Raw genomic sequence first — 144179 nt, forward strand, 5'->3', positions numbered from 1 at the left:
GTCCAGTGGTTAAGACTTTGCCTTCCAATGCAGAGGGTGCTAGTTCGATCCCTGGTTGGGGAGCTAAGATCCCATAATGCCTTGCAGCCAAAAAACCAAAACATAAAACAGGAGCAATATTGTAACGAATTCAATGAAGACTTTTTAAAAATGGTCCACATCAAAAATATCTTTTAAAAAAATTGGTGAACTACTGTCCTCAATAAAACTGCGTTTGTCTTCCTAAGGAAAAAAAAGAATGAAAACTGCATGGTGATGACCCGTGCTCTTTTCCTACACTAATCACCAGGATGAAGAGTTCAAGATTGAATGTTTGTCAAATGAATTGTTCGTTAATTTCCGCGGCACAGTCTCTCCTTGGCGTTTTTTCATTCCTAGAGGAATTGGAGATGTGGTTTGTAACTAGGATATTCAAGTGGGAAATGTTCTTTCAGTTCCTAGGCAAGCAACTGGGAACAGTTTGTTATCTTTCATCTGCCTGTACCTTGGAATCCGCTGAGAGAAAATCCTTTTCTATTCTCTAATGAAGAGGACAGACGAGGAGGGTGGGGTCTTTGGGGGAGGCAGCATGTTCAAAAAGCTGGATGAAAATTGAGTATCTGTCTTCAAAAAAAAAGAAAAAGAATCTCTGTGATCAAGGTAGTAGACCTAATGGACCCTTACATTTTCACCCTAGGGACCATGGGCCTCATGGTGATTATTAGTAAACGTGATGCACGCTAAATAAAACTCCACGTGGCACAATGTATTATTGACTGAAAACTGATGGAAGGAAAGTAGAATTTTGAAAACATTTGATTCCTGTTAACTTGACTCAGGTCGGTTGACAGCGGATAGATTATGATCACTGAAGAAATCTTACAAAGGCAGCATCTATAGTCAGCAAATTATGATTTGGACAAGAAAACGTGTCATTTATTTTTAAAAATTGATTTCAAGTAAAACACTTTCAGGAAATTAAAAATAGACACGGGTATGCAGACCGGGTGTCCTGAGGCCTGGAAGCGCCCCGCCCCGCCCCGCCCCGCCCCGCCCCCGCCCCTCCTCGCCCCGCCCCGCCCCTCCTCGCCCCGCCCCGCCCCCCTCCCTCCCGAGGAGAGTGCGCAGGCGTGAGTGGAGGCAGGTGAGAGGGCTGTGCCGCTGCGAAGCTGGGGCTCCTGAAGACCCGCGTCCTGAGGAAAGGGAAGTTGGAGACCGAGTCGGTCCCCACACTGTGACTCTCCCGGCGGCGGAGCCGCGCAGAGACGAGTAAGTGCCGCTCCACCCGCAGCACCTCACCGCGCGCCTCCCGGCCGCCGCCTCCCGCCTGCCCAACAGCCAGGGGCCCGACCCCTCCGGGCCCGACCCCTCCAGCCCCGAGGGGCGCGAGCCTCCCTCGCTCCTCGGCTCCGGGGACGCCGCCACCGGCCGCAGAGTGAGGACGCCGGGCCGGGGCCACGAAGGCGGCCGTTCAGCGGTGGGCGCCTCGGGCGCTTGCAGCCCTCCCTCCTCGGCGCCCCTCGGGCCTCCTCGCGGCGGGGCTGTCCCCACGCGCCCGGCGGGGGGCTGACCTCTGGGTCTGCGGACGCCGGACTCGGCCCCGTCGCCGCGGGGTCGCGGGGCCTGGACGGGGAGGCGCCGCAGAGGAGCCCGAAGACGGGGCCGCGGGGCGGGCGTCTCGGGCACGGTGGGTCCGGAGGGGTGCAGGGACCTCTGCTCTCGGGATGCGCGCGGGTGATGGGCGCGCGCACAGCTCGGGGATCCTGGACCCCCGGCCGCCAGGAGCGGTGTTCATACGGGGGCCTCTGTGCCCTTTCCTGAAGCCCTCAGGAGGGTCAGCTCCAAAAGGCTGAAGGTTCGCTTTCAGCGTTTTCACCCTTGATTAACTGAAATGACTCGTAACTGACTCGCAGAGCGCTCTCTGGAGGGTGTGTGAAATAGTAACATCTAACCAAAGTTTGAAATAAGGAAATTCTGTGCTTTTTATATTTTTGCGTATGGAGGGCTTTTTGAACGGTTTATGTTTTTCTTGTTTGTGTTACTCTTTTCCAGCAACAGGTTGTTGCGAAGCAGCGTTACTCTAAGTTAAATGAGCGTTTAAAATTTCATGTTTGAGTAGTTATCATAGGCGCTCAAATATTTGAAAATTCTCGCTACTATCGGGCTTGGTTGAGTTTTTTTTGTTTTTCTGGGGGTTTTTTGGTAAATTTTGCATGAAGAAAGGAAGACTTCCGAATCAGGGGAAATGTTTATTTCGTGACATTCTGCTGTGCACTATTGCAATTTTGAATGTCTAATCACAGGTAAATCTCAGATTGTCTCCAGCAAGTGTGTATTTTGTTTGAGAATAGTTTGTTGTTTTGTTCTGTGGGTTTTTGTGTGCTATTCTCTAGGTACAAATCTGCCTAGTTAGCAGGCCTCAAATCATCACAGAATGTACTTAAAACTAGTGATTGGTGCAAGAGTATTCCTAGGATAAAGTATAACTTTATATATATAACTTTTATGACGTCCCCGCAGTGTAAACATAGGCCACGTCACCTGAGACTACAGCCTTGGCTCAATTAGTAGAAATTAAAACTTTAAGAGAGGAAGAAAAAAAAAGAAAGGAATGAGGCTTTTTTAAACTCAAGCAGGCACACTGTGAGATCTCCGTTTCTATCTGGATGTATGTATGTCTGTGTGTCCAAGATATGAAATTTTGTCCCTATTTTATTTTTAATGTTTGTTTATTTGACTGCAACGGGTCTTCGTTACGGCTTGCGGGATCTTTTAGTTGAGGCATGTGGGATCTAGTTCCTTGACCAGGGATCGAACCCAGGCCCCCTGCATTGGGAGCACAAGGTCTTAACCACTGGACCACCGGGGAAGTCCCTATTTGTGAGTTAACTTTTATAAATGGTGTTGGTAGAGTCCAGCCTCGTTCTTCTGCACGTTCATATCACATTCTCCCAGCACCTTTTGTGGAAAAGACTGTCTTTTCCCCCTGAATAATCTTGCTGTTCTTGTCAAAAATCATTTGACCATATATGTGAGGGTTTCTTTCTGGGCTCTGAATTCTATTCCATTGAGGTATAATTCTGTTTTTATGCCAGTACCAAACTGTTTTGATTCTTGTAGCTTTGCAGTAAGTTTTGAAATCAGGGAATGTGCATCCTCCCACATTGTTTTTCTTGCTCAGAAGTGTTTGGCTCTTTGGGGGTCTGTTCAGTGTAAAGTGAAGTTTAGGATGGGGCTTTCCATTTAGAATGGAGTTTTGATAGAGATTGCATTGGAATTGTAAATTACAATGGGTACTATTGAGATGTTAGCAGTCATAAGTCTTCCAGTCCCTGAAAATGGGATTTGTGTCATTTAGTCTCTTTCACAAAGTTTGGCAATTTTCCTTGTGTAAGTCTTCACCTCCTTGGTTACGTTAATTACTAAGTCGTTTACTCTTTCTGATGCAATTGTAAATAAAATTGTTTTCTTAGTTTCCTTTTCAGATTGATCATGTTAGTGTATAGAAATAAATGATTTTTAATGTTGACTTTGTATCCTGATACTGTGCTGAATTTATTTATTAGTTTGGACATTAGTTTTGTGACGTCGTTAGGATTTGTATGCATGAGATCATGTCATGTGAGAACAGAGATAATTCTGCTTCCTCCTTTCAAATCACTGGATGTCAGTGATTTATTCATTAACTTATTTATTGATCTATCTTTCTTAACTGCTATGGCTAAAACTATCAGTACTATGTTGCGTAGAAGGGGTAAAACCCAGCATTCTTACATGCTTCCTGATCTCAAAGGGAAAGTTTTCAGTGTTTCACCGTTGAGTGTGATGTTGGCTGTGGTTTTACATACACGGCTTGAATTCTGTCGTGATAATTTTCTTCAAACCTAGTTTGTTGAGTAGTTTTCATCATGCAGAGGTGTTTAATTTTTTCAATTGCTTTTTCTACCTTGAGATGGTCATATTTTTTCCCCTTCATTCCATTACACCAATGCATTTTCCTAGGTTGAAACATTCTTGCATTTCAGGAATAAATCCCACTTGTTCATGGTATAGAATTCTTACTATGTAGATAGATATAAATAATTATTATATAAATAGATATATATGCGTTCCCAACCTCAGCTCAGGCTTCCTGAACCCTGGTAGGGTGGCAGGTGATGGCCAGGACACAACACTGAACCATAGAAGTTTATGCCTCCAGTTAGTCGTGATTATTGCTATTATTAATCCATGAATGTTGTTTCACACAGTCGATGACTGTCTGACTGAGACCTGCTTTCCCCCATCTCCTGCTTCCATGTCTCTCACACTCTGCTCCTTCCTTCTGGGATTCACTCACTTCTTCCTTAAATACATCCTTCCTCACTTTCAGTGAGAGCCTGAGAGAGGCAAACTCTCTTAGTCCTTTTTATCTGAAATTGTTCATATTTTGCTTTTATTCTTGAGTGATAGTTTAGGGAGAAAAATATACAGATGTTTCTGGATGCTTCCCTTGACATGAAGATGTCTTTGCTTTGTGTTCCTCCCTGAATTGTGACTGCTGACTGGGCTGCTGTTTGGTCTCACTGTGGTCTGCCTTCCCTGCTCTGTGATAAAGTCTTCAATTATCTTTAATATTCTACAATCCAATACTGTAGGGTGAGGTTCAAGTTTGTTTTTATTTTTCCTGCTCAGGACTGGAATCTGAAAATCCATGTTTTACAGTAATTCTAAAAGCCTTCAAATCCTGTGTCTTTAACACTCCTCCCATTTCTCATCGTAAAATCCCAGGGAATATTAAACTCTTTCTTTCTACACTTCATCTGTCTCACTGTCTTTGCCCTGTTTTTATTCTCCATTAGTTTATCTCTCTGCAACATTCGGGTTCACTAACTGTCTCTTCAACCCCGGTTAACTTGCTGTCTAATCCACCCAGCAGTGTTCTTATTTCCATGGCAGTGTTTTTTTACTTTTAGAATTTTTTTTTATCTTGTTCTGTTTTTCTAATTTTCCTGGTATTTTTTTTCATGGTGTGTTATTCACTTATGATTCCAATGCAATCTTTTGGGTCTTCAACCAATTTACAGTAATTTCTTTTATAGTTTTATCAAATTACCTATTTCATGAAGGTGTGGGGGTTCTAATCCTCCCAGTCTCTGCTTACTGTTGTTCATGGTGAGATCAGGGTATGTTTTGGTGATAGCGATTCTTTCTGGCTTTGGGGTTTTGACGTATACATGTTCTTTTTCATGTTAAGGACATTTCTAACTATTGCCATTTTTGTTGTGTTATTTTGGTTTTTAATTAGAAAAGGATATTGAATTTTCTTAAGTGCATTTTCAGGCCCTATGGAGGTGAACATATAGAATTCTTCTTAAATATCAATTCTTCCATGTTCCCCCTGACACAAAGACTTCACTTACCACCCTAGTTAAAACAAAACGTCCCCAACTCCCCACCTCCAGCCTCTTCCTCTGTTTACTTATATCCATAGCATTTACAATCAGACACTGGCTGCTTGAATCACAGGCTGTCTTATTCCGTTTGGGATGCTGTAACAAATACCACAGACTGGGTGGCATATAAGCAACAGAAATTTATTAATCAGAGTTTTAGATGCTGAGAAATCCAAGATCAAGGCACCTACAGATTCTGTGTCTGCTGAGGGCCCACTTTCTGGTTCATAGGTAGTCCTTTTTTTGCTGGGTCCTCACATATCAGAAGTGGAAAGGGGACTCTTTCTGGCCTCTTTTACGAGGGCACTCGTCCCATTCACGCGGGTGCTGCCTTCTGACGTCATCACTTCCCACAGGCCCCACCTCCTAACATCATCACCTTTGAGGCTAAGGTTCCAACATATGAATGTGGGGGACATAAATATCCAGTCCACAGCACAGGCCTACAGTTTCCCCGTGTTAGGGTAGTGTCTTTCTGGCTCACCCAGAGCCCAGACAGTAAAGCTTCCTCAGTGAGTAGAATGTTTCTAGTCACCCTTCTGTTAGGGGCACAGTCCACCAGCAGACCTGGCTTTCTGTGTGTGTCCATCTCTGATCCCTGCCTCCTCTCCCACCAAAAGGGAGTGAAACTCAGCCCCTCACCTGGCTCCATGGACCAGTAGCAGGAACTTCACCCTAACAGCTGAAGCATTGGGTCACAAACTTTTACCTGGTTTTCCCTTCTCTCTTCACTCCCAGGGCCTTTCCCTTTCTCTCTTATGAGCTGGGCCAGGCCATCCCATGTGTTTGCTCTACATCTTGCCTGGACCAGGAGCTGCCACATCCCTATCAGTTGCAAGCTACCTTGTTGACAGTGGGAACATGTCTAGGCCTTGAGCAGAAAATAGCCTTTTGTGCGTTTCTTTTGTAATGTAGTTTTAAAAAATGTAATGTAGTTTTTTTCTGTATGTAAAAAATTAATTCCGTTCTCCATTGTTTTCTTTTGAAGTACCGTTTTAAAAATAAAATGTATTTAGGAATTCTGGGAAGTTGGTGTGATCATGGAAGCATAGTTTTTATGTTCCAGAATCTGCATATAAACACAGAGCATAAGACATTAAAACCGAAATCCATGGTCAATATTTACAAGGAGACTAGATGACAAGGTATCCCCCTGTTACTGCAAAATACAACTGGGTGGACAACAGCCGTTATACCTGCTCAACATCACCCTAAGTGTGGGGAAAGCAGAAGGAAGCAACCATGTAACTGGACACATGTGGGCCCTGCGCATGCTCAGTACAGAGGCAGAGCAAGCCTGCGCGCACCCCTTCCCAGGAGAGCCCCATGCATGCGCGGTGCAGGGACCAAAGGAGGAACCACAGCAGAGCTTTGAGCTTGTGCTACGCAAGAGCCTGGCCAGGAGCTGCAGCTGAGACTGGGAGAAACTTGGTTTACTCCACCAGTTAGTGAGGCAGAGGTCTAAGGTAAGGCATGAGTGTCTTTGAATTCTCACACTGAGCCGCCAGGGCTCCTTTGGGACTGGATTATGCATGCACAGCAACTGTTGGGAGCGCTATCAAAGTAAGTAGGATGGGAACAGTAAAGACAAAGGACAGAGAAGCTCCAACTCCGTGCTTGGACTAGGGTGAGGTGAGAAAGGCACTGGCCTCGGGCACAAAATTTCAGGGGCACCAACAACTCAGTAATCAAGATAAATGAGGCTTTAATGCAATAATTATTCAAAAACTAAATTCAGTGTCAAAAAGTCCTTGATGAACAAAATACCAAACTTTGAAATAAAGAAAGAATCATTAAAAGTCCCATATTGAATCATATTGGAGCTGGAGGCAAAAAGAAAAGTGAGTAGTACTGACCCTCTCTTCATTACAGTGTTTCAGGAGAGTGTTCCAGGAGCCCTCCTTGAGGAATCTACTGAAGAACCAGCTTCAGAAACCACAATAACTAAAGAGACATTGCAATAAGGATTAGTGTGAGCAGTAAATATATAGTTACCTCTAGAATTAAGATTAAATGCGGGTTAAAAAGAAGTTATACTATGTAATTGATACAGATTTGGGCCCTTGGACGCTTTACTCACAGAAATTGATGAGGCTGGAGGAGGAATTCAGGCAAGCCTTTATTGGGACTAGTGCTGCAGCACAAGGGAGCGAAAACAAGTAACAGGTGCCCTTGTTCACTCTTCTAGAGGGGCAGGCTACTTCCTTAAATGGAGTGAGGGTGGGGCCAGGACTGGTGGGTCGGACTGAGGTGTGGCTTAGGTGGCCTGCCCACCCCCTTGGTGGTGCTGTGTGCAGGGATCATGTGCAGTACCCTGCTTTTGCTCCTGGCACCTCAGAAGCAGCAGTTGGTTTGTGGCCCTTAGTATCTTACTGTTCCTAATTGCCCCCAACTGGCATGCATGCAGCTATTTTTAGTCCCTTATAGTTATATACTATTCAGTTGCTGGAGGAGACGTTTGCCCAGGTACAAGTACACGTGTACAGGTAGAGGATCCCAGGTCCCAGACTATCTCAATGGCTTTATGTTCTGAGAATGTAGATACGGTACAAAGAAAAAATGGGGACGGGAAGGAGAGAATTTCATGCAAAAAAAGTTTTATCTGTTTTCAGAAGTCACAACTAGTTCTGATATTGTATTGTTCCTAGGATATCATAGTTTTTTTTTTTTTGAGGTATAGTTGACATATAACATTATGTTAGTTTCAGCTGTACAACGTAAGGATTCATTATTTGTATATATTGTGAAATAATCACCATGTTAGGTCTAGTTGAGATCTGTCAAGATACATAGGTACAAAAACTTTTTTCTTTTATGAGAATTTTTAAGGTTTGCTTTCTTAGCAGTTTTCACATATGCAATATAATATTATTAACTATGGTCACCATGCTGTTTCTTACATCTCCGTGACTTATTTATGTTATATTATAGCTGGAAGTTAGTACCTTTTCACCTTCACCCATTTCACCCCACCCACCTCTTGTCTCTGCAACACCAATCTGTTCTCTGTTCCTAAGATTTTTGTTTTAAAGATGCCACATATAAATGAGATCATGCAGTATTTCTTTTTGTCTGTGTTATTTCACTTAGGATAGTGCCCTCAAGATTCTTCCATGTTGTCACATGGCAAGATTTCATTCTTTTATTTGGCTGAATAATATTCCATTGTATATCTGTACAACAATTTCTTTATCCATTCATCCATCATGGGACACGTGTTGTTTCATATCTTGCCTATTGTAAATAATGCTGCAGTGAGCATGGGGATGCATATATCTTTTCAAATTACTGTTTTCCTTGTTTCAGAAGAGGGATTGCTGGGGTCGAATGGTAGTTCCACTTTTAGTTTTTTGAGGAAACTCCATACTTTTTTCCACAGTGACTGCACCAGTTTACATTCCCAACAACAGTGCAGAAGGGTTGCCTTGTCTCAAAATCCTCTCCAGCACCTGTAATTTCTTGTCTTTTTTGATAATAGTCATTCTAATAGGTGTAAGGTGACATTTCATTGTGGTTTTGATGAGCATTTCCCAGATAATTAGTGATGCTCAGCATTTTTCATACCTATTGGCCACCTATATTATCTTTTTTGGAAAAATGTTTATTCAGTTCTTCAGACCATTTTTTAAATCAGAGTGCTTGTTTGTTTGCTGTTGAGTGGTATGAGTTCTTTATATATTTTGGATATTAACCACTTATCAGATTCATGAATTGCATATATTTTCTCCCAGTTGGGATAGGCCTTTTCATTTTGTTGATGGTTTTCTTTGTCATGCAGAAGCTTTTTAGTTTGATGTAGTCCTCCTTGTTTATTTTTGCTTTTGTTTCCTTTGCTTTTGGAGTCAGATCCAAAAAAATCACCACCAAGACTGAGTTCAAGGAGCTTACTGCCTATTTTTTTCTGGGAGCTTTGTGGTTTCAGATCTTACATTAAAGGCTTTCATTCATTCTGAGTTAATTTTTGTGTATGTATCAAGATAGTGGTCCAGTTTCATTCCATTACATGTAGCTATCCAGTTTTCCCATCACCATTTACTGAAGAGGTGGTCCTTTCCCCATTGTATATTTTTAGTCATTTGTCATAAACTAGCTTAACATATATGCATGGGTTGATTTCTGTGTTCTCTATTTTGTTCCACTCATCTGTGTGTGTCTGTTTTTATGCCAATACCATACAGTTTTGATAACTATAGCTTTGTAATATAGTTTGAAATTAGGGAGTGTGATGCCCCCAACTTTGTTTTTCTTTCTCAAGATTTCTTTGGCTATTGGGTGAGTTTTATGGTTCCATATAAATTTTAGGATTTTTTTGTTCTATTTCTGTGAAAAATGCCATTGGAATTTTGATAAGGATTGCATTAAATCTGTAGATTGCTTTGAGTAGCATGGACATTTAACAATATTGATTCTCCAATCCATGATGATGGAATATCTTGCCGTTTAGTTCTGCCTTTTTCAAATTCTTTCATTAATGTCTTATATGGTATTATGGATATTGTTAATCTGAACTTGTGTGTGCATCATTTGAGGTGAAACAAATGACTAATTGGATATTCTAATTCAATTATTTCCCACGTCCTTGAGAACGAAATTTTCCAGCGTGGAAGAAAGGAGATACAGATGTCACAGAAGAGGTTAAGTAAAACCTTACAGTTCTCAGTTTGAATTGGCTGTATCTGCATAAACTACGAGAATATTTTTTCGTATATGTAATTACGTGTCTAGGGCTTTATCCATTTCTTCTAGGTTATCCAACACATTGGCATATAATTGTTCATAGTAGTCTCTTACAATTCTCTGTATTTCTGTAATGTCAGTTATTTCATTTTTGATTTCATTTATGAGTCCTCTCTTTTTCTTAGTGAGTCTGGCTAAAGGTTTGTCAATTTTGTTTATGTTTTCAAAAAAACTTAGATTTTTGAGATCTAAGATTTATTTTCTGCTATTGTTTTTTGTGGTCTCTCATTTGTTTCAGCTCTGACTTTTGTTATTTCTTTCCTTCTCCTAACTTTGGGCTTAGTTTCTTCCTCTTTTTCTAGCTCCTTGAGATGTAAAGTTAGGTGGTTTGCTTGAACTCTTTCTATATTCTTAATATATGCATTTATTGCTGTAAAATTCCCTCTCAGAACTGGTTTTGAAGCATCCCAGAGGTTTTGGTTTGTTGTGTTTCCATTTCATTTGTTTCAATATATTTTTTGCTTTCCCTTTGCTTTTTTTAATCCATTGGTTGTTCAGAGTGTGCTGTTTATTTCAATTTATTTTTAGATTATGCAGCTTTCTTCTTGTTGATTCCTAGCTTCATACCATTGTGGTAAAAAAAATACTTGATACAATTTCATTATTCTTAAATGTGTTAAGACTTATGTGGCCTTTCATATGATCTCTTCTGGAGAAAATCTGTGTGCGCTTGAGAAGAATATGTATTCTGCTGCTGTTGAATGGAATGTTCTATAAATATCTGTTAAGTCCATTTGGTCTAATGTATGGTTCAAGTCCAACTTTTCTTTATTTGTCTAGATGATCTAGCCTTGTTGAAAACAGGGTATTTAAGTCCCCTACTATTACTGCATTGTTATGTATTTCTTCCTTCAGATCTGTTAGTATTTGCTTAATATATTTAGATGTTCTGATGTTGGGTGCATATATATTTGCAATTGTATCTTCTTGGTGAATTGACCCCTTTATCATTATGTAATTACCTTCTTTGTCTTGTTACCATTTTTGGCTTGTATAGCTATCCCTGCTTTCTTTTGGTGTCACCCTGCACTGAATTTATCTTTCCATTCCTTCACTTTGAGACCATATGTCCTTAAAGCTGATGTGAGTCTTTTGTAGGCTGCATATAATTAGGTCTTGTTTTTCTTATCAGTCCAGCTACTCTGCCTTTTGATTGGTGAAATCAATTCATCTACATTTAGAGCTATTATTGGTATGTAAGGAATTACTGAAATCATCTTATTAATTGCTTTCTGCTTGTTTTGTATGTCCACATAGTCTTTTCCCCTCTTCTTGCCTACCTTTGTAAATTTGTGATTTTCTGTGGTGGAATCCTCTGTTTCCCATTTCTTCTTTTCTTTTGTGAATTTATTCTAGGTTTTTACATTATGGTTAACATGAGGCTCACATGAAATATCTCATAGATAATAAAGTCCATTTATAGCTGATAGTAACTTAACTTTGCCTACAAAAGCTTCACACTTTTACTCCCCCTTTTATATTTTTGATATCACTTTTTACCTCTTTATATTATATATATTCATTAGCACATAATAGCTATAATTATTTTTAATACTTCTTTCTTTTAAGCTTTATACTTTAGGTAAGTGGTTAACACACCATTCTTTTATAGAATTAGAGTTTTCTAAGTCTAATTGTATATTTATTTTCACCAATGTGTGTATACTTTACATTTTCATGTTTCTGGTTAGTGTCTTTTCATTTCACCTTGAAGAACTTCTTTCAGCAATTCTTCTAGGCATGTCTAGTGGTGATGAAACCCCTCAGCTTTTGTTTGTCTGGGAAAGTATTTCTCCTTCATATGTGAAGGATAACTTTGCTGGTTAGAAATCTTGGCTGGAGTATTTTTTCTTTCAATCCTGTGAATACAACTTTCCATTCTCTCCTGGTCTATAGAATTTCTACTGAGAAATTTGCTGGTAGCCTAATAGGGGTTCCTGGATAGGTTTGAATCTTTTTTTTCCCTCTGGCTGCTATTTGCATTCTCTCTTTATCTTTGAATTTGACAGTTTCATTATAATGTGTCTTGGAGAAGGTCTTTCTGAATTGAGAGAATAGTGTGAACTATTAGCTCATGATCTTGTATGTCCATATCTCTCCCCAGGTTTGGGAAGTTCTCAGCTATTATTTCTTTAAACTTTCGTTCCCCTTTTCCCTCTCTTTTCCTTCTGGAACCCAAGTTATTCCAATACTTGTACATTTGTAGAGTACCATCAATAATGTAGGCTTACTTCATTTTTTTTTCTTTTTTCTCTCCTGATTGGGTTATTTCAAAGTTCGTATTCTGAAGCTCACTTAGACTATCTTACATTTGGTCTGCTCTGATGTAGATACTCTCTACTGCATTTTCATTTTATTCATTAACTTCTTCAGCTCCAGAATTTCTGTTTTGTTTTCTTAAAGATTTCTGTCTCTGTGGTAAATATTTCATTTGGTTATGGTTTTTTTTCTGATACCATTGGATTGGCTTTCTGAGTTTTCTTGTAGCTTTTTGAGTTTACTCAAAACAGCTCTTTTGAGTTCTTTGTCAGCTCAATCACAGAATTCTTTGCTTTTGAGCCTGGTGTTTGGAGAATTATTGCTATCTTTGGGTGATGACATGTTTCCTTGATTTTTCATGTTCCTTGTAGTTTTGCATTGCTGCTTTCACATTTGACGTAGCAGACACCTTCTAAATTCTTTACTGTTTGCCTTCAGGTGAATTATACTGTACATCTGTGCTCAGTTTTTTTTTAATATATCAGGGATTTTTTCCCCTGCCTTCATATGGTTACATCTTCTCCACTCTTCTTACCCTCTTGTGGAAGGATTCTTAAGTTTTTATGTCTCTTCTGAATTTTACCAGTCACCAAGCTGGCTACCACAAACCTCTTTTTTCTAGAAGATGGCACTATACGTCAAGTTTGTGGTTTTTTCCTTGCTCAAAGATCCTGGTCTTGGGACTTCCCTGGTGGCGCAGTGGTTAAGAATCCGCTTGCCAGTGCAGGGGACATGCATTCGATCTGGGAAGATCCCACATGCCACAGAGCAGCTAAGCCTGTGTGCCACAACTGCTGAGCCTGCACTCTAGAGCCTGTGAGCCACAACTACTGAGCCCGCATGCTGCAATTACTGAAGCCCATGTGCCTAGAGCCCGTGCTTCAGAACAAGAGAAGCCACCGCAATGAGAAGCCCACGCACCGCAACAAAGAGTAGCCCCTGCTCTCCACAACTAGAGAAAGCCCACGCAGAGCAATGAAGACCCAACTCAGCCAAAAAATTAAAAAAAAAAAAAAAAAAGATCCTGGTCTGTTTTCCTGATAGCACTCTGTTTACTGGACTTACCTTTGCCATTGTTCTTGGGAGCACGCACAAGGAGCTCGCTGCAGAGTGGTGGGAAGTGTGTTTTAGCACTTGGGGCATTGGTGGTGCCTGTGGACCCAGTGGGGAGATCCTCACTGAGGTACACCCACAAGCTCATGGGTGAACTTCCTGCTGAAATCTTTTTTTTTTTTTTTTGCGGTACGTGGGCTTCTCACTGTTGTGGCCTCTCCCGTTGCGGAGCACAGGCTCCAGACGCGCAGGCTCAGCTGCCATGGCTCACGGGCCCAGCCACTCTGAGACATGTGGGATCTTCCCGGACCAGGGCACAAGCCCGTGTCCCCTGCATTGGCAGCGGACTCTGAACCGCTGCGCCACCAGGGAAGCCCCTGCTGAAATCTTGAGCACAGTCACAGGTACCACATCCATTAATGCCCTTTGATATTCTTATTTGGCTCTTTCCTGATACAATCCCTTCCCCCAGTCATGGAGTTCCTATTAGGATTTTATTTGAGATTGCTATGAATTTGTACATCAGCATGGAGAGAACTGATATTTTTATAACATTGAGACTTCCTATCTAGGAATTTGTTATATCCCTCATTATATTTTATAGTTTTTGTAAAGATTTTCATATTTTTCATGCTATTATTAGGTATACCTTTAAAATAATTTAATTTTCTGAAATTTTTTATATTGAACTAGTATCGAATTTCTAAAACTCTTATTTTGGATACTTTTCTTTGAATTTTCTGTGTATATGATTGTTTTACTATATTACTCTAAGAACCTTAGAAAAATGCTGAATAAGGTTGGAGATAGCAGGCATCCTTATTTTTGTCCTACTTTTAAGTTGAACACTGTCCATATTAACTATAATATTTGTTGTAGGTATTTGTAAAAATACTTTTTTAAAAAGGCAAACATATAGGCATGAAGAATACATAGTGGTTGCCAGAAGTTAAGAGTGCTGAGAGGTTTTTATTTCAAAAGGGTATGAAGCAGTTTGGGGGGCAATAATGAAACAGTTCTGTATTTTGACTGAAGTGGTGGTTACACAGATCTATGCATGTGTCAGAACTCATAAAACTGTACCAAATAAAATCAACTTCTGTGTATATATATAAATTTTAAATTAAAAAAAGTTAAATCTCAGTAAGTGATATCTTACATGTTTTACATAAACATTTACATTTCTTTCAATTCTCATAATCAACTTCTCCAAACACGTATTATTCATTTGGATTTTCTTTTTTTATTATATTGCTGCTTAGTTCTGTAGCCCATTTTAAGTTTTTTCTTTCTATTGATTTAAAGATCTTATTAAGTAATACATCTTTTCTTTTATATAGTAAAAATATAATTTCCTGGTTTCTTTGCTTTTAATATCTTTTAAAAACTAGAACTGAGTTGTTCGCTATTTTTTATAATAAAATGTATCACATTAAATTTATGGGTTTCTTTGTGTCACAACTTCTCATCTCAATTTATTTTCTTTTACTAACTTAGTGGTTTACTTTAAACATTTCAAACCTTGAATCCATGTGAACTGTATCACATGTGATCTGTGGATATAAACTTTATTCCCAATTGTTAGGAATGACTTGATGTTTGGAATATTTCATTCTTTCCCTCATTGTTTTGAAATGCTACGTTTATTATACTACATTTTAAAAACATTCTTAATCATGGACGTTGTATTATCATGAAGCAGATGCCAAACTATTTTAATAACAGCAATTATTATACGTATTGATATTTCTTAGGCAGCTTTCTCCTTTTTGAAATGCTTTCTGGCTGTTAATTTAGGTTTATTTTTATTCCAGATGAAGTTGAGAATGCTTTTGTAAAGTACACAATACTTCAAAAAGTCACGGAGAAAAAAGTACATGCAAAAATTTGTTGAGATTCTTAATGGAATTTTGTCCAAAATTTTTGAATCTTTCTATGAAAGGGTATATCTCCCTTTATTCAAGTAATTTTAATGTCACAAATGAAAGAATGTTTATATAAATGTTTTCTTTTGGATTGTGTCTTATTTATCTACAGTTTTCATTTATTGCTTTCATGATTTTAATGAACTGGCTTTCTTGTCCGCCCTTCCTCCGCTTTTTAGTTCCTGAACAAATCGCTGATGATGGCGCATAGTATTCTTTTATTAATGGGGTCTATTTCCCAGTATTAAAAAAAAGTGAAATTGACATACAGGTTCCCTTTCCTTGACAGCTCTGTGTGTAAATTTGCATTCTGGCTGCACAGAGAACTCAGCTGTAATCCGTAACTTTGGGGGGAGTCCCTGACCAGCTTAAAGTTTAGGGAACTTAAAACTCCAAACTTCCCACTGCTAGGTAAGGCTGCACTCTCAGCCAATCCCGAACCGCCAGTCGCGGAGGCTCAAGGGAAACAGACTTCTGACGTTTGGCGCAGACAGTCTGGCCCTGCGTGCGGGCCATCTGCGCATGCCTAGAGCCACCTTTGTGCACTTCCGCCTCTGTGCACTGCAGCCTTTACTTCTGTTTTCCTCAGGCCTTGCGTGGGAAGCGCGGTTCCCGGGCTGGCGGGTCTGTGCGCTCTTCTAGGGCCAGTGCTACACGACGAGGGAGAGGCGGGTGAGCCCGGGAGGGTTGGGTGAGGAGCCCTCGGTTTGGAGGGCGGGAGGGAGAAGGTCGGTGCCCGGTGGTGGGAAGGAGCTCCGCGGACCCCCGGGACGGCGGGAAGCTGGCGTCTCAGTCAGGAAAAGAAGCCGAAGCCCCTGCTTGACTAGCCCCAGCACTGAGCTGGCGCGGCTGTCTGAGAGGCCCCCTTTTTGAGGGCGCAGGAGGAGGGCTTAGTACGCATGCGTGACGGGTGCAGCGAGCCTCTCGGGGTAGGTGGGCGGTGCTGCGGGGAGAGCGCGCGAGGCTGAGTAATACAATAGTTAGCTTTGTACACATACCCATGCCTATGTTTCTCCATTTATGCTTTTTGGATTCCGAACTGCTCTTCAGTCATGTCCATCACTTCATCTTGATATACGTTGTCTCTCTGTTCTGCCTGCCCTAGCATTCAGGAAGGATCAAGAATTATCCAGTTTTTGTATCATGTGATAGAATTTCTGTCTTTTTGTTTCTGAAGATTAGTGCCTTGTTCAGATCAGTTAGTGGCAAAGACTAAAAGATCCGACTCCTAAGCCAGTACTGTTTACTTTTCCATATAACTAAAAGCAAGTTTTTTATGAAAGATCCTTTTGAGAAACAGCAACAAAGATAAATTAAAACACGGGTCTTAAAGCACTGCTTTTTATAGCTTTCTGTGGAGTCAGTAACCAAAGGTTTAGTAATATTAATGGGGAAATTGATAAACAGCTTAGTTTTGAGTTTTATTATTTTTCTTTAGTCTTGAGTGTTTTTTTTTTAACAGCAGCTTTGGTGAAGAGTTAATGTTCCTTCATAATGTGTTTTTTAATTCGTCTTGACCAGTTTTATCATTTAAACTTTTTTTGTGAACACCAGGGGAGATTTAAACTGTTAAAATATCCTTAGGAGGTAAATACCTAACTCTGAACAATTTTATACCCAAGAGCTACCTGATTATATTAGAGTTTAGGTAGGTGGTCTTCTACCATCTGTCTCCCTGACTCTTCTGAAGGTCAAAGGGACATTGAGGTTTTTCCTTATCTAGTGGTGTGTTTAGCTTTATAGGGAAGGAGAATTCAGGAGCTGCCACACAGGCCAGATCTTTCATGACCCCAGTCCTCCTCTTCTAACCCAGCGTATCTTGAGAGTTGTCTACATTTTCCCAAGAACAGCAGAAAATGAATAAATCCCAGGTAAGTTTGTTCATTCATTCCTTTATTTAACAAAGGATTTTATGAGATTTGTAAGAGTCCATATGTTCAGATGGGAAATTAGTTATAGATAAAAATCAAACTTAATAGAAAATATAAAGTTCACAGATCTATAGCAGGACCAAATTGGCTTACAGATATATACTAATCGTTATATAATGTATAGTTTCTAAGTTGACCTGCAGATACATTTCTGATGACCATGGCAGAAAGGGAGACACTGTATCTTGGATACAGTTTCCTATCAAGACATAAAGACATATCTTCTTACTGGAAGATATTCTTCTTGGTGTTAACGTAGGGACACATAGTGAGTAACCTTCCAGAGACTCACATAGTAAGTAACCTTCCCTGAAATGAGTGCCTCAAACCATTCCTTACTGGGAGTAAAAGGGTCCAAGAGAGGGTTCAAATAATCAATTTTATGATAGTCTTATTAATTTTGGTATACAGCTTGGTGTGTTTAGATTAATAAATGGCCTGCACGCCTATTACAAAATTACTTTATCTTAGCCCAGCTGTGTGTACAAGTCCTGCAGCAGATGGTTCAAAGTTAAATTCTCTGATAAATGTTTCTGAGCCTCTCAGTCAAATTTCATCCCATAGCATTCTGTCTTGGTTCTTCTCCACTTCAGAATCTGTTCAGGTCACCAGTGACTTAATTGTAGTTGCCTTCCTTGAACAACTGCTACATTACCCTACTGACTACCCTCTTCTGGAAAGTCTCCTTTGTCCACTTCTGATACCACTCTTCTGATGGCTTTTTCCTGGAGTCTTCCTCATTATGCCCCATAGTTCAGTTCCGAGTCTAGTTCCAAGTTCTACTAGTCTTCTTATTTTACCCCTGTATGTACATTGAAAAAATATATAGTTAGCTGAACAATACTGTATATTGTTTTGGGTGCTTTTACAAAATATGTAAATTATTTTAACATATGTATGATACGCATTTTTCTCCCAATTCACTAATAATTTGAGATCTATCCGTATGTAGTTTATTTTATTCCTTTTAAAGTTATATTTTCCCATTCTAGGTATTTTATTGGTAGACATTTAGATAATTTCCATTTTTCAGTAATATAAACAGTGTTGCTATGAATATCCGTGTCACTCTCTCTGCACAAATACAAGTGTATCTCTAGACTCTAGAGCAGTGCTTCTCAAAGTGAGGTTCTTTGGCTAGAAGCAGCAGCAGCACCCGGAAACTTGTTTGAAATGCAGATTCTCATGCCCTATCTCAAACATACTGGAAAAGAAATTCAGGGGTGAGGCTCAGCAGTCTGTTTTAACAAGGTGTTCATGTGATGCTGATACCTGCTGAGTTTAAGAATCACTGCTCTAGTGTTCTATGATTAATATTTTTGAGTTATAGGATATGAGGATTTCTAATTTTTCTATGTACCTTGTTATTCATTAGCAGACTACTTTTCTTCCCTCCTCACCAGGTATAAAAGTTATTTCCTCAGTAATGGGTGAAAAACTTCACTTTAATTTTGTGACTGATTACTGAGGTTGTGCAGTTTTCGTAAATTTATGGCTTTTCAGGTTGTTTTCTTCCACTGAGTTTTGTAAGCATTCTGTATGTATTCTAAATGTAATCTTTTGTTGTAATTGTTACTAATTATCTTTTCTTAGTATGTTTTTTGTCTTTTAATTTAATGGTATATTTTCTGTAACTTTTATATTATGATACAATCCTCCTGTGCTTTCTATTTATTTTTGGCTGCATTGGGTCTTTGCTGCAACACGCGGTCTTTCTCTAGTTGCAGGAAGCGGGGGCTACTCTTTGTTGAGGTGCACAGGCTTCTCTCAGTGGTGGCTTCTCTTGTTGCAGAGCAGGGGTTCTAGGCACACGGACTTCAGTAGTTGTGGCACGCAGGCTCAGTAGTTGTGGCTCGTGGGCTCTAGAGTTCAGGCTCTGTAGTTGTGGCTCACGGGCTTAGCTGCTCCGCGGCGTGTGAGATCTTCCAGGATCAGGGCTTGAACCTGTGTCCCCTGCATTGGCAGGCAGACTCTTTTTTTTAATTAATTAATTAATTAGTTAATTATTGCCTGCATTGGGTCTTCGTTGCTGCACGAGGGTTTTCTCTAGTTGCGGTGAGCGGGGGCTACTCTTCGTTGTGGTGTGCAGGCTTCTCATTGTGGTGGCTTCTCCTGTGGAGCACGGGCTCTGGTTCACATGTTTCAGTAGCTGTGGCACATGGACTCAGTAGTTGTGGCTTGCAGGCTCTAGAGCACAGCCTCAGTAGTTGTAGCACACGGGCTTAGTTGCTCAGTGGCATGTGGGATCTTCCTGGACCAGGACTCAAACCCATGTCCCCTGCTTTGGCAGGGGGATTCTTTTTTTTTTTTTATGGTACGCGGGCCTCTCACTGTTGTGGCTTCTCCCGTTGCAGAGCACAGGCTCCGGACGCGCAGGCTCAGTGTCCATGGCTCACGGGCCTAGCCACTCCGCGGCATGTGGGGTCTTCCCAGACCGGGGCACGAACCCGCGTCCCCTGCATCGGCAGGCGGACTCTCAACCACTGCGCCACCAGGGAAGCCCTGGCAGGGGGATTCTTAAGCCCTTTGCCACCAGGGAAGTCCCTGCTTTCTATTTTTCATTCTGTTTTCCTTAGCCCAAGGGCCTAATGAAATTTTTCTTTATTTTGTCTAAAAATACCAAGCATGATTTTTGTCTAAAAATACCAACTATGTTTTTTAAAAAAAATTTTTTTAAAAAAAATAGTATCTTAATCCATCTGGAGTTTTAAAAATATATATGTGTGTATATTTGTGTGTGTGTATGTATGTATGTATATATATATGTAATGTGATTAAAGGACCTAATTTTATTTTGTCTGTCTGTGAAGAATAAGCACAATAAAAGGATAACACTTCCTGACCAAGCACCAACAAAACAGATTTGAGTGGGAGTGCCTGCCATATTTCTTCATTACGCATGCTGCTGTCTTGGACTGGGTAGATTTTGTCATATTCACAAAGTATTCACTGAGTCTTATTAAGAATGAGAGTTTAATTTCTCCAAATGCTTTCTTAACATTTTATGGGGGATATTTCCACATCTCGTAATAACTAATCTTTGTGTTTTGAAACAAGGCCCACTAGGTCATAAAGCATTATTCTTTTAATGATCTGCATAATTCTCTTCATCAGTATTTTTTCCATAAACTTGTCTATAGTATTATTATTATTTTTGTGTGTGTGTGTGTGTGGTACGCGGGCTTCTTACTGTTGTGGCCTCTCCCGTTGCGGAGCACAGGCTCCGGATGCGCAGGCTCAGCGACCATGGCTCACGGGCCCAGCTGCTCCACAGCATGTGGGATCTTCCCGGACCAGGGTACGAACCCGTGTCCCCTGCATCGGCAGGCAGACTCTCAACCACTGCGCCACCAGGGAAGCCCTGTATTATTATTTTTAAAATGTTTAATCTGTTGCTTTTTATTTCTAACAGTTTTTCATTTGTGACTTTTATTACAGATATGTATTTATTAGTCTTTCAAGGAACCAGCTTTTGGCTTCATTGATCTATAATTTTCATTAGCTTCTACTTTTACCTTTATTCCTTGCTTCAGCTGTCTTGGTTATAGGCTATTTTTTCCAACTTTTTGTTGAAGATGAGTTTATTTTAAAGCTTTTAAATGTATGCATTTAAAGATGTAATTACCCTCTGTGTACCATTTTAACTACAAAATCCAGGTGTCAATATGTAGTGCTTTTTTTTTTTTAATGCAGGCTTCAGTTTCTATTTTCATGCCTTCTTTGATCAATAAATTAAAGTGTATCTTAGTTTTTAATAAATCTTATTTGTATATGTATAGCAGGTTTATAGAAAAGTAACAGATCTTAACTATATCTTAACTATAGAACTCAATGAATTATTACAAATCCATTTCCCATGTACTGTACTTTTCAAGGGACTGTACTGTAAGATTAAAAATGTTTTCTTTATTTTTTGTGTTTGTTTTTTATGTATTATTTGTGTGAAAAGTATTATAAACCTATTACAGTACAGTACTATATAGCCGATTGTGTTAGTTGGGTACCTAGGCTATCTTTGTTGGACTTAGAAACAAATTGGACTTACGAACGTGCTCTCAGAACAGAACTCGTTCATATGTAGGGGACTTAGTGTATTTCTCTTCTTGGAGAATCATCTTTGCTCATTTAATTCTTTTGGCCCTCAGTGTTACCTTATCTCATATAAATATAGCCAAACCTACTTTTATTTTACTTATATTTTCTGCAGCATGTTTGATTTTTTGCCCGTCATTTTATTTGCAAATTTTCATGTTCTTTTCTTACAAATAACCTGTGGCAGGTTTTGTTTTTCAAGTCAGGTATGTCTGTCATCGATAAGAAATTTAGCACATTCATATGCCATCTTATAGCTTAGTTGCTGTCTTTGCTATTTAGGTTAATACATAACCTAAATATATACATAATACATAACCTAAATATAAAGAACAAAAAAAATAACCTAAATATAAAGAACAAAAAAAATTTTTTTATGTTCTTTATATTATATTTTTTGTCATACTTTCTGGTTCTTTATGCACTGCTAGTCACATTTATTTTCTTTTTTTCTAATTTGGTAGATTGCTGCTTTTTGGTTCTGATTACCAACACATTAGTAATTGTTGTAATTGAATCTGTATTTCTTTATTAACATATGTATGTTAAATAGTACTTTCTCGTCAAGATCTTTTGATTGTCCATTGCTTGTCTTTCATCCAAGCTAGAGAAGAACTTCAGAAAAATTTTGTATTTCCACATCACTCCTAAAAAAGTGCCTTGGTTTTGTTTTGATATTTCATACTTTTTTGTTTCAGGCTATTCGTTTCGTGAACAGTATATCAGTTTTATTTCAGAGACTTTCAGTCAAACGGATGTTATAAATTCCAAAAAATATCTGTATTTTTTTTCCTCAGTTCATTGAAGTAAAGTGTACATAACTTAAGTGTCAAACTTAAGTATCCCATGAGATTCCCTGGTGCTCCAAGTTCCTCATTATTCTGACTTCTGTTATTGTTGATTACTTTTGCTTCTATGTCTGGTTTTCACTCGATACAGTTTCTGTGAGATTCATTTCTTTTGCTAAGTATATCTATTTCTTTTTATTGCTGTATAGTATTCCACTATATGACTCTGCTACCGTTTATTTCTCCATTGTATTGGTGGGCATTTGGGCTCTCTCTAGGTTTTGGCTATTAAAAACAAAACTTCTGTGAACATTTTCTACAGGCCTTTGGTTAAGAAAAACACACATGTTGGGTGTATAACTAGGGGAGGAATTACTATATATAGCTTGATAAGAAATTCCCAAATGTTTTTCCAACGTGTATATGTTTACTTATACTCCCACTAGCAAGGTATGAAGGTTTCAGTTGCTTCATGTTCTTGCCAATATCTCCATTTGGTGTTTTCTGACGTTTTCGTTTTAGACATCTAAGTGTGTATAGTGGTATGTCATTGTGGTTATCATGTGAGAGTAAGATAGGGTGTAGGCAGTAGATAGGGGCATGAGGGAACTTCTGGATTTAAGGTAAAGTTTTGTTTCTTGACCTGGATTCTGGTTAAGTGGGTGTGTTCACTGTGAAAATTCATTGAGCCATTTGTACACTTAAGTACACTTGTGCATTGTTTTTGTATATATATTGTACTTCAATAAAACTTACAAAAATCACAAAGAGGTGACAATGACAAATTAAGTTATCTAAAGAAGTCTGAAGAATAACATTAAGCTAAAACCAGGAGTCAGAATAAGTTTACTTGTTTTATACATGGGGATTAGGTCAACAAATATAATTGTATCAACAAATATAATTATACCAATAAATATAATTATATCAAGAAATGTAATTGTACATATTTCAAGTGTACAATGTGATGATATGATACGCATATATATTGTGGGATGATAACCAGGATCAAGATAATTGACACATCCATCACCTCACATAGTTAACTCTTTTTTTTGACAGTGAGAATGCTTGAGATATACTCTCAGAAAATTTCAAGTATACAATACTGTATAATTATAGTCACTGTACTGTACATTAGATCCTCTGAAGTTATAATAACTGAAATTTTATACCTTTTGACTTACATCATTCCATTTCCCCATTCCCCCAGCCCTTAGCAACCCCCGGCAACCCCCATTTCATTCTCTTTCTATGAAATTGGCTTTTATTGTTGTTTTTGTTGTTATTTTTAGATTCCACATATAAGTGCTACCAGTAGTATTTTTCTTTCATTGTCTGACTTATTTCACATAGCATAAGTCCAGCCACATTGTTTCCAGTGGCAGAATTTCCATCTTTTTGTCGCTGAATAGTATTCCATTGTATATATCCATTACATTTTCATTATTCATTCATATGTTGATGGACCACTTAGGCTGTTTCCATGTTTTGGCTATTGTAAATAATGCTGCAGTGGACATGAGGGTGCAGATATCTCTTTGGGATAGTGATTTTGTTTCTTTTGGTTTTATACCCAGAAGTGGAATTGCTGGATCATATAGTAGTTCTATTTTAAATTTTTTGAGGAGCCACTATAGTGTCCTCCATAGTGGCTGCATCAGTTTACATTCCTACCAGTCCTACCAGCAGTGCACAAGGCTTCCCTTTTCTCTACATCCTTGCCAGCATTTGTTATTTCTTGTCTTTCTGATAATAGCCATTTTAAGGTGTGAGGTGATATCTCCTTGTGATTTTGTTTGCATTTGATGATTAGTGATGTTGAACACCTGTTCATATACATGTTAGCCATTCATATGTCTTTGGAAAAATGCTTATTGAGGTCCTTTAACCATTTTTCAATTAAATTATTTGCTTTTTTGCTTTTGAGTTGTATGAGTTCTTTATAGATTTTGGATATTAACCCATTATCAGAAAAATGTTTTAGTATTTTCTCCCTTTCTGTAGGTTGCCTTTTCAGTTTCTTGATTGCTTCCTTTGCTGTGCAGAGGCTCTTACGTTTGATGTAGTTCTACTAGTTTATTTTAGCTTTTGCTGCCTGTGCTTTTGGTGTCTTATCCAAGAATCATTGCCAAGAACCATGTCAAGGAGCTTCTTCCCTATGTTTTCTTCAGGGGTTTTAATGTATCAGGTCTTATGTATAAGTCTTTGATCTATTTCAAGTTAATTGTTGTGAGTGGTATAAGATCAGGGTCCAGTTTTATTCTTTTGCATGTGGATATCTATTTTCCCCAACACCAGTTACTGCAGAGACTGTCCTTTTCCCATTGTGTATTATTGGCACCCTGTCAAAAATCAGTTGACTACGTAAGTGTGGGTTTATGTCTGGGCTCTTTGTTCCACTTGATCACAACTATTTTTATCACAGATAAGTCTCTCTTTCCCTGAAATTAATATTCACTTAATGTAACTTAATTGGTTCTTTATTCATTCTTCCAGAAACCATTTATGAATATTTATTATGTGTCCTAATGTGTGCCAGAAGCTGAGGATTCTAAGAATGAAATATATATTTATAACTCCTTATAAGGAGAAACTCTTAGAATTATGTAGGGCATTAAAACAAACACATAATTTTTGTATCGTTACAAGTCCTACAATAGAGATGTAAACAAAATCCTGTTTTGTTTTCCTTAGGATTTTTTTCTGGTCAAAAAAAAAAGAAAAAGTGGGACTTTCAAGCTTAAGGTAACTGTTTTTTACATTGAGTGATTTAACCTATTTTCATTTATTGTTGTTTGGCTTTAGTCCTTCCATCCCACGGTATATTTATTTGTACTTTTTCTTGTTGGTTGTTCATTACATGTTTTATTCTGTTTTATTTTTTCAACACTGAGCTTACGATGCAATATTCTGTTTTAACGTAAGATACCTAAATTTTATCATCTTTCTCCACCTTACGTCTTCATAAACTTATGTTACTTTACTTCTCATTCAGTGTACTCTCCCTCTTCAGATATTTAAGGAATCTCAGTCTTGGTACTCATGATATGTATCTGCATCAACAGATAAAAAGATTTTATTTACATGTTCTTTATTAGCAGCATAAGAAAATGTCACAGCTTCATATCTTTCCTTTCAGAAGGTATAAATTATCCTGTTGCAAACTCCTACAGCTGCTGGCTGTCACTTTACTAGCATCTTGTTATTGCTGCTTTTATGAATTCATTCACCATTTCATATATGCCATTTTCCTCCTTGTTTGCATTCTGATTTTTTTGGTTTTGTTTTTTGCTATGTCATGATTCAGTAAAGTGTGTAAGGTGCATTCATCGTAACTGTATAGTGCTTTTTTTTTTTTTTTGCGGTACGCGGGCCTCTCTCTGCTGTGGCCTCTCCCGTTGCAGAGCACAGGCTCCAGACGCGCAGGCTCAGCGGCCATGGCTCACGGGCCCAGCTGCTCCGCGGCATGTGGGATCTTCCCGGACCGGGTCACGAACCCGTGTCCCCTGCATCGGCAGGCGGACTCTCAACCACTGCGCCACCAGGGAAGCCCTGTATACTGCTTTTTAAAAAACAACAACAACAACACATATATGTCCTAGTAACTACCAACTAGGTCAAGATATTTAATATTTCCACCACCCCTTCAGGTTCCTTTCCAATCTTTAACAACTTCCCTTCCCTTATGTGGCACTGTTCTATCATTATTTGTTAATGTTGCCTGTTATTGAAACTTAGATGTATAGAATTAGTGTATACACTTTTATATGAGGCTTTTTTCATTCAATATATGTTAGATTCACCCATGTTGCTGCCTGTACCAGTAGTTTATTCCTTGTATTACTGCATAGTGTTCCACTACATGAAAATACTACAATTTACTTACCCATTTTCCTTTTGAGAGGAATTTTTTCTTTTTATATCTAGTAGCTTTTTAGTTATAAAATTTTGTATTTTTTTAGTTTTTACTCTAGATATTACAGTTTGTGTTTGTGATGTTGTTATATGTAATGAATATTTATTTGGGTGTTCCTCCAGGATTCCTTAACTTAGTTCCTAAAACTCTAATAATATCCCTAAGAGCTGTAAGGGCATCTGTTGTTATAATATGTAGTTTTTGTTTCCAGTTCCTGAAGTAGCTTTAGAGAAATTAAGGTGGAATTGGTGTCTTTTGCTGTTCATAACAAGCTGCTTTCAACCACACCTGAGTTTGTGTTAATGAGGTGACTTTTGGAATGCCTCTAAGAATGAGGTACGGGTACCAGGAACACTGACCATGTGATTAGAGGGTTGGAACTCTCTGAGGAGGGGTGAGGGGCTGGAGGCTGAATTAGTTGCTAATGACCTGTGCTTTAATCAATCATGACTATATAATGAAACCTCCATAAAAATCCTTGAATTTATGGGATTCAGAGAGCTTTCCAGGTTGTTGAACATGTGGAGGTACTGGGAGGGTGGCAAGCTCTGAGAGGGCATGGAAGTTCTGTATCCTTTTACCCATTCTTGCTTTGTGTACCTCTTCCTTCTGGGTGTTCCTGAGTTGTATCCTTTTATAATAAACCATTAATCTAGTAAGTAAATCATTTTTCTGTGTTCTGTGAGCCACTCTGTCAAATTATTGAACCAAAAGAGGAAGGTGTGGGAACCTTAATTTATATCCATTTGTGAGATGTACACGTGACAATCTGCATTTTCAATTCGTGTCTGAAGTGGGAGTGGTGTTGTGGGACTGAGCCTGGGATCTGACGCTATAGTGTCAGAGTTGAGTTAATTCCTTGGAGTGGGAAAAACTCCCACAAATTTGGTGACCTGAGTAAAACAGAGGAATTGAGCTTTTCCTCTACAGTTTTCTTATTTTTGCCTACTGTAATAGTGCTTTTACCACTCGACAGACAATACAAGAATCTTAAAACAGTTTAAGTATCCTTTTACTAGTGTTTTGCTGTATTTTACTTTTGTGTTTGTCACAGATTCCAGAAGACATTACTTGTTGCTTTAAAGTCCATTTTGTTTTATTTATTACTTCCCGAAGCTTTGTGCTTCCATCAGGTATCATTTTCCATAACTGTAGTATTTCTTGTCTGTGTGTACTATTGATAACTTTTTCAACCCTTATATGGAAAATATATTCATTTTAGAAGAATATTTTTGCTGGATTTGGAATTTTCTAGTGGCATTTTTCCTAGCTGCTTAAAATGACATTCCATTTTTGTTTTCTTATTTGCAAATGGCCTATTCAAATTTTTACCCAGTGTCTTCTCATTTTCATAGTTTCTGTTGAAGGGTTTGCTGTCAGTTTAGTTACCAAGATGACTTGCCTTTTTTTCCCCTCGTTAATTTATAAAGTGTCTTTCTTTATTGGGGATAGAACTTCTTTGTCAGGTATATGTATTCCAAATGCCTTCTCCCACTCTGTTGAATTTTTATTCTCTTTCTGTCTTTTGATAAGGGTAGGTTCTTAATATTATAGTATTATTATATAATTTGTGTCCCGTTTAAGAAATCTTGGCCTATCCTGAGGTCATGAAGGTATTTCTTATGGCATTTTCCAAAATTTTTATTGTTTTACTTTTCAAGTTTAGGTCTATATACCGTCTAAAATACATTTCTCTTTACACTTAAGGTAGCAATAAATGTTCATTATATCAGTAATTAAACTAGCATCACTTATTGAAATGATTGTCCTTCTGTTACCCTTGTCATAAATCAAGTGACATATATGTGTGGGTCTGTTTTTGGCCTCTTCTTCCATTCTGTTGATATGAAAATTCTTATGCTGGTATCACACTGTTTTAATTATGGTATATTGATAATTATACATGATAAATGATACTTTCTGGCTTAATTTTTTTTCAATATTGTTTTGTCGATTTTCACATATTTCACAATTAGCTTGTCTGAGATTTTGTTTGAAATTGCTATGAATTTGTACATCAGCATGGAAAGAATTGATATTTTTTAAAATATAATATCTTATAATATTGAGCCTGCCTATCCACGAATTTGTTACATTCCTCCATTTTTTTGGGTCTTCTTATTTTCCTTCATTTTATTTTTTGTAAAGATTTTCGTATTTTTCTTGCTATCGTGAGTTGTACCTTTAAAAAATTTAATTTTCTGAAATTTGCTATACTGAACTTGTATCTAATTTCTAAAACTTTTATTTTGGATACTTTTTTTTGGATTTTCTGTGTACTTGATTGTTATTACTCAAAGAACTTCAGAAAAATGTTGAATAAAATTGGAGATAGTAGGTGTCTTTATCTTGCTCCTGATTTTAAGTGGGACACTTTCCATATTTTACCATTAAGTGTGATACTTGCTGGAGGTATTTGTAAAAATCCTTTATCACATTGAGAAAATTCCTTTCTATTTCTAGTTTGCCAAGAGGTTTGTTTTTTTTTTTTAATCCTGCTTTTCTGTATTTACTGAGTTGGTCATATCATCATTTCTTAGGTTTAAAAACTATTCTTTCTTGTAATTCTACCTTTTAGAAAATTCCATTGTAGCCTTCATAACCTGTTCTTTTTCTGTAAGCTAGTTAAAAAGTGATTTTCCCTCAGCTTCCAGTCTTTTTTATTTTCAATCTTAATTTTCTGAGAGCCTTCTGATTCATTCTTGATGACTTCAGACACTACTAAACTATTAATGTCTACCAAGTCCTTATTTTCATTCTACATCTCCAGTATTATGGTTCAAATTTATTATAGTTAAGAAATATCTTGCTAAAGTACAGTGCCCAATCTATTTTCTTCTAATGTTGCTGGCTTGCTTTGTGACTCTAGTATCTGTACAGCTGTTCATGCACATACCCTGAGAAAACATTTCCTTTTCTGTCTGTGAATTGCTGATCACATTCTGTTGCTGTCTATCTCCTTTTTTTATTTTTTATTTTTTGCGGTACGCGGGCCTCTCACTGTTGTGGCCTCTCCCATTGCGGAGCACAGGTTCCAGATGCGCAGGCTCAGCAGCCATGGCTCACGAGCCTAGCCGCCTGTGGCATGTGGGATCTTCCCGGATCGGGGCACGAACCCATGTCCCCTGCATCGGCAGGCGGACTCTCAACCACTATGCCACCAGGGAAGCCCTCTATCTCCTTTTATCAGTGCTCTACTTGCATCCCAGTTTCTACTTTAGTAGTTTACGTAAATGGTGTTGTTTTGTCCTTTAGCTTTCCCTTCCCATTTTTAAAAAAGAGAATTGGTTCTGATATAAAAACCTGGTCACATACTTTCAGTATATCCTTGAATCTCTTCTTTGGCTCCTCTTTCTCTGCAGCAGTGATCCCTCAAGTAGAGGCATGAATTCTGGATGATATCAAAAACAATACAATTGAATATTTTCTTTTATATGTTCTACAGACATTTCAAGTTCAGTAGGTCCAAAATCTTTCCTGTCTCATTTTCTACACATCCTAATTATTGTCTCTGAATTGAAGGATTGGAACCTAGAATATGTATTGTAGTGAAATAAAATATTAGACTTTTTTTACATTTTAAGTCTAAGAATAGAACTAAAGTTCATAATAAATTTATTGTTAGTTTATTTCTATAATTTATAAATATAAACTTCTATAGTGTTCAAAAATATTCTTTAACATGGAAAGTTATCACATACTTTGGAGACTATTGGTCTGAAGTTACTCTGTAATCTGTTCCTTGAATACATCCATGGCCCTTTTTCTTATCTCAACTCCTCCTCTGCTGTTTGCCTTTTTTGCTCATTTCCTGAAGATGTTAGAGGGCCACTGCCTTTGCCTGTGCCCTGGCCTTGTGTTCATGAAGAACACAGTGTTACTCTTTATCCAACAGCTGTTCTTCCTCAGTGAAGCTCAAAATAGAACTAGTTTTGCTTCTCATTTAATCTATTATATGTGTACTTTAACAATAGTGCTTGTAACATATTACTGCAAGTTTTCTTACCAGATTATATGCTTCTTGAATACAGGATGATTTTTAGTAATCTTAGTATTTCCAAGGACTAGCATAGTACCAGATCCATTGTGCGGGCTTGATAATTAATGCAATGGCAGAATATTTCTACTCTGATTTCTCTTCTTCTCCCAGAGTATAAAGCAAAAGAAACATTCTGCAAACCAATTTGGTAATCTGTAAACAGTAATCATGGTAAGGATTTGTTTCCATACATCTTTTTCCATGTCACCTTAATTCTGAACATTTCAGATTGAACAGAAATTCCAGGGATCGGTATCATTTACGGATGTGACTGTGGGCTTCACCCAAGAGGAGTGGCAGCACCTGGACCCAACTCAGAGGTCCCTTTACAGAGATGTGATGCTGGAGAACTACAGTAACCTTGTCTCAGTGGGTAAGATCTGTTCATTATGTAATTCTAAATGGCATTGAAAATTTTTCTTTTAAACCCTAATTCTCAATTAGGGTTAGATTAAATTATTAGATCCTCATGGTGGGATTAATGCACTTACAAAAACAGGAGGAGAAAAGGGATCTTTCTGCGTTCTCTACCATGTGAGGACACAGCAAAAAGATAGCTATCTGCAAACCAGGAAGAGAGGCCTCACCAGATTCTGACCATGCTGGCACCTTGATCTCAGATTTCTCAGCCTCCAGGCTGTGAGAAATCAATTTCTGTTGTTTAAGTCTCCTGGTCTGTGGTATTCTGTTATAACAGCCCGAACTGACTAAGGCATCAAGTAATAATAAATGCATGAGAATCTTAAATCAGACCCTCATCCTGGCCACAAATTTATAATGAAAAAAAATGCCTTTAATTAAGAAACATATGGACATTCTGTAGAGTTTAATGATATTTAAGATTGGAAGTCAGGAGTTAATGTTTATTGGTCACTTTTGGGCACCAGGAAGACATTTGTATTTACTTCTCCAAGGAAATGTTCAGTGGCACTTTCATTGACCAGCTCTAGAAGCTTCCTCCTCTTTCAGAGTCCCTGAAGTCTAGGCCACCCGGTCCAAGTCCTAAATTATTTCATTTTGACAGGGTATTGTGTTACCAAACCAGAGGTGATCTTCAGGCTGGAGCAAGGAGAGGAGCCATGGATACTGGAGGAAGAATTCCCAAGACAGAGCTTCCCAGGTGAGTTAATGTGTACTGAACAAATGAACATCAGGAAATTTATTAGTCCAGAGGTTGACAACTTTAAAATATTTTTTGAAGAATATCACATTAGAGAGTCTAATCCTTATAAGTGACTTAAAATACTGGTATTTTGAAGGCTTCCCTGGTGGCGCAGTGGTTGAGAGTCCACCTGCCGATGCAGGGGACATGGGTTCGTGCCCTGGTCCAGGAAGATCCCACATGCCGCGGAGCGGCTGGGCCCGTGAGCCATGGCCACTGAGCCTGCGCATCCGGAGCCTGTGCTCCGCAACGGGAGAGGCCACAACAATGAGAGGCCCGCATACCGCAAAAAAAAAAAAAACAAAACAAACAAACAAAAATACTGATATTTTGAATCACACCTCCAGATACCACTGTTACAAAAAATGTTCTCCTTTTGATTCACTTTTTGAATAGTCATCATTCTTAAATTTGTCAGTAGTCGAGTTTTTGCCCATCTCATCTTTACTCGTTTTTCTTGGTTACTCTATGATTCTCAAAGCAATTTCAGTTGCCTGCCTTACTACCTCCATTGCTCTGCATTCCTGTTGTTATTGGCCATTTTTTGACTTAAATAATTTTTGAGTACCTGCTATACTGTAAGAGCTGAGTGTAGTGTGAAAAAAATAATGTCTTAATGAGTTTATAGAAGTAGTGTTGTTAATGGCCACAGGTATGTGAAAAGGTGCTCAACATCACTAATCATTAGGGAAATGCACATCAAAACCACAATGAGATATCACATCACACCAGTTAGAATGGTTAGCATCAAGAAAACAAGAGTTAAGATGTGTTGGCAAGGCTGTGGAGAAAAGCGAACCCTTGTACGCCATTGGTTAAGATGTAAATTGGTTCAGCCAGTTTGGAAAACAGTATGCAGGTTCTGCAAAAAATTAGAAATAGAACTAGAATATGACCCAATATTTATACTTCTGGGTTGTATACCCCCGCAAAATGAAAACAGGATATTGAAGAGATATATGGATTCTGATGTTTATTGCAGCATTATTCACAGTAGCCAGGGTATGGAAACAATCTTAGTGCCCATCAACAGATGAATGGATAAAAAAGATGTGATGTGTACAATATGTATACACAGTGGAATATTATCTAGCCACAAGAAAAGGAGGTCATCCTGCCATTTGCAATACGGATGGGCTTTGAACACATTATGCTAAGTGAGATAAGTCAGATAGAGAAAGACAGGTTACTATATGATATCACTTATATGTGGAGTCTGAAAAAGCCAAACTCTTAAAAACAAGAGCATGACATGGTGGTTACCAGAGGATGAAAGATGAGGAAATAGGACATGCTATTTAAGGGTACCAACTTGTAATCAGTAAATAAGCCTTAGAGAGCTAATGAACAGTATAGTGAATAGAGGCAACAGTATGGTATTATAATCATCAAATTTGCTAAGAGACTAGAACTTAAAGAGACTAGAACTTAATTCTTCTGCTAAAAAGAAATGATAATTATGTAACATGATAGTTGTGCTAATTATTGCTACAGTGGCAGTCACAGTATAGCTTATAAATTTGTCAAGGTAACATGTTGTACACCTTAAATTTATAAATTTATATGTCAAATATATTTTAATTTTTAAAAAAGTAGTGTTTTGATTTACATTTCCCTGATGATTAATGATGTAGAGCACCTTTTCATGTACTCCATGGCCATCTGCATGTCTTCTTTGGAAAAATGTCTATTCATATCCTCTGCTCATTTTTAAATCAGATTTTTTTTTTGCTATTGAATTGTATGAGTTCTCTATGTATTTTAGATATTAACCCTTTTATCAGATACATAGTTGTAAATATTTTCTCCTATCAGTAGGTTGCTTTTTTCATTTTGTTGGTTTCCTTTTATGTGCTAAAGCTTTGAAGTTTGATGTAGTCCCACGTGTTCATTGTGCTTTTGTTGACTTTGCTTTTGGTTTCAAATCCAGAAAAAAAAAAATCATTGCCAAGACCACTATCAAGGAGCTTATTACTGCCTATATTTTCTTCTAGGAGTTTTATGGTTTCAGGTTTTATGTTCCCATTTTTAATTCATTTTGAGTTAGTTTTGCATGTGGCTATACAGTTTTCCCAACACCATTTATGGAAGAGACTGTCCTCTCCATGTTGTATATTCTTGGATCCTTTGTCTTAAATTAATTGCTTTTGTATGCATGGGTTTATTTGGGGGCTCTCCGTTCTGTTCCATTGATCTATGTGTCTGTTTTTATGCCAGTACCATGCTGTTTGATTATTATAGCTTTGTAGTATAGATTGAAATCAGGAAGTGTGATACTTCCAGCTTTCTTCTTTGTTCTCAAGATTGCTTTGGCTATTAGGAGTCTTTTGTGGGTCCATATAAATTTTAGGATTGTTTGTTCTACTTCTTTGAAAAATGCTGTTGAAATTTTGATAGGGATTGCTTTGAATCTGTAGATTGCATTGGGTCATATGAACATATTAATAATATAATTCTCTCAGTCCATGAGCATGGAATAACTTTCCATTTGTGTCTTTTTCAGTTTCTTTTATCAGTGTCTTATAGTTTTCAATATGCAGGTCTTTTATCTACTTGGTTAAATTTATTTTTAGGTATTTCATTCTCTGATGCAGTTTTAAATGGTATTGTTTTCTTACTTTCTCTTTCTGATAGTTTGTATTAATCTATAGAAACAACAGATTTTTGTATGTTAATTTTGTATTCTCCAACTTTACTGAATTCATTTATTAGTTCTAAAAGTTTTTTGATGGAGTCTTTGGTGTTTTCTATGTGTAATACCATGTTATCTGTAAATAATGACAGTTTACTTTTTCCTGTCTGATTTCGATGGCTTTTTAAAAAATTAATTAATTTATTTGGTTGTACCAGGTCTTAGTTGCGGCAGGCAGGCTCCTTAGTTGCAGCTTGCCAGCTCCTTAGTTGCGGCACGTGGGCTCTGTAGTTGTGACATGCAAACTCTTAGTTGTGGCTTGCATGTGAGATGTAGTTCCCTGACCAGGGACTGAACCCAGGCCGCCTGCCTTGGGAGCGTGGAGTCTTATCTTCTCTGGTGGGGAAGTCCCTGGATGGCTTTTATTATATTTTCTTGCCTACGTCCTCTGACTAGGACTTCCAATACCATGTTGAATAGAAGTGTCAAGAATGGGCATCCTTGTCTTGTTCCTGATCTTACAGAAAAATCTTTCCGCTTTTTACCATTGAGTATGATTTTAGCAATGGTCCTGTCATACATGGCCTGTATTATGTTGAGGTACGTTTCCTCACTACCCACTTTGTTGAGAGTTTTGATCACGAATGAGTGTTGAATTTTGTCAGATGCTTTTTTTTTTTTTCTGTTTATTGAGATGATCATTGATCTTTATCCTTTCCTAATATGATGTATATCACATTAATTTCCAGATGTTGACTCATCCTTTCATTCCTGGAATAAATTCCACTTCATCGTGGTGTATGCTGCCTTTAGTGGGTTGTTGAATTTGATTTGCTAATATTTTGTTGAGGATTTTTGTGTCTGTCTTCATCAGGGATATTAGCTTGTAATTTTCTTTTCTCTCAGTGTCTTTGTCAAGTTTTAGTAACAGGGTCATGCTGGCCTTCTAAAATGAATTTGGAAGTGTCCCTCCCTATTAATTTTTTGGAAGAGTTTGAGAAAGATTGGTAATAATTCTTTAAGTGTTTGTTAGAATACACCAGTGAAGCTGTCTGGTCCTAGGCTTTTGTTTGCTGGGAGTTTTTTTGATTATTGATTCAAACTTCTTACTAGTAATTGGCCTGTTAAGATTTTTAATTTCTCCTTGATTCAGTGTTGGTAGGTTGTATATTTCTAGGAATTTATTCCTTCTAGTTGTGAAATTTATTGTGATATAGTTTTTTATAGTAGTCTCTTACCCTTTGTATTTCTGAGGTGTCACTTGTAACATCTTCTTTTTTGTTTTTGGTATTATTTATTTGAGTATTCTTTTTCTCACCGTGAGACTGTCTAAAGGTTTCTCAATTTTGTTTATCTTTTCAAAGAACCAACTCTTAGTTTCATTGATCTTTTCTACTGTAGTTTTAGTCCCTATTTCATTTTTATCTGCTTTAGTCTTTGTTATTTCCTCTTCTACTAATTTGGGCTTCATTTCTCCCTCTTTTTCTAGTTCTTTGAGTTGTAAAGTTAGGTTGTTTATTTGAAAGTTTTCTTATTTCTTGATGTAAGCATTGTCATTATGAATTTCCTGCTTAAAACTGCTTTCACTTCATCCTGTGAGTTTTGGTCTGTTGTGTTTACATTTTCATTTGTCTCAAGATAGTTTTTTTTCTCCTTTGAATTCTTCTTTGACTCATTGGTGTTCACTAGTATTTTGTTTAGTCTCCAAATATATGTGAACTTTCCAGTTTTCTTCTTGTAATTGGTTTTTTTTCATATCATTGTGGTTGGAAAAGATGCTTGATATGATTTCAGTCTTCTTGAATTTCTTAAGACATATTTTGTGGGCTAACACATGATCTATCCTGGAGAATGTTCCTTGTACATTTGAGAAGAATGTGTATTCTGTTGCTTTTCGGTGGAATGTTTTGTGTATATCTGTTAATCTGGTCTGATATGTTGATTAAGTCCAGTGTTTCCATATGGATTTTCTGTCTGGATTATCCATTGACAAAAGTGGGATATTATCGCTACTATTATTGTATTGCCATCAGTTTCTCTTTGACCAGCCCTTGCTTGTCTCCTTAGTCCCACATACTACAAGTCCCTTCATTCGGGTTTCCCAGTAGTCTGAGCTCTATCAGAACTGTGACATCATCTCAGTATTTTCCCACTCACAGTGGAACTTTTTCTTGCTGGCAGTAATTTTTATTTGTGGTTAATCACCTCTAAGTTTTCTGTCTCTTGTTTTACATGTGTTTACCACAGTCTCTAGCTGACTCTTTTCATAGATATGGGCTCTATCTCAGTTTCTTCTGTATCTGAATATTTATTTCCTTACTTAGTGGTGATATGAAGTTAGTAGTATTCTATATCTCCTAGTTGTGCCAAAGTCATGGATTGTTGTTGGTAATTTTATTTGTTCTCCTTATATTGATATTTTTAGTTTTTTGGAGGATTCATGGAGAGATTCAAATTTAAAGAGTTTCTGTTATTCCTCAGATGTTGCAAACCAAATATATGTGTTCTAATAACAGTTTCCTCTCCCTTTTTCCACTATACTGGCCTTTTTCTTTCTTGCATTTGTATTTTCACCTGAAACCCTAGAAATAGAAAAAATACATACTTGCAGTTATTTTTATCCCTGGAGAATAGACAAGAAAGCAAAGTCAGCTACAAATAATGTAGGGCATTTGTATATAGTATATAGGTCTGGTTACATAAGAAATGTGTTAATGTTCATGTGATGAGATTAATTTTTCTTGTTTCTAGAAGTCTGGAAGACTGATCACATGAAAGAAAAGAGCCAAGAAAACCAGCCTAAACATGTGTGGGAAGTTGTATTCATCAATAACGAAATGCTGACTAAAGAACAAGGTAATGTAATAGGAAAACCACTTAACTTGGACACAGATTCTTTTCCTTCCAGAAAAATACTCTGTGGGTGTGACTCATGTGGAATGAACTTCAACTATGTTTCAGAATTCGTTATCAATAAGAAAAACTATTTAGGAAAAAAGACTGATGAATTTAATGCCTGTGGAAAATTGCTACTCAATATTAAACATGAGAAAACTCACACTAGAGAAAAAAGTGAATTTTTTAAAAATGGGAAAACGGTCAGTGATAATGAGGATCCTGTTCAGCTTGAGAAGATTCAAACTTTAGAGCAAAATTTTGAATATAGCATATATCGAGAAACCTTCCTTGAAAAGGCAGTATTGTATACACACAAAAGAGAGATCACTGAAGGGAATGACTGTGAATATGATGAATATGGGAGAAGGTTCTGTGATAACTCATCCTTCTTGTTCCATCAGATAACTCCCCCAAAGGAAAATCACTGTGAACTCAGTAATTGTGGGAAATCCTTATGTGTGAAGTCCACCCTTTTGAAACATCATGGGGCACATTTGAAATACTATGAATGTGATGAAAGTGGGAATAATTTCAGGAGGAAGTTGTACCTCTCACAGCTTCAGAAAACTCATACAGGAGAGAAACACTTTGAATGTAATGAATGTGGGAAAGCTTTTTGGGAGAAGTCACACCTCACTCGACATCAGAGGATACACACGGGAGAGAAACGCTTTCAATGTAATGAATGTGGAAAAACTTTCTGGGAGAAGTCAAACCTCACTAAACATCAGAGATCACACACAGGGGAGAAACCCTATGAATGCAGTGAATGTGGGAAAGCCTTCAGCCACAAGTCAGCCCTCACCTTACACCAGAGAACACATACGGGGGAAAAACCCTATCAGTGTAATGCATGTGGGAAAACTTTTTACCAGAAGTCAGACCTCACTAAACATCAGAGAACACACACAGGACTGAAACCCTATGAATGTTATGAATGTGGGAAATCCTTCTGTATGAATTCACACCTTACAGTACATCAGAGAACTCATACAGGTGAGAAACCCTTTGAGTGTCCTGAGTGTGGGAAATCTTTCTGTCAGAAGTCACATCTTACACAACATCAGAGAACACACTTAGGAGATAAACCCTATGAATGCAGTGCATGTGGGAAAACTTTCTACCACAAGTCAGTACTCACCAGGCATCAGATAATTCATACAGGGTTGAAACCTTACGAATGTTACGAATGTGGGAAAACCTTCTGCTTGAAGTCTGACCTTACGGTACATCAGAGAACTCACACAGGGGAGAAACCCTTTGCATGCCCTGAATGTGGGAAATTTTTCAGCCATAAGTCAACTCTCTCTCAACACTATAGAACCCATACAGGGGAGAAACCCTATGAATGTCATGAATGTGGAAAAATCTTCTATAATAAATCATACCTAACTAAACATAACAGAACACATACAGGGGAGAAACCCTATGAGTGCGGTGAATGTGGGAAAACCTTCTGCCAGAAATCACAGCTCACTCAGCACCAGAGAATTCACGTAGGGGAGAAACCCTATGAATGTAGTGAATGTGGAAAGGCTTTCTGCCATAAGTCAGCTCTAATTGTACATCAGAGAACGCATACAGAAGAAAAACCCTATAAATGTAATGAATGTGGAAAATCTTTTTGTGTGAAATCAGGACTGACTTTGCATCAGAGAAAACACACAGGGGAAAAGCCTTATGAATGTAATGAATGTGGGAAATCCTTCAGTCACAAATCATCCCTCACGGTGCATAACAGGGCTCACACAGGGGAGAAATCTTGTCAATGTAATGAATGTGGGAAAGTTTTTTACCGTAAATCGGACCTTGCTAAACATCAGAGATCACACACAGGGGAGAAGCCCTATGAATGTAACACATGTGGGAAAACGTTCTCTCAGAAGTCAAACCTCATTGTACATCAGAGAACACACACAGGAGAAAAATCTTATGATTGAAGCGAATATTAGAAATGTTGAGCGTTTCAGACAATTCACACCATGGAGAAAGCTCTGTTGACATCCTGAATGTTCCGTAACCTTCATCCACAAACCAGCCTTATTTTACTCTAAAGTAATGACATGGGACATATCTCTAGACTGCAACAAGTATAGGACAGTCTTGTTAAGAGGTAACATTCCATTGAACGTCACATAACTAATACTGGCATAAAACCTCACAGATATTTTGATTTTGTAAAAATTGTAGCAAAAATACAAACTAGGTTATGTCGTAATTTATGTTGGGGAGAAGTCTGTCCATTTGAGACATATGGCTTGAAGATTTTCTTTAGAGGTAATCAGACATTAGAAGTTAGAAGTTGTGTTTTGGTTTTGATGTCATAGTTATTTTTAGGAAACAAATTGTAATTTATAGATGTATATTGTGCAATGTAAAGCTTTAAAAACTAATAAAAAAAATAGTAAAATAGACTCACAAGAAGTTGCAGTAATAGTACATAAAATTCTCATGTGCCCTTTACGAAGCTTCCTCTAATAGTAATGTTACATAACCATAGCAAGTACAAGGAATTGATGGTACTCTACTACTCAGTCAGATACAGACCTTATTCATATTTCACCAGGTAGTCTGTGTGTTTATGTGTGTATTTCTATGAAATTTTATGGTTTATATATTTGAGTTAACCTTCACAGTTTGCAGAATCAAAAAGGAATCTGGAATCTGTATTACAATAAGATTATAAAGGAATCAGGATTTCACAATAAGAAGTTTCCTTGTATTAATAATCACAGCCTTTCTGCCACCCTGATTTTGGCAACCATTTGAATATGAAGCTTTTTAAAAGCAGAGATAAATTGACTAATTAGGGCAACAGCACTAAACACCTGTGAAGTATCCCTTAAGTTCACAGGGCTTAGGTATGTATGTTATATAAACTATATGTTTCCTACACAGAACTTAATGAAATTGTGAATAGAAAATAGATACTCCTAGTTTAGCAGTTGTTAACAACATTAGGCACATCTCCCATGTGTGTAGGGCCTGGAGCAACAGTTCAATAAAAGGAAGCCCACAAAGCTAATGTCTAACATTTTAAAACTTATATATCAAAATAACAGAATGTTCAATAAAATGTATTCTATGCATGGGGATATCTAGGCCCTACTCCCATTGCCCCTTTTCTCTTTTCACCCATGGTTCATCGCAAACCATGATGTGCCTTGAGTATACATATGTAAATACTCTAGCCTTCAGCCTAAATTTATCCAAACCCTGTGTAAGCAACTGCTTTCCAAGACAGGGTCCAGGAAAGAAGCCTCAGACTAGATGACACTCAGGGCTGTAAATTAGACTGTAAATTCCAGGGTCTGATGTACCCAGAGATCTGGGCCCTTAATGACTGTTGATTCTGTGAGAAGGAGGATTGAGCCTGGAGCAGGGCCAGAGTAGAACTAGAGTGGTGCTTTTATTGACAGGGCAAAGGTGATATACTAAATTACATGATCAGATTATGTAAATAATTAGGTTAAGCTAATAATCTAAGATTACATAACCAAATGATCTTAGATTGCACACAGAGTCTAAGCTTCCATTTTAGGAAACTAGACAAAGAAGAGCAAATTAAGTCCAAGGAATAAAAAACAAAAGAATAATGAGAATTAGGGCAGATATCAGAGTAATTGAAAACAGGAAACCAATAGAGAAAATCAGTAAAACCAAAAGCTGGTTCTTGGAGAAGGTCAATAAAATTGATAAATCTCTAGCCAGTTTAACTAAGAAAAACAGAAGACACAAGTTGCTAATACCAGGAATGAAAGAGAGCCATAACTACTGATCCCATGAGCATGAAAAGGATTATAAAGAAATGTTATGGACAACTCTGAGCCCACAGATTTGATAACCTAGATGAAATGGGCCAATTCCTTGAAAGACACAATCTGCCAAAACTACAGAAGGATAAATTGGAATAGGCATATATCTATTCAAGAAATTGAATCAGTTGTTAATCTTCCAAATCAGAAAGTATTAGGCCTAGATGTTTTCACTGGTGAATTCTACCAAATTAAGGAAGAGATGGTGTCAGTTCTCTACAATATCTAACAGAATGTGAAAGCAGAGAGAATACTTCTTACTCATTGTATGAGGCCAGCATTACTCTAATTATAAAACCAGGCAAAGATGTAACAAGAAAGGAAAACTACAGACCAATATCTCATGAACATAGGTATAGAAGTTTTCAACAAAATATCTGCAAATTGAATCCAACAATGTGTAAAGAGAACTACATGCCGTGATCAAGTGGGATTCATCCAGGTGTGCAAGACTGGTTCAACATTTAATAATCAATTAATGTAACCCATCATGTCAACAGGCTAAAGAAAAAATATTATATGATCATATCAATAGGTGCAGAAAAACATTTCAGAAAATCCTAACACCCATTCGTGATAAATAAGAAACTCTCAGTAAGCTAGGAATACTAACTTACTATAAATAAATACTAAGGAATTTCCTTAACTTGGTAATAAACATCTATAAAAATCCTACAGCTAGCATCATACTTAATGGTGAGAAACTAGTTACTTTCCCAGTAAGATAAGGAACAATGCAAGGAGGTGCCCTCTCACTACACCTTTCCAGCATCCTTCAGGAAGTCCTAGCTAATGCAGTAAGACTAAAAGGTACAGATTTGGAAGGAAGAAATAAAACTATCTACGTTCACAGATAACATGATTGTTTATGTAGAAAATTCCAGAGAAACAACAACAACAAAACCTCCTGACACTAGTAAGCAATTACAGCAAGGTTACAGGATATAATGCTCAAGCAGGTGATAAAAAGAAATGAGTTATCAAGTAACAGACACACAGAAGAACCTTAGATGCGTATTGCTAAATGAAAGAAGTCAATCTGAAAAGGCTTTATACTGTATGATTCCAACTGTAATGCATTCTCATAAAGGCAAAACTGTGGAGAGAGCAAGAAGATCACGGGTCCGGGGTGAAGGTGGGAGGGATGAATACGTGGATTACAGAGAATTTTTAGGATGGTGAAACTATCTTGTAGGATACTGTAATGGTGGATACATGTCATTGATTTGTCAAAACCTACAAAATGTAAAACACAAAGGGTCAATCCTAATGTAAACTATGGATTTCAGTTGTAAAACTATATCAGTATTGGCTCATCAGTTGTAAAAATGTACCACACTAATGCAAGATATTAATAATACGGAACACTGTGGAGGGAGGTGGAGGTGAAGGGGTATATAGGAATTCTGTGCCTTCTCATTTTTTCTGTAACCCTAAAACTACTCGAAAAAATGCAGTGTATTAAATAAATAAACAACCCTGCCTCATATAACAGAATAGATTAATCTGTGAGAATGCTTTCTTACATATTTACAAAATTGAAAACTCACATCACTCAGTACCAATTTTCCCATGTGGGGTTGGGCTGGGGAGGGGAATGCATTCTCAGAAATCATATATTGACAACCACTGAAGCATATCTTCAATTACAGCTTTCTGCTTTTCTAAGACTTATTACCTTTTTTTGGAATTATTTTAAATTCCTTACCTCTCATTATAACATCTTGTTTCTGTACTAAAGTTTTTGCTTGTCAGTCATATGTTTTTGCACTGCAGCTATAATCACCACTAATGAATATTTGGGTTGTTTTTATAGTCTTCGTAATACTTTATTTATTTTAATATTTATTTAATTATTTATTTGGCTGTGCTGGTTCTTGGTTGCAGCCTGCGGGATCTTTGTTGCAGCATGCGGGATCTAGTTTCCTGACCAGGGGTCAAACTCGGACCCCCTGCATTGGGAGTGCGGGGTTTTAACCACTGGACCACCAGGGAAGTCCCCAAAATACTTTAAATTATAGCAACTTAAGGCCCAGTGTAATAGAGTCTCTTAACACCTAAAACTAAAAGGTCCTCTAATGTCCTAACTGCACATTTCCCTCCCCATTCTACTCCCACAGATAAGGTCCTGTAATCAAACAATCCTCCTGTTTTACCAAGGCAACCAGGTGTACCTGTGGTTCTTGCTTTTCCCTGAGTAGCAAGTTTCACTTCCCTACCAGCCCCCAAGATTATTCAGAAAAGCCAGTCCCATCCTCTCACAGGAACCAGGGGTCGCTGCACCCTCTTGATAGTACAGAGCCATTTCCCACAACCCCTAGTTGTTCCCTCTGTTCCCAAGTGCACTACCTGTGTGACCTTGGATGGCATGTGGTGCCCTCTTGCCTGGCCTGTGAATATGCATAACTAGTAAACTTATGTAGATCTCACCTGTCCAGTGTGAGATGTCATGTGTTCAGCTATTCCATTACCCCAGGGCAGGAATCCCGCCACCAACAGAGTGACTAGAAGGCAGTTAATACAGTTGGCATCATGAGCAGGATTATCCATCCAAGACAGGTCACCTAGTCAGTGTTAGCTCATTGCTCTTGGCTAACTGGTTCTGTGATGTGGCAGAGGCTACTTGGGATAGAACCACCAATCGCTGGTAGGCTTGCACTTTGGCCTGCTCTGCTCTGTGTTCTCTTTTTGGAGTGTCGCTCTCCCTTCCCACTCTGAGAGGCTATTGTCGCTAAGAGAGAATTATTAATTGGCTATGCCCCTGTGTGGCTTGCCATTGGGTTCAGTCTGTTTGGCAGGTGGTCTCTAAGCTACCTATGAGGCCGGCTGCTGGACTTTGATACTCTCCCTTGTAACCACCCAGAAGGTCCATGCCATGGGTGATTGGATAGAGACAAAAACTGAAAGCCAAGACTTTACATGGCTAGAAATCCAAAATAACCGAGGAAATCTGCACAGAGAAAACAGAGAGAAAGAAACCTGCGTGGCAGAAAAAAAGACCACAGCCATGGCAGACAGAGGATGTTCAATCAATCAACCTCTGGGTTATGGGCCCAGCATGCTTTTGCTGCACCACCTGCTACCTATTTCTGTGTTGTAAAAAGAAAAAAAATTCTGTGCTCATAGTTAGAGGGGAAAACTCCCATCCTGTGGCACAGCAAAGAGGTTAATTCAAATGCAACTTAAGCCTGGGATCCTTAAGCCATATGCAGAAACCATTGCCATGGAGCAGGCCCCTAACCCTGATGATCCTGATAGGATGCTCTCTGGAGACAGAAATTTGTAAGTTTGATTAGAGTAAAAAGAACCCCTCCTCCTCAGAAGTATATCCAGTAACCACAAAAAGAAAAGAAATGGAAAGAAAAAATGAAGGGAGGGAGGCAGACTTAGACACAGGGAGAGGAAACAACAAAATAACTGATACAAAGGTCCACAGTCTTTTGTTTTTGTTTTTTTTTTTAATTGAGGTATAGTTGCTGTACAATATTATGTAAGTTAGGTCCACAGTTTGACCCAATTGGAAATCCAGAATTTACTAATATAATTTATACAACAAAAGATAAAAGGGTGCTGATTGGCTTTTATACCTTCCAAATTAACTTTAGTGTTAACTCTAGTATCTGCTGAAATGTACCATTGGCAAACTTTCATGGCCTTAATACAGGGTTCAAGGAGTTATTGAACATAAAATAGTGCTATAGACTCAATTGTGTATTGCTCCAAAATTCGTAATGTTGAAATCTAATCGCCAGTGTGATGGTATTTGGAGGTTGGGCTTTTGAGGGTGATTGGGTTGTGAGGACAGAGCCCTCATGAATGGGGTTAGTGCCCTTACAATAGGAACTCCAGAGAATTCCCTTGCTGTTTCTGTCATATGAGGACTTAGGAAAAGACAGCCATCTGTGAACCAGGAAGTGGGTCCTCACCAGACATCTGGCACATTGATCTTGGACTTCTCAGCCTCTAGAACTGTAAGAAATAAATTTTTGTTGTTTATAAGGCACCCAGTCCATTGTATTTTATTATAGCAGCCCAAACAGACTGAGTCATTGAGAAGAAATAGACAGTATTTCTGTTGGCTAAGGTGAAACATCCTAAGATTCATGGTATCCATTGATTTAATTTTAACAAAATCCCATAGAAGGCATGGATGCTCTGATCCAGTGAATAATAAAATTATATTTTTGGCACTTACAAATTGACAAAATGGGACCCCGTGTACCGTATACCCCAACTGAAACCATTATAAAGACCTATCTAGAGAAGTGGTTATTACCTCTGCTTCTCTGTTTAATGGTCCAGTTTAGCTTATTCTTAGTCTGGAAATAATGATGGTGCTTCACAAGGGATTATCACAACCTTAATGCTATGGCCCATCTGTTAAGGACCCAGTACCCAATTTATTAAAATTATTGCTTCCATCCAAATAGCAAGTAGTAAATATTTTCTTATTCCAGGTTTGGCTAATATATTCTGTTCAGTGCTCTTTTCAACAGCCTCTCAGCCACAGTTTGCCTTCACCTCTGAAGGGACATCAGACACCTTTACCAGGCTACCCGTGGGATACCTCAGCAACTCTGCCATTGCACAGTCTTCGTGGGCAATACCTTAACTGCATCCAGTTTTCTCCAGGAGCACAGGTATGACATTACATTGATGACATCCTCCTCTGAGGAAATTCGTTTCACAAATCCACTTGGGACATATAAATACCCACAAAAGAACTCACAAAAAGAGGCATAAGTTATTTCACCACACATAACACAAAGATCTACCCCCTCAGTTAAGTTCCTGAAAATTATTTGTAAACCAAGGGCCGCTCCATCCCTGACACCGTCAAGAAACAGCTATTGACTGTTTTTTTTGTTTTTTTTTTCATTGTGTGTTCTTAACACACACAGTGTTAATACAGATATGTCCTTTAGTCCTTTTTGGGTTCTGTAGGCAACATATTTCCCCACTTAAATTTTTTTTTTAATCTCACTGATGCTGTTACTTTCAAATTGGCCCAACTTGTATAGGGCCTCCTCCAAAAGCAGGCTCAAGAACCAGTCCAAATTGAAATCAGCAGGTGCTCCCATTCATGCCCTCAGAGACTCTTTCACTGTGGGGGCTTTAGCAGCCTCCTGGAAGCCAAACCAAGGCTGCAAGGAATACCGTGCTGGTGGATGAGGCATTCTGTAACTCTCTTGATGTTGGTTTTGACAGATGCATTGCAGGCAGGGAAGGCAAATCCATGTACTCCAAATCTTTTGATGGTAGGTACAAAATACTATCTGTTTTGTGATGGGAATGATCTAATGCAGTCACCCTGATAACAAGTAGCTAAACTGATCCATCCACGGAATGGTACCAAGTTGGTTGGTAATTGGTGGTCTCTACTGCTGGCAGATTAGGCACTTAACAGGGACTTGAGCCAGATCGGCCTTGACGAGAGTAAGTCCGTTTTGCTGAGCCCATGCATAATCTCTTTCACTCCTGCTGTGGCCACTTCATTCATGAGCCCACTGGGCAATGCCAGAAGAGGCTGGGAAAAGGGCCTGACTGACAGAAGGAGATGGGCATCCATAGAATGTGTCCTTAATTATTCAGTCCTCCAGTGAGGTTACTCTTTGGTGAGCATTCACATGGTACACAAATACCTTCACTCTGCCCATTTGGAACGGTCTGGGCATGCACCTCTTCCCGAGAACTTTTCAGAGATTTCCCAGGGCTCCCCTTCTTAGTCCTCGGCCATTTAGCTAAGCCATTAGCCACTGTACATAAATACGTGTAGACCCATAACTTTGGCCATCTCTGCTTCCAGGTAAAATAAACCAGGTGCACTGCTCAAATTTCTTCCCCTTTGGATGATTTCCTTTTACCACTGACTTTCAGGGCCATCTCAGAGTGGGGCTGCATACTGTGCAGAATCATCTAACCCAAGCCTGAGGTTTTTTCTTTCTCAGTCATCTGGTCATAGGGAACTCCTCATGAGGCCATAGCTGTGGATTTGGGGGTGGGGGGCATGGGGTTAACAGATATACCGAAAGCATTTGTAGGCATTGAGGATCTCGGCTCCATTGAACTCTGTTCTTATTTTCCTGTCCCAGTTTTCAGGATTCTGTTCCCTACCAGTCAGTGCCCTAACTTGTAATGAGGCTGTGTAAGGTTGGAAATTCAGTTTACATAGTAATTAAGCTACCCAACAGATTTGTCACTGGGTTTCCTTTCATAAATCTCAGCCCTGCAGCTTTAGGGGATGAGGTGCTTTCAAGATTATCATTGAAGCTTTAAGGTCCCTGTGTGGATCTTGAGCTGGGAATTTAAATCCCCGAGCTTCTCATCTTCTTTCCCCAAAGTTCTCCAGCACATTTAGAAGTAACAACCAGTTCCATTATACTCCTTGTGTTCACTAAAATATCTAGGGGAGAAAATACTTGATTTCCCAGAGCCTTGCTTTCTATAGGCACTTGATTACAGATATCTAAAGGTAATAATTTGTGTATCTGTATTGCCACTGCATGTCATGGACTATCAGTGACCCTTTATAACCGAAACAGGATCTTTAATAGCTTTAAATCTGACTCTAGTCAGATAACAGCATCTAATTAAGAAAAACCAGACCCAGTTCAGAAAAGCCAGACCTAATTTGGTACAAATTTATGATTCAGGAAGGATTTAATTAGAGACATAGAACCATAAGAAGAGTGTGTATGTCTAAAGGGATTTATTACAGGGCTTTGGCTTTCTACAGCTGTGGGAACTGGTTAAGCAGTCTCTATAAGGTTGTTGTCTTCATGTCTGATGAAGGCGCTTGAAGTCCACAAGGCAGACAATAAGGAAAGGAAGGTGGATGTAATGTGGAAGAGAGCAAAAACAAACGAGAACTCACAACCATGAGTGGCGCCGACGAGGATGGGTTAAAACTGGAGTCAGTTCTCATTGCCTCTGACCTTGATGGTGTGGTGTCCTACAGAAGCTTGGCCCCTTAGTCACTGAGGTGGTGTGTGCATCAGAGGAGCTGAAGGATCCATGTGGAACACAGTCCTAGAGGTGTCTCATGCCAAAGAGGTGGTCAGTAGATCAGCAATAGCACGTGTGAGATACAAAATGGCTGTTACATCACTTATGCCCTCCAAGTCTTGCACAAGAATCTCTTTTATGGTCCACCCCATGGGAAACATATAGGAAAAGGAATTTTGGGAAATGTAATTCAGTCTCGCCTAGGTAACACATTACAGAGCAACCACATTGGCCTATGAAGGAACTGTGAAATCAGTTCAATGAATCAGAGCTAACATTTTTAAAGAAATAAAACATAATATCAGAATTCATTACAGATATAGGTAAATACTGTTTTATGAAAAATATTTAAGGTCAGTTATATGTTATCCTGGACTGAAGTGGTTTTCCCCCAGATCCATCCTAATGTGACTGTTTTGGAGGTAGAGCCCTTAAAGAGAGAAAGTTAAATGAGGTCATAAGGGTGGGGCCTTAATCCAACGTGACTGGAGTCCTTATAAAAAGAGGAGGAGACCCAAGGATGATCATTGCACAAAGAAAAGGCCATGCAAGGAGACAGCAAGAAGGCAGCCATTTGCAAGCCAAGGAGAATACAAATCTACCAACACCTTGACCTTGGACTTCCAGCTTCCAAAACTGAGCCAAATAAATTTCAGTTAAGTCACCTAGTCTGTGGTGATATTTTGTTATGGCAGCTGAATGTTTGTGTCCCACCACCCCAATTCATATGTTGAAATTTAATCTCCAGTGTGATGGCATTAGAAGGTGGGTCAGTTGGGAAGTGATTATGTCTGGAGAGTGGAGCCCTCATGAATGGGAACCCCAGCCTTTCCACCATGTGAGGACACAGTGAGAAATTGCTGTCTGTTAACCAGGAAGACAGTTCTCACCAGAATGCAACCATACTTGTGCATTAATCTTGGACTTCCCAGCCTCCAGAACTGTGCAAAATAAATTTCTGTTGTTTATAAGCTATCCAGTCTGTGGTGTTTTGTTATAGCAGCCTGAATGACTAAGGCAGCAGCCTTAGCAGACTAGTACATGTGTGTACTAAAGATTGAATCAGTCTTCTGGCAGCTTTTTTTTAAAAAACTAAGACAATCTTTCTAGAGCAGTTTCAGGTTCATAGCAAAATTAAGGGGAAGGTACAGAGAGTTCCCATTTCCCACACACGCACAGCCTCCTGTGTTACCAACATCCCGCACCAGAGTGGTGTGTATGTTATAATTGATGAGCCTACATTGACACATTGTAAAAGTCCATCATTTACATTGCAGTTCACTCTTGGTATTGTACATCCTATGGTCTGGACAAATGTATTGATGACATTTATCCATCATTATGGTATACTGAGTATTTTCACTGCCCTAGAATTCCTCTGCACGCTGCCTTTTCGTCCTTCCATCTCCACCCCAACTCCTGATTTTTTTATTGTCTCCATAGTTCTTTGTTTTCTGTAAACTCTTTATCCCACTTTAATACTTTAGTTTTTTGCCAAGGTATCATTTAGTATACAAAATATTTTATTTAGTCTCTATTATTTTATAGTCCCTCACTAGAATATAAACTCCATCAGAACTGGGAGTTTTATCTATTTTACGCACTACTATGAATCCAGTGCCTAAAACTGGCACATTGTTAATAGTCAATGAGTGAGGGGCTTCCCTGGTGGTCCAGTGGTAAAGAATCTGCCTTCCAGTGCAGGGGACACGGGTTCAATGCCTGGTCGGGGAACTGAGATCCCACATGCTGTGGGGCAACTAAACCTGCGTGCCGCAACTACTGAGCTCGCACGCCTCAACTAGAGAGGGCTGCGTGCCACAAACAGCAGAGCCGACGCGCTCTGGAACTCACGCACCACAACTACAGAGCCCATGCACCCTGGAGCCTGCTTGCCACAACTAGAGAAAACCTGCGCGTCGGAACGAAGAGCCCACACGCTGAAACCTAAGATCCTGCGTGCCTCAACCAAGATCCCACGTGCCACAACTAAGGCCGTACGCAGCCAAAAATCTTTTAAAAAAATGTTGAATGAATGTTTGTATTGGATCATGAATTTAAATGTATTTCTTACTGTAAATTGAGGTTGAAGATATTTGCAAACTTTGGCAATGTCTTACAGAAGTAAAAGTAGTCTTATCATACAATTCAGCCATTGCTCTCCTGGGTAATTACTCAACTTATTTGAAAATTTAGATTCACACAGAAGCCTGCATATGAATATTTATAGCAGGTTTATTTCCAAAATTGGTAGTAACCACGATATGCTTCAGTAGGTGAATGGTTAAGCAAACTGTGGTACATCTATACAATGGAATATTATTCATTGATAAGAAGCGCGGTGTTAAGTCACTAAAAATCATGGAGGAATCTTAAATGCATATTGCTTAGTGAAAGAAGTCAGTCTGAAAGGGCTGTACAATGTATGATTCATATTATATGACCTTGGAAGAGGCAAAACTATAGAGATAGTAACAAGATAAGTATTTGCAAGACCTTTAGGGGGACGTTGGGAGGGTTAAATAGATGAAGCACAGAATATTTTTTCCTGATTGGTGAAGCTGTTTATTATTCTGTGTGATACCATAATGATAGATACATGACATTATGCATTTGTCCAAACCCACAGATGTTTACAGCACAAATAGGGAGCCTTAATGTAGGCAAATTTAAAAATCATTGAGGCGTTCAAGGAATACCAGGAAGTATTGCAGACTATGACGAGAATCTATGTAACAACTTCCCTGAAGGAGGTGGGCAGAAAAGGTGCTAACTAACTTTGGAAATGAGACTGTTAGCCTCAAGACAAAAGAAACTGCACATAAGCACTCTAGGTGATAAACTTGTTTTCCATGGGGTACAGGTTAGCAATTCTGATTTATACTGGAATGGAACAGTTAAGTAAGTGGATGGCAGATGAGGGAGCCAGGTTTATCACTATTGCATTGGAAGGTTACATATCAGTGAGAAGAGGAGGCTAGAATGATCCACGTGGTACTCTGGATTACAGTTGGAAACATCAGTATGAACTCATGTTTAATTTAATATAGATATATATGGTTATATATGAGAATTATATAAATAGGCTTATGTACTCGTTAGTATACACAAAATATTCCCTTGCTCTGTCATCTGAGAGACTATAAAAACACCAAAACCCTAATAGCAGTATGTACATGCAGTGCCCAGATCTTGGTTCCTAAAACCATATTCCCATAAAAGGAACCAGGGCTTCTTGGAGAAGTTGCTGATAGTAGGACTTGGGCAGGAAATAAATAGAAGAAGCCTGGAGCATCTTATAGTACCAGAATGTAAGGAAGTGCTCAAACAAAAAAATACCACCTTGATGAGGATATGTCAGAGGACCACAGGAGCCAATCATACTGATACAAATTATTAAATAAATGGGGGAGAACAGAGCTCCTATGTAAAATTCCAAATAATTCATGTAGATTGCCACCAAGGAGGAAGAGCATAACTCCCCATTCCTGTGGCTGTGCATGGTTACTGCTAAAGTGTACTGTATGGAAAGAAAGACATAAAAATATAACAACCATGGAGAAACTGGACAAACAAGTGATCAAGGTCAGTATCAGCAGTGGTAGGTCATGTTGATGGTGTGTACCTCTGGTCTGATGTGATGGAAGTGGCATTTTATGTGCTTTTCCTCCCCAAATCCCACAACCACAGTTTAATCTTAAGAAAAATTTCAAATTTCAGCCAAGAGGCATACTGAAAAGTACCTGACCAGTCCATCTCAAAACTGTGAAGTTCATACAAAACAAGGAAAGTCTGAGAAACTGTCATAGCCAAGAAATGCTTAAGTTGATATGACAACCAAATGTAATGTGATATTCTGGTTGGGTCCTGGAACAGAAGACGACATTAGATGAAAACCAAGGAAATCTGAGTAAAGTGTGGATGTTAGTTAATAGTAATTGATCAATATTGGTTCATTAATTGTAACAAATGTGCCATACTGATATAAACTGTTAATCATATTGGGAGCTAGATAGTGTGGGTTTATATGAGAACTCGCTGTACTGTCTTTTCTATAAATTAAAATTATTCTAACAAAGTCTATATATAAAAATGTAATGATAGAATTAGGACATCATTATTTTGCCTCGTCCAGTGAATTAATGGCATCATCAGTTGTTACAAAGAGAGACTACTAGTTAATTATATGCCTCATGGTAAAAGAACACACACTGCATATGGTCTTGCTAAAGTGATCACCCTCAGCATGATTAGGCCTGTCAATCCAGCAGCCAGTTTGAATGGAGTACAGAGGACAAAGGAACACTGACTGCACCATGAATGTGTAAGGAGCAAAATCTGGACTGCACCATGTCAGATGCCCCAGGTTTTTCAAAGCCAAATTGAAAAGAACAGAAAGATATAGAAGAAAATCTGTAGAAAAAATTGAAAGCCATAATCAGTTCTTATTTTTTTGCTTTTTTAAATGGGAAAGACTAAACTATAATTCTAGAGATGCACACTTAGAGATAACACATGCTGTAAAGAAACGAAGAAAGAATGACTCTAAAATTCAAGATGGTATTACTATGGGGAGAGGTAAATTGGGCAAGGGAAAGATTTTTAGGGTGGCTGGTAAAGTTCTATTTCTTGACCTAGTGGTAATTACTAGGATGTTTGCCTAATAACATTTATTTATGCTGTATATTTGTATGGTTTTCTATATATGTGTTTTATTTAGTAAAATAAAGTTTTGTTTTTTTGCGGTACGTGGGCCTCACTGTTGTGGCCTCTCCCGTTGCGGAGCACAGGTTCCGGACGCGCAGGCCCAGCGGCCGTGGCTCACGGGCCCAGCCGCTCCGCGGCATGTGGGATCTTCCCAGACCGGGGCACGAACCCGTGTGCCCTGCATCGGCAGGCGGACTCTCAACCACTGCGCCACCAGGGAAGCCCTAAAAAAAGATTTTTAAAAATTGAATATACGGGATGAATTGGAGTTCAGGTGAGGAAGGGAAACCAGGAAGGAGTCTTTTATAGTAGTTTAGATGAGAAGTGATGAATGCCTAGTATGAGGAAATGGTGGTGTGGAAGGGCTCTAAATAAGAGAGAAAGGCAAGAGGCAATGAGTAAGATTGAGTAGACATTTGGGTGTTTGGTGTGGGATAGAGACAGATCAGGGAGTAGGTATCTTATATTGAGAAGACTTGAACTTTTATTCTTTTGAAAAGAGCAGGATGTAATAATAGTTTCCACGTGGAACCAAAGGGCAGAGAGTAGGTGCTGAGCTTTGTTTTATTCATCTTCCTTCCACACTTTCTTCTTATCAGTCTGATGCTTGAGAGCAAAAAAAGTTTTTTCATTTTCTTCAATTCTGCTTCCCTCTATTAACTGCAGCCCTTCAGTGTAACTTCACCGTCTCTGCTATCTATAGAACAGAAGCTGAGGAGTCTGAGGTATCTTCATTCCAAGTGGATTTTACAAGATCACGTATATGGAATTACATGAGTGCATGCACATTTATTTAATGGTTTCTTGGCTGTTACTGTTACTTTCAAATAAAGCGACCCTAACTGATATTGACATGTAATTTAATGATAGAGGTATAATTGCCTATAAACGTAGAAGAAAATTAAATGACCCCATCCTCTTTTAAAATAGGCATAATTAAATTAAATATGCATAAACTCCAGAGAGATTGATTGGTTTTAAGGAATTGGCTCACAAGAAGTGAGCTTACCAAAGGCTCCAAACAGCATCCCTATCTGCCACTAACACTTCAAGCATGTATAGAAGGGATATCTTGACATGCTCTACACCACTGAACCCCTAGAAGTTTCACTAAGGTAAAATTCCCCTGAATTTTTTCAGATTTATTTTTCACCTTTTGACATGCAAATATATTTCTGCTCTCTTTCTCTTGTCCTTCTGGGACTTCCATAATGTATTGCATATATTGGTTTTCATCTATGGATTGTTGTTAAATTGGTGTTTCTAGGGAGAGAGAGGGCTGGAATCTTATTTTTGCCATCTTGACGATTTTCCATTTATTTAGATCTTTAAAAATCTTTCAGTGAACTTTTCATCAGGCAAGCCTTGTACAGGTCTTTCAGTTTTCTTTGTAGAAATGTTACACTCCTTTTGTTAAATTCACTCCTAAGAATTGTTTTCTTTTGATGCTATTGCAAATGAGTTTGTTTTCTTAATTTTGTTTTTGGATTGCTCATTGCTAGTGTATACAAGATCAATTGATATATATATATTGATCTTGTGTCCTGTAACTTTGCTGAACTCATTTATTCTAATATTTTTCAGTGGGTTTCTAAGCATTTTCTATATACAAGGTCATGCCATCTGCATATAGCAATAGCATTTTACCTCTTTATTTCCCATCTGTATGCCTTTTGTTACATCTTCTTTCCTAATTGCCGTAAGACCTTCAGTACAATATTAACTAGAAGTGGTGAGAGTGGTGTAAGGGCAAATAGAAATGAAAAATAAGAGGATTATTATTCTCTGTTAAAAATAATGGAAGAGACATCCCCCCTTCTTTTTTGTAGAGCATTTTCTTTTGTAAACTTGTAAAGTTTTTATCCCTTTGAGATGAATATGAAGCTTTTAAAAAGCCTCTTGGCAGTTTTGCACCCCTACAGATTAATCCTCCTCTCAATCCTCCTCTTTCTCAAGGAACCTCAGAGCCATCTCTTTGAAATACTTCCAGGGAGATAGCACTCCTTTTTCCCAGTTTCTGGGGGAGGGTGGGAGCCTAACTTCAATGGGTTCCTTCCTCCAAGTTGCAAAACTGCCTCCAGTCATAAAGATATGAGAAGCTTGTTTTTCCTTTTATAAAGACAACAGATGGTCATCCCAATTACCAGACGAATTTTGGGTGAACTATGTGCAATAAATGGTACTGTCAAGTCCTCTTACTTAAGGACTAGTTATTGTTTATCTTGAGAACATGTAATGAGTTGTACCTGCTTGGCTTTATAAACGGGTGAGATTTCTCTCTGTCTTTGCAGTCTCTTAGCAGATTGCCTGTAATGCATGTCACATTCTGGTTTTATGCTTATTCAATGATAAAATTCTTTGTCTTCTACCTTTGTAAGTAGGTTTTCTGTGTTGGGAGAAATTTTTATTTTTAATTATATTTCTCCAACAATTTTGGTAATAAGAATGGGATGAGTCTGGTAGTTCCTGATTTGAGCCAAATCAACTGAAAGTCTGTGGCCTCACAATAGTCAGTAAAAGACCCTAAGTTATTTTAGCTCTATGCTTTTTTGGAATACTGGCTAAACAAACATCCCTGTTCAAATTCAAGATTTTACTATTGAATGAACATGGGTAGTAATGGGCTCTAAACTCTCATCAAGATCACCGTATGGTTGGAAAATACGGGAAGCCAGGAATGTTGCCTGCAGGTCTCTTTTTTTAAAGCAGTTAATATCTGTCTGTCACATCGGAATGGGCGTACACGTTGAGACTCCAATCCTGCAGTGGGCAGAGGACAATTTTTTTGATTTGCAGAAGTTCTTAGAAGGACTTTATTCCAGTAAGTGAGTTGCTGATATTTATGGGATGAATATCATTCTAACTATCCTAAGAGGAGTTAAAAATTATTTGGATAGCCAGAAGGAAATATCGAAAAAACAGAAGAGAAAAATGTGAGAATTAAATACATTTTCTCTTTCACAGAACCCTACTCCTCCTCACTCTGCTTGTCCCTCCTCCTACTTTCCCTGAATGTCTTTACCCCTCCGTGCCTGAAACTGACTCAGGGGAAGAGTGAGGTGATGATCTTTCAGATGGGTGGTTCCCTTCAGGGTTTTTTTTTTTTTTTTTTTTGCAGTACGCGGGCCTCCCACTGCTGTGGCCTCTCCTGTTGCGGAGCACAGGCTCCGGACACGCAGGCTCAGCGGCCATGGCTTACGGGCCCAGCTGCTCCGCGGCATGTGGGATCTTCCCAGACCGAACCCGCGTCCCCTGCATCGGCAGGTGGACTCTCAACCACTGCGCCACGAGGGAAGCCCAGGGCACAACTTCTTTAGCTGGTAATAAATTACCTGCTCGGTTTGAGCACACAGAGTTATGTACTTTGTGGCCTAGACTGGGTCCATTTCATGTCTTAGACCAGATGACCCCTTAAGTAGTCCCTTATCCACACATAGCTAGGAAGGCACATATGATAAAGGGAGAATCATGGAAAGATTAAGAGCTTGGATAAAAGAGTCTGCATAGTAAGGCAACATATGGAGAGTAGCTGTACTAGTTACTTGGAAAAAGGCAAACATGGTGTTCAACTAATTAATGTAAACACAGGAAGGGAAACCAACGTGCCCACATGATTCATATTTTTCTTTTCTCAACATGAAGGAAACCAGCCCATCCTATTTGGATCACCAGCACAGCTGATGCCATTGAGAAGCCAGCCAGGACTCCTAGGTAATTCAAGTGCCTTTCTCACTAGCTGATGTTACTCATTTAAACGCTTCTTTTCCCAATGCCCCAGAAGACATACACCTCAGTGTGTTTTCAATTTACAGCCCACACATGGGAATGTATACTGATTTATTGCATAGAATTCAGCCACCAGCAGCTGCGTGGAATCCTGTAATTAGCAGATTTTGCTCCTTTGATAGAGCAGTCACGTTAGGGTCTGGAAGATCACTACATAAAGGTGGCCAGGGGAAGCTGACTCTTTGCCACGCCACCCCTCGTAACTGTGGAGTAACTAAGGAAGTTACGAACTCTTTGAGAAGGGTTGCTAACAGCTGTACTCGAAGCCTTTCCACTGAAGTTGAGCTGGGAGATATTGCAACAGTGTACCCAGAAGACATGTGAGTCCCCCACTGATTTCCGTCAGTGGTTTGTTGAGGCTTTCTCAAAATTCCCTGATGTGAACCTGGGGTCAGGTCAAAATATGCTCTGGTTTTAGCAACCTTTCTTTTGACTCTCTAGCCAACTGTCCAAATCCAAATTAAGGAAAAGTGGGAGGATGGCAAGGACAGACTGTTAGTCATATCTGAGCAGCAGCTACTCACTTTGGGGATAATCTAGAGAAAGTGAAAAAAAGAAAGGCCTCTGTGTTGGCTGCTCAGTTAGAACTCCTTGCTAAAGGGAATGCTCCCTACTCCAGTCAGCCTGTGACAGGATCAGCGAGAGGGGACTGTAGAGAGAGACTCCGGAGGAGGCAGGGACAAGAGAATCAGCACGACCTAGAACAAAACCTTCAGCCAGGAAATACTTGGCAAATGGCTCAAAATTGGCAGATTGTGAGAATCTCAGAGGTGGGAGCTGGTGAACCACATGTGTCAGTAACTTTCCCTCAGGCTAATCTCTGCCTGCTCTAATAAAGCCTGGTGCTACTTATTCTGCAATTTCCTCAGAAATTTCTCATTTTCCATCTGGCGGCAGATCGATACAGAGGGTTGGTATTTTGCATCAGTCTCCTACTTGTTCCTTTTCCTCCACAATTCCCATGCAGATAGGTCCTCTAACTCGGGAGTGCATGTTCTTACTTTCTCCTGATCCTTCTATAAACCTATTGGGGAGAGACCTGTTGTGCAACTAAAAGGCTATCATATTCTGTACTCTGGATGGAGTAGCTGTGGAGCTCCTTGGGGAAAAGACACCTGATTTGGTCATGATGTGGCCTTTGAAAGAAAAGGGGTATGGCAGGGAGTGGCAGTTTCACACCATGCTGGGCAAGCACACCAAGTGAAACAAATAAGTGCATCATGCTGGGCCTAGGAAATGATTTTTCTTTCCTTCTACCTATGTGGAGAGGGTTTCTGAATTGGAAGATTTTGTCTTTAACATCTTTGTCTTGTTGCTGATCTTAGGAGGAAAGCGTTCAGTCTTCCATCATCAAATATGACGTTAACTGTGGGCTTTTCAAAAATGGCCTTTATTAGGTTGAGGCAATTCCATTCTATTCCTAGTTTGTTCTGTCTTGTATCATGAAAGCGTGCTGGATTTTGTTGAATGCTTTCCTGCATCTATTGAGATAATCATATATTATTAAATGAGATAACAATATGAGTTTTTTCTGTTAGTATGGTGTATTAATGTAATAGTCATTTTTGATATTCTATAATTGATGGTTTAGCATCTTGAAATCATGGGCCAAGTTAATGGCTAAAGATGTTGGCATACATACCATCCCTGTGTTTCCACAGGTGCATAAAAACCCCACCATCTGTGTTTTGCTTCCTGCCCAATAGGGCACTTCCCCACCTAACATAGTATAGTTAGGTTACTATCGTTTATCACCACCACTGTAGTAAGAAAGGCTTTCGTTCATGATTTCTCTTCATGTCTTCTGTCTCTTGACTGGTGTTTCCCCATGTGGCCCTGCATGGTGTGGTGTCTCCCATCCTCTTGAACATTGTAAGTAATGAAGTCTTCTTTCAAAGACAATTGTCTCCATGTCTATCATTTTATCATGCCTGATTAAAACAAATCCCAGGTACGTCTTAAAACAATTGGTGCAGTGAGCCGGGTGGTTCAGTGACGGATGAGGATAACATGTCTGCAGCCGGCTTTTGGCTTACTACCTGGATCCAGCTGACAGCACGTAACGCTTGGGAAGGCTCTGCCGGCTGTTGGCATACTTGCTTTAGCAGCCACCGCGCAGTGTTGTGTCTGTTGGGTTCTTCTGGTTATCCAGTCCAATTGCGTCAGAGCTCAGAAAGCTGAGCCCACCCTGAGCTTAGGGTGCTGTAGTCTGAGCAAAAAGGTCCCCACTTGGTCCGTATGTGTTGTGATGCACCTAGTCTGGATGCGGTCTCCAGGGCTGCTTAGGGTAATTGGCTATCGTACTGAGCAAAGGTTCCCTAAAGGGATGGGAACAGTTACCCTCCCACCCTCACCTGGCGAGCTTGATCTGTAGGTAGGGGCTGCTCCAACATTCTCTCTTATTTTCCTTGTATGCAAAAGACATACTAGCCTGTCTCATTAGGTAGCAGGATGCTACCTGGTTAGTCATCCTTAAATTGGAAGGACCTAGTGACGATCAGCTTGAGGGCACCCACCCTACAGAGACCATGGCTCCCCACAAATGTTATGTTATTGCAAAATCCTCTGCTGTTCTCCACCGTGCTGTTGTCACAGTTTGATCCCAGACCCAGTGATATAAGATAGGAGGGCCCATCCCTGGAGACCAATGGCCCAGTGTTTAATGAAAAAGGGGAAAGGAATATCTGTTTCGAACTCCCCCTGCAAACTAAGGATGTGGTCCAATTAATAAAAAATTATAAAATAATCAATTATATCTCCTAAGTGCTGCTGATTATCAGTACACAAAAGGTCTTATACTCTTACCAAAAAATTTTAAAGCTAAGGCTGATGCCACTCTTGAAAATTCACAACACTTTCAATGGTTCAACCTGTTTGTGGTTATTTGTGAGTTCAGACGTGTGAATGACAGACACATTAATGTGTCATAGGATTATCAAGTTCAGTCATTTCAATTTTTGCAGTGGTTGCTATTATCTGTTTTTATTTGTGTACATTTGAATCCTAAAACACAAAAATGCAAGTTTAAACTTTATGATGAATTTTCTGAAAAGTGGAAATTAATTAAGCAAGGAAAAATTCCCTTTGAAGATTTTTTTACAGTATGTAAAAATGGTAGTGGTAATTCCCTGGTGGTCCAGTGGTTAGGACTCCATGCTTTCACTGTCAAGGGTATGGGTTCAGTCCCTGGTTGGGGAACTAAGATCCCACAAGCTGTGTAGTGTGGCCACAAGGCAAAAAAAAAATGTAGTGAGTCAGATATAAACCGGCATATACTAACAGCTAAGCATAAGAGATGTATAATTTCTTCAGCTAGTACTATAGAAAGAAATAAAATAAATTTTTTGATTAATAGGAATTCAGATTGAGATATAGTAATTGCAGCGGAAGCTGTAAATACCCTCCACGCCATACATCATCACCAGTCTTTCAGCTCAAATGACTGCATGTACTGCTGCCAGAGTATTTTCTAATTCCAGAGTTGCAATCAAAATTTCAAGTGCCAAGGCTTCCCTGGTGACACAGTGGTTAAGAATCCGCCTGCCAATTCAGGGGACACGGGTTCGAGCCCTGGTCGGGGAAGATCCTACATGGTGCAGAGCAACTAAGCCCGTGTGCCACAACTACTGAGCCTGTGCTCCAGAGCCCGTGCTCCACAAGAGAAGCCAATGCAATGAGAAGCCAGCGCACTGCAACGAAGAGCAGCCCCCGCTCACCGCAACTAGAGAAAGCCCACGCACAGCAACAAAAGCCCACTGCAACGAGAAAGCCCACGCACAGCAACGAAGACCCAACGTAGACAAAAGTTCAAAACCTTTAAAAAGGGTCTTCCTTGGTGGAGCAGTGGTCGAGAGTCCGCCTGCCGATGCAGGGGACACGGGTTCGTGCCCTGGTCCGGGAGGATCCCACATGCCGCGGAGCGGCTGGGCCCGTGAGCCATGGCCGCTGAGCCTGCGCATCTGGAGCCTGTGCTCCGCAACGGGAGAGGCCACAACAGTGAGAGGCCCGCGTACCAAAAAAAAAACCTTAAAAAAAAAATTGCAAGTGCCAGGATAAAGTCCACTGCAACAACAACAAAAATAGCTTCAGTTATGATTACAGATTATCAATGCTCTAAATCCCTCATCTTTTTTCTTTTTAGCATCATTGCTGTGGATGCAAGCAATTACAATGCAGAAAATACATATTTTCCCCTTGCTTCTACATTGCTTTTGGTTGAGGTAATAAAAATACAAATTTTGGTGGATGTTTGCATAAAGGTGCAGGCATGTTTATTCCAAGGTTAAACAAAACATGAATGATTCTGTGGAAGATGATGACTGTGCTGCCCATATTCTGCACAATGCTTGCTGTTCAAATAGCTTCTGATGTTCTTTCTATTGATGTTGAAGTAATTGTCATGAAGTTGTTCTCTTACTTCAGCACTTATACTATTTGAATTGAGTGATTAAAGGATTTTTGTGATTTTTTAAATTGGCATTCAGTATTTTTCATTTCTCTTGCATTCAGAAACTCATTGACTCTCTTTAACAAACACAGCTGTAAGAGTTCTCAGTTTATTTAAAGCACTGAAATAATATTTTAATTCTCAAGGCTCCCAGTTCTTGTTTAACCTTTTAAATATTCCATTGAATGAAGCTAATTTGCTTATTTCTTGTACATAGATTTCAATATCTTTTTAGCAATAGGATTATGGAAATTGAAAGAAGAGCAAAAAGTGTTAGTGAAATATTCCACTGTTTAATGAAACTTAGTGAAATCTTCATGTCAGACTGTTCTTAAAAGGGAAAACATTACTTATGGAATAATAGGAATAGGAAAATAAATTTTGACTTGTGGATAATCATTATTGTACTTGCCATGACTGTATTTTGAAATGAGTTTCATCTCTTGAAGAATTTGATTCTTTTACATGGATGTTACTAACTGCTCTTATAGCATGAGGACAAGTGGAATTGTCATGTGTAGTGTTAAAAAGGAAAGGAAAAAAATTGACAAAAAGTTTTCTTTTATCAGTGGACAGACAGCATGTTAAAAACTTGTTAATCAAGAGATCCATCATAATCCTGAAGAATGGAAAAGGCAAGTTCTGCCATGAATAATGGTATTGTTTCAACAAATCAAATCTGAAGAGCAATTCCTAGAGTTGTTAACTTTATGCCATTATATCTGCTCAGAACGCTAAAGTTGAATGTCTTTTCTCATTAATGAATGTCCAGTGGACAAAGAACGAAGTAAGAGAGGTGTGACTACTGTAGAAGATATGTTATAATGAAAATGGAGCAATGTAACAGTCTCTGGAAGAAATTCTATAACTCAATTCTGCAAGGAACTGTTAAGGAGAGCCAATATATCAGGAAAATAATTAATGAAAGATATGTAATTTAGATACTTAAAATTTATTTCAGATGAACAACGAATAAAAGTATGTCTCATGGCTTGTATTTGCTAAATCTGGCAATTTTACCCAATGTGCCCAAAGTCACCGACCCTTTTTTTTTTAATTGAAGGAAGTATACTTGATTTAGTGTTGTATTAGTTTCAGGTGCACAGCAAAGTGATTCAGTCATATATGTGTGTGTATATATATATATAGAACTTCAGTTTTATATAATCTATATACATACACATAAAAATACTTTCAGATTCTTTTCCATTATAGGTTACTACAAGAAACTGAATATTATTCCCCTATGCTATACAGTAGGTCCTTGTTTATTTTACATATAGTAATCCCAAACTCCTAACTTATCGCTCCCCCCTTCCCCTTTAGTAACCATAAGTTTATTTCCATCGCAGAGACTTTTCTAATTGAAGTGGCTCTAAGGCTTTCAGGAAATGTACCGTGCACAGCTTTCTGGCACAGGACGGGGCTGTCACTATGGGCCTTCTGCGCATGTGCACTGCCTCCCCCTCCCCCCTCCCCCCTCCCCCCGGATGCTGGGCGTGTTCCCGTTCCGCGGCCGCTGTCTCGCGAGGAGATGGTTGCGGAGCCTCCGGCGGCTGCGAGGCCGGCAGCTGGCGAGCAGGACGCTGCTGGGGAGCACCGGGGGAAGATGAAGCTCCAGGATAGAGGCGGGTGAAAGAGGAAACGGCTTTGTGTCCAGATTCGGTGTCAATCTGGCCCCGTTTTTATGCACCTGTTGAGAACCTGCACGTCCCAGCGCTTAATTTTCTCATCTCCAAGGTGCCCTGTCGTTTGAGGCCTCGGTAAGACCGCGCGGAAACTGGCCCTTGGCTGTCAGTAGATGCGCACTTTTCTTCTCAGCGGAGACCCTTGTTCTTTTCCACTCAGGATCTCGCTGAATCCTCCCAACCACCTGTGGTCAGCGTCGCGTCCCCTTTCTAACAGTGAGGCTCCAAGACGGGATAGGAATTCAAAGTGGCGAAGGGAGCAGGGGAAGGAGCAAGGATAGATCCCATGCCTCGTTCTCTGCCCAGCATGAAATCTGAGCATGAGTCGGTCGCAGCAGTAAGCAGCTTGAGTACCCTAACCCCTCAAGGAAATAGTTTTGAAGTGAATGCAGCATTGGTTTGGGGGGATTTCTTCTTGTTTCTCAAGAACCTGTGAACATAAGTGGAGGCGTCCAGGCCCCTCTGACCCCCTCCAGCTTTGCCTGTGCCCTCAGTAGCACCAGTTTGCTTTTACAGGAGGTCCTGCTTAAGGTCCAGGAGCTTTCGATCTTGGATGAATATTCTAACTGGCTTAGGTTTTACTTTTCTTGCAACAAAGCGGCTTTTGTGAGGTAGGAAGGGGGATTCCCGGGAGCGGGAATTGTCCCGGTAGGACAATCAGTGCGCCTGAGACCTCAGGAGAGATCCAGAGCCCAGGTGCAAAGACGCTTGTTGCTCAGCTGGAAGCAATTTGGGTCCTCCTGCCGGAACCAGTCATATGCAGACTGTCACAGACTGGGTGATGGTGGAAACCTTGGGCCAACTTTCCAGAGAGATGTAAGCTGTGGTTGGGATAGGAGGACAAGACAAAAGGAACAGAAGATACTGCTTCTTGGGGAGTTGTGAAGGCATCGTGTGGCGGGAAGAGCTGACCAGCCACAGGGGAGGGAATTACCGTCTTCCTTCACTCTTTACTCCACTCTTTCTGAGCTCTGAGTTGTTCCCACACTCGGCACAACTAGAGATATACTGATGCCCCCTGTATCCCGATCTTACAGAATCAGAGATGGTACTGCAAGACAGGTCGTTAAGACTTGGACTTAAGACAGGTCTATTTCTGCTTTACTTAAAAGATGGAGTTGGATTGGGGTGGGCAAGAAGTGGGTCAAAAATGTTAAGTGGTTACAATTCTACGTTTTGTTATGGCAGAATCAAGAGGAGACATGGAGTCTCTTGATGGTCTAGGCAGGTCTTTTCTGCATTAACAACAGATAAGTCAAAACCAGTTTGGTTTGGTTTGGTTTTTTTTAATTAAAAAATACTTTTGAGACCTGAAACCAATTTAAGAGTAAACCGTTTTTTTTCCTTCCAAAAAAGACCAGCCCTTTTTTACTTCCAAAAATACCCCATCCTTTTTTTCAGAACCTTGTTGAGATTCTCTGGTTTGTAATGAACATTACAAATTTTTGTGCTGAATATTTTTGCTCAGCATCAGTTTTAATGAAAGCATTGTGTTCTATTCCTTGGCTTTTCCTAATTGGCTTAATTAGTTAAATGTGTTGTTTATATTTTTTCTGTGTTAGAGCATACATTGTTAACAAATCAGCAGAAACCAAATGTTTTTACATTTGAAAACGAACTTGTCCAAATATTACATAATCATCCCAGAGTCATGCATGGACACCCGAGTGCTTCCCTCCCTCACTGTTATCCTTTCTGCTGCTTCTCAAAGTGTCTCCCATTCCGAGGTGTTTCGCTAGCTGCTATGTGGAGCTTTCTAGGCAGGTGATGTCACTCATGAGCTTTCCTTCTTTTTCAGGTGTAGCCCCTCAGTTCTCTACATTCTTCCAGGAGCAGCAGAAAATGATCACATCCCAGGTGAGTCGTTTAATTTATGCACAGTTTTGCTTAACACTGATTGAGGTTTATAAAATATCTATGCATTCATATGAAATAGTAGAAATAGATATGTTAACATCAGGAAAAATATAGAACAGAAGTCAGCAAATTGCAGTCCATGGGCCAAATGTAGCATGCTGCCTGTGTTTTTATGGCCCACAAACTAAGAATTTTTAGATGATTGAGAAATCAAGAGTAGTAGTCTGTGATGTGAAAACTGTATGAAATTCAAATCTCAGTGTCTGTGAAGTTTTATTGGAACACAGCCATGCTCATTCATTTATGGCCGTGGCTGCCGTCAAATTACAAGGGCAGAGTTGAGTGGTTGTGACAGAGACTGTGTGGCTCACAGGCCTAAAATGTTTACTATGTGGACATTTACTGAAAAGGTTTGCTGACTTCTGATTTAGAACAGCAGATCAACAGTAGGACAAAGGTGCCATGTAGGTAAATGCAGATCCTGTGATCTTACTGAGTTGTGAAACTGGGCCATAAAAATGTTTTTTGATAGACTTCATTAGGTGACATTGTGAACCTTTTTTTCTTAATTTTTGGCTGCGTTGGGTCATCGTTGCTGCACGCTGGCTTTTTCTAGTTGCAGCAAGTGGGGGCTACTCTTCGTTGCAGCACGCAGGCTCAGTAGTTGTGGCACACGGGCTTAGTTGCTCCGCAGCATGTGGAATCTTCCCGGACCAGGGCTCGAACCCGTGTCCCCTGCATTGGCAGGCAGATTCTTAACCACTACGCCACAGGGATGTCCAGTGACATTGTGAACCTTCTAGTGACAGTCTTGCAGTTGCATAAAGAAGTGGTAGGAATAAAGTGAATGATTTTGGTCTAATCCAGGGGAAAAGTTGAGATGTTGAAAGAAAATATGTGATAAATAATTCAAATGAATTAGAGCAGCATTAGGACTCATGATTGTTCAAAGAAGGGACAAGTCTGGGTAGACCAGGGTGACCTAGGTTGGTTAATAGGATGAAGCAGGCTATGTGACAATACTGAGGACTGGGCAGAATATAAATCTTTGTAGAATATGGCAAGGGATTCCCCTATTTTAATTGTGGCAAGATACATATAACATGAAATTCACATTTCAACCATTTAAAAGTGTAGAAATTAGTGGCATTTTGTACATTCATGATGTTATGCAACCGTAAACACCACCTACTTCCAGAATATTTTCATCACACCAAAAGGAAAACCCTTACCCTTAATAAGCAGTACTATATAGCTTAATAAACAGTTACTCCCCATTCCCCTCAGCCCCTAGCAACTGCTAATCTGTTTTCTGTTTATGGATTTGCCTTTTCCGGATAGCTCATATAAATGGAATCATGAAGCCTTTTGTGGGTGGCTTCTTTCACTGATCATGTTTTCAAGACCCATCCATGTTGTAGCTTGTATTACTACTTCATCCCTTTTATGACTGATTAATATTCCATTGTATGTATATACTACCTTTTGTTTATCCATCATTTGATGGGCATTTGGGGGTGACTCCATGTTTGGTTATTGGGAGTAGTGCTGCTGTGAGCATTCATGTACAAGTTTTTGTCTGAAGACCTATTTTCAGTTCTTTCCTGGGAGTGAAATTGATGGATCATGTGATAATTCTGTGTTTAACTTATTTTGAAACTGCTAAACTGTGTTCTGCAGCAAGTCTCTTGCAAGGCCTTATGAATTTTATGTTAGCTTTCCTATTTCCACACAAAAAGGCTGTTGAGATTTTATAATTTTTTAAACTAATTAATTGTTTTATTTTTTTGGCTGAGTTGGGTCTGTGTTGCTGCACGTGGGCTTTCTCTAGTTGCGGCAAGTGGGGGCTTCTCTTTGTTGCAGAGCACGGGCTCTAGGCGCGTGGGCTTCAGTAGTTGTGGTGCACGGGCTCAGTAGTTGTGGTGCACGAGCTAAGTTGCTCCGCAGCATGTGGGATCTTCCCAAACCAGGGCTCAAACCCGTGTCCCCTGAATTGACAGGCAGGTCCCTAACCACTGCACCACAAGGGAGGTCCAAGACGAGATTTTGATAAGGATTGCATTGAATCTGTAGACCACTTTGGGGAATCTTGCCACTTTAAGAATATTGAGTATTAGAATCCATGAACATGAGATGTTTTTCCATTAATTTAGGTTTTTAATTACTTTCAGCAATGTTTTGTACTTTTCAGAGTATACAACTTACATATACTTGCTTAAATTTATTCTTAAGTATTTTGTTCTATTTTTTAAATTTTTAAATTATTTTTAACATCTTTATTTGAGTACAGTTGCTTTACAATGGTGTGTTAGTTTCTGCTTTATAACAAAGTGAATCAGTTATACATATATATATGTTCCCATATCTCTTCCCTCTTGGTCTCCCTCCCTCCCACCCTCCCTATCCCAACCCTCTAGGTGGTCACAAACCACCTAGCTGATCTCCCTGTGCTACGTGGCTGCTTCCCACTAGCTATCTATTTTATGTTTGGTAGTGTATATATATCCATGCCACTCTCTCACTTTGTCCCAGCTTACCCTTCCCCCTCCCCATATCCTCAAGTCCATTCTCTAGTATGTCTCTGTCTTTATTCGCGTCTTGCCCCTAGGATCTTCATGACCATTTTTTTCCTTAGATTCCATATATGTGTGTTAGCATACGGTATTTGTCTTTCTCTTTCTGACTTACTTCACTCTGTATGACAGAGTCTAGGTCCATCCACCTCACTACAAATAACTCAATTTCATTTCTTTTTATGGCAGAGTAATATTCCATTGTATATATGTGCCACATCTTCTTTATCCATTCATCTGTCCATGGACACTTAGGTTGCTTCCATGTCCTGGATATAGTAAATAGAGCTGCAATGAACATTGTGGTACATGACTCTTTTTGAATTTTGGTTTCCTCAGGGTATATGCCCAGTAGTGGGATTGCTGGGTCATATGGTAGTTCTATTTTTAGTTTTTTAAGCAACCTCCATACTGTTCTCCACAGTGGCTGTATCAATTTACATTCCCACCAACAGTGCAAGAGGGTTCCCTTTTCTCCACACCCTCTCCAGCATTTATTGTTTGAAGATTTTTTGATGATGGCCATTCTGACTGGTGTGAGATGATATCTCATTGTAGTTTTGATTTGCATTTCTCTAATGATTAATGATGTTGAGCATTCTTTCATGTGTTTGTTGGCAATCTGTATATCTTCTTTGGAGAAATGTCTATTTAGGTCTTTGCCCATTTTTGGATTGGGTTGTTTGTTTTTTTGATATTGAAATGCATGAGCTGCTTGTAAATTTTGGAGATTAATCCTTTGTCAGTTGCTTCATTTGCAAATATTTCCTCCCATTCTGAGGGTTGTCTTTTGGTCTTCTTTATGGTTTCTTTTGCTTTGCAAAAGCTTTTAAGTTTCATTAGGTCCCATTTGTTTACTTTTGTTTTTATTTCCATTTCTCTAGGAGGTGGGTCAAAAAAGGTGTTGCTGTGATTTATGTCATAGAGTGTTCTGCCTATGTTTTCCTCTAAGAGTTTGATAGTTTCTGGCCTTACATTTAGGTCTTTAATCCATTTTGAGTTTATTTTTGTGTATGGTGTTAGGGAGTGTTCTAATTTCATACTCTTACATGTACCTGTCCAGTTTTCCTTGCACCACTTATTGAAGAGGCTGTCTTTTCTCCACTGTATATTCTTGCCTCCTTTGTCAAAGATAAGATGACCATATGTGCGTGGGTTTATCTCTGGGCTTTCTGTCCTGTTCCATTGATCTATATTTCTGTTTTTGTGGCAGTACCATACTGTCTTGATGACTGTAGCTTTGTAGTATAGTCTGAAGTCCGGGAGCCTGATTCCTCCAGCTCCATTTTTCTTTCTCAAGATTGCTTTGGCTATTCGGGGTCTTTTGTGTTTCCATACAAATTGTGAAATTTTTTGTTCTAGTTCTGTGAAAAATGCCAGTGGTAGTTTGATAGGGATTGCATTGAATCTGTATATTGCTTTGGGTAGTAGAGTCATTTTCACAATGTTGATTCTTCCAATCCAAGAACATGGTATACCTCTCCATCTATTTGTATCGGCTTCAATTTCTTTCATCATTGTCTTTTAATTTTCTGCATACAGGTCTTTTGTCTCTTTTGGTAGGTTTATTCCTAGATATTTTATTCTTTTTGTGGCAGTGGTAAGTGGGAGTGTTTTCTTAATTTCACTTTCAGATTTTTCACCATTAGTGTATAGGAATGCTAGAGACTTCTGTGCATTAATTTTGTATCCTGCTACTTTACCACATTCATTGATTAGCTCTAGTAGTTTTCTGGTAGCATCTTTAGGATTCTCTATGTATAGTATCATATCATCTGCAGACAGTGACAGCTTTACTTCTTTTCCAATTTGTATTCCTTTTATTTCTTTTTCTTCTAAGCTTTTCTTTTTCTGGCTAAGCTTCCAAAACTATATTGAACAATAGTGGTGAGAATGGTCTGCCTTGTCTTGTTCCTGATCTTAGTGGAAATGGTTTCAGGTTTTTTTTCACCATTAAGGATGATGTTGGCTGTGGGTTTGTCATATATGGCCTTTATAATGTTGAGGGAAGTTCCCTCTATGTCTACTTTCTGGAGGGTTTTTATAATAAATGGGTGTTGAATTTTGTTGAAAGCTTTCTCTGTATCTATTGAGATGATCATATGGTTTTTCTCCTTCAGTTTGTTAACATGGTGTATCACATTGATTGATGTGCATATATTGAAGAATCCTTGCATTCCTGGGATAGACCCCACTTGATCATGGTGTATGATCCTTTTAATATGCTGTTGGATTCTGTTTGCTAGTATGTTGTTGAGGATTTTTGCCTCTGTGTTCATCACTGATATTGGCCTGTAGTTTTCTTTCTTTGTGACATCTTTGGTTTTGTTATCAGGGTGATGGTGCCCTTGTAGAATGAGTTTGGGAGTGATCCTCCCTCTGCTATATTTTGGAAGAGTTTGAGAAGGATAGGTGTGAGCTCTTCTCTATTTGTTTGATAAAATTCGTCTGTGAAGGCATCTGGTCCTGGGCTTTTGTTTGTTGGAAGATTTTTAATCACAGTTTCAATTGCAGTGCTTGTAATTGTTCATCTTTTCTATTTCTTCCTGGTTAAGTCTCAGAAGGTTGTGCATTTCTAAGAATTTGTCCATCTCTTCCAGGTTGTCCATTTTATTGGCATAGCTTTGCTTGTAGTACTGTCTCATGATTCTTTGTATTTCTGTGGTGTCAGTTGTAACTTCTTTTTCATTTCTAATTCTATTGATTTGAGTCTTCTTCCTTTTTTTCTTGATGCGTGTGGCTAATGGTTTATCAATTGTGTTTATCTTCTCAAAAACCAGCTTTTAGTTCTATTGATCTTTGCTATTGTTTCCTTCATTTCTTTTTCATTTATTTCTGATCTGATCTTTATGATTTCTTTCCTTCTGCTAACTTCCGGGGTTTTTTGTTCTTCTTTCTCTAATGCTTTAGGTGTAAGGTTAGTTTGTTTATTTGACATGTTTCTTGTTTCTTAAGGTAGGATTGTATTGCTATAAACTTCCCTCTTAGAACTGCTTTTGCTACATCCCATAGGTTTTGGGTCGTCATGTTTTCATTGTCATTTGTTTCTAGGTATTTTTTGATTTCCTCTTTGATTTCTTTAGTGATCTGTTGGTTATTAAGGTGTGTATTATTTAGCATCCATGTGTTTGTATTTTTTACAGATTTTTTTCCTGTAATTGATAGTTAGTCTCATAGCATTTTGGTCGGAAAAGATACTTGATACAATTTCAAATTTCTTAAATTTACCAAGGCTTGATTTTTGACTCAAGATATGATCTATCCTGGAGAACTTAAGCACTTGAAAAAATGTGTATTCTGTTGTTTTTGGATGGAATGTCCTAAAAATATCAATTAAGTCCATCTTGTTTAATGTATCATTTAAAGCTTGTGTTTCCTTATTTATTTTCATTTTCGATGATCTGTCCATTGGTGAAAATGGGGTGTTAAAGTCCCCTACTATGATTGTGTTACTGTCCATTTCCCCTTTTATGGCTGTTAGTATTTGCCTTATGTATTGAGGTGCTCCTATGTTAAGTGCATAAATATGTACAGTTGTTATATCTTCTTCTTGTAGCAATCCCTTGATCATTATGTAGTGTCCTTCTTTGTCTCTTGTAAAGTCTGTTTTGTCTGATATGAAAATTGCTACTCCAGCTTTCTTTTCATTTCCATTTTCATGGAATATCTTTCCCCATCCCCTCACTTTCAGTCTGTGTATGTCCCTAGGTCTGAAGTGAGTCTCTTGTAGACAGCATATATATGGGTCTTGTTTTTGTGTCCATTCAGCCAGTCTATGTCTTTTGGTTGGAGCATTTAATCCATTTATATTTAAGGTAATTATCAATATGTATGTTCCTATTACCATTTTCTTTTCTTTTCTTTTCTTTTTTGTGGTACACGGGCCTCTCACTTTTGTGGCCTCTCCCGTTGCGGAGTGCAGGCTCAGCGGCTGTGACTCATGGGCCCAGCCACTCCACAGCATGTGGAATCTTCCCGGACTGGGGCACGAACCCATGTCCCCTGCATCAGCAGGTGGACTCTTAACCACTGCGCCACCAGGGAAGCCCTGTTACCATTTTCTTAATTGTTTTGGGTTTGTTATTGTAGGTCTTTTCCTTCTCTTGTGTTTCCTGCCTCGAGAAGTTCCTTTAGCATTTGTTGTAAAGCTGGTTTAGTGGTGCTGAATTGTCTTAGCTTTTGCTCGTCTCTAAAGGTTTTAATTTCTCCATCAAATCTGAATGAGGTCCTTGCTGGGTAGAGTAATCTTGGTTGTAGGTTTTTCTCCTTCATCACTTTAAATATGGCCTGCCACTCCCTTCTGGTTTGCAAAGTTTCTGCTGAAAGATCAGCTGTTAACCTTATGGGGATTCCCTTATGTGTTACTTGTTTTTCCCTTGCTTCTTTTAACATTTTTTCTTTGTATTTAATTTCTGACAGTTTGATTAATATTGTCTTGGCTTGTTTCTCCTTGGATTTATCCTGCATTGGAGTCTATGTGCTTCCTGGAGTTGATTATTTCCTTTCCCATATTAGGGACTTTTTCAACTATAATCTCTTCAAATATTTTCTCAGTCCCTTTCTTTTCCTCTTCTTCTTCTGGGACCCCTTTAATTCAAATGTTGGTGTGTTTAATGTTGTCCCAGAGGTCTCTGAGGCTGTCCTCAATTCTTTTCATTCTCTTTTCTTTATTCTGCTCTGCAGTAGTTATTTCCACTATTGTATCTTCCAGTTCATTTATCCGTTCTTCTGCCTCAGTTATTCTACTATTGATTGCTTCTAGAGAATTTTTAATTTCATTTATTGTGTTGTTCATCAGTGTTTGTTTGCTCTTTAGTTCTTCTAGGTCCTTGTTAAACGTTTCTTGTATTTTCTCAATTCTATTTCTAAGATTTTGGATCATCTTTACTATCATTATTCTGAACTCTTTTTCAGGTAGACTGCCTATTTCCTCTTCATTTGTTAGGTCTGGTGGGGTTTTGCCTTGCTCCTTCATCTGCTGTGTGTTTTTCTGTCTTTTCATTTTGTTTATCTTACTGTGCTTGGGGTCTCCTTTTTGCAGACTGCAGGTTCGTAGTTCCCACTGTTTTTGATGTCTGTCTCCAGTGGCTAAGGTTGGTTCAGTGGGTTGTGTAGGCTTCCTGGTGGAGGGGACTAGTGCTGTGTTCTGGTGGATGAGGCTGGATCTTGTCTTTCTGGTGGCAGGTCCACATCTGGTGCTGTGTTTTGGGTTGTCTGTGGCCTTGTTATGATTTTAGGCAGCCTCTCTGCTAATGGGTGGGGTTGTGTTCCTGTCTTGCTAGTTGTTTGGCATAGGGTGTCCAGCACTGTAGCTTGTTGGTCGTTGAGTGAAGCTGGGTCTTGGCATTGAGATGGAGATCGCTGGGAGATTTTTGCCATTTGATATTACGTGGAGCTGGGAGATCTCTTGTGGACCAGTGTCCTGAAGTTGGCTCTCCCGCCTCAGAGGCACAGCCCTGACACGTGGCTGGAGCACCAAGAGCCTTTCATCCACATGGCCTGGGAAAGCTAAGACAATGCTCTGGCGTATCATGGGCACAGGTGGGTGAGCCCAGCTGGACAGGACCTGTGTTATGACCATACCAGAGCCTGGATGGATCCTCTGACCCCTACATGGCCTCGTGCTGGGATCCAAGAACTCCTGCGGAATGTCCTACCTGTGCTTGGGTCACTGCAGACATGTACTCAAGTCCGGGGTCTGTCCTGCAAGGTGACTTGCTAGTGTTGCAGGGTCTTCTGCAGAGGCAGGGGTGGCTGTGGCTCACTGTGAGGACAAGGATACTGGCAGCAGAAGTTCTGGGAAGTACTCCTTGGCGTGAGCCCTTCCAGAGTCTGCCATTGGCCCCACCAAAGAGCCGTGTAGGCTTGTATTTTGTTCTTTTAGATGCTATTGCATATAGAATTGTTTTCTTAGTTTCTTTTTTGATTGCTTACTGATAGTGTGTTGAAATACTACTGATTTTCAAGTGTTAATCTTATATCCTGCTTGGCTGAATTTGTTCTAGTTCTAATAGTTGCTTTGTAGATTCTTTAGGATTTTCTATATTTGCTATCATGTCATCTGCAAATAGAGATAGTTTTACCCCTTCCTTTCCAGTTTGAATATCTTTTATTGATATTTATTTATTTTTTTGCCTAATAGCCCTGGCTAGAATTTCCAGTACAAAGTTGAATATAAGTTACCAAAGCAGGCATCCTTGTTTGTTTTTTTACCATCTTAATGTTCTTAAGTGTACAGTTCAGTAGTGTTAAGTTTATTCACACTGTTATATAACCAACCTTGAAAACATTTTCATCTTGCAAAACTGAAACTCTATGTTCATTAAACAAAAACTTCCCATTCCCCTCTGCCCCCTAGCCAGTGGCATCCTCCATTCTACTTTCTGTTTCTATGAGTTTGACTACTCTTGACACTTCATATAAGTGAAATCATACAGGACTTGTCTTTTTGTGACTGGCTTATTTTACTTAGCGTAATGTCATCACGGTTCATCCATGTTGTAGTATGTGTCAGAATTTCCTTTTTAAACGTTGAATAATAGTCCATGTGTGTATATATCACATTTTTGTTTATTCATTCATCTGTTGATGGACATTTGGTTTGCTTCTGCCTTTTGGCTGTTGTGCATAATGCTTCTACGAACATGGGTGTACAGGTACCTCTTTGAGACTCTGCTTTTAGTTCTTTTGGATATATACCAAGAAATGGTATTGCTGGATCACATGGTAATTAAATTTTATTTTTTGAAGAACCACCATACTGTTCTTCACAGCAGCTGCACCATTTTATATTCCACAAACAGTGCACAAGGGTTCCAATTTCTACATATCTTCACGAACACTTGTTATTTTTTTTTAGATTCTACGTATAAGTGATATCATATGATATTTGTCTTTCTGTGTCTGACTTACTTCACTCAGTATGATAATTTCCAGGTCCATCCATGTTGCTGCTAATGGCGTTATTTCATTCTTTCTAATGACTGAGTAATATTCCACTATAGGTATGTACCACATTTTGTTTATCCATTCCTCTGTCAATGGACATTTACATTGCTTCCATGTCTTGGCTATTGTAAGCAGCACTTCAGTGAACACTGGGGTGCATAGATCCTTTCAAACCATGGTTTTCACTGGATATATGCCCAGGAGTGGGATTGCTGGATCATGTGGTAGCTCTGTTTTTAGTTTTTTAAGGAACCTCTATACTGTTCTCCATAGTGGCTGTATCAGTTTACATTCCCACCAACAGTGTAGGAGGGTTCCGTTTTCTCCACACCCTCTCCAGCATTTTTTGTTTGTAGACTTTTTGATGATGGCCATACTGTCTGGTGTGAGGTGTTATCTCAGTGTAGTTTGATTTGAATTTCTCTAATAATTAGTGATGTTGAGCAGCTTTTCATGTGCCTCTTGTCCATATGTCTGTCTTTGGAGAAATGTCTATTTAGATCTTGCACCTGCTTTTTGATTGGGTTGTTTTCTTGATATTGAGCTGCATGAGCTGTTTGTAAATTTTGGAAATTAATCCGTTGTTTGTTGCATCATTTGCAAATACTTTCTCTCATTCTGTGGGTTGTCTTTTCGTTTTGTTTGTGGTTTCCTTTGTGCAAAAGCTTTTGAGTTTAAATAGCTCCCATTTGTTTAGTTTTGTTTTTATTTCCATTACTTTAGGAGACAGATCGAAAAAGATATTGCTGTGATTTATGTCAGAGTGTTCTGTATTTTCCTCTAACAGTTTTTTGGTATCCAGTCTTAGATTTAGGTCTTTAATCCATTTTGAGTTTATTTTTGTGTATGGTGTAAGAAAATGTTCTAGTTTTATTGTTTTACATGTAGCTGTCCAGTTTTCCCAGCACCTCTTATTGACTAGACAGTCTCTTTTCCATTGTATATTCTTGCCTCCTTTGTTTTACATTAATTGACCATAGATGTATGGGTTTATTTCTGGGCTTTCTATCCTGTTCCATTGATCTATATTTATCTTTTTTGTGCCAGTACAGTGCTGTTTTGATGACTGTAGCTTTGTAGTATAGTCTGAAGTCAGGGAGCCTGATTCCTCCAGCTCCGTTTTTCTTTCTCAGGATTGCTTTGGCTATTCGGGTTCTTTTGTGTTTCCATACAAATTTTAAGACTTTTTGTTCTAGTTCTGTGAAAAATGCCATTGGTAATTTGATAGGGATTGCATTGACTCTGTAGATTGCCTTGGGTGATTATTGTCATTTTTACACTATTGATTCTTCCAATACAAGAACATGGTATAACCTTCCATCTGTTTGTATCATCTTCAGTTTCTTTCATCAGTATCTTATAGTTTTCAGAGTACAGTCTTTTGCCTCCTTAGGTAGGTTTATTCCTAGGTATTTTATTCTTCCTGAGGTGATGGTAAATGGGATCGTTTTTAAATTTCTCATTCTGATCTCTCATTGTTAGTGTATAGAAATGCAACAGATTTCTGTTTATTAGTTTTGTATCCTGCAACTTTGCCAAATTCGTTGATGAGCTCTGGTAGTTTTCTGGTAGCATCTGTTAGGATTTTCTATGTATAATATCATATTATCTGCAAACAGTGACAGTTTTACTTCTTCTTTTCTAATTTAGATTCCTTTTATTTCTTTTTCTTCTCTGATTGCAATGGCTAGAACTTCCAAAACTATGTTGAATAAAAGTTGCAAGAGGGACATCCTTGTCTTGTTCCTGATCTTAGAGGAAATGCTTTCAGATTTTCATTGTTGAGTATGATGTTAGCTGTAGGTTTGTCATATATGGCCTTTATTATGCTGAGGTATGTTCTCTCTATATTTATTTTCTGAGGAGTTTTATTGTAAATGGATATTGAATTTTGTCTAAAGCTTTTTCTGCATCTATTGAGATAATCATATGGATTTATTCTTTAAGTTATTAATGTGGTCTATCACATTGATTTGCAGATATTGAAAAATCCTTGCATCCCTGAGATAAATTCTACTTGATTATGGTGTGTGATCCTTTTAATATATTGTTGAATTCGGTTTGCCAATATTTTATCGAGGATTTTTGCATCAATGTTCATCAGTGATATTATCCTGTAATTTCTTTTTTGTGGTGTCTTTGATTTCGGTATCAGGGTAATGCCGGCCTTGTAGAATGAGTTTGGAAGCATTCCTTCCTCTGCAATTTTTGGGAACAGGTTGAGAAGGACAGGTGTTAACTCTTTTCTAAATGTTTGGTAAAATTCACCTGTGAAGCCATCTGGTCCTGAACTGTTGTTTGTTGGGAGGTTTGTTTGTTTGTTTTGCTTCATTTTTAGTTGCAGATTCAATTCAGTTGCTGGTAAGTGGTCTGTTCATACTTTCTATTTCATTCTGGTTCAGTCTTGGGAGATTTTCATTTATTGTAATTTGTCTATTTCTTTCAGGTTGTTCATTTTATTAGCATATACTTGTTCATAGTAGTCTCTTATGATGCTTTGTATTTCTGTGGTGTCGGTTGTAACTTGTCCTTTTTCATTTGTGATATTGATTTGGGCCCTTTCTTTTTTCCTTGATGAGTCTGGCTAAAAGTTTATCAATTTTGTTTATCTTTTTGAAGAACCAGCTCTGAGTTTCATTGAACTTTTTTATTCTCTATTTCATTTTTTATTGCTCTGATTTTTATGATTTCATTCCTTCTACCTATGGGTTTTGTTCTTTTTCTAGTTCTTTTAGGTGTAAGCTTAGGGTTTTCATTTTTTCTTGTTTCCTGAGGTAAGCTTGCATCACTATAAACTTCCTTTTTAGAACTGCTTTTTCTACATCCTATATATTTTGGATCATTGTGTTTTAGTTTTCATTTGTCTACAGGTATTTTTAAATTTCCCTTTGATTTCTTCAGTGATCCATTGGTTGTTTAGTACCATATTGTCTAGCCTCCACATGTTTGTGTTTTTTGCAGTGTTTTCTTGTAGTTGATTTCTAATTTCATGGCGTTGTGGTCAGAAAAGATGCGTGATATGATTTCAGTTTTCTTAAATTTACTGAGGCTTATTTTTTTTTTTTTTGGTGTCCTAGCATGTGATCTATCCTGGAGAATGTTCCATGTGCACTTGAAACGAATGTGTATTCTGCTGCTTTTGGATGGAATGCTATATAAATATCAATTAAGTCCATTTGGTCTAATGTGTCATTTAAGGCCAGTGTTTCCTTGCTAATTTTCTGTCTGTATGGACTGTCCATTGATTCAAGTGAGGTGTTAAAGTCCCCCACTATTATTGTTACTGTCGATTTCCCCCTTTATATTTAATATGTTTTATGTATTTAGGTGCTCCTGTATTGGGTACATATATGTTAACGAGTGTCATATTCTCTTTTTGTATTGATCCCTCGTTATGTAACCTTCTTTGTCTTTTGTTAAAGACTTTGTTCTAAAATGTATTTTGTGTGATAAGGGTATTGTTACCTCTGCTTTCTTGTTGTTTCTTTGCATGAAATATGTTTTTCCATCCCCTCACTTTCAGTCTGTATGTGGCTTTAGCTCTGAAGTAAGTCTCTTCTAAGCAGCATATAGATTGGTCTTGTTTTTTAATCAGTCAGCCACACCATGTATTTTGATTGCAGCATTTAGTCCATTGATGTTTCAAGTAATTATTGATAGGTACATACTTATTGCCATTTTATTACTTGCTTTATTCTCATTACTAATGCTTCACAGTCTTTAGTAAATTGCTTATTTCTATTTCAGTAGTTGCTTTTTCAGGGATTTTCTCTTGCTCTTCAATTGAGACAAATTCTTCCTGTCTTCTCATTTTGCTTAACTTACTGTGTCTCTATGAAATAGGTGAAGCAGTTATCTACTGCAATCCTGAAGAGGTGACCTTATGTGGGAGCATTCCCATACTGTCTGCGTGTGCCCAGTGGCTTTGGTGGTATAGCTGGATTTGACTTGAACACGTCATGTCTTTTCTCAGGTTGTGCTGGCAATGATCACATTGATAGTAGGTGTTGCTGGAGATGTAGGGACTAGGGCTGGATACAGGTTTGAGCTCAGGCTTCCCCTCTGCTCAGTGGCTGTCTCTGCCCTGTTGGGGTTGGGGGTGGGTTCTGTGTTGCTGGTCTACAAGCCCTGAGGGCTGGGTCCAAGCTGGCTCCATTCTCTTTAAGTATGTGCTCTCCCATTCCCAGCACTGGCACCCTTACTTCAGAGGGAAGCAGCTCTGGAGCAAGGTAGGGTACTTGGCTTGAGCCCCACGTGCAGACCATGGCAGTCCTGCCAGGGGAGAGATCTGGACTGCTGATGCACTGCCTGTGTGAGTGCCAGCAATGTCTGCCCCCCCCCTTTCTCCAACGCTGCTTTGGGTCTGAGCCTCCTTTTTCCCTCACAGCTGGGCTCTTCCCTTGCCCTCTGCTTCCCTTGACCTGGTGTGGAGTTGTGCTGTAGAACAAGTAGGGCCCGTGTGGGCTCTCAGTGTGGGTCTGGGCATGGGCTGTGGTGTTCTTACTGCAGATGGAGATCACGGCTGCTTCTGATGTGCTGTGTAAGCACCAGTAATGGCTGTCCCTTCTCTGTTCAGATGCCATATTGGGTTTGAGCCACCTCTGTTACACACATCTGGGACCTCACCCAGTGAGGAGGTGCACTGTGAAGCAAGTGGTGCTTGAGCGTTTGCTGGGCTCAGGCTTGGGTGCCTGCTGGGTCAGTCACAGGAAATTGGTCAGCCATGAATGCAGTTTTCAATCTGCCTTGCTTCAGGAGCAAGCAAGCATGTGCATGCTCCTCACTGGCAAAGTCCAGGTTTCCCATAGCCTTCCTATTACTCTTACTGGCACTCCAACCAGCCGAGGGGCTCATCTTTCCTATGTTGGGTCCCTGAATATGTTGCTCGACCACTCACTCCCCAGAGAGGATTTCCATCTGTCTAATCTCCCTTTTCTTCCATGTCTTCTCTCAGGGGCACAGGTTCCAGCCTGATCACTTCTCTTAACTTCCTACCTGATTCTGTATGGATCTTTCTTACAACCTTGGTTGTATAGGATTCTTTCTGCCAGTCTCCAGTTAGTTTTAAGTGAGAATTGTTCCACATCTAGGTGTATGTTTGATGTGTTTGTGGGGAGAGGTGAGTTCCACATCATACTGTGCTATGTTGATCTCCTTCCTCTGTCAAGTGAGTAGTTTGCCCACTAAGTTAAATCTGGTCTCACTTATTTACAAAGACCTATAATATAGATGTACTTGGAGACATTCTCAAAGTAACTAGGAGATTTGGGTATAATATTAGGGTTTTACAAAGTTACAAAGCAAAGAATAATAAAAACAAATCACCAAGAAGTAGTTATTGAATCCAGAGAATCCTCAAGGGCTCAGGATAAGATGGATCATTTTTCATATGAAAGTTAGAATTATTTTTCATCCTTAAATTCTCCAGTTTTCTCATAAATATCTTGTACTCATATTTAAAGTATAAGAAATCAATGAACCTTTCAACTGATTTTATCACAACTTTATTCATCACAAAAATAAATCTCTTTTAATTAATGTTTATTTAACTCAGGTATTCATTCAGCAACTACTTATGAGAATCTACTAAGTATCCTTTGCTCTGTACTGTAGGTTCTAACAAAAATGAAATATTGGCCCCTGCAAAAGAGCTGCTCTCAGTGGGGCACAAGTGGGAGATGGGCGCACTGATAGAATACTTGAAAAGCCTTGTAACTCAGGTGCACACAAAATTCTGCTTCATATTCTTTTTTAAGAAATTGCAGCTGTTTTATTGATCACCTTATCACACTACCCTGTAGTAAAAAATATGAATAAGTTGATGTTTAAGTGTTGTTTGAAAAAGTTTCCTGTCATGATAAAACTCTCAGTCTTATTATTTCAATTAATCAAAGTGAATATATTTCAAATATTTAGGAATAAGTATTAAATACAAAAGTAAAATTTTACTGGAAAAGCATCTTACAGAGATGGAGTTGGATAGATTTTTTTACGAACTAGTTTATCATTGGATGAGAATTACTAAAATGAGAAATAGTCGGCATTAATTCTATTGCAAGTTCAATTCCATGGATGTAAGCATTGAGAAAATTTGCGTAAATAAGTAGATATGAATGAATGGAGTTTTATTATAGTAATGCCTCTAAATTTTTTGAATCCTTACAAATCATATGCCACTAAAGATCTAACAAAGAAAAATATACTTTTAATGATCTATCAGCTGGTAACTCTGATTAGGTTCTCTCTCAACTGAAAGCAAGCATAGTCATCCCTTGGTATTTACAGGGTATTGGTTCCAGGATCCCCTCCGAGGATATCAAAATTGACTGATGGCCTAAGTCCCTTAGTTGGCCCTCTGTATCTGCGGGTTCAGCATCCTTACATATGGAGGGTGACTGTAACTGAAAACCACTTGACTTGTAAAATGATAAGTTCTCACTCACCAGTCAGTTGTTCCTTTCTTTGATGTGCTTGAGGGTTTTGCATCATGGGGGTATTTCACCTTAGTAAGGTTTTCCATATTCTTTATGAGTATGTTTTTTGGTAAAGAACATGTATCCTGACATTTTAATTCTAATATGAAGTACTCTGCCCTTTATATTGAGAATGTAACCTGTTTTCATTTTGTTATGGTTACTTATTTGAATTTATAGTAGCTTGACTTCAATAACCTGCAAAAAACTGCTCCTTTATATCTCTGTCCCCACCCCTTTCAGTTGTTGATGTCACAAAATTACATCTTTCTTTCTTTCAGTATAATTGCTTTACAATGGTGTGTTAGTTTCTGCTTTATAACAAAGTGAATCAGCTATAGATATACATATATCCCTATATCTCTTCCCTCCTGCGTCTCCCTCCCTCCCACCACAAAATTACATCTTTCTATAATGTGTGCTCCAAAACAAAAACGAATAATTCTTTTAAATGTCTTAGTCTCCAAATTATGTAGGAAAAATAAGATTTGGAATTACAAACCAAAGTTACATTAATATTTTCATTCTAAATTTTAAAAAATGTATAACTCTCTTAAATCACATAAAAAAGATCAACTACAGTTAAAAATGATTGCTATAGTAATACTAGTTCTATAATTGCCTATGTATTTGCCTTTATTGGATCTTTATTTGTACAGCTTCAAGTTACTGTCTAGTGTCTTTTCATTTTACCTTGCAGGACTCCCTTGAGCATTTCTTGCAGGGCACATCTAGTGGTCATGAACTCGCTCAACTTTTGTTTATCTGGAAATATCTTGGTTTCTTCCTGACTTTTTGAAGGACAGTTTTGCTGGATATAGTATTCTTAGTTGACAGATGTTTTCATTTAGCCCTTGAATATACAGACGTGCTGTCTTCTGACCGCCAAAGTTTCTGATGAGAAGTCTGAAGGTAATCTTAACTGAGGATCTGTTGTATGTGATGAGTCTCTTCTCGCTGCTTTCAAGATTCACTCTGTCTTTTGAAAGTATGATTATAAAGCGTCTTGATATGGGCCTCTGATTTCATTTTACTTGGAGTTTGTTGAGCTTCTTGGATGTTTATATTCATGTATCTCATTAAATTTGGGAACTTTTCATTCAAATATTAGTCAAATATTTTTTGTATATTTCTGTGAATTTCTTCAAAGATTCTCTGTGCCCCTTTCTCTTTCCTTCTTCTGAGACTCCCATGATGTGTATTTTGCTCCAGCTGATGGTGTTTCACAGGTCCTATTGCTCTGTTCACTTTTCTTCAATCTTTGTTCTTTCTGTTCATCAGCATTGATAATTTCCATTGTCCTATCTTCAAGTTCACTGATTCTTTTTCCTACCATCTCAAATCTGCCTTTGAACATCTGTATGAATTTTTCATCTGTTATTGTACTTTTCAGCTGCATAACTTCTTTCTGGTTTCCTTTTAGGTTTTCTGTATCACTGACATTTCCATTTTTCTCACACATCATGTTCTTGACTTTGTCCACATCTTCTTCAAGTTCTTTGAGCATTGGTAAGATAGTGGTTTTAAAGTCTTTGTCTGATATATCTTCCATTAAGTCTTTTGCAGGGACAGATTCTGTTGATTTATATTTTTCTTTTTCATGGACCATACTTTCCTGCTTTTTTGTATACTTTACTCTGTGTGTGTGTGTATATAAATATGGAATTTCTGTCTCATATGGCAATTTTATGTTTAACTTTTTGAGGAACAGCCAAACTGTTTTCCACAGTATCTTGAACCATTTTTCATTTCCACCAGAAATGTATGATGGTTCCAGATTCTCTAATTCTGGCCAAAATGTGTTTTCTGCTTTTTGATTATAGTCATCCTAGTGTGGATAAAGTGGTACCTCATTGTGGTTTTGATTTGCATTTCCTAAATGACTAATGATGTTGAGCATTTTTTCATGATTTAGACATTAAAAAAAATCTTCAGAGAAATATCCATTTAAGTCCTTTAAATATATTGTATTTGGGCTGTTTTTCCTTTTCGTTGAGTTGTAAGAGTTCTATGTATATTCTGGATAATCAGGTATTAGATACATGATTTGAAAATATTTTCATCCATTCTGGATATTGTCTTTTTTTTTTCTTGATAAGATACTTTCATTTTAATTTTGATGAAGTCCAATTTATCTGTTTTTACTTTTATTGTTTATGCGTTACTGTCATATCTCAAAATACATTACCAAATTTTATATTTCATTCTAAGAGTTTTATGGTTTTACCTCTTATATTTAGATCCATGTTGATTTAATTTTTGAATATGGTGTTGACATAGTTATCTAACATCATTCTTTCCTTGAGATATACTGTTGACCCAGGTCCAGACTATTCTTTCCCCATTTAATGGTCTTGGCCCACTTGTTGAAATTCAGTGGTCCAGAGGTATGTGTTTATTTCTGGATTCTCTATACTGTTCTGGTGGTCTTTGTGTTTGTTTTTTAATATTATTTATTTGGTTGCACGGGGTCTTAGTTGCAGCAGGCGGGCTCCTTAGTTGTGACTTGTAGGCTCCTTAGTTGTGGCTCCAGGGCTCATTAGTTGTGGCATGCGAACTCTTAGTTGCGGCATGCATGTGGGATCTACTTCCCTGACCAGGGATCAAACCTGGGCCCCCTGCATTGGGATCATGGAGTCTTATCCATTGTGCCACGAGGGAAGTCCCTGGTCTTCATGTTTATACTTACACCAGTACCTATAGCTTTGTACTAAGTTTTGAAATCAGGAAAGTGTGACTCTTCCCAATTTGTTCTTTTTGTTTGTTTAAGATTGTTTGTGCTATTTAGGACTGCTTGCAATTCCATAATTTTTAGTATCAGATTTTCCATTTGTGCAGAAAAGGCTGTTGGAATTTTAATAGAGATTGCATTGAATCTTCAGATCACTCTTGGTAGTACTGCTTTTTTTTAAATATTTGTTTATTTGGGTGGATCTTTAGTTGCAGCATGCACGTGGGATCTAGTTCCCTGACCAAGGATCAAACCTGGCCTCCCGGCATTGGGAGTGCAGAGACTTAGCCACTGGACTGCCAGGGAAGTCCCAGTACTGCCATTTTAACAATACAAAGTCTTCCAATCTATGGGCATGGAATATCCTTCCATTTATTTAGGTCTTCTTCAAGTTCTTTTCACAGTTTTTTTTTGTAGTTTTGCATATCCCTGGTTAAATTTATTACTAGGTATTTTACACTACTGGATAATATTGTAAATAGAATTTTATTTTAATTTACTTTTTGGGTTGTTCATTGCTGGCATAGAAAAAAAACCCTGATTGTTGTGTGTTGATTTTGCACTGTTATATAAATAAGTTCTTTTTTACCTTTTTAAAAAAATAGATTCCACATATGAGTGACATCATATGATATTTGTCTTTATCTGTCTTACTTTGCATAGTAAGTATAGTACAAATGGCATTATTTCATTCTTTTTTATGGTTGAGTAATACTGCATTGTATATATGTAGCACATCTTATTTATCAATTCCTCTGTCAGTAGACATTTAGGTTGCTCCCATGTCTTGGCTATTGTAAACAGTGCTGCAATGAACAAGGCATGCACGTATCTATTCGGATTATGGTCTTCTCTAGGTATATGCCCAGGAGTGGGATTGCTGGATCATATGGTAGTTCTATTTTTAGTTTTTTAAGGAACCTCCAATCTCTTCTCCATAGTGGTTGTATCAATTTACATTCCCACCAATAGTATAGATGGGTTTCCTTTTCTCCACACCCTCTCCAGCATTTATTGTTTTTTACACTTTTTGGTGATAGCCATTCTGACTGGTGTGAGGTGATACCTCATTGTAGTTCTCATTTGCAATTCTCTGATAATTAGTGATGTTGAGCATCTTTTCTTATGCATTTTGGCAATCTTTATTTCTTCTTTGGAGAAATGTCTATTTAGATCTTCTGCCCCCCCCCTTTTTTTTTTACATTCATACAGCTGCATGAGCTGTTTGATTTTTTTGGAGATTAATCGCTTGTTGGTCACATCGTTTGCAAATATTTTCTCCCATTCTTTGGGTTGTTTTTTCATTTTGTTGATGGTTTCTTTTCCGGGCAGAAGCTTTTAAGTTTCATTAGGTCCCATTTGTTTATTTTTGTTTTTATTTCCGTTATTCTAGGAGATGGATCAAACAAGATATTGCTGCGACTTATGTCAAGGAGTGTTCTTCCTATGTTTTCCTCTAAGAGTTTTACAGTTTCTGGTCTTACATTTAGGTCTTTCATCCATTTTGAGTTTATTTTTGTGTGTGGTGTTAAAGAATGTTCTAATTTCATTCTTTTGCATGTAGCTGTCCAGTTTTCCCAGCACACCATTTTTTTGAAGAGACTGTCTTTTCTCCATTGTATAGCTCTTGCTCCTTTGTCGTACATTAATTTTTTTGTGTCACTTAGATATGATTTACAATTTCACTACCAAAGGTCCTTTTCAGAAGACGGCTTTTCAATGAATCTTATTTAACACAAAGTGTAGAAATTTGTTAGTTTACTAACTCTACTTTTGTCATACATTGGCAATCTCTTCACTATCTAGAGACTAGATGTTATAAAACTGGGACCCATTTGTCCAGTATATACATAATATATAAAGTTAAATGAAATGCATATAACATATAGAGCAATGGGTAAGTTGAAATGTTCTAGGACACACTGGCAAAACATCTTTTGCCATCTTCCCTCTCACCTCCCTGGACCCAATGAACAAGCAGAGAGTACACTGTTCAGAGGGGAGGTTTAACAATTCCATTTCTGAAGACAGTATTTCCCATCAGTTTTTAAAAGATATTTACAAGAAGCATTATTCTACTGCTTCTACTTTTAAATACATAAAGTACTTCTAAATATCTAGAAAGACTAGATATTTCAAATAAGAACTCACTTGTGCACTATGTACATAGCACTGTTAAATAAAATTGCACACGTGTAACAATGGCTATAATCTGAGGTATCTTCTAAATATGACCATTTTGGCCTGAACTATTCCCTCCCTCACTTCCTTCTCTCCACCACCAATCCAGTGGACAAGTACAGGCATGTGTAATCTTAGAGGTGGTTGAGCAAATTCATATCCAAAAGTCATTTACACCAGATAAGCTTCCCTATGAATTTCAACACAAATTGTACAAAATGTGCTAATTGTACTACTTTGTCATACACTAGCAACCCCTTTAACATCTAGAGACTACATGTTGCAAAATTAGGACTCATTTGTCCATTATATACACTATATACACAGCAAAACAAAATACACATAACATACAAAAAATGGTTTTGTCTGAAAATGTCCAGGTACAAACACACTAGCATATTACCTTTTGCAATTCTTTCCCTCCCATCTCCTCCAAACCACTGAACAAGTTAGACAGTAGTATACTGCTCACAGAGGTGATTTAACATTTAACATTCCCCAAGATAGTACTTCCTATGAATTTTAGCAAAAATATATTTACAGAGAGATATTTTACTACCTCTACATTTACCATACGTTGGGCACTTCTAAACATATAGCTGGACTAGATGTTTCAAATAAGGACTTAATTTGTCCACTATATACAGAGCAGTCTTGAATAAACTACACACATGTGACAGTTATAATCTGAAAGCGTCTTTAACATATGTGCATTCTAGCCTAAGACCAACCCCCTTCCCTTCTCTCCCATCTCCACCAACCCAGAGAGCTATACTGCCCAAGTTTTGAGATGACAGTCTTTCCCAGAAATTTTAACACAAAATGTACTATTTACTAACTCTATTTTTGTCATATTCTGGCAACCTTTATAACATCTAGAAAGACTAGATGTTGTAAATTAGGACTCATTTGTCCATCATATACACTTCATACACAGCAAAGTGAAACAAAATGCATGAACATAAAAAAGACAGTAGTTAATCTTGCCTCACTATAAATACACTGGCACAGAGGTCTTTGCACTTCTTTCTCCTCCACCCGACCTTGAACCAGAGCACAAACGCAATGCATACTGTTCAAAGAGGTGGTTTGGCCAAGCTTGCCCCCCCTCCAAATAAAGAACAATATTTCATATGAATTTTAACAAAAAGATATTTACAAAATGTCTTATTACCTCTACTTTTAATATATATCAGGCACTTCAGAACATCTAGAATGATTAGATATTTCAAAAAAGTACTTATTGTCAACTGTATATACAGTAGTGAGGAATAAAATACACACAAAAAAAATGGTTATAGTATGGAAATGTCTTATAAGTATGACCATTCTGGCACAGAACTTTCTTTTCTTCCTCCTCAAGGTTTTCCATTCCATGTCCTTTAACCCACTGAACAAATGTGGACCTCTGTGGCTCCTTTCTATTGTTTTCTTCATCTCTATTTCATTTATTTCTGCTCTGATCTTTATGATTTCTTTCCTTATACTAACCTTGGGTTTTGTTTGTTCTTTCTCTAGTTGCTTTAGGTGTAAGGTTAGGTTGTTTGAGATTTTTCTTGTTTCCTGAGGTAGTATTGTATTGCTATAAACTTCCCTCCTAGAACTGCTTTTGCTCAGTCCCAAAGGTTTTGAGTCATCATGTTTTTGTTGTCATTTGTCTCTAGGTATTCTTTGAATTCCTCTTCACTTTCTCCAGTGACCCACTGGTTGTTTAGTAACATATTGTTTAGCCTCCAAGTGTTAGTGTTTTCTACAGTTTTTTGCCTGTAAGTGATTTCTAATCTCATAGCGTTTTGGTCAGAAAAGATGCTTGCTCTGATTTGTTTTCTTAAATTTAATGAGGCTTGATTTGTGGCCCCAGAAGTGATGTATCCTGGAGAATGTTTCTTGTACACTTGAGAAGAAAGTGTATTCTGCTGCACTGCGAGGGAATGTTCTCTAAATATCATTTAAGTCCATCTCGTCTAATATGTCATTTAAGGCTGTGTTTCCATATTGATTTTCTGTCTGGATAATCTGTCCATTGATGACAGTGGGGTATTAAAGTCCCCCACTATTATTGTGTTACTGTCAATTTCTTTTTTTATGGCTGTTAGCATTCGCCTTATATATTGAGGTGCTCCTTTGTTGGGTGCATATATATTTGCTATTGTTATATCTTCTTCTTGGATTGATCCCTGTATCATTATATAGTGTCCTTCTTTTTCTCTTGTAACAGTCTTTATTTTAAATGTTTTATTTTGTTTGTTTTTGTGGTACGCATGCCTTTCACCGTTATGGCCTCTCCCGTTGCAGAGCACAGGCTCTGGACGCGCAGGCTCTGGACGCGTGGGCTCAGCAGCCATGGCTCAAAGGCCCAGCTGCTCTGCGGCATGTGGGATCTTCCTGGACCAGGGCACAAACCTGTGTCCCCTGCATCGGCAGGTGGACTCTCAACCACTGCGCCACCAGGGAAGCCCCAGTCTTTATTTTAAAGTCTATTTTGTCTGATATGCTTATTGCTACTCCAACTTTCCTGTGATTTACATTTGCATGGGATATTTTTTTTGCATCCCCTCACTTTCAGTTTGTATGTGTCCCTAAATCTGAAGCGGGTCTCTTGTAGACAGCATATATACGGGTCTTGTTTTTGCATCCATTCAGCCAGTATCTATCTTTTGGTTGGAGCGTTTAATCCATTGGCATTTAAGGTAGTTATTGATTTGTTTGTTCCTATAGCCATTTTCTGAATATTTTTGGATTTGTTTTTGTAGGTCTTTTTTCTTCTCTTTCTGTTTTGTTCTCTTGAGGTTTGATGACTATCTTTATTGTTATGTTTGGGTTGCTTTTTCTTTTTGTGTATGTATCTATTGTAGTTTTTTGGTTTGAAGTTCCCATGTGGTTTTGATATAGTAGTCTATATAAGTTTGTTTCAAGTTGCTGGTCTCTGAATTTCAAATGCAATCCCCTTTTCCTGCATTTGTACTCTCCTCTTCTAATGGCTGCTGGTTTTGATATCATATTTGTGTGTGGATGATTTTCTACTTTTACTGTATCCTTCCCTTTACTGGTGAGGTTTCCCATTTGTGATTTTCTTATTTCTAGTTGTGGCCTCTTTTTTTTTTTCCTTCCCCTGCCTAGAGAAGTTCCTTTAGCATTTGTTGTAAAACTGGTTTGGTGATGCTAAACTCTTGTAGCTTTTGCTTGTCTGTAAAGCTTTTGATTTCTCCATCAAGTCTGAATGAGAGCCTTGGTGGGTCAAGTATTCTTGGCTTTAGGTTTCTCTTTTTCATCACTTCAAATATATTGTGTCACTCCCTTCTGGCCTGCAGAGTTTCTGCTAAGAAATCAGCTGATAACCTTGTGGGGATGCCCTTTTATGTTATTTGATGCTTTTCCCTTTTTGCTTTTAAGGTTTTTTTCTTTGTATTTAATTTTTGTTAGTTTGATTAATATGTGTCTCAGCATGTTCCTCCTTGTGTTTATCCCAGATGGGACTCTGCACTTCCTGGACTTGGGTGACTGTTTCCTTTCCCATGTTAGGGAAGTTTTCAGCTGTTATCTCTTCAAATATTTTCTCGGCCATTTCTCTTCCTATTCTTCTTCTGGGACCCCATAATGCAATTGTTGGTGCATTTAATATTGCCCCAGAGGTCTCTGAGACTGTCCTCATTTCTTTTCATTCTTTTTTGCTTTATTCTGCTCTGTGGAAGTGATTTCCACCACTCTGTTTTCCAGCTCTGTTATTCATTCTTCCACCTCAGTTATTCTGCTATTGATTCGTTTTAGTATAGTTTTCATTTCAGTTATTGTGTTGTTCATCTCTATTTGTTTGTTCTTTAAGTATTCTAGTTCTTTGTTAAACATTTCTTGTATCTTCTCAGTCTGTGCCTCCATTCTTTTTCCGAGATTTTGGATCATCTTTACTATCATTACTCTACATTCTTTTTCAGGTAGATTGTCTATCTCCTTTTCATTTAGTTCTTCTTTGGGTTTTTAGGTTGTTCCTTTGTCTGCAATATATTTCTCTGTCCTCTCATTTTGTCTAAATTTCTGTGCTTGTGGTCTCCTTTCTGTAGGCTTCAGGATAGTCGTTCCTCTCGCTTCTGGTGTCTGACCCCTCGTGGGTGAGGTTCGTCCAGGGGCTTGTGCAGGCTTCCTCATTGGAGGGACTGGTGCCTGCTGCCTGGAGGGTGGAGCTGGGTCTGGTTCTTCTGGTGGGCAGGGCCGTGTCAAAGTGTTGGTTTTGAGATGGTTGTGAGCTCAGTACCACTTTAGACAGCCTGTCTACTGATGGGTAGAGCTGTGCTCCTGTCTTGCTGGTTGTTTGACCTGAGGCTTTCTAGCACTGGAGCCTTCAGGCTGTTGGGTGGGGTCGGGTCTTGGTGCTGAAATGGGGACCTCCAGGAGTGCTCATGCTGATCACTATTCCCTGGGGCCTCCACTGCCAGTGTCCTTGCCCCCACAGTGAGCTACAGTCGATCCCCACCTCCCCAGGAGACCCTCCAAGACCCCTAGATAAGTCTGCCAGGTTCCTTTGGAGGTACTGCTTTGTGCTGTGTCCCAGTGCACATGAGGCCTAGTGTGCACGGCCTCCAAGAGTGGAGTCTGTTTCCCCCAGCCCTGTGGAGCTCCTGCACTCAAGCCCTGCTGGCCTGCAAGGCTAAATGCTCTAGGGGTTTTTCCTCCCAGTGTCAAACCCTCAGACTGTCTTGGAGGACTATTTTTTTTAATTTAATTTTATGTATTTATTTTTGGCTGCACTGGGTCTTCATTGCTGCACATGGGCTTCCTCTAGTTGTGGCGAGTGGGGGCTACTCTCCATTGCAATGTGTGGGCTTCTCATTGCAGTGGCTTTTCTTGTTGCAGAGCATGGGCTCTAGGCACGTGGGCTTCAGTAGTTGTTGCACACAGGCTCAATAGTTGTGGCTCACAGGCTCTAGAGCGCAGGCTCAGTAGTTGTGGCACACAGGCTTAGTTGCTCCGCAGCATGTGGGATCTACCTGGACCAGGGCTCAAACCCGTGTCCCCTGCATTGGCAGGTGGTTTCTTAACCACTATGCCACCAGGGAAGCCCTGCAGGGCTATTTTTATGTGGGAAAGTCCGTGTAGCCTGCATGGGTTTAACATTTTTTGGTCCAAGGGCTGTTTTCAGTATGGGTGTCTGCCATCTTTTTCTTCAGCTTATGCTTATCACTGTGGTAAGAGGTGTGACTGATGTTTTAGTGACCAGATCCTGCACTGGGTATTGAGCAGGGCCTCCTCTTTGCTCTGTGGTTGTCACTGCCCTGTCGGGGGTGGGGTCTGCTCCCTAGTTGTTGTTGAAGAGGCCCCCAGTCTCTTTTTTTTTTTTGCGGTATGCGGGCCTCTCACTGTTGTGGCCTCTCCCGCTGCGGAGCACAGGCTCCAGACGCGCAGGCTCAGCGGCCATGGCTCACGGGCCCAGCCGCTCCGTGGCATGTGGGATCTTCCCGGACTAGGGCACAAACCCATGTCCCCTGCACCGGCAGGCGGACTCTCAACCACTGCGCCACCAGGGAAGCCCCCCAGTCTGTTTCTTAGCTGTGTTTCTGATCTGTGGTGCAAGGTAGGCTGTATTGGAGCACTCCCACTGGGAGAGAAGCCACTGAGTACACCTCCTCTGCACGTGTTTACTTCTGAGTGTGCTCTGCTGCATCACCTTTCACCCGTTGTCCAAGCTCACAAACTCCAATCTCGTTGGCACTGCTTTCAGCCCCACCTTAACCGTGGGTACGCCAGCAATTGGCCCTCGTTTCTCTCAGGCATTGTTTTCACCAGGCCACCAGCATAGATCCACTGAGGTCAGTTCCCAGGACTGCAGTAATCATGCATCTGGAACCACTGTGGGCACTGTGGAGGCAATGCATACTCTGGCCTGGCCAATCTCCCACGTGTACTTGCTCAAAAAGTCCACAGCTGCTAAAGCTAGACCCATCTCAGCTGCAGGAACACTTGTTGTCCCTTCAGATGTTCCTGAGGTGCTGAGTTTATAAAGCCAGTTGTGGGGGTGTAATTCTGTGGTTCACACAGTGGGAGGAGAGATTTCAGCTCTCCTTTCTTGGTTGCATGGGTCCTGGGGCTCTGCTGTGGCTTCAGCCTCACCTCTGCACATGGGCTACCCACAGGCATCTGCTCCTGGGGCTGCCCTGGAGCACATGAAGCCCTCCCAGGTGGGAGGGGGCTGAGGCAGCAACCAGGGGTGCATGAGCCTGCCCAGGCAGGAGGGGCTGGAGGTGGCCACTGACTGTGCCATGTGTGCCCGCCCAGGCGAGCGGGGCTGGAGGCAGCCACCAGGGGCACATAAGCCCGCTCTGGCAGGAGCCCCTCCTAGTGGCATCCCCTGGGCTTTTCCCCTGAGCATTCCCAGTTATGGAGCTCCTCACTCCCACCCCTTCACGTTGTCTCCTTGCAGCCAATAGCAGTCCTCTTTTCAGATCTGTTCTCCAAGCACCCTGTTCCAGCCCCCAGCCCCCGTTGTACTGGTGGATGCACCTCAGCCTGGGGTGCACAGGGCTGTGGCGTGGACCACCTTTATAGGTCTCACTCTGTCCGGCCTGCCACAGACAGATTGCTGCTCTCTCCTCCAAGCCCCTGAAGCTCCCCTTTTGTCCCAACTGATCTCGCCACTGGTGAGGGGGCTCTCGGATGTGGCAACCTCTCCTCTCCTTTAGCTCCACAACAGAGGTGCAGTCCATCCTGTTTCTGGGCTTTTTTTTTTTTCCTTTGGTCCTATGTGGTTACATGGGGTTCTTTCTTGTCCTTTTAGGTGTCTGAGGACCTCTGCTAGTGTTCAGCAGGTGCTCTGTGAGAACTGTTCCATTGGCAGATGTGGTCTTGATGCGTTTTGAGGGGGAGGCAAACTCCATGTCCTCCTCCTCCATCATCTTGACTCCTACCATATTTAATACAGTTGACTTAAAGCCTTTGTTTAGGAAGTTCAATGTCTGGTCTTCTCAGGGACATTTCTGTCAATTTATATTTTTCCTTTGATTGGGCCATACTTTTTTGTTTCTTTGTTTTTTTGCTTCTTTGTGTGCTTTGTGATTTTGTTGTTGAAACTGGACATTTGTGTATCATAATGTTGTAATTTTAGAAATTACTTTCTTGCTCTTCTCCAAATTTTGGTGTTCTTGATTGTTGAAGACTACAGTTATCCAAATGACTTTTCCAAACTGCTTTTGTTTGTTTGCAAAGTCTGTATTTCTTATCTGTGGTCACTGAATTCTCTATTCCTTTAGCTTGTGTTCAGTTAGTGTTTTGAACATCCATCATCTCGTATAGGTACAACTCTAAAGAACTAGAAAAAAAAATTTTTTTCCTTGTGATGAGAATGCTTAGGATTTAGTACTCTTAACTTTCATTTATAACATACAGCAGTGTTATCTTTATCATGTTGTACATTACATCCCTAGCACTTACCTTATAACTGAAAGTTTGTATGTTTTGTCTACCTTCATCTAATTCCCCTTCCCCCTCCTCCCCACGTCTAGTAGCCACAAATCTGATCTCTTTTTCTCTGAGTTGGTCTGTTTGCTTTTGAAGTATAATTGACTTACAGCACTATTTTAGTTCCTTGTATACAACATAGTGATTCTACATTTCTATAAGTTTCAAAATGATCACCAGTAATATGTCATTTGTTACTATATGAAGATATTATATAATTATATTCTCCACACTCTACATTTTATACCTGTGACTCTTTTATTTTGTTAAGTGGAAGTTTGCACCTCTTAGTCTCCCTCACCTATTTCTCCCCTTCCCCTACCAACCTGCCCTCTGGCAACCACCTATTTGTTCTCTTTATCTATGACTCTGTTTCTGTTTGGTTACATTTGTTCATTTGTTTTGTTTCTTGGATTCCAGATATAAGTGAAATCATGCAGTATTTGTCTTTCTCTGTCTGACTTATTTCACTTAGCAGAGTACCCTGTAGGTACACCCATGTTGTCACAAATGGCAAGACTTCATTCTTTTTATGGCTGAGTAATATTCCATTGTGTACATGTGTGTTTGTGTGTATGTATACACACACATACATACCACATTTTCATTATACATTCATCTGTTGATGAACACTTAAGTAGCTTCCACATCTTGCCTGTTGTAAATGATGCTGCAGTGAACATGTGGGGGGGGTGAGCGAATATCTTTTCAAATTAGCACTTTTATTTTCTTCAGATAAACAGCCAGTAATAGCCAGAAATGGAGTTGCTGGGTTGTATGGTAGCTCTGTTTTTAGTTTTTTGAGGACTCTCCATTACTGTTTTCTATAGTGGCTTTACCAGTTTACATTCCCACCAACAGCGTGTAAGGGTTCCCTTTTCTTCATATCCTCACCAACACTTGTTATTTTTCTTTTCGGTAATGGCCATTCTGACAGATGTGAGGTGATATCTCATTGTGGTTTTGATTTGCATTACCGTGATGATCAGTGATGTTGAGCATCTTTTTATGTGTCTATTGGCCATCTGTATATCTTCTTTAGATAAATGTCTGTTCAGTTCCTTGCCTGGGTTTAATTGGATTGTTTTTCTGATGTCAAATTGTATGAGTTCTTTGTATATTTTGGATGTTAACCCCTTGTTGGAGATAACCATTTGCAAATGTCTTCTCCCATTCATTAGGCGGCCTTTTCATTTTGTTGATAGTTTCCTTCATTGTACAAAGCTTTTTAGTCTGGCGTAGTCCCACTGGGTAGTTTTTGCTTTTGTTTCCCTTGCCTGAGCAGAATATCCAAACCATTGCTAAGATTGATGTCAGAGAGCCTATTTATTTTTGAATTTTATTTATTTTTTTATACAGCAGGTTCTTAATAGTTATCCATTTTATACATATTAATGTATACATGTCAATCCCAATCTCCCAATTAATCACACCACCACCACCCCCTGCCACTTTCCCCCCTTGGTGTCCACACATTTGTTCAGAGAGCCTATTTTTTGTTTGTTTGTTTTTGCCACACAGCACAGCTTACAGGATGTTAGTTCCCTGACCAGGGATTGAACTCATGCCCCCTGCAATGGAAATGCAGAGTCCTAACCACTGTACTGCCAGGGAAATACCCTGTGTAGGTTTTCTTTTTTTTTTTTAATTAATTTTCTTTATTTATTTTTGGCTGATTGGGTCTTCATTGCTGCGTGCGGACTTTCTCTAGTTGCGTTGAGCAGGGGCTACTCTTTGTTGCGGTGTGCGGGCTTCTTGTTGTGGTGGCTTCTATTGTTGTGGAGCATGGGCTCTAGGTGCACAGGCTTTAGTAGTTGTGGCTCGCAGGCTGTAGAGCACAGTCTCAGTAGTTGTGGCACACGGGCCTAGTTGCTCCAAGGCATGTGGGATCTTCCCGGACCAGGGCTTGAACCAGCAAGTCCCCCCTGCATATGTTTTCTTATAGAAGTTTTATGGTTTCAGGTCTTACATTTAAGTTTTTAATTCATTTTATTTTTTATGGTGTGAGAAAGTAGTCCACTTTTCCCAGCAAGAAGCTGTCTTTTCCCCATTGTATATTCTCACCTCCTTTGTGGTAGATCGTCTCATACACTTTAAATTGTCTCTAGATTACTTATAATACCTAATACAATGTAAATGCCATGTAAATAGTTGTAAATACAATGTTAATTCTATATAAATAACTGCTGTTATGTGGCAAATTCAATTTTGCTTTTTGGAACTTTCTGGAGTTTTTCTTCCCCAAAATATTTTAATTCTGTGGTTGGTTGAATCTGTGGATGTGGAACCTGTGCATATGGAGGGCCAACTGTATATAGATATGTTTTCAAAAAAAAAGTGTCCTGACTTTATAGAATGGCTGCACTTCAGCTTTGGTTTTCATTAACTGCTGGATCTCCACAGAGTGGAGGTCCACCAAGGTGCCCTAGGAGTCAGTTACTTTGTCAGTGAGTTACTTTACCAGTCATTCATCTTAGCACCTATGCTGACCCCTGGCCCTGGTTGGAGGGCTTAGAGATTGGTAGTCTCTGGCTGTGGCTGGAAGCCGCTGCTTCTGCCCACTTCTGTGCTTGTATAAATTGTAGGTACCATGCTTCTAGTTTCTTTTGTCTGATACAATCCACTTATATCATCCAGAAGTTGCACAAAATTGTCTTTCTGGTGTATTCTGTTATTGGCACATTTGTTTGTTTTACTTTTGTTTTATTGTTTCTTCCACTTATATTGTTGGAGGCATCAGAGATAGATGTGTGTTTTAAGTCCACCATCTTTAATTGGAAGTGTCAGTTATTTGTGAAACTGTGTTATTATTTCCCACTATTCTCTTGTCATCTGGTTCTGTTCTTACATTTCAGAAAATTTCTTCTCAGCCTTCAAAGCCTATTTTTCTTTTTTCTGCCAGCCTCTCAAATATTGGTGATCCCTTAAATTCTGTGCTGGTATTTTTTCTTTCCTCAATTTGTCTCCTCTGTGACCATCTGATTCACTCTGGTGACTCCAGTGACAGAGTTGCAATTTTCACCCAAATCCTTATTTTCATACTACACTTCTAAATTCCAGATTCAGCTATCCAAACTTCCAGTTGATATTTCTACTTCCATGTTCTGAAGATATCTGGCATACTGTATGTCTAGCATCTGTTTCATTGTCACTGTGCATCTACCCTGCTCTTCCTCCTGTTTCCCCAGACTTGACAAGAGGTTTCCAGAACCTCCAAGGCAGATCATGCAGATCCTCTGGGAGTAACTCTTCCTCTCTCCCTTTGCTCAGCAAGTTCCCTGTTTAGCATCTCTGCTAATAATATAGGCGACTCCCCTCTTAATAGAGGCAATCCAGCACAGATATTTACAGCGTTGGGATTACAGCATGTGAATTGGCTAGTGGGCAGGTACCTTTCCAGGACATGCACAGGACTCAGATGTTGTTACAGAAAGGTCCTCCTTAGAGCCCACTGGATATCAGTATTTTCCCTCAATCAGAATCCAGAATGAAAAGTTCCCGATCAGGTGTAGACTCTGGGATTGGAGAAAGTGTACACGTCTCCAGTGGAACTCGCACAGTAAATAGTGACAGATTGCAAACACTGCCCTCAAAAACATTCTCTCCTGTCTTCCTTAGCTTGGTACAGCTCTGTCTGCAACAAGACCCTGAGAAAAGGCCATCAGCAAGCAGTGTATTATCCCACGTTTTCTTCATACAGCCTTATTTTGAGTTTCTTTAGCAGATGAAGGAAGAAAGCCAGAGTTTAGCATGTACACTGTTGCCTCCTGCTTGTCACAGGCCATCCACAGCACCACCTCCAGCCTCACCTTGGACTGAGCTGGAATGGGATTTTCCTGATGACAAAGATTCAAACTGGGAATTCTAGGGCTGCCAAATCCTTTCATGTCCTATATACTTGACACTTCCTCCCTGCTGCTTTTTCTTCTGTATTGCTAGGTACAAATACTAGAATTATACTTGAAAATACAGCTGGGTGCACTCCAGAATCTATCATTTAGGACCACTCTGTTCAAAGGAGCATGAGTTCATAGCCCCTTTGGTTAGCTCAGAGTGCTATATTATAACTCCAGGGAAACTTTAGAATTATTAATCTAACTACATTTAGTGTCATCTGTTCTCCAAATTTTTTTCCCAAGCTGTGACTAGCTCTTCTTTTTGATCTCTCAATATAATTTTTGAGCCAGTTAAATTTTTCAGCATTTTGTTGCCCTCAGGAGAATGAAGCCTCAGAGGACATTGCTTCCAAGTACATTTTTTACTTCCAGATTCTCTAGCCTTTTTAATCAGCTGTGTTAAATCAACAGGCTAGTTTATCCTGGCATCAAACCCATTTTTGATAGAAGGGGAAATGTTTATACTTTCCCATTTTCTTCTGTTAATACTTATGGTAATATCAAACTGAGCCTCACACATTAAATGATTCACTTGAAAAAAAAAAACAACAAACCAACTTTGGGATCATTGCTTCCTCGGCAACAATTAGTTTATATAACTAGGACGGAAGTGTGTATTTCCATTTCACTATTGGCTTCATGCTGTTCACAGCAATGACCTAGGGTGAGTGGAGATGGGGGAAGAGAGAGAGACTGTGCCCTAAGGGAGTGTGCAAGATAATTCTGCATACATCATATACTGTCAGTCCTTTAGGGCATGGGAAGAAAATATTAGCTTATTTATATTTTTATCTGAAAAGAACAGAATTAAGCTCTCCTCATATGTGAATTGACAGTATTTAATTTATAGATAAATATAAATAAAACTGGTGGTTCCTCAAGAATTTTATGGATTAGATGAGTGATGAAATATTTGGAGATCACCAACAGAATTTAAGCCAAATATATTCCCTAGTTTCCTCCCCTGAACCTTTTGCCCCTGCCTCTGCAGCCTCTATCTCATCACAGGTTCAGACCTGCTCTCCTGTCCTGTTGTACAGTCCATTGACTTGCCACATGTTTTTTCAGGTCTTCTTAACATTTCTTGCAGTTTTGCCACATATTTGCAAAGAAACTACTATTTATATTTAAGCACTGAAAGTTTTATCTGCTCAGTGAAATCCAGGGTGCTGATACTCTCACATGAACTTGCACAGAACCCCTTTATGACCTGTCTGCATTGTACATATTTGTGATATGGGTCCTTTAAGTCCTATGATAGGTATATCTTTATATCTTTCCTTATGAGAATAAGCTCTTTGAGGCCAGGAAGAGTATATTTTTCAACTTGGAATTCTCAAAAACTAGGACACTTTTAGGCACATAAAGGCATGCAGATATTTTTCCATTAAGTAATAAATTAATCCACCAATGGTATTTCTACTATGGTTTCTTGTTTAATCACAAAGTGTAACACAAAACAAGCTATATAGTAGAGGTCCTTTGTAACATGTTCTGGTCAATTTTCACCAGGAAAAATGGTAAGAATTAGTCTTTAAAATTCTTTTTCCACATCACCTGACTCTGACCACTGCAGATTGAGCAGAAGTGTGTTTTTCTAGGGATCACTGTCATTCAGGGATGTGACTGTGGGCTTCACCCAGGAGGAGTGGCAGCACCTGGACCCTGCTCAGAGGATGCTGTACAGGGATGTGATGCTGGAGAACTACAGCCACCTCATCTCAGTAGGTAGGTAGCGCTTATTTCCCATGTAGACCCCCAGTATACATGTCCTTTCTTATTTACAGAAACCTGTGGAATTTTTGTAGTATATAATAATATTTAGGTTTGGGATTTACAGGCCAAGGACAATTTATCCCTTTTGGGTACCAGAAAGAATGTGTTGTCCTCTGCCCCATAACAGGATGAGATGAGCTTTTCTTTTATTGTATACTCTTTGAGAACAGTGTATCAAAGACCCTGACATTCATCCAATTTGTCTCATGTCATATAATTCTCATTCACAGGGTTTTGCATCCCTAAACCGGAAGTGATCCTCAAGTTGGAGCAAGGAGAGGAGCCATGGATATTGGAGGAAGAGTCCCCAAGCCAGAGTGTCCCAGGTGAGTCCGGGAGTATGAGCCAGTTTAGGAGGAAACCAGATCACAAAGGGGTAGTTCAGAGATTAAGGCCATTGAAATGGTCTTCAGGAATCATGTTTTAGTGGCTCTGGACCTTTGGAAGTAGCATGTTAACATGACTCAAATATCCAGTGTCATTGAATCGTGCAGTGTCTCCCCAGTGTCACTCTTATACACAAATGGTATCCTTTTTTTTTTTTTTACAGATGTTTAAGTGTTCAAGTAAATAAAGTTTTGTATATGCATACACCCATATAGCCATTGTCAAGGTGAACATATGGAACATTTTTTTAGCACCCCAGAAGGCTCCCTGGTGTCCTCCTCCCAGTAAATAACATCTCCCCCTTCTATTATCATAGATCAAGTTTGCCTGTTTTTCACTTCAGATAACTGTAGTCATACAGTAGGTACTATGTATATATGTGCACTATGTATATACATACACACAATATGTAAATGTGTATATATACTGTGTGTGTGTGTGTGTGTGTGTGTGTGTGTGTGTGTGTGTGTGTGTGTGTGTGGTGTCTGCCGCCTTTGGATCAGTACTATGTCTGTGAGATATATATGTCATGTACATTAGTAGTTTGTTTATTGCTTTATATTGCTGTGCAGTGTTCCATTGTGACTATCCCAGAATTTATCTGTCCATTCTATTATTGAAATATAATTGGGGTACATATTTGAAACATACTTGTTTTAAAATACATTTATTTTGAATTTGGGGGTTTTTGAAAAATGGTGTTACATTTTTTAATTGAAGTATAGTTGATTTACAATATTACATTAGTTTCAGGTATACAACAATGATTCAGTATTTTTGCAGATTATACTCCATTATAAGTTATTACAAGATAATGGCTATAATTCCCTGTGCTGTACAATATATCCTTGTTGCATATCTATTTTATACATAGTAGTTTGTATCTGTTAAACCAAACACCTAATTTGTCCCTCCACCTTCAGTCTCCCCTTCAGTAACCATGTTTTTTTTCTGTATCTGTGAGTCTGTTTCTGTTTTGCATATACATACATTTGCATTATCTTTTTAGATTCTATATGTAATTGATATCATACAGTATTTGTCTTTTTCTGGCTTATTTCACTAAGCATGATATCCTCTAGGTCCATCCACATTCCTGCAAATGACAGAATTTATTTTTTTTTATGACTGAGTACTCTTCTGCTGTGTGTGTGTATATATATGTGTGTGTGTGTATATAATTTTCTTTATCCAGTTGTCTGTCAATGGGCACCTATGTTGCTTCCGTGTCTTGGCTATTGTAAATGCTGCTGTGAACATTGGGGTGCATGTATCCTTTAAAATTAGTGTTTTCGTTTTCTCCAGATATATACCCAGGAGCATTATCTGCAAATAGTGACAGTTATACCTCTTCCCTTCCAATTTGGATACCTTTTATTTTTTCTTTGTGTCTGTGATTGCTGTGGATAGGACTTCTGATACCGTGTTTAAATAGAAGTGGCGATGGTCTGCATCTTTGTCTTGTTCCTGGAAATAACAGGAAGGCTTTCAGCTTTTCACCGTTGAGTGTGATGTTGGCTATGGGTTTGTCATAAATGGCCTTTATTATGTTGAGATATGCTCCCTCTATACCCACTGTGATGCGAGTTTTTATCGTGAATGAATGTTGAGTTTGGTCAAATGCTTTTTCTGTGTCTAGAAAAAGCATTTTTTCTTTCATTAATGTGGTGTATCACATTGATTTGTGGATATTGATCCATCCTTGCATCCCTTGAATAAATCTACCCACTTGATCATGGCATATGATCCTTTTTATATAATGTTGAATTTGGTTTGCTAATGTTTTATTGAGGATTTCTGTATCTATTTTCCTCAGAGATATTGGTCTGTACTTGTGTCTGGTTTTGGTATCAGGGTAATTGTCACCTTGTAGACTGAATTTGGGAGTGTTCCATTCTCTTCAGTTTTTTCAAATAGTTTGAGAAGGGTAGGTATTAGTAGTTTGTTATGTGTTTGGTAGAATTCCCCTGTGAGCCACCCAGTCCTGGACCTTTGTTTGCTGGGAGTTTTATTAGAAAAACAAACTATTGTGGGTTTTTGATTTGTAGTTACCATGTGGTTCATATATGTTGACCTAGAACTGTATTTATTTTAAACTTATAGTCATTTAAATTCAGGCACATTCTAGAAGATCTACATTCCCCCACGTTTTGGTTTTTAACATATTTTACATCTTCATGTCTATCTCTTAACTGTTTATTGTAGTTACAGTTTATTTTACAAATGTTGTCTTTTAACTTTCACAGTAGCTTATTTTAGTGGTTGATCTACAGCCTTTACTACATTTTTGCCTTTTCTGGTGGGATTTTCTCCATCCTATAGTTTCTTATTTCTTGTTGTACCTTCCTCCCACCTTTTTTCACTTAAGGAAGATCCTTTAACACTTCTTATAAGGTCAGTTTAGTATTGATGACTGTTATAGTTTTTGCTTGTCTGAGAAGTTCTTTATCTCTTCAATTCTGAATGATAATCTTGCTGGGTGGAGTATCCTATGTTGGAAGGTTTTCCCTTTTAACACTTTAAATATCTCATGCCACTCCCTTCTGGCCTGAAAAATTTCTGCAGACACATCAGCTGATACCCTTATTGGGGTTTCTTATACGTGACTCTTTCTTGCTGCCTTTAGAATTCTCTTTATCTTTAATGTTTGCCATTTTAATTATGATATGTCTTGGTGTAAGTCTCTGGGTTTTTCTTGTTTGGGACCCTCTGTGCTTCCTGGACCTGAATATCTATTCTTTAGGTTCAGGGTTTTGAGCCATAATTTCATCAAATATGTTTTCTACCTGTTTTTTATTTCTTCTCCTTCTGGTACCCCTATAATGAGAGCATTAGTATGCTTGATGTTGTCCCAGTGGTCCTTTATAAACTATCCTTCTTTTTTTAAGTTTTTCGTTTTGCTAATCTGATTAGATTTCCATTATTTTATCTTCCAGATCACTTCTGCATCCTTCTATATCACCTATTCTGCTGTTAATTCCATCTAGTGTATTTTTCATTTCACTAATTGTGTTTTTCACCTCCAAGTGTTTTTTTTCTGTTTTCTAGTTCCTTGTTAAAATTCTTACTGTGTTCATATATTCTTTTCACTAGTTCAGTTATCATGCTTATTACTAATGCTTTACAATCTTTAGTAAATTATATCTGTTTCATTAGTTGATTTTGTTAGGGTTTTCTTCTTGTTCTTTTGTTTGAAACAAATTCCTTTGTCTTCTCATTTTTCTTAACTTTCTCTGTCTTTGTGAAATTAGGGGAAACAGTTACCTATCCTGGTCTTGGATTGGTGTCCTTGGGTGGGTCCCTATATGGTCTATGTGTGCCCAGTGGATTTGGTGGGAGTATCTCCCCCCAGGGTATTCTGGCACCTACACCTTGCTGAGGGCTAGGGCTGGAGGTGGAGGGGCTAGAAGCCAGGTGTCAGCCAGGGCTCCTCCTATGCTCAGTGGTCGACACTGCCTACCAGGGCCAGGGCCGGTGTCAGGTCTTAAGTTAGTGGAGCAGAAGCCTGGAGGGTTGGGTCAGAGCTGGTTCCATTCCCCAGAAGGCAGCAGTGGTTGGAGCAAGAGGGACTGGCGTGTGTGCCCAGTGCGAGCCAGAACACTGACTTGTCCTGGCACAAAAGTCAGTGTTCTAGAACACTCCTGATCTGCTGCCCCTCCCTGCACTGGTAGTGGCCCCCCCTCATACCATTCAGACGTAGTGTCAGGTCCAACCTAGCTCCGTGCCCCAAACTGCGTAGGCTCCTCAGTAGCAACAGCCTTTGCCCTAGTGGGGAGCTGCACTGTGGAGCAAGAAGGGCTGGAGCGGGTGCTTTGTGTGGGCTGGGGCACGTGCTGGGTCAGTTGCAGGAACCAGCCCAAATTCTGCAGTCTCAGTCTGCTTCCTCTGCCTGTCCCCTGAGCAAGCAAGTGTGTGCACTTCAAGAGCGGAGTCCAAGTTTCTCACACCTCCCCACACCGCAGGTCCCACTGGTCTTCATACCAGCCAAGAGGACTTATCTTCCTGGTGTCGGACCCCAGGGCTAGGCTGCCCAATAAGGGGTTGGAACTGCTTCCCCGCCCCACCCCGGGAGGATCTTTGACCCTCCTCTTCTGTGTCCCCTCCTAGGGGCACAGGTCCTGAACTGATTGTTTCTCTTCCCTTCCTTCCCAAATCTATGAATCTTTTTTATAGCCTTAGTTGTGTAAGAGTCTTTCTGCCAGTCTCCAGATTGTTTTCAGTGAGACCTGCTGCAAACTAGATGGTTCCTGGGGGAAGGTGAGCTAAGTGTCCTCTACCGCTGCCATCTTGATTTCCTCTTCTGTAAGTATTCTTGTGTATGTCTTTTGGAGGACCTAAACTCTTATTTTTGTTAGATGTAGAGCCAGAAATATACTTAGTTTTAGTAATATTTAAACTGTTTTCCACCAGCTATGTAAGAGTTCCAGTTACAGTACATCCTTCTGAGAACTTGATAGTCTAATTAATTTTATCCATTCTAGTCATTGTGGTGTGTTACTAAGTTTTAATTTCCATTTCTCTGATGACTAATGATGTTGAGCATCTTTTCATATGTTTGTTGCTTATTTGGATATCTCCTTTAGTGAAGTGATTATTCAGATCATTTATTTTTTTTATATTACTAGGTTGTTGGTCTCTTACTGATTTAGAAATGTTTAACAATATATTCTGGGTATGAATCTTTTGTCAAATTTCATGTATTGAAAAGTAGCTTCTCAGTTACATCATCACTTTCCTAATGATATCTTCTGATAAACAGAAGCTTATTAAAAATACTGTCCTTCCTTCCACTGAATTGTGGTGGGTTTTTTTTTTTTTTTTTTGCAATTCACCTTTTATTTCCTTTTTTTTTACGACTATGTAACTAGAACCCAAGTTTGTGCATGAAGAGATAACCATGACAGACAGGACCCTTAGAGAATGAAGCGAGTTCACTCAGACATCCAGCGTTAACACACTGTGTTCCCCAATGTTGGAGGTTTGCTGTAGAGCTGGGCAGTTTTAAACAGTTGACGTTTCTATGTTTGGGCAGCCTAAGAGTGCTTGTATGATAATCATATAAGATGGTGAGGTGGGCATGGGCCCCAATTACTTATTACCTCTTTTCACATGGTGGAGCTAAGTGAAACTGTTAAAAAAATGTTTCTCCAGCTTTTAAAAATACAAAGAATGATTTCCAGAATTCCCCAGGAAGTAAGAACTGTTCCTTTTGAGCTGAAGAACGTGTTGCATTTTCTACTTCACTGCAGGGATACTTCGTACTCTAAAATACCATCATCTTTTCATCCACATACAAATTGTGGAACAGAGGGGATCTGGGGCCAGGCACGGAGTATGAAGAGGAATAATTTCACATCAGGTGGGCTGGAAGCCAATAGCTGAGGTTTTTTTAATTTTTTATTGGAGTATAGTTGATTAACAATGTTGTGTTAGTTTCAGGTATACAGCAAAGTGAATCAGTTTTAAATATACATATGTATCCATTCTTTTTCGGATTCTTTTCCCATATAGCTTATTACAGAATATTGAGTAGAGTTCCTTGTGCTGTAAGGTAGGTCCTTATTATCTACATAGTAGTGTGTACATGTCAATCCCAATCTCCTAATTTATCACTTGCCCCCATATTTCCCCTTTGGTAACCATAGGTTTGATGTCGAGATCTGTGAAACTCTTTCTGTTCTGCAAATAAGTTCATCCATTTCATGGTAAAATTAGATTCCACATGTAAGTGATATCATACGATATTTGTCTTTCTCCTTCTGACTTACTTGGCTTAGTATATGATAACCTCTAGGTCCATCCATGTTGCTGCAAATGGCATTATTTCATTCCTTTTTATGGCTAATATTCCATGGTATATATATGTACCACATCTTCTTTATCCATTCCTCTGTTGATGGATGTTTATGTTGCTTCCATCTGTTGGGTATTGTAAATAGTACTGCTATGAACATGGCCAGGGCAGGGTGTGTGTGTGTGTATCTTTTTGAAGTATGGTTTTCTCTAAGTATATGCCCAGTAGTGGGACTGCTGGGTTGTAGGGTAGTTCTATTTGTAGTTTTTTAAGGAACCTCCATACTGTTCTCCATAGTGGCTGTATCAATTTACATTTTCACCAACAGTGCAAGAGGGTTCCCTTTTCTCCACACACTCTCCAGCATTTATTGTTTCTAGATTTTTTTGATGATTGATAGCCACTCTGACCAGTGTGAGGTGATACCTCATTGTGGTTTTTGATTTGCATTTCTCTAATGGTTAGTGATGTTAAGCATCCTTTCATGTGTTTGTTGGCAATCTGTATATCTTCTTTGGAGAGATGTCTATTTAGGTCTTCTGCCCATTTTTTGGATTGGGTTGTTTGTTTTTTTTTGATATTGAGCTGCATGAGCTGCTTGTAAATTTTGGAGATTAATCCTTTGTCAGTTGCTTCGTTTGCAAATACTTTCTCCCATTCTGAGGGTTGTCTTTTGGTCTTGTTTACAGGTTTCCTTTGCTGTGCAAAAGCTTTTAAGTTTCATTAGGTCCTGTTTATTTATTATTTTCATTACTCTAGGAGATGTATCAAAAAAGATCTTGCTGTGATTTATGTCAGAGCATGTTCTGCCTATGTTTTCCTCTAAGAGTTTTATAGCATCCGGCCTTACATGTGAATTGCAGTTTTATCTTTGTCATCTATCAGGTGATCATATATGTATGTTTCTGGGCTTTCTTTACTGTTCCATTGACTGATTTATCCATCTTTATGACAATACCACACTGTCTTTTATTATAAGTCTTGACATCTGGCAGAGTTAACCTTCTAGGTTTGCTGTTTTCTTCAAGATTCTTGGGTATTCTACAGCATGAATGTTGCCAAGAACATCTTTAGTCTACAGAATGTATTAAAATGATATCTATGTTTTTAGACATTCTGGACAATTCTATACTGTTATAGGTCTTTTGTATTTTCATTAACAAGGTGATTCTAAAATTTAATTTCCACAAATACAGACACACCTGTTAGGATGTTATTTGGGATTGCATCACTCATTTGGGGGAGAACTGACATCTTGACCATGGTATACCTCTACTTAGGTCTTTAAATTCTCAGCTGAGCAGTTTTGCTGATTTTTCTTTAAATATATTCCTAAATATTTTATATTTTTGTCTTTATACTAGCATTAAACAATTATAGAAAAAACAGTATATAGAAAAACTTTATGTTTGCACATTTACCTTGTATCCTGCAACCTTGCTGATGAATTCACTTTTTCTGGTAGTTGTTTTGTGAATACACTCTTTTTTGCCTTTTGTACTGGCATTCCTAGCCAGTAGAGTGTCGTACAGAAGTTCTGACCTCAGGGAGATACTGTTCAGTATGTTACCATTAATTTTGATGTTAAGGATTTCTGTAAATTCCCTTTATCATTTTAAGGAAGTTCTCTTCTATTCCTCGAGTTTTTAAAAAAAAACATGAATTCAGTTTTGTCAAATGCTATCTCTGTATGAGATAAATCATATGGCTTCTCCTACTTACTCTGTTAGTACTGGTGAGTAGTCTTGATTAAACCAATTTCATATTTCTGAAATACATCCTCCTTGATCAGAATGTATTCAGTAGCTATCCTTTGCTGTAATCTTTCCAGGTTTGGGGTTGAAGACTGTCCTATTTTCGTAAGATGAGTTGAGCATTGTTTCATGATGATTTTTCAAGATTGTGTTATTTATTTGCAAATTCAAAAAGCCATTTCAGTCTGAAGTTATTTTTATGGAGATTTAAAATTTCAGAGTTAAATTTTTTACCTTGATTAATATCATAAATACAATACATGTAGTTTCTGGAACAGAACACATGGTGAAATATTATTTACTTAAAACCAAATAACAACTGTGTAGTTCCAATGTACCTTAATATCTTACTCTTGGTGCAGTGAGACAGAAGCTAGGTGTCCTACACATACACACAAAGTTGGTATTGCAGGTGAAGAACACTGATAAAATGAATCTGGGCTTGCTCCTGTAGAAGGGAGAGGTAGCTGTCCCACTCTTTTAAAAGGAGAAAGAAAAACCTTTGCTCCCTTGGGGAGGATCCTGAATTCTTTCTTTAACCTTTTGGTATATAAATTTCTTCAGGGGAAAAAAAAGACCACTGTCTCCAGCTTCACACCTAGGATGTCATCAGGGCTCCCAGGTTTCAGCACCTGCACTGAAATGTAAATCTCTCTAGAGTTCTACCCTTAATAATTACTCTCCCAATCTCATTCTTTGACCTTAGGTTCCAAGTTTCATTAACATTTGCTCACAAAGGCCTAACTGTGTAGAAAAGTAACATTATTTTCCAGAGTCCCACAGTGCTACTCATTTTACTTCTCCATAGGTGACTTCTGGCCGGTTTTTCTACCTGTGTGCTATTCCTCATTTTGTTTTAGCCTTTTAACAATGAAGGTCTGTGGTAGAAAGCTGGATAGTTTCCTCTTCAAATTCTTCTCTTAGCCTTTTGCCTGGCCCAGCTGTACCCAGGTGCAGCAGGGTATACTAATATTTTGCCTACACTTTGCCTTGGTCTGCAAGGAAGAAGTCTGTGGCACATTTTGCCATCCATACAACTCTGGCCAGTCAGTTGAAGCTGATTTAAATGCCTTCCAGGCTGAGGCGAGATCATGTATCATTTCAGCTAAATTTAGGAAAAAATTCCACACCTCTTTCTAGTGGAATAACAGCACTATAGGTAAAACTCCTCACAGACTGAGAGTCTGAGGTCTCTTTCTTACACTACCAGGTGTTTGCACAAATACTTGAACATTTCTGATAACTATCCCTATGTGCAAATCACACACATATTCTGATGTAGTAGCCACAAAATAACACAAAGCTGTTTTTTAAAAATTACCCTTGTGAATGATGTCAGCATCATGGCAGTTTGAGATATTCATTTTGTCACTCCCCTTCAACCATCTGTAACTCAAGAAATCCTCTGCCCAACACACCAGGACACCAAAGAAAGAGTTCCATACATCATTACATCTACAGGTGGGTGGATAAACACAGAGGAGACAGAACCAGGGGAACAGCAAGGAGTAGATGACAGTAGATGAAAATGAGCAATTTATAGGGGATTAACAGCTGGGCTTACCCAAAGAAAAATATAGTCATTCTAGATTTGTAAAATGATGGCTAAAAAATATGTTTGTCTCAGTGATACTTTAAAAAAATATATTGTCGGGCTTCCCTGGTGGCACAGTGGTTGAGAGTCCACCTGCCGATGCAGGGGACATGGGTTCATGCCCTGATCCGGGAAGATCCTGCATGCCGCAGAGCGGCTGGGCCCATGAGCCATGGCCACAACAGTGAGAGGCCTGCGAAACAAAAAAAAAAAAAAAAATATATATATATATATATATATAGTCAGTTCTCAAGGGCTTAATTTCCCAAGTATACAAACAGCTCATACAACTCAACAACAACAAGAAAATGGGCAGAAGACCTAAATAGACGTTGCTCCAAAGAACACAAAGATGATGATAGTCAATAGGCACATGAAAAGATGCTCAACATCACTAATTATTAGAGAAACGCAAATCAAAACTACAATGAGGTACCACCTCACACTGGTCAGAGTGGCCATCATTAAAATGTCTACAAATAACATGCTGTAGAGGGTGTGGAGAAAACGGAACCCTCCTACACTGTTGGTGGGAATGTAAATTGATACAGCCACTATGGAGAACTCTATGGAGGTGGAGGTTCCTCAAAAAACTAAAAATAGAATTGACATATGATCCCACAATCCCACTCCTAGGCATATATCCAGACAAAACTCTAAGATACATGCACCCCAATGTTCATAGCAGCACTACTTACAATAGCCAAGACATGGAAGCAACCTAAATGTCCACTGACCAAGGAATGGATAAAGAAGATGTGGTACATATATACAATGGAATCTTACTCAGCTATAAAAAAAAGAATGAAATAATACCATTTGCAACAACATGGATGGACCTAGAGATTATCATACTAAGTGAAATAATTCAGAAGGAGAAAGACATATACCACATCACTTATATGCGGAATATAAAATATGACACAAACGAACTTACATATGAAACAGAAATAGACTCACGGATATAGAGTACAGACTGGTGGTTGCCAAGGGGGAGGGATGGAGTGGGTGTTTGGGATTAGCAGATGTAAACTAGGATATATAAGAGTGGATAAACAACAAGGTCCTCCTGTACAGCACAGGGAACTAGATTTAATATCCTGTAATTAACGATAATGGAAATGAATATGTAAATGTATATATATATATATATATATATATATATATATATATATATATAAAAATAACTGAGTCACTTTTCTGTATACCAGAAACTAACAACATTGTAAATCAACTATACTTCAATAAAGTAAATTTTTAAATATATACTGTCAGTTTTTGGACATTAAACTCAAGGATATAGAATACTGTAGATAGTAGAGGAGTAAAAACAACCACACATAATCATAAGGTAAAGGTAAAAGAAATTTCTAGGACCAGGTTTAGAATTTTATTCCTTACGGTTTTCATGGTATACAGAGATGTTGAAACATGGATATGAAAGCAGGATTGAAAACTGATACGAAGGTGAAATCTGGGCGAAAGCCAGAAGGGATTGAAACAGGGTTTGATGGTCAGGAGAGGTCCACTGCTGACCAACTCTGATGTAAAGGGAACGTACCATACCTACAATAGAGCTGAAAGTCTGAATCTGTGGCAAGTTTGCTCTTTTGTTGCTTATTTTTATTCCTCGTGAATCAGAGCTAGAAAAGAAGTACTGTTCCTTTATGAGTTAGGGCTCTTAGAATATTGATTTCTTGCTGCTGGGTAGAATGGAAAAGAGAGAGAAGACTGGACATATACACTCTTGTCATATTCTAGGCATGGAAGAGATAAGACCTAAACTGATCAACTCCCCGAAACCTAATGCTAACTATTTCCTCCAAATATCCTTGTGAACTAATCTTTCTTGTCACTTTATTTCAGAATTAATTAATAGCAGTAGAAACTATTCAAGAAAGAAGTTTGATGAGTTTAACAAAGGTAGAAAATGGTTCCATGATGAAAAGCATGAAGGAATTCACTCTGAAGAGAAACTTTATGAATATAATAAAAATGGGAATGGCCTCTGTCTTAATGAAGACTCTGTTCAGCATCAAAAAATTCAAATTTTGGAGCAACCTTTTGAATACAGTGAATGTAGGAAAGCTTTCCAAGAGAATTCACTCTTTGTTATACATAAGAATCCTTACACAGGACAGAACACCTGTGAATACACTGAATACAGAAAAACCTTCTGTGATATGTCATCTCTCTTTGCTCATCAGAGAACACATCCAAAAGAGAATCATTATGAATTTAATGAATGTGGAGAAAATTTCTTTGAGGAATCCATTCTCTTTGAACATAATGTTCACCCTTTGAGCCAGAAGTCAGATCTCATTCCAATTCAGAGAAGCCACTCAATTGACAGTATTATTGGATATAATGAATGCGGAAACTTTTTCAATGAAAAATTAGTCTTTGGCATACAACAGAGCATACAAACAGGAGAAAAACCCTATGAATGTCATGAATGTGGAAAAACCTTCAACAAGAAGTCAGCCCACACAAGACATCGGAGAACCCACACTGGGGAAAAATCCTGTGAATGTCATGAATGTGGGAAAACTTTCTGCAAGAATTCAGACCTCATTAAACATCAGAGAATTCATACAGGGGAGAAACCTTATGAATGTCAAGAATGTGGAAAATCCTTCAGTGAAAAGTCAACCCTCACCCAACATCATAGAACACACACAGGGGAGAAACCATATGAATGTCATGAATGTGGAAAATCCTTCTCATTTAAGTCAGTCCTTACTGTACATCAGAAAACACACACAGGGGAGAAGCCCTATGAATGCTATGAATGTGGGAAGGCCTTTCTCAGAAAATCAGACCTCATTAAACATCAAAGAACTCACACAGGAGAAAAACCTTATGAATGTAATGAATGTAGGAAATCCTTCTCTGAGAAGTCAACGCTCACTAAACATTTGAGAACTCATACAGGCGAGAAGCCCTATGAATGTACTGAATGTGGAAAATTTTTCTGCTACTACTCAGGTTTCACAGAACATCAGAGGAGACATACAGGAGAGAAACCTTTTGGATGTAATGAATGTGGGAAAAACTTCCGTCAGAAATCAGCCCTAATTGTTCATCAGAGAACTCATGTAAGACAGAAACCCTATGAATGTAATGAATGTGGAAAGTCATTCTGCGTGAAGTCAAAACTCACTGCACATCATAGAACACACACAGGGGAGAAACCCTATGAATGTAATGTTTGCAGGAAATCATTCTATGTGAAGTCAAAACTTACTGTACATCAGAGAACACATTTGGGAAGAAACCCTATAAATATAATAAATGAGGGAAGTCACTCTGGATGAAGTCAAGAGTTTATATAACAAAGAACACAAAGCAGGGAGAAAAATCTATTAAGATTTTGAGAACATCTTTGGTCTAAAGTCAGTTCTCGTAATACAGCAGAGAACTTACAGAGGGAAGAAAATAATATGAAGATATTCTGGACATAGGAAAATTTTCTACTGGAATTTGAACCATACAGTGCATCAGAAAGCTCAGAGTACAGAAAACCTATTGGTGAATGAATACAGGGAACCTTCCGCCCAAAGCCACACCTCACTAAACATCAGAGAAATCACACAGGGTAGAAACCTCTATCAGTATTCATAAAGAAGACTTCATCCACAGGCCAGAGAAAAGGCACAAACTATATAGCAAATTATAGGAAAGTATTTACTATGAGTTGGTGTTTTATTGGACTTGTGTGAAATGTTTGAAGTAGCATTTCAGTGGATATCAGATAGTAATTTAAGTGGGTAGAAGCTTTAAGTTAAACCTAAGCTTATCATACATCAGAAATTTTGAACTGAAGTGTCTAGCATTTAGGAAATGTGGAGAATGTTTGCATTTAGACATAGCATTTATACAATTTGGCCTATTGCTGGGTGTGCTATTCCTTCCACTTTAAGGTACTGGATATCAGCTGGAACCAGGGGGTTATAAGCAACTCACATGTTTATTGCTGAGGCATATGGAAAGCAAGGGAAGATTTTTAGCAAGGGGACCCACCTGCAAGAAGATTTTCTGATGTCCAGGTAGAGAGAGATACCCTGGTCTTGGTGATATACATAGGACAGGAGCTTGCCAGCAGGATTTCTGATTAATTGTGAGGCTGACTAATTTTGAGTGGCCTGTCCTGAAATGGTGGATCAAAGGGGCAATGCAGGTTCCTTGAATGCAGCTACCTGGTGTAGTGGAAGTGGTATGAAATATAGGTAGTTTCTGCCTTACCAGTGTTTAACAGTTTGGCCAGATGCCATCCTGCTGTGAAGTGACTTACTGCAACCAACTTAACATGTTTCTTTAAAAAGCAGAACATTCATGTACAAACATATACATTGTTAAGTATGGAACTTTAAAAAGCACAAATAGATTTTACTACTGAGTAAGATACAGTAGTTTGCAGCAGACCAGTGCACTCACTAAGAACAACTAGAAAAGCAGTTCACAAAAAGCATCTATTTACTTGCAACCTATTGCAGAAGCAAAGAGGGCTAGAATGGTAATATTCGGGAAGGGAGTGAATGACAGAAAGTATATGGGAAAATATAGCTGTTTTTCCTGGGAGCACTTGCCAATTCTGGCTACAGGGAGGAACCTGAATATTGGGCTTGGCTCAGGCAGAGGGCTATAGCTTGGTGGGGCAAGGGGGGTTAGGGTGCAGGGAGACCAGAAGCCAGGGAATGGTGACCTTTGCCTGTCAAGGCTGGAGTGAAAAATTCTGAAACATGAGAGGCTTCAAACACATAGCCAGTTTCTCAAAATTTTGAGAATACTGACACAGGGCAGGAACTTGAAAATCTAATCTCAAAAACACAAGTAGATTTTCTTTTTCAGTACTGAGAAAAAAATGAATAGAATTCAGGAACTGCCAGGAGGATGGGCCCCTGGCAAACACAGCATGCTATCAATAAAAGCACAAGGTCATACCAGAGGTAGATTGTACCTTACCCAAACTGCAAACAATCTGAGTCATATTTAAAAATCTACCAGAAAGAAAACTCATAGGAACAGATGGCTTCACTGCACTTGTTCTAAATATTAAAAAAAGACATAATACCAAACTTTTATAAACTTTTCCAGAAATAGGAAGATAGGAACTTTCCTATTCACTTTATGAGGCCAGTACAACTTTGATACCAAAACCTTTAAGACATTTCAGGAGAGTAAAGTTACAGACCACTATCTTATGAATTTAGATACAAAATCCTAAAATTAAAAAAATTCCAGCCATATCAAAGGACAATATATCTTGACTAAATGATGTTCACTAGAGGAATCAAAGGATAGATTTAGTATTTCAAATTCAATCCATTTGGCCTTCTACTCCTCTCTCTCATTCTCCTTTCTCCCTTTGCACTTTGTATATTTCTCTTCTGCCTTCCCTTCCTAGCGTTGAAGAGGCAGAATAGGCCTGCCGTGAGGGATGAGAAAGGTGTTGTGGTGATGTGCCAACCTGCATCAAGAGTGCTGGGGGCAAATGGAAGAGATGGTTAGCATGGCTGAGATACTGGTAACATTGAGCAGATAAGTAAATGTATTGAAGATGATGAAAGCCAGGTTCCTCACTGTTAGAAAAGGTATCTGTAAAAATGGAAAGGGGGGAAGGTAGAAAACCACCTGGAGTGTTGGACTGGAATGATACTCATTTTAACTACACAGAAATAATTATAGTGGTCATTGTGTGTGTGTTTGTATGTATTTTATGGATCTGTCTACTGACAGCTCAGTAGCACTGAGCACACCAATTACCAGGTTATTACTAAATACTATCCTCCCACCAAAAATGGAGGAGGTCTCTGGAGTGATGATAGCTTATTCCAAGTCAGAGATGGGGAGAAATATCTACCAGACAATAAGAGAATGTTCTAAGAATTATGGAAACATGTCAAAAGAACCACCTTGGACAGGTTCCAGTGGCCAAATTTGAGACAGTTTGATCAAAACAAATAAAAATAGCATCATAATATAAGTGACTTAAAAATGTGAATCCAATAATTTGTACAGTTATAAATAAGTGAATAAATACAAAGAGGAGGGAAAGCTTTCTTTATAAGCCAACTAATAAATGTAGGAGGAATAATGGCAATAGAAGAAACACTATTTGGCAACCATCATACTGGTGGTTGATTCAGCAAGTAGGTGCCAACATAGGCTAGAGTTTGTGGGTAGAAGTTTAATGAAGAACAGGTATTGGCATTATCTCCAAATATTTCGCCACAAAATACTAATCAACTACCAAGGTGAAAATGGTGATTTTTATGATAAACCTGGCAGACACCAACATAAGTGATCAAAGTTCACTTCACCAATGGTAGGACAGGTCAACGTAATGTACTCCCTGGTGAGATGCTCTGAGAAGAGCCAACACATTTGTGCTGTATTCTTACCAAGAAAGCATAGCCAGAGTATGCTAATGCGGAAATATCAGATGAACCCCCTTGAAAGGTTATATTATAGAATGTAAAGCCTGTATTTAAATTGTCAAGGACATAAAAGGAAAAGACTGGGAGACTGTTCCAGGTTGGACTAGACTGAAGATGTTTTAAAATAAAAACAAAAAGGAAAAATAGAATAGTTGGGACAATAAAGAGTGTGTAAATTCGATGGTAGTGTTTATTTCCAGACTTGGGTCCATAGGTAAGTAAGTGTTTTGTTTCAGGAAAATACACACTCAAGTACATAGGGGAAACGAAGTCTCGTGTCTGCAGGTTATTTTCAAATGCTTTAGAAAAAGAGTAATGAGTGTGTGTGTGTAGACACAGAGTTCAAGTATGTGCTCAAGGGACAGATGGAGGAAATGCAGTGCACAGGGGGAAATGGGAATGAGTTTTTTCTACTAGTGACTTTAGTAAGTTTGAAATCATATCCAAGCAATACTTAAAAGTTTAAGTTAATTGATGTAGCCTACCACATTAAAAAAAAAAATAAGTTAAACAATATTAGTGTCTCAGTAGGTGTGGAAAACATTTGATAGAACTTTACACACATTCATGATTAAAAAACTACACTAGGAATAGAAGGAAACTTCATTAAAAACAAGTAAAAAGCTAATATACAACAAACATCAAATTAAGTAGACGAATACTGGAATATTTCTTCCTGATATTAATAATGGGACAAGGACCTCCCTGGTGGTGCAGTGGTTAAGAATCAGCCTGCCAGTGCAGGGGGCACGGGTTCAAACCCTGGTCCAGGAAGATTGCCACATGCCACTGAGCAACTAAGCCTGCGTGCCACAACTACTGAAGCCCGCGTGCCTAGAGCCCGTGCTCCACAAGAGAAGCCACTGCAATGAGAAGCCCGCACATCACAACAAAGAGTAGCCCCCACTTGCCACAACTAGAGAAAGCCCGCACGCAGCAATGAAGACCCAATGCAGCCAAAAATAAATAAATTTAAAAAAATAATAATGAGACAAGAATGCTTGTTACTGCCACCACTACTATCTAACAGTGGACTGAAGGTTTTAGCTAGGTCAGGTCAGTAAGGCCAAATAAAAACAAAAATAAGACCTAAAAACTGGGAGGATTGAAGTAAAACTCATTATTTGCAGGTAATACCATTGTTTACATTTAAAAGTCTATGGAAAAATTATTAGAAATATGTGAATTTAGCAAACTGGCTATATAAAAATTCTATTTTTATGTATAAACAACCAATAGAAAAATTAAATGATGCCAGGAGAATTGCATCCTTCCTGGATAGGGTGGCAAAGAACAGATTTATTCTCCTGCCTGGCATAATTGGGGAAAGGGGAAACAGAAAAATAAAGGAAATAATTATGTCCAAGTCACTGGACATACAATAGCCCTAAAACAGTTCCAGAAATCCAAAAAGTGCATCACAAAATTAAGAGAAGTTCAAAGACAAAAATAAATGAAAGGGTGTTAAGAATGACTTGTGGGGAGAAGACAAGATGGCAGAGTAGAAGGAAGTGAACTCACTCCTTACGGAACCATCAAAATCACAATGAACTGCTGAACAACCACTGCCAAAAAATAAATAAATAAATAATGCTAGAACCTACCAAAAAAGATACCCTACATCCAAAGACAAAGAAGAAGCAACCAAGAGACAGTAGGAGGAGCACAATCACAATAAAATCAAATCTCATATATGCCGGGTGGGCGACTGACAAACTCAAAAACAGTTATACCACAGTTCTCCCACAGGAGTGAAAGTTCTGAGCTCCCAGCCTGGGGGTCTGACAACAGGAGGAGGAGCCCCCAGAGAGTCTGGCTTTGAAGGCCAGCGGGGTTTCATCACAGGAATTCCGCAGGACTGGGGTAAACAGAAACTCCACTCTTGGAGGACGCACAAGGGTCTTGTGTGTACCAGGACCCAGGGAAAAAAGTGGTGACCTCCTGAGAGACTGGGCTAGACTTACCTGCTCGTGTTGGAGGGTCTCCTGCAGAGGCAGGGTTGGCTGTGGCTCACTGCAGGGACAAGGACATTGGTGGCAGCAGTTCTGGCAAGTACTTACTGGCCTAAGCCCTCTTGGAGGCTGCCATTTTCTCACCAAGACCTGGCCCCACCCAACAGCCTACAGGCTCAGTGCTGGGACACCTCAGACCAAACAACCAACAGGGCAGGAACACAGCCCCACCTAACAGCAGACTGGCTGCTTAAAGTCCTCCTGAATAAACTGCTGCCTGATAAACACCCCAACATGGCCCTGCCTACCAGAACGACAAGACCCAGTTCCACCCACCAGTGCGCAGGTACCAGTCCTTCCCACCAGGAAGCCTGCATAAGTCTCTTAGCCAGCCTCATCCACCAGGGGGCAGGTAGCAGAAGCCAGAAGGAACTACAACCCTGCAGCCTTCAGAATGGAAACTGCAATCACAGAAAATTAGACAAAATGAGACAGCGGAGGAATACGTCCCAGATGAAGGAGAAAGATACAACCCCAGAACACCACCTAAGTGAAGTGGAGATAGGCAATCTACCTGAAAAAGAATTCAGAGTAATGATAGTAAAGATGATCCAAGATCGTGGGGAAAAAATGGAGACATAGATGGAGAGGATACAAGAAGTGTTTAACAAAAACCTAGAAGAACTAAAGAACATACAGATGAACAATACAATAACTGAAATGAAAAATACACTAGAAGGAATCAATAGAATAACTGAGGCAGAAGAATGGATAAGTGAGCTGGAAGACAGAATGGTGGAAATCACTACCATGGAACAGAATAAAGAAAAAAGAATGAAAAGAAATGACGACAGTCTAAGAGACCTTGGGGACAACATTAAACACACAAACATTTTCATTATAGGGGTCCCAGAAGGAGTAAGAGAAAGGACCTGAGAAAATACACGAAGAGATAATAGCTGAAAACTTCCCTACCATGGGAAAGAAAATAGTCACCCAAGTCCAGGAAGGGCAGAGAGTCCCAGGCAGGATAAACCCAAGGAGAAACACGCCAAGACACATAGTAATCAAATTGACAAAAATCAAGGATGAAGAAAAAATATTAAAAGCAACAAGGGAAAGGCAACAGATAACGTACAAGGAAACTCTCCCATAAGGTTATCAGCTGATTTCTCAGCAAAAACTCTGCAGGCCAGAAGGGGGTGGCACAATGTATTTAAAGTTATGAAAGGGAAGAACCTACAACCAAGAATACACAGCAAGCTTCTCATTCAGATTCAACAGAGAAATCAAAAGCTTTTCTGACAAGCAGAAGCTAAGAATTCAGCACCACCAGACCAGCTTTGCAACAAATGTTAAAGGAACTTCTCTAGGTGGGAAAGAAAAGACCACAACTAGAAACAAGAAAATTATGAATGGAAGAGCTCACCAGTAAAGGCAAACATACAGTAAAGATAGTAAATTATCTGCACACAAATATGATATCAAAACCAGCAATTGTGAGGAGAGCACAAGTGCAGGATATTGGAAATGCATTTGAAATTAAAGATCAGCAACTTAATACAATCTTATTTTTTTGATATAGACTGCTATATCAAAACCTCATAGTAACTGCAACTGAAAATCTACAATAGATACACACAAAAAAGAAAAAGGAATCCAAACACAACACTAAAGTTAGTCGTCAGATCACAAGAGAACAAAAAAAGGAAAGGAAGAAAAAACACCTACAAAAACAAATCCAAAACAGTTAACAAAAATAAATGAAAGGATTTACTTAGTGTTGATGACTTTGAAGACTGATTTCTCCCTAAATTGAATGAGTAATTCAATGCAACCCTAATTGCCATCCAACAGCAGGTTTTGTTGTTGGAAATTATGAATTTAAAATGTATTTGCAGATGCAGTGACCAACAATAGCTGACACAGTCTGAAAATAGCAAAGTAAAGCTGCAGGACTCAGATTGCTACATAACTAGACTGTTACAGGCAGACCTCAGAGTTATTGGCTTGGTTCCGGACCACAGCAATAAAGTAAATATTGTAATAAAGCGAGTCACACTGCTTTCTCAGTGCATATAAAAGTTATGTTTAGGGCTTCCCTGGTGGCACAGTGGTTGAGAGTCTGCCTGCCGATGCAGGGGACACGGGTTCATGCCCCAGTCTGGGAAGATCCCACATGCCGCAGAGCGGCTAGGCCCATGAGCCATGGCCGCTGAGCCTGCGTGTCCAGAGCCTGTGCTCCACAACGGGAGAGGCCACAACAGTGAGAGGCCGGGAAACCGCCAAAAAAAAAAAAAAAAAAAAGGCAGTGGCATACTGGGAGGAGACAACTGCAGTGCATGTTTCTAACCAAGGATTCTTACACAAAATGTGTAAAGAGCTCCTATAAATCAAAAAAAGTCAGAAAAGTTAGCAGAAAAACGTAAATTGAACATAATTTACAAAGAGTATATTTAACTGGCAAGTAAACACGTGAAAACTTGATCAGCTTCAGTAGCCATCAAGGAAAGGTAAATTATAACAAAAATTTAATACAACTACACACCAGAATGGCTAAAATGATTTTTTAAAAACTGATGAAGATATGAAGCAACTGGGATTCATACAAGTTTGGTGGAAATCTAAATTGTACACTTTGGGAAACAGGCTTTTTCTACTAAAGCTGAGCATGCATGTTAATTTCAGGGGTTTTTTTTTTGTTTTTTGTTTGTTTTGCTAGTTTTTTGTTGTCGTTTTTGGCCGTGCTGCGCAGCATGCGGGATCTTAAGCATGGAGTCCTAACCACTGGACTGCCAGGGAATTCCCCTATATTTTGGATGTGTAATTGTACTTCTAGGCATATATCCAACAGATAAATAAAAATATTTTTACTGAAAGAGTATTCACAGTAGTACTATTCTCAATAGCCCGGATACAGACAACAGCACAAATGTCCACCAACACTAGAATGGATATATGAATGTGCTCTATTCACTCAGTGATACACTCTACAGGATTGAGAATGAACCAACCACAACTGCACGCATACAAAAGAAACAGCACAGAGGAGTATATACTGTATTTCACTCAAAAAGGCAAATTTAATATGTGGTGTTGGAAGTTGGGATGGTAGTTTCCTGGATGGTGACAAGTTGCAAGGATTGACTTGAGGGAGCTCCTCTGGTGTTAACAGTGTTCTGGTTTTTTATCTGCATATTGATTGTAGGTGTATTCACTTGGCAAAAGTTATTGTGAATATTTATATATATACTCATAGTTTAGTATAACTGTTCCTTAATAAAAAACAGAAAGTCTGAAATGTTGGCTCTCTGAAATCCCTCCAATAGTTTCTCAGTTCTTAAAAAACACACAACACAAATAAGATGATCCATTAGGATAACAGCAGTAAGTATGTATGTGAAGAATCCCCGTGTGTTGTGCTAAAGGTATGTGAATATATTACATAACATATTTTGTCCCCTTAGCTATGTGACAAAGATTTTTCACGTTAAATGCTAACCAATTTCTCTTAATATACATTTTAAGGCAAATAATATTTTACAGTTGTCAAGTTTACCTTACCTAGTATACGTTCTCTTATGGTTTCCTGGCATATATAAGTGCATATGGCCAGGGTTTTCTATTAACTCTTTAATAAAGAATTTAAACATTGTGTTTATTAAGTTTTCATGGCCTCAGCATCTACCAGTGGGTATCATGAAAATACTAATTAAACAAAATAAGCATTATCATGTTAATTAAAGAAAGCAGATTTGAACTACTTCAATTCAACACAGTATTGCTTTCCATTATATGAAGAAAATATCCTGTTAAAATGTTCAGATGAGACATCTAGGTATAAGTTGTATAATCCAAGCTAAACAGGAAATACTTACATCTGTATTATGATGTTGTGTATATATTTTTTCCTATTCCTTTCTTCCCAATAAACAGGAGAATACAGAGTTAGATACCAGATTGCTTGAGTTTATATGCTCTCTGGCTTTGGCTCTTAAAAGATTTGTGACAAATTAACTATCTGTACTCAGACCCTCATCTATAAAATGGGGACATTAGTAGTGCCTACTTCATAGCGGTGCTCAGAATAATTTATGAACTATGAGTTATGCATGCATTAGCTGTTATTTCTTGAATTAGCTTTCAAACAATTGAAAGATTCTTACAAACTCTTCATTCCCTATACTCATTTTTTTCCCTTGGTAGCATAGCCTTGATTTGTATTTTTTTACCTTAGTCTTAGAATGCTCAGAGTAAACCTCGGTTAGATTAAGCCAGTCATGGAAAAGTTTCTCCTCGGGGATTTGTTTGGGATTGGCACATGTCCTCATTCTGGCCAGAGCTGTTTGCAGAGGTGTTCTGAAAACTTCTGGAAAGGCTTCTTTCTTGTGCAGCTGAAATTTTTCATGTCTGGACATGACCCTTAGTTATATCCTGCATCTCTGAGCAGTAGGTGAAGACTGAGGGTGGTAGAGCAGAGAGTGAACAGATCTGGATTCATGAGGATGTCATTCAGCTCTTTAACTGTTCTGCAGTGAGGATAGTCGGAGGCTGTACTCAGCAGTGGGCAGAACTCAGAGTAGCTTCCCTGCCCAGGCAGGGCCACAGAACAGCCCCCAAGGCTGGCAAGACTCTTGTTTGGGGAGTTAATCAGGGAGAACTGTGCCCCAAGTTCCTTGGCCAGACATGGCCCAGTGTCCTGGTTCTGCAGATGTGCAGTGCTGCTGGCCATGCTCTCTGAAGTGCTGTTGGGTTAAGCAGCTTTCCAGGCGCTCGGGTCAGGCTTCCTGGTAGGGTGGGGCTATGTATTAGCTCCCCTGCCTGGCTGGAGTGGGGGGAACAGCTCCACCAAGCCTTGCAAGGCTATTTTTTTTGTGGTCTTACCTCAATCCAGTTCTGTGGTCCTGCCTGGGCAGGGAAGCTACTCCACAGCTCTACCCATTGCTGAATACAACCTCCAACACTACCAATCAGGAAACCTAACCAGAACTCCTGGGAATCTCAGTAGCTCACCCTGCAGCCCTGATTGCAGTGGCACTTGAGCAGAGAGTTTGGCCAGCAGCTCTGCGTCTGCAGAACAGAGACAGTGGCCCCATTTGTCCAGGGAGCTTAGTGCACAGTTCTGTCTAACCTGATCCCCAAACAAAGAGCCCTGCCAGTCTTGGGGGCTGATCTGCAGCCCCAACTGGGCAAGGATGCTCGTTTATAGCCACACCCAAAGTGAATACAGCTTCCAGCCTGGCTTGACCAAGAAACCCAGCCAGATCTCCTGGGAATCTGTGTAGCCCATCCTGCAACTCTGATGACAGCAGCACTTGAGTAGAGAGCCCATCCAGTGGCCCTACCCATTTGACAGAGCTAGGACAGTGGTCTGTCCGGTCACGGAACTTGGTACATATTTCTGCCTAATTTGATCCTCAAACAAGAGACTTGCCATGCTTAGGGCCTGTACAGGGGCCCACCCTAATAGGGAAACTAATTTGTAGCCCCTTCCATTGCTGAATAGAGCCTTCAGTCCATCCAATTAGGGAGCCTAACCAGAGCACAAGAGGAGCTGCCTAGCCCATCCAACACCCCTGCTTACAATGGCACTTGAACAGAGAGCAAAGCCCTTGGCTTTCCTCATCTGCAGGGCAAATCTGGTGGCCCCATGTAGCCAGGGAATTTGACGTACAGTCTTGCCTTATTTGGGTTCCCAAACAATGAGCTGTGCTGGCCCTGGGACCTGTTCTTCACCCCACCAGGGAAGAGAAGCTCATTCATAGCTCCATCTAACTGCTGAGTATAGTACTGATACCCAGTCCTGACTGTCCAGGAAGCCTGACCAGAGAACCCAGGCAATAGCAGAGCCCATCCTATGGCCTCACTTGAGCAGGAAACCAAGTCAGCAATTGCTATTCAAATGTTTTCAGCCAGAGGCAGCCCCTCCTGACCTCAGAGCTTGGGCAGAGGCCTTGCCCCAAAAGAGATGGAGAGCAAGCCCCAATTGCCCAAAGTATGCTACCAGTTGACATGTCCAGAAACCGAAACTGAGCTGACTGGTGAAGAACTGACTTTACCAAAGTTAACCTGTGAAGTCTGGAAGAGGAGACCGTTTGCTCAAATGTAGAAACCAACATATGGATTCAAGGATCATGAAAAATCAAGTAAACGTGACACCATGAAAGGAAACTAATAAAGCTCCAGTAACACCCTAAAGAAATGGAGATCTAGGAACAGTCAGACAAAGAATTCAGAATAATCCTCTTAAATAAGATTAATAAACTACAAGAACAGAGATACTTAAAGGATATTAGGAAAACAATGCATGAACAAAATGAGAAGTTCAACAAAGGAATCAAAAAAAATTGAGAGCTGAAAAAAAAGAAACTGCACTGAAGAATTCTGTAGTGTCTCAACAGCAGGCTCAACCATGCAGAAGAAAGGATCAGAGACCTAGAAGTTATCCAGTCAGAGGAACAAAAAGAATCAAGATTGCAAAAGAGTGAAGAAAGACTACACAATGTGTGGGGCACCATCAAAAGCAACAATATCCTCATTATAGGAATTCCAGAAGGAAAAAAAGGACAGATGGCATATTTAAAGCAGTAATGTCAGACTTCCCAAACTAACAGAAATGGCCACCCAGATCCATGAGACCGAAAGGACCCCAAATATGTTAAATCTGAATAGGGCTACACTGAGACACATTATAATTAAATTGTCAACAATCAAAGACAAAGAATTTGCAAAGCAGGAAGAGAATGGAGACAAGTTACATGCTAGGGAACCTCCATAAGACATGGTGGATTTCTCAACAGAAACTTTCCAGGCCAGGAGAAAAAGAAATGATAAATTTAAAAATGCTAAAGGAAAAAAAACCCCTGTCAACCAAGGATTCTATATCCAGCCAAGGTGTCCTTCATTCAGAAATGAAGGAGAGATAAAGACCTTCCTGAACAAATAAAAGCTGAGAGAGCTCATCACCGTTAGATCTGCCTATAAGAAATGCTAAAGAAGCTCTCTGGAAGAAAAGGACACTAATTATATAATCATAAAAACATAAGAAGGTAGGACAAAACTCACTGGTAATGGTAAATATATAGTCAAAGTTAGATTTTGTAATACAGTAATGGTGGTACATAGTTCCCTAACTCCAGTTTAAAACTTAAAAAAAACAGTAAAAATTAGCATAAGTAAAAACATCTATTATATACGCAATATGAAAAATATGTAAACTGTAACATCAATAACCTAAAATGTGAGGGGGAGGAGAAGTAAAAGTGTAAAGCTTAGGAATGCTATTGAAGTCTTGTTATCAGTTTAAAACACGGTGTTATAATTTTAAGATATTTTATGTAAGCCTCATGGTAACCACAAGGAAAAAACCTGTAGTATTCATACACACAAAAAACAAGATAATGAAGTCAAAGTATACTAATTCCAAAAGACATCAAACACAAACACAGCAGGATAAGAAGCAAGGAACAATGGGTCTACAAAACAATCAGAAAACAATTAACAGAATGGCAATAGTAAGTTCTTACCTATCAATAACTGCTTTAAACATAAGTAGATTAAAGTCTCCAATCAAAAGACAAAGATGGCTAATTAGATAAAACAATAAGATCCAATGACATGCTTCCTACAAGAGACTCACTTTAGCCTCAAAGACATACATAGACTAAAAGTGAGGGAATGGAAAAAAATATTTCCTGCAAATGGTAACCAAAAATAGCAGTGGTAACTATACTTATATCAGACAAAACAGACTTTAAACTGACACTGGGAGAAAGAGAAAAGTTTTATACACACACACACACGTAAAGGGATCATTCCATTAAAAAGGTATATAATGTTTGTATATATTTATGCACCAACATTGAAGCAACTAAATATCAACATATAAAGTAAAACTACATGGGCTAAAAGGAGAAATAAACAGCAATACAGTAAGAGTGGGGGATTTTAATACTGCACTTTCAAAAAGGATAGATCATCCAGAGAATCAATAAGCATCCAGCGGTTTTAAACAGAACTACATACCAAGTAGACCTGATAGACATATACAGAACATTCTATCCGACAACAGCAGAATATGCATTCTCATCAAGTGCACATGGAACATTTTCTAGGACAGACCATATCTTAGGCCACAAAACAAATCTTAGCAAATTCAAGAAGATTGAAATCATACCAAGTATCTCCTCGGACCACAATTACAAGGAACTAAAAATCAACAGGAGGATAACTGGAAAATTCATGAATACACAGAAAATAACAACACACCCTGAACAACCAATGTCTTAAAGCAATTAAAAGGGGAATAAAAAAGTATCTTGAGACAAACAAAAATGGAAAGACAACATACCAAAACTTATGGGATACAGCAAAAGCAGTTCTGAGAGGAAAGTTCATAACAATAAATGCCTACATTAACACATTATTGACCGGAGATGTATTAATTTTGTTACCCAAACGTTACTGACCAGAGACATATCGATATGTTTTTAGAGAGTGACACAATTTACATCACCATGCGAAGTTGTTAGAGCTTAGAATTGATCAAGGGTTCATTATACAACTTATGACTGCCGTTATCATTCACATTTTGCTCCGTTAGGTTTTTGTTCCAACCTTGTGCATAGTTTATTACCATAAAGTTTTCAAAAATGACGCATTGCAAAATTTTGAGTGAAGAAGAATTTTTCAGTGAATTTTATGCAGATACTTTCTCTGACTGTCCGAGAGGCATATATACTAGTGTATCAGAAAATGATAGTTCTTCAGAATATAGTTCTGATTCAGATGATGTGAATATTAGACCAAAAAAAGACAAAAAATCTTAGTGACTGATTCTGATATAGAAAGTGAAAATGAAACTTACAGTGCTGGAGAATGCTCCTTTGCTTCTACAGAAGAGTGGATTGAAGACAACATTTCAGGAAAATTAGAAGACTTTACAGGTGTGTCAGGTGTAACTGCTGAATGTAATAACCAGCAAAGTGTTAGTGAAATAACAGAATTAATTTTTAGTAACTTGTTCGAGTTGGTCACTTCTCAAACTTGTATCACCAACAAAATGAAAAATCATATAAAAAGTATGATAAGGTTTTAAAATGGACTGCTGTAACCAACAGTGACATGAAGAAGTTTCTTGGATTAATAATTTTGATGGCACAAATAAGAAAGTCACACTGGAAAGGATATTGGTCGACTGATCCCTTACATGAAACACCTATCTTTCCAAAGATTATGACGAGAAGAAGGTTCAAACAAATAAGGACATTTCTTCACTTTAACGATAACTTGGAAACTCCACTTCCTGCAGACAGAATTTCAAAAGTTAAACCTCTTTTGGATTATTTTCTACCAGAATTTCAATCAATCTATATACCCAAACAAGAGTTATCACTTGATGAGGCAATGATAAAGTGGAGAGGATGACTCAGATTCAAAACCTATAATCTGGAAAAACTCACAAAATATGGAATTTTAGTCAGGATGGTTAGCTAAAGGGAAACTGGATATATATGCAACCTTGAGATTTACACAGGGAAGGAAAGAAACTGCAAGAAACAATATTATCAGTCCTACAACCTTATCTTGGTTCATGGCACCATATTTACCAAGACAATTATTACAATGGTGTGTCCACATCTGAAATATTGTTGAAAAATAAAACCAGAATTTGTGGGAATATAAGAGAGAATCATCGTCTACCAAACCAATTAAAGGAGAAATCTAAAAATCTATGTGGGGGGAGGGAAATGACATTCTTACGGAAGGGAGAAGTGATTCTTCTTATATGGAAAGACAAGAGGCTAGTCCGCATGGTGACAACTATTCATGACGCCTCCACAGCATCTACAAGAAAGGAAGACAGAAGGATTGGCCATCAGACAACTAAGCCCACTTATGTATTAGAGTATAATAAATATATGAAAGGAGTTGATTGATCCGATCAATAACTGGCACACTTCAATATCTTCCAGAAAACTCGAAAATGGTATAAGAAAATGGGTTTCTATTTGAGTAATGCAGGGGGCCCGGGTTCGATCCCTGGTTGGGGAACGAGATCCCGCATGCATGCCACAACTAAGATTCTGCATGTCACAACTAAGAGCCCACATGCTGCAACTAAGAATCCTGCATGCCGCAACTAAGACTCCTCATGCCACACTAAAACAGATCCTGCAGGCTGCAACTAAGACCCAGCACAGCCTAAATAAATAAAATTTATTGTGGCCTTAATGCACAGAATAAAATGACTCACAAGCAATTTTAGCAGTAGCTAGAGAATGGATAACTGACCATTCTGGTGAATGTAGTGGTAGTCCCGCACCTGGTCCTTCTTGTGGCGTTTCTAAAAGAGCCCCCCACAAGTCGATCCACCTTGTCGACTATCAGGTAAAATAAAAGAACATATTCTAGAGGAAATAATACCCACAGGACTAAAAAAAATGCTGCCATAAAGTGTAGAGTCTGCTCTTCCAGGGGAAACTACAGTGAAACAGAGCATATTTATAATAGATGTTCTGTTCCCCTGCACAGAGGTGCCTGCTATACTGCCTATCACACTCCAACGAAATACTAGAATGCTTTAGTAAGACATGTACAAAGTTTCAAATAAATACATTAAGTGCAAAAAAAGTTGATATTTACTCAAACATGGGTGTTTCAATATTCACTTACATAACAAATTGCCAGCCACAGGCATTAGTTTCTGCAAAAATCCCCTGGTCAAACAGTGTGTTAAGAAACTGAAACCGGGCTTCCCTGGTGGCGCAGTGGTTGAGAATCTGCCTGCCAATGCAGGGGACATGGGTTCGAGCCCTGGTCTGGGAAGATCCCACGTGCCGCGGAGCAACTAGCCCTGTGAGCCACAATTACTAAGCCTGCGCGTCGAGTCTGTGCTCCACAAGAGAGGCCGTGATAGTGAGAGGCCTGCGCACCGCGATGAAGAGAGGCCCCCACTTGCTGCAACTAGAGAAAGCCCTCACACAGAAACGAAGAGCCATACACAGCCATAAATAAATAAATAAATAAATAAAATTAAAAAAAAAGAAAGAGACTGAAACCATGCCCCACAGGGTTAAAAAAAAAAAAAATCTTAAAACCATGCCCCATAGGGTTAGTGGAAACTGGTGATTTACAGAAATTGAGTTTATATTACAGCTTGCTAAAAACCCCTCTGGGGCTTCCCTGGTGGCGCAGTGGTGGAGAATCCGCCTGCTAATGCAGGGGGCACGGGTTTGAGCCCTGGTCTGGGAAGATCCCACATGCCACGGAGCGGCTAAGCCCGTGAGCCACAACTACTGAGCCTGCGTGTCTGGAGCCTGTGGTCTGCAACAAGAGAGGCCACGACAGTAAGAGGCCTACGCATGGCGATGAAGAATGGCCCCCGCTCTCCGCAACTGGAGAAAGCCCTCACACAGAAACGAAGACCCAACACAGCCAAAAATAAATAAATAAATAAATTTATAAAAACCCCTCTGCTTGTAGCCTGCCTTCACTGAGCAAACTTGCCTTATTATTTTATTGCAAATTACATGCTCTTCAAGCTTCATGTAGCTTAAACAATAAAATGGTTGCCTGAGTTGTTTTCCAGGAACTTGCAGTCAGCTGAGTCTAGTTCAAGCTGAGCCAATTAAGACTGGTTGGGACCACTAATCCTAAAACTGGGCCTATGCAAGTGTTTGATGAATGGCTTTTTGATGTCAGAGTGCCCAAAACTAAACCCTCATATCACGCTACACACCTCCATTTGTTTTTTCCTGATTACATATCTTTCTTTTGTTTTTAACATCTTTATTGGAGTAGAATTGCTTTACAGTGGTGTTAGTTTCTGTTGTATAACAAAGTAAGTCAGCTATAATATACATACATCCCCATATCTCCTCCCTCTTGCATCTCCCTCCCACCCTCCCTATCCCACCCCTCTAGGTGGACACAAAGCACCGAGCTGATCTCCCTGTGCTATGCGGATGCTTCCCACTAGCTACCTATTTTACACTTGGTAGTGTATATATGTACATGCCACTCTCTCACTTCATCCCAGCTTACCCTTCCCCCTCCCCGTGTCCTCAAGTCCATTCTCTATGTCTGCATCTTTATTCCTGTCCTGCCCCTAGGTTCTTCAGAACCATTTTTTTTTTCAGATTCCATATATGTGTGTTAGCATATGTTGCTTTCCTCTTTCTGACTTACTTCACTCTGTATGACAGTCTAGGTCCATCCACCTCGCTACAAATAACTCAATTTCATTTCTTTTTATGGCTGAGTAATATTCCATTGGATATATGTGCCACATCTTTATCCATTCATCTGTCGATGGACATTTAGATTGCTTCCATGTCCTGGCTATTGTAAATAGAGCTGCAATGAACACTGTGGTACATGACTCTTTTTGAATTATGGTTTTCTCAGGGTACATGCCCAGTAGCATGCCTCCATTTTTGAACTTATATCCCATGAAGAAAAACGTAATTCAGATACGCCTGCACAGAACACAGATTGCCTCACCTCTTCCCTACCTCCAATCATCTTTCCCCACACCTAAGACCACCCTGCTTCTTTATGCCATAAATATTCCAAGCCCCCCACCATTAGGGAGGCAGATTTGAGACTTGTTCTCCCATCTCCCCCCTTTCTTTGCCGCAAACCTCAGTGCCTCAGCATGTTAGCTTGTTGCACGTCAGGCAAACAAACTTGGTTTGGTAACAAAACAAGAAAGATTCCTCACTCTATGCCTCAAAGTAGTAGAAAAAGAACAAACTGAGCCCAAAGTAGAAGGAAGGAAATAATAAAGATTAGAGCACAAATAAATAAAAGAGAGAAGAGGAAAACAACATAAAAAATTAATAAAACAGAGTTGGTTCATTGAAAAGATGAACTAAATTGACAAACCTTTAGGTAGACTAACCAATAAAAAAAGAGAGAGGACCCAAATCAACAACTTTATAAATGAAAGAGGAGCCATTACAACTGATACTACAGAAAAACAAAGGATCATAAGCTATATGAAAAAGTATACACCAACAAACTGGATGACCTAGAAGAAATGGAAAAATCCTTAGAAACGTACAACCTACAGACTGAATCGGGGAGAAATAGAAAATCTGAGCATATCAATAACAAATAATGAGAGTGGACCAGTGATAAAAAAAAAATCTCTCAACATCGATTACCCCAGGACCAGATGGCTTCACAGGTGAATTTCACCAAACATTTAAAGAAGAATTAATCAATCCTCAAATTCTTAAAAAGAAAATCAAAGAGGTGTGAAACTCTGAAACTCATTTTATGAGGCCAGCATTACTCTAATACCAAAGCCAGGAAAGGACACCAGAGGAAAAGAAAACTATGGGTCAATATCCTTAATGATTGCCTTGGGTAGTATAGTCATTTGTAGCAACATGCATGGACCTGGAGATTATCATACTAAGTGAAGTCAGTCACACAGAGAAAGACAAATATGATAGTGCTTATATGTGGAATCTAAAAAACAAATGATACTAGTGAACTTACTTACAAAACAGAAACAGACTCAGAATTAACTCATGCTTACCAGGGGGGAAGGATGGGGGTGTGGGGAAGGACAGACAGGGAGTTTGGGATTGACATGTACACACTGCTGTATTTAAAACAGATAACCAACAAGGACCTACTGTATAGCACAGGGAACTCTGCTCAGTATTCTGTAATAACCTGAATGGGAAAAGAATTTGAAAAAGAATAGATATATGTATAAGTGAATCACTTTGCTGTACACCTGAAACTAACACATTGTTAATCAACTATACTCCAATATAAAATAAAAATTAAGGTAATATCCCTGAGAATATAGATGGAAAAATTCTCAGTAAAATATTAGCAAATCAAATTCCGCAGCACATTAAAAGGATCATTCACCATGATTCAAGAGGGATTATCCCTAGGATGCAAGATTGCTTCAACATACACAAATCAATAAACGTGATACATCATTCTAATAGAATGAAAGAAAAAAATCATATGATCATTCGATAGATACAGAAAAAGCATTTGACAAAATTCAACATCTGTTCAGGATAATAACTCATAACAAATTAGGTCTAGAAAGAATATACCTCAACATAATAAAGGCTATATATGACAAGCCCACATCATCATACTCAGTGGTGAAAGGCTGAAAGCTTTTCCCACTAAGATCTGGACAAGGATGCCCACCCTTATCACTCCTATTCAACACAATAGTGGAAGTCCCAGCCAGAGCATTCATGCAAGAAAAATAGGCACCAGAATTGGAAAAGATTAAGTAAAATTGTCTCTATTTGCAGATGGCATTGATTTTATATAGAGAAAATCCTAAAGACTCCACACACACACACACACACAAAAAAAACCCCACCCTGTTCTTTCTAAGCAACAAATTCAGGAAAATTACAGGATACAAAAATAACATTAAAATATCAGCATTTCTATACACTAACAATGAATTTTTGAAAAAGAAATAAAGAAAACTCTTCCATTCACAATAGCATCAAAAACAGTAAAATACCCAGGAATAAAAATTAACCAAGGTGGTTAAAGATCTCTACACTGAAAACTACAAGACACAGATGAAAGAACCTGAAGATAAACACAAATAAATGGAAAGGTATCCTGTGCTCATGGGTTGGGAGAATTAGTAATATTAAAATGTCCATACCAACCAAAGTCATCTACAGATTTAGTGCAATCCCTGTCAAGATTCCAATGGTATTTTCTTTTATAGAAGAAAAAAAAATCCTAAAATTTATGTGGAACAGCCAAAGACCCTGCATAGCCAAAGCACCCTGAGAAAGAACAAAGCAGAGGTTCATTCTTTCTGATTTCAAGCTATATTGTAAAGCTAAGGTGTTCAAAACAGTATGGTACTGGCATAAAACAGACACATAAACCAATGGAAAAGAATTGAGAGCCCAGAAACAAACCCATGCATATATGGTCAACTAATATTTGACAAGGGAGCCAAGAATACTCAATGAAGAAAAGACAATTTCTTCAATAAACAGTGCTGGGAAAATTGGATATTCACAGGTAAAAGAATTATAATAGATCCCTATCTTACACAACTCACAAAACTTAACTCAAAATGGATTAAACACTAAATATAAGACTTGGAAAACATAGGAAAATAACTCCTTGACATGGGGCTTGGCAATGATTTTTTTTGCATGTTAACACCTAAAGCACAAGAAACAAAATAAACATGATTACATCAAAGTAAAAAGCTCTGCAGAGCAAACAAAATGAAACAAAATGAAATGGCAACCTATTGAATGGGAAAAAAAATTTTTGTAACCCATATATCTGAAAAGGGTTAACATACAAAAGATGAAAAGAACTCATGTAACTCAATGTCAAATTACCATCATCATCCAATTAAACAATGGGCAAAGGATCTGAACAGATGTTTTTCCAAAAATGACATTCAAATGGACAACAGGTACACAAAAAGGTTCTCAATAATTAGAGAAATGCAAATCAAAACCATAATATCTCTAGCCTGTATCGACCTAAATAAAAAAGGAAAATGAGGCAAGCTCAAATTGTCAAAAAAATGACTATTCAGGAATAGCAGAGAAATACAAATCAGGACATGCAAACTGAAGCAAGCTACAAGTGAGTCCACTGAGGGTCTGGGGTAGGCTGTATTTATGGGCAGGGAATGTAAAGAGAGTTCATCTAGAGTCTGTTAAAAAAACAAAACACACTGGGCTTTCCTGGTGGCGCGGTGGTTGGGGGTCCGCCTGCCGATGCAGGGGACGTGGGTTCGTGCCCCAGTCCGGGAGGATCCCACATGCCGCGGAGAGGCTGGGCCCTTGGGCCATGGCCACTGAGCGTGCGGGTCCGGAGCCTGTGCTCCGCAACGGGAGAGGCCACAATGGTGAGAGGCCCGCGTACCACAAAAACACACACACACACACACACACACACACACCAGAGGTCAGCTTTGAAAATTCCCTGTACAGACAAAACCAGTCTAGTCATACAAACAAAGCTCAATTCAGCTTATTTTTTTGGGACCAATCCGACCTGGGTCATTTCTTGTTCATGACTCTGGAAACCATAAGCAAAACTTCCCAAGGTTGATTTCCCCTGACCAACTCCCTATTATTTAAGAAAATTCAAATATTAACAGTTTTCTGTAAATCAGGCACATACAGGAAATCAGTCCATAACTTTTGTTTTTCTGAGGGCACATGTATAAGATTTTCCATTTTATATCCTTTGGTTCCACTTTATTTTTTTTTAATAAATTTATTTATTTATTTTTGGCTGCATTGGGTCTTTTGTTGCTGCGCCTGGGCTTTCTCTTGTTGCAGCGAGAGGAGCTACTCTTCATTGTGGTGACTTCTCTTGTTGCAGAGCATGGGCTCTAGGAACGTGGGCTTCAGTAGTTGTGGCACGTGGGCCCAGCAGTTGTGGCGCACGGGCTTAGTTGCTCCGTGGCATGTGGGATCTTCCCAGACCAGGGCACAAACCCGTGTCCCCTGCACTGGCAGATGGATTCTCAACAACTGCACCACGAGGGAAGTCCCTGGTTCCACTTTAGATTGAAATTCTTTCACACCTGTTAGAATACCTATTAAGAAATGAATGCTGGCAAGGATATGGAGAAAAGGGAACTATTGTGCACTGTTGGTGGGACTGTAACTGTAACTTGGAACAGCCACTATGGAAGACAGTGTGGAGTTCCCTCAAAAAATTAGAACTACCATTTGACTTGGTAATTCCACTAGTGGGAATATATATGAAGGAAACAAAAACACTATGTCAAAGAGATAGCTGCACCCCCATGTTCCCAGCAGCATTATCTACATTAACTAAGACATGGAAACAATGAAAGTGTCCACTGCAAGAGGGAGGAGATATGGGGATATATATATATGTATAGCTGATTCACTTTGTTATAAAGCAGAAACTAACACACAATTATAGAGCAATTATACTCCAATAAAAATGTTAAAAAAAAAAGTACCCACTGACAGATGAAGGGAAAAGATTGTATTTATATGCAGTGAAAGAGTCAGCCGTAAAAGAAGGAAATCCTGCCATCTGTGACAACATGGAAAGACCCTGATGATTTATTCTAAGTGAAATAAGTCAGACAGAGACAGACAAATACTGCAGGATCTCACTTATACATGTAATCTAACAAGCAAACAAACAGTAAAACCAAACTCATAGAAAAAGAGCTGAGCTTTGTGGTTACCAGAGGTGGTAGGTGGGGGTGGGCAGTTGGATGAAAGTGGTCAAAATGTATAAAGGTTCAGTTCCAAGATAAATAAGTCCTGGGTATATAATGTAAAACACAATGGCTATAGTTAACTCTGCTGTATGGTATATTTGAAAGTTATTCAGAGCAGATCCTAAGAATCCTTATCACAAGGAAAATACGTTTCTTCTTTTTTCTGTATCCATGAGATAATGGATATTAACTGAATTTACTGTGGGAATAATTTCTCAATATAGGTAAGGCAAGTTACTACGCTGTATACCTTAAACTTGTAATTCACACACAGCACTGTGTCATGGAGTGAATATGTTTATAAAAGTGGAACCTGTATTCTACAACACCTATAGAAGAGTGTTATTGAAGAAAAGAATGTGAAAGGGGGGACAAGATGGCGGCGGCGGAGGAGGACGTGGAGCTCCTCCCCCCGCCCCCCCACAAACGCCTCAGGAACACATGGAACAGTTCCCACAGAGCGCCTGCTGAACACTAGCAGAGGACGTCGGACACCTAAAAGGGCAAGAAATATCCCCACGTGACCGGGTAGGACAAAAGAAAGAATAAGGAAAAAAGGAAGAGGAGAGGATGCGGGACGGGACCTGCGCCCCTTGGGGGAGCTGAAGGAGAGGAGAGGTTCCCACATCTGGGGAAGCCCCCTCACTGACAGAAGATCAGCTGGGACAGAAGGGGTCCTTCAGGGGCTCTGAGGCGAGTGCAACAACCAGACTGTGGCAGGCAGGACAGAGTGAGACCTGAACAGAGGGACCGAGCCACAGCCCTGGGGGCCCCAGACTGAGAAGTGTGTCCCCAGTGCGGACGGGGACTGGGTGCTGGAATGTGGGGTTTGGAGAACAGACCCGGGGAGGGAACTGCTGTTGGCTGTGAGAAGGGGGACAGCCTGAGGGCATGGGAGTGAGGAAATCTGCAACTGGGAATGCTCGTGAAGGAAACCTGGTCCACCATAGGAGCAAGGCACCAGTTGCTGAGTGACGCACAAATGGTGTGGCCACCACTGCAGCCTTTCTCCCCACCAGCTGACACCTGCCTCCCCAGGCACTAGGAGGGGCTCCCGCCAGGGCTGGCTCCTCGCGCCCCCACGTGCCCCACCCCTCCAGGCCAGCTCTCTCTCTCACGCACGCTGCCGCCAGCTCTCCATGCAACGCAACCATCCCTGCTGGGGCCGGCTCTCCTGTACCCGAGGCCTCTGGATACACTGCCTGACCCGTCCCTACCAGAGTGGACTCATGTGTTCCGGGGCAGCCTCAGGAGCAGACACCTGTGGGTGGCCCACATGCAGAGGTGGACCTGAAACCATAGCTGTGTCCCAGGGGCCATGCAACGAAGGAAGAAGCTGAAATCTCTCCTCACAACTGCACAAACCGTGGAATCACACACACCCCCAATGACCAGCATTGTAAACTCAGCACCAGCAGAACATCTGAATGGTCGACAAGTGCTCCCGCAGCTGAGACGAGTCTAGCTTTAGTAGCTGTGGGGTTTGTGGGCAAGTACATGCAGGGGATGGGCTGTCCCCACAGCGCCCACAATGGGTCCAGATCCATGATTACTGCAATCCTGGCACCTGACTTCAGTGGATCTATGCTGGTGGCCTGGTGAAAACAACACCTGAGAGACACCAGGGCCAACTGCCAACATACCCATGGTTAAGGTGGGACTGAGAGCAGTGCCAACAACAGAGTAACTTCTGAGCCCGCACAACAGGTGAAAGGTGACACAACAGAGCACGCTCACAGGTGAACATCTCCAGAGGAGGAATACTCAGGGGCTTCTCTCCCAGTGGGAGTGCTCCAATCCCATCTACCTTGTATCGCAGATCAGAAACACAGCTAAGAAACAGATCTGGGGGCCTCTTCAACAACAACTAGGGAGCAGACTCTGCCCCTGACAGGGCGGTGATTATGGAGAACAGTATTGAGTTTCCTTAAAAAACTAAAATTAGAACTACCATATGATCCTGCAATCCCACTCCTCAGCATATACCCAGAGAAATCCATAATTTGAAAAGGTACATGCACCCCAATGTCCACTGCAACACTATTTACAATAGCTGGGACATGGAAGCAACCTAAATGTCCATCGACAGAGGAATGGATAAAGAAGATGTGGTATATATACACAATGGAATATTACTCAGCCATAAAAAAGAATGAAATAACCTCATCTGCAGCAACATGGAGGGACCTCGAGACGGTCATACTAAGTGAAGTCAGTCAGAGAAAAACAAATACCATATGATATTGCTTATATGTGGAATCTAAAAAATATTACAAATCAACCTGTTTATAAAACAGAAATAAAAGTCACAGATGTAGGAAACAAACTTATGGTTACCAGGGGTGAAAGGTGGGGGAGGGATAAATTGGGAGATGGGGATCCACATATACACACTACTGTATGTAAAACAGATAACTAATAAGGACCTACTGTATAGCATAGGGAAGTCATCTCAATACTCTCTAATGACCTACATGGGAAAAGAATTTTAAAAAGAGTGGATAAAACTAAAAGCTGGTTCTCTGAGAAGATAAAAAAATAATAAACCATTAGCCATACTCATCAAGAAAAAAAGGGAGAAGACTCAAATCAACAGAATTAGAAATGAAAAAGGAGAAGTAACAACTGACACTGCACAAATACAAAGGATCATGAAAGATTACTACAAGCAACTGTATGTCAATACCATGGACGACCTAGAAGAAACGGACAAATACTTAGAAAAGTACAACCTTCCAAGACTGAACCAGAAAGAAATAGAAAATATGAACACACCAATCACAGGCACTGAAATTGAAACTGTGATTTAAAATCTTCCAACAAACAAAAGCCCAGGACCAGACGGTTTCACAGGTGAATGCTATCAAACAATTACAGAAGAGCTAACACCTATCCTTCTCAAACTCTTCCAAAATATAGCAGAGGGAGGAACACTCCCAAACTCATTCTATGAGGCCACCATCACCCTGATACCAAACGAGACAATGTGAAACACCATATTAACAAATTGAAGGATAAAAACCATATGAACCTCTCAATAGATGCAGAAAAAGCTTTCAACAAAATTCAACACCCATTTATGATAACTCCCCAGAAAGTTGGCATAGAGGGAGCCCAGCTCAACATAATAAAGGACATATATGACAAACCCACAGCCAACATCGTTCTCAATGGTGAAAAATTGAAACCATTTCCTCTAAGATCAGGAACAAGACAAGGCTGCCCACTCTCATCACTATTATTCAACATAGTTTTGGAAGTTTTAGCCACAGCAATCAGAGAATAAAAAGAAAGAAAAGGAATCCAAATCAGAAAAGAAGAAGTAAAATTCTCACTGTTTGCAGATGACATGATACTATACACAGAGAATCCTAAAGATGCTATCAGAAAACTACTAGAGCTAATCAATAAATTTGTAAAGTAGCAGGATACAATATTAATGCACAGAAATCTCTTGCATTCCTAAACACTAACAATGAAAAATCTGAAAGAGAAATTAAGGAAACACTCCCATTTACCACTGCAACAAAAAGAATAAAATACCTAGGAATAAACCTACCTAAGGAGACAAATGACCTGAACTCAGAAAATTATAAGACACTGATGAAAGAAATTAAAGATGATACAGATGGAGAGATATACCATGTTCTTGGATTGGAAGAATCAACACTGTGAAAATGACTATACTACCCAAAGCAATCTACAGATTCAATGCAATCCCTATCAAACTACCAATGGCATTTTTCACAGAACTAAAACAAAATTTTTTACAATTTGTATGGAAACACAAAAGACTCCGAATAGCCAAAGCAATCTTGAGAAAGAAAAATGGAGCTGGAAGAATCACGCTCCCTGACTTCAGACTATACTACAAAGCTACAGTCATCAAGACAGTATGGTACTGCCACAAAAACAGAAATATAGATCAATGGAACAGGATAGAAAGCCCAGAGATAAACCCACACACATATTGTCACCTTATCTTTGACAAAGGAGGCAAGAATGTACAATGGAGAAAAGACCACCTCTTCAATAAGTGGTGCTGGGAAAACTGGACAGCTACATGTAAAAGAATGAAATTAGAAGACTTCCTAATACCATACACAAAAATAAACTCAAAATAGATTAAAGACCTAAATGTAAGGCCAGATACTATAAAAGTCTTAGAGGAAAACATATGACATAAATCACAGCAAGACCCTTTGAGACCCACCTCCTAGAGAAATGGAAATAAAAACAAACAAATGGGACCTAATGAAACTTAAAAGCTTTTGCACAGCAAAGGAAACCATAAACAAGATGAAAAGACAACCCTCAGAATGGGAGAAAATATTTGCAAATGAAGCATCTGACAAAGTATTAATCTCTAAAATATACAAGCAGCTCATGCAGCTCAATATCAATAAAACAAAGAACCCAATCCAAAAATGGGTGGAAGACCTAAATAGACATTTCTCCAAAGAAAATATACAGATTGCCAACAAACACATAAAAGGATGCTCAAATCACTAATCATTAGAGAACTGCAAATCAAAACCACAATGAGGTATCACCTCACACGGGTCAGCATGACCATCATCAAAAAATCTACAAACAATAAATGCTGGAAAGGGTGTGGAGAAAAGAGAACCCTCTTGCACTGTTGGTGGGAATGTAAATTGATACAACCACTATGGAGAACAGTATGGAGGTTCCTTAAAAAACTAAAACTAGAACTACCATATGACCCAGCAATCCCACTACTGGGCATATACCCTGAAAACACCATAATTCAAAAAGAGTCATGGGACTTCCGGGAAGATGGCGGAAGAGTAAGACGCGGAGATCACCTTCCTCCCCACAGATACACCAGAAATACATCTACATGTGGAAGAACTCCTACGGAGCACCTACTGAACGCTGGCAGAAGACCTCAGACCTCCCAAAAGGCAAGGAACCCCCCACGTACCTGGTTAGGGCAAAAGAAAAAACTAAACAGAGACAAAAGGATAGGGACGGGTCCTGCACCAGCGGGAGAGAGCTGTGAAGGAGGAAAAGTGTCCACACACTAGGAAGCCCCTTCGCGGGTGGAGACTGCGGGAGGCGGAGTGGGGGAGCTTGGGAGCCGCGGAGAGAGCACAGCAACAGGGGTGCGGAGGGCAAAGCGGACAGATTCCAGCGCAGAGGATCGGGCCGACCGGCACTCACCAGCCGAGAGGCTCGTCTGCTCGCCCGCCGGGGCGGGCGGGACTGGGAGCTGAGGCTCCGGCTTTTGTCGGAGCGCCGGGAGAGGACTGAGGTTGGCAGCGTGAACACAGCCTGCAGGGCGTTAGTGCACCGCGGCTAGCCGGGAGAGAGTCCGGGGAAAAGTCTGGACCTGCCGAAGACGCAAGAGACTTTTACGTCCCTCTTTGTTCCCTGGTGCACGAGGAGAGGGGATTAAGAACGCTGCTTGAGAGAGCTCCAGGGACGGGCGCGAGCCGCGGCTAAAAGTGCGGAGCCCAGAGACAGACATGAGACGCTAAGGCCGCTGCTGCCGCCACCAGGAGGCCTGTGTGCGAACACAGGTCACTAGCCACACGCCCTTCCGGGGAGCCTGTGCAGCCCACCACTGCCAGGGTCCCGGGATCCAGGGACAACTCCCCCGGGAGAACGCACGGCGCACCTCAGGCTGCAACGTCACGCCGGCCTCTGCCGCTGCAGGCCCGCCCCACACTCCGTGACCCTCCCTACTCCCCGGCCTGAGTGAGCCAGAGCCTCCGAATCAGCGGTCTGAGCAAAGAGCAGACGCCCTCCGGCGACCTACACGCACAGGTGGGGCCAAATCCAAAGCTGAGCCCCTGGGAACTGTGAGAACAAAGAAGAGAAAGGGAAATCTCTCCCAGCAGCCTCAGAAGCAGCGGATTAAAGCTCCACAATCAACTTGATATACCCTGCATCTGTGGAATACCTGAATAGACAACGAATCATCCCAAATTAAGGAGCCCTGTGGATGAAAGGCTCTTGGTGCTGCAGCCAGGAGTCAGTGCTGTGCCGCTGAGGTGGGAGAGCCAACTTCAGGACACTGGTCCACAAGAGGCCTCCCAGCTGCACATAATATCAAACAGCAAAAATCTCCGAGAGATCTCCATCTCAACGCCAGCACCCAGCTTCACTCAACGACCAGCAAGCTACAGTGCTGGACATCCTATGCCAAACAACTAGCAAGACAGGAACACAACCCCACCCATTAGCAGAGAGGCTGCCCAAAATCATAATAAGTCTACAGACACCCCAAAACACACCACCAGACGTGGACCTGCCCACCAGAAAGACAAGATCCAGCCTCATCCACCAGAACACAGGCACTAGTACCCTCCACCAGGAAGCCTACACAACCCACTGAACCAACCTTAGCCACTGGGGACAGACACAAAAAACAACAGGAACTACGAACCTTCAGCCTGCAAAAAAGGAGACCCCAAACACAGTAAGATAAGCAAAATGAAAAGACAGAAAAACACACAGCAGATGAAGGAGCAAGATAAAAACCCACCAGACCTAACAAATGAAGAGGAAATAGGCAGTCTACCTGAAAAAGAATTCAGAATAATGATAGTAAGGTTGATCCGAAATCTTGGAGATAGAATGGACAATAGAATGGACAAAATGCAAGAATCAGTTAACAAGGACCTAGAAGAACTAAAGATGAAACAAGCAACGATGAACAACACAATAAATGAAATTAAAAGTACTCTAGATGGGATCAATAGCAGAATAACTGAGGCAGAAGAACGGATAAGTGACCTGGAAGAGAAAATAGTGGAAATAACTACTGCAGAGCAGAATAAAGAAAAAAGAATGAAAAGAACAGAGGACAGTCTCAGAGACCTCTGGGACAACATTAAACGCACCAACATTCGAATTATAGGGGTTCCAGAAGAAGAAGAGAAAAAGAAAGGGACTGAGAAAATATTTGAAGAGATTATAGTTTAAAACTTCCCTAATATGGGAAAGGAAATAGTTAATCAAGTCCAGGAAGCACAGAGAGTCCCATACAGGATAAATTCAAGGAGAAATACGCCAAGACACATATTAATCAAACTGTCAAAAATTAAATACAAAGAAAACATATTAAAAGCAGCAAGGGAAAAACAACAAATAACACATAAGGGAATCCCCATAAGGTTAACAGCTGATCTTTCAGCAGAAACTCTGCAAGCCAGAAGGGAGTGGCAGGACATATTGAAAGTGTTGAAGTAGAAAAACCTGCAACCAAGATTACTCTACCCAGCAAGGATCTCATTCAGATTTGATGGAGAAATTAAAACCTTTACAGACAAGCAAAAGCTGAGAGAGTTGAGCACCACCAAACCAGCTCTACAACAACTGCTAAAGGAACTTCTCAAGGCAAGAAACACAAAAGAAGGAAAAGACCTACAATAACGAACCCAAAACAATTAAGAAAATGGGAATAGGAACACACATATCGATAATTACCTTAAATGTAAATGGACTAAATGCTCCCACCAAAAGACACAGATTGGCTGAATGGATACAAAAACAAGACGCATATATTTGCTGTCTACAAGAGACCCACTTCAGACCTAGAGACACATACAGACGAAAGTAAGGGGATGGAAAAAGGTATTTCATGCAAATGGAAACCAAAAGAAAGCTGGAGTAGCAATTCTCATATCAGACAAAATAGACTTTAAAACAAAGACTATTAGAAGAGACAAAGAAGGACACTACATAATGATCAAGGGATCGATCCAAGAAGAAGATATAACAATTGTAAATATTTATGCACCCAACATAGGTGCACCTCAATACATAAGGCAAATACTGACAACCATAAAAGGGGAAATCGACAGTAACACATTCATAGTAGGGGACTTTAACACCCCACTTTCACCAATGGACAGATCATCCAAAATGAAAATAAATAAGGAAACACAAGCTTTAAATGATACATTAAACGAGATGGAGTTAATTGATATTTATAGGACATTCCATCCAAAAACAACAGAATACACATTTTTCTCAAGTGCTCATGGAACATTCTCCAGGATAGATCATATCTTGGGTCACAAATCAAGCCTTGGTAAATTTAAGAAAATTGAAATTGTATCAAGTACCTTTTCCGACCACAACGCTATGAGACTCGATATCAATTACAGGAGAAGATCTGTAAAAAATACAAACACATGGAGGCTAAACAATACACTACTTAATAACGAAGTGATCACTGAAGAAATCAAAGAGGAAATCAAAAAATACCTAGAAACAAATGACAATGGAGACACGACGACTCCAAATCTATGGGATGCAGCAAAAGCAGTTCTAAGAGGGAAGTTTATAGCAATACAATCTTACCTTAAGAAACAGGAAACATCTCGAATAAACAACCTAACCTTGCACCTAAAGCAATTAGAGAAAGAAGAACAAAAAAACCCCAAAGTTAGCAGGAGGAAAGAAATCATAAAAATCAGATCAGAAATAAATGAAAAAGAAATGAAGGAAACGATAGCAAAGATCAATAAAACTAAAAGCTGGTTCTTTGAAAGGATAAACAAAATTGATAAACCATTAGCCAGACTCATCAAGAAAAAAAGGGAGAAGACTCAAATCAATAGAATTAGAAATGAAAAAGGAGAAGTAACAACTGACACTGCAGAAGTACAAAAGATCATGAGAGATTACTACAAGCAACTCTATGCCAATAAAATGGACAACCTGGAAGAAATGGACAAATTCTTAGAAAGGCACAACCTGCCAAGACTGAATCAGGAAGAAATAGAAAATATGAACAGACCAATCACAAGCACTGAAATTGAAACTGTGATTAAAAATCTTCCAACAAGCAAAAGCCCAGGACCAGATGGCTTCACAGGCGAATTCTATCAAACATTTAGAGAAGAGCTATCACCTATCCTTCTCAGACTCTTCCAAAATATAGCAGAGGGAGGAACACTCCCCAACTCATTCTACGAGGCCACCATCACCCTGATACCAAAACCAGACAAGGATGTCACAAAGAAAGAAAACTACAGGCCAATATCACTGATGAACATAGATGCAAAGATCCTCAACAAAATACTAGCAAACAGAATCCAACAGCACATTAAACGGATCATACACCATGATCAAGTGGGGTTTATTCCAGGAATGCAAGGATTCTTCAATATACGCAAATCAATCAACGTGATACACCATATTAACAAATTGAAGGAGAAAAACCATATGATCATCTCAATAGATACAGAGAAAGCTTTTGACAAAATTCAACACCAATTTATGATAAAAACCCTGCAGAAAGTAGGCACAGAGGGAACTTTCCTCAACATAATAAAGGCCATATATGACAAACCCACAGCCAACATCGTCCTCAATGGTGAAAAACTGAAACCATTTCCACTAAGATCAGGAACAAGACAAGGTTGCCCACTCTCACCACTCTTATTCAACATAGTTTTGGAAGTTTTAGCCACAGCAATCAGAGAAGAAAAGGAAATAAAAGGAATCAAAATCGGAAAAGAAGAAGTAAAGCTGTCACTGTTTGCAGATGACATGATACTATACATAGAGAATCGTAAAGATGCTACCAGAAAACTACTAGAGCTAATCAATGAATTTGGTAAAGTAGCAGGATACAAAATTAATGCACAGAAATCTCTGGCATTCCTATACACTAAGGATGAAAAATCTGAAAGTGAAATCAAGAAAACACTCCCATTTACCATTGCAACAAAAAGAATAAAATACCTAGGAATAAACCTACCTAAGGAGACAAAAGACCTGTATGCAGAAAATTATAAGACACTGATGAAAGAAATTAAAGATGATACAAATAGATGGAGAGATATACCATGTTCTTGGATTGGAAGAATCAACATTGTGAAAATGACTCTACTACCCAAAGCAATCTACAGATTCAATGCAATCCCTATGAAACTACCACTGGCATTTTTCACAGAACTAGAACAAAAAATTTCACAATTTGTATGGAAACACAAAAGACCCCGAATAGCCAAAGCAATCTTGAGAACGAAAAATGGAGCTGAAGGAATCAGGCTTCCTGACTTCAGACTATACTACAAAGCTACAGTAATCAAGACAGTATGGTACTGGCACAAAAACAGAAATATAGATCAATGGAACAGGATAGAAAGCCCAGAGATAAACCCACGCACATATGGTCACCTTATCTTTGACAAAGGAGGCAGAAATGTACAGTGGAGAAAGGACAGCCTATTCAATAAGTGGTGCTGGGAAAACTGGACAGCTACATGTAAAAGTATGAGATTAGATCACTCCCTAACACCATACACAAAAATAAGCTCAAAATGGATCAAAGACCTAAATGTAAGGCCAGAAACTATCAAACTCTTAGAGGAAAACATAGGCAGAACACTCTATGACATAAATCACAGCAAGGTCCTTTTTGACCCACCTCCTAGAGAAATGGAAATAAAAACAAAAGTAAACAAATGGGACCTAATGAAACTTAAAAGCTTTTGCAAAGCAAAGGAAACCATAAACAAGACCAAAAGACAACCCTCAGAATGGGAGAAGATATTTGCAAATGAAGCAACTGACAAAGGATTAATCTCCAAAATTTATAAGCAGCTCATGCAGCTTAATAACAAAAAAAAAACAACCCTATCCAAATATGGGCAGAAGACCTAAATAGACATTTCTCCAAAGAAGATATACAGAGTGCCAACAAACACATGAAAGAATGCTCAACATCACTAATCATTAGAGAAATGCAAATCAAAACTACAATGAGATATCATCTCACACCAGTCAGAATGGCCATCATCAAAAAATCTAGAAACAGTAAATGCTGGAGAGGGTGT

The 144179-nt window shown here is 39.3% G+C and overlaps 1 protein-coding gene across 13 annotated transcripts; it reads left to right on the forward strand.

Moving 5' to 3' along the window:
* Window positions 1–15909: 15909 nt before the first annotated feature.
* Window positions 15910–113632, forward strand: ZNF33B (zinc finger protein 33B). Of its 13 annotated transcripts, XM_027091911.1 has the most exons (9): window positions 15910–16060; window positions 17124–17259; window positions 30386–30530; window positions 31182–31277; window positions 36703–36807; window positions 64096–64154; window positions 98004–98130; window positions 98409–98504; window positions 109574–113632. In XM_027091911.1, the coding sequence occupies exons 2-9, from the start codon at window positions 17245–17247 to the stop codon at window positions 111022–111024; spliced, it is 2094 nt and encodes a 697-aa protein (XP_026947712.1). In that variant the 5' UTR covers window positions 15910–16060; window positions 17124–17244; the 3' UTR covers window positions 111025–113632. The 13 variants fall into 13 exon arrangements, with proteins under 13 accessions (XP_026947712.1, XP_026947711.1, XP_026947717.1 ...); XM_027091916.1 differs by lacking the exons at window positions 98004–98130; window positions 98409–98504; window positions 109574–113632 and adding an exon at window positions 45146–45304 and having other exon boundaries at window positions 15923–16060; XM_027091917.1 differs by lacking the exons at window positions 64096–64154; window positions 98004–98130; window positions 98409–98504; window positions 109574–113632 and adding exons at window positions 45146–45304; window positions 60304–60635 and having other exon boundaries at window positions 15923–16060.
* The last annotated feature ends 30547 nt before the right edge of the window (window positions 113633–144179 follow it).

The sequence above is a fragment of the Aethalodelphis obliquidens genome, unplaced genomic scaffold, assembly GCF_003676395.1.
Source record: "Aethalodelphis obliquidens isolate GAN/ISIS:26980383/991018 unplaced genomic scaffold, ASM367639v1 scaffold73, whole genome shotgun sequence".
NCBI classification, from domain to species: domain Eukaryota; kingdom Metazoa; phylum Chordata; class Mammalia; order Artiodactyla; family Delphinidae; genus Aethalodelphis; species Aethalodelphis obliquidens.

What these genes read in the sequence shown, in the direction of transcription:
- ZNF33B (XM_027091910.1), top strand. An exon ending in CAGTAACCTTGTCTCAGTGG is followed by an intron (nt 30,531 to 31,181) that starts GTAAGATCTGTT and finishes TCATTTTGACAG; the next exon opens with GGTATTGTGTTACCAAACCA. An exon ending in CCCAAGACAGAGCTTCCCAG is followed by an intron (nt 31,278 to 36,702) that starts GTGAGTTAATGT and finishes TCTTGTTTCTAG; the next exon opens with AAGTCTGGAAGACTGATCAC.